Source organism: Hippopotamus amphibius, chromosome 13 (assembly GCF_030028045.1).
Source record: "Hippopotamus amphibius kiboko isolate mHipAmp2 chromosome 13, mHipAmp2.hap2, whole genome shotgun sequence".
Taxonomy (NCBI): Eukaryota; Metazoa; Chordata; class Mammalia; order Artiodactyla; family Hippopotamidae; genus Hippopotamus; species Hippopotamus amphibius.
Window position 1 is genome coordinate 50,835,152 of NC_080198.1, and position 123,421 is coordinate 50,958,572.

The 123,421-nt window shown below is 44.9% G+C and overlaps 2 protein-coding genes and 1 non-coding gene across 5 annotated transcripts; all 3 read left to right on the forward strand.

Annotated features, from left to right (window-relative positions):
- The first annotated feature begins 12,984 nt into the window (after positions 1-12,984).
- GLB1 (galactosidase beta 1) lies at positions 12,985-103,818 on the forward strand. The gene is made up of 16 exons (XM_057705078.1): positions 12,985-13,108; positions 35,018-35,187; positions 36,734-36,884; positions 37,417-37,477; positions 38,732-38,826; positions 43,417-43,597; positions 47,159-47,217; positions 48,907-49,028; positions 49,110-49,150; positions 54,510-54,622; positions 72,759-72,833; positions 74,877-74,966; positions 78,405-78,518; positions 80,099-80,230; positions 82,321-82,560; positions 103,258-103,818. Exons 1-16 carry the CDS (start codon positions 13,037-13,039, stop codon positions 103,510-103,512), a joined length of 1,971 nt encoding a protein of 656 aa, XP_057561061.1. The 5' UTR covers positions 12,985-13,036; the 3' UTR covers positions 103,513-103,818.
- Positions 12,986-19,727, forward strand: TMPPE (transmembrane protein with metallophosphoesterase domain). 3 transcript variants are annotated; one of them, XM_057705079.1, is made up of 2 exons: positions 12,986-13,108; positions 15,177-16,876. In XM_057705079.1, the coding sequence occupies exon 2, from the start codon at positions 15,286-15,288 to the stop codon at positions 16,633-16,635; it is 1,350 nt and encodes a 449-aa protein (XP_057561062.1). In that variant the 5' UTR covers positions 12,986-13,108; positions 15,177-15,285; the 3' UTR covers positions 16,636-16,876. The 3 variants fall into 3 exon arrangements, 2 of the variants coding, with proteins under 2 accessions (XP_057561062.1, XP_057561064.1); XR_009048724.1 differs by lacking the exons at positions 12,986-13,108; positions 15,177-16,876 and adding exons at positions 13,302-13,402; positions 19,272-19,727; XM_057705081.1 differs by lacking the exon at positions 12,986-13,108 and adding an exon at positions 13,337-13,402.
- A 16,163-nt stretch (positions 103,819-119,981) lies between the features above and the next one.
- LOC130835400 (U11 spliceosomal RNA) lies at positions 119,982-120,119 on the forward strand. Its single transcript, XR_009048889.1, has one exon. It is a non-coding gene; the product is annotated as a U11 spliceosomal RNA (small nuclear RNA).
- The last annotated feature ends 3,302 nt before the right edge of the window (positions 120,120-123,421 follow it).

A 123,421-nucleotide genomic window follows, 5' to 3' on the forward strand; every position in this document is an offset into this window, starting at 1 on the left:
AATGAGTAAATTAATTTTTTCAAAAAGAATATGCTCGAGAAACTTGTATGTGTGCATCAAAAGATGTGGATAGAGGGACTATCCCCGGTGGTCCAGAGATTAAGGCTCTGCGCTCGCAACGTAGGGGGGCCCCCGGTTCATCCTTGGTCAGGGAACTAGATCCTGCATGCTGCAAGGAAGATCCCGCACGTGGCAACGAAGATCCCGCCTGCCGCAACTAAGACCTGTGCAGACAAATAAATAAATATTTTTTTAAAAATAAATAATTTACAGATAAGTTAAAGGGACAGTACAAACAAATCCTATGTAGCCTACATCCACATTCACAAATTGCTAAATTATGCCACATTTCCTTTTTCTACATTTATCTATATGTTTTTTTCTGAATCATTTGAAAGTAGATTGCATACATCAGGCCACTTACCCCTTAATCTTTTAGTATTGGTATGTATGTGCAAAGAACGAAACTTCAGACAATGATCAAATTCAGGAAACTTAGCATTGGTGGAACACTAATCTATATTCCCTAATCCAGTTTTGTCAACTGTCCTAATAATGTCTTTTACAGCACATTTCCCCCCGGGCAGGATGCAGTCCAATATCATGTATTGTATCTAGTTGTCTCTTCTGTTTAGTGTTCTGGAATCTGAACCTTCAGCTTTTCTTGTCCTGCCATTGACACTATTTAAGAATACAGGCCAAAACAATAATGAGACCCACTATACACCTATTAGAATGGCCAAAATTCAAAATACTGACACCACCAAATGCTGACAAGGAGGTAGAGCAACAGGAACTCTTCATTCATTGCTGGTGGGAATGCAAAATGGTACAGCCACTTTGGAAGACAGTTTGACAGTTTCTTACCAAACTAAACATACTCTCCCATACCATCCAGCAATTACATTCATTGGTATTTACTGAAATAAACTGAAAATTTACGTCCACACAGAAACCTGCACGCAAATGTTTATAGCAGCTTTTCACATAACTGCCCAAACTTAGAGGCAAACAAGATATCCTTCTACAGGCAAATGAATAAATAAACTGTGGTCTATCCAGACAATGCAGTATTACTCAGCACTAAAAATAAATGAGCTATCAAGCCACAAAAAAGACATGGAGGAAACTTAGATACATTCTACTAAGTAAAAGAAGCCAATATGAAAAGGCTACACACTGTATGATTCTAACTGTATGGCATTCTGGAAAAGGCAAAATTTTGAAGACAGTAAAAGGATCGGTAGTTGCCAGGTGTTGGAGGAGAGAGGGATAAACAGGCACAGCACAGAGGATTTTTAGGGCAGTGAAACTATTCTGTGTGATACTATAATAGTGGATAGCTGTCATTACACACTTGTCAAAACCCGCAGAATGTGAAATACCAAGAGTGAACCCTAACGTAATCACTTTAGGTGATTATGATAGGTCAATGGAGCCTCACTGGCTGTATGCAATGTACCACTCTGCTGTGGGATTCTGATAACGGGGGAGGCTGTGTGTATGTAGTAGTGGGGGGTATATGAAAAATCTCTGCACCTTTCACTCAGTCTTGCTGCAAACCTCAAACTTCTCTAAAATTTAAAGACTATTTTAAAAAAGAATACAAGTCATTTATTTTATAAAAGGCCCTTCATTGGGGTTTCTCTGATGCTTCCTCATGATTAGATTCAGATTAAGCTCTTTGGACTAGAATACCATCCTTCTCAGCTGTCACAGGAGGAACATACCGTCTGCCCCTAATTCGTGATGAAATAACCTGTCTAAAAACAGAAGAGTGGATTTTTTTTTAAGAGAGGATGCGCACATAGGAGAATATTTTATAGAAAGGGATAATGAAAGAATTACAGCTACACATAACAATACAGTTCAACCTTAAGAAGAAAAAAAGAATGATTCCACTTGCCTGAAGTTTAAAAATATGCTAAAGCACACAAAATGTTATTTAGGAATGCAGGTAATATAGTCTTAACTCATACAAACACACAGAGTAAAACTATAATGAAAAAGGAACCATAAACAAAAACTTTGGATAGTGGTGGGACTTCCTTGGTGGTGCAGTGGTTAAAAATCTGCCTGCCAATGCAGGGGACATGGGTTTGAGCCCTGGTCTGGGAAGATCCCACATGCCGTGGAGCAACTAAGCCCATGCACCACAACTACTGAGCCTGCAGTCCAGAGCCCGAGAGCCACAACTACTGAGCCCATGTGCCACAACTACTGAAGCCTGAGTGCCTAGAGCCTGTGCTCTGCAACAAGAGAAGCCACGGCAATGAGAAGCCCGTGCACCGCAACGAAGAGTAGCCCCCGCTCGCCTCAACTAGAGAAAGCCCGCAGGCAGCAACAAAGACCCAACATGGCCAATACATACATACATACATACATACATACATAAATTATTAATTACTTTTTAAAAAAAGAAAAAACTTTGGATAGTGGTTTCCTGTAAGGTGGAAGGAAGGACATAGAATTGGGAGAGGGTCACAGAGGGAAGAGGGGATGGGAGTGAGTATAGGAACATTCACTACATCATTTTTTATGCCATACATATATTTTAAAGATATTATTTTACAGTTCTTTGTTACTTTAAAAACAATTTTTAGGGAAAAAATTGCAATGGTGATATAAAGAGAATGAAACAAGTAGATGGAATGGGGGAGGGGGAAAATTGCATGAGGAGGTGATGTCTGAGCAGAGAACTGAATGGAGTCCTGGGGGTGGGGGCGGAGTGTGTGGAAAGAACCGAGCTGGGAGGAGAGTTTACCTGGTCCCCTGGAACTTTCTGCCCAATCTACGACCATCTTGCTTGGGGCTGGATATCCTTTATGTATGGAGAACATGAGAAAGGTCAATACCCCAGTTCCAAAACAGATGCACACAAAGGGGCCAACAGAGAAGAGTTCCATCCCACTAACAGGAAGTGGACCCTCTTTTTTCCATCTCATCTGGCTTCCTCTCATCCTTGAAGTCAGTTCGAGTCAACCTGTAGGGTTAATGGGGAGGAACAGTCATGTGTGCACTGTGTCCTCTGCTGAAATATCATCTGGTCTTGGTTACCATTGAGGAGTCATCCTCATGATCTTGGCCCAGCCCCTCCAGGTCCATCAGCTCTATGCAACTTCCAGGCCACTCTGCTTTGAGAGTGGGGTCTAGGAAATCTCTGGGAGCTCCTTGGAGCCCAGGCTACCTCCACATATCACAAGCCAGTGTCCCACAGAAGACGGCACTGGTAGAGGAGACGTGAAGGGTACAAGAGACAGAGAGAAGGTTACTGCGGCCAGAGTATAAAGAGTGGGGGAGAGAATTCCCTGGCTGTCCAGTGGTTAGGACTCTTCAGCTTTTGGGGGCCCGGGTTTGATCCCTGGTCAGGGAACTAAGATCCCATGAGCCGCACAGCACAGCCCCCCACCAACAGAAAGTGGGGGAGAGAGTGTGGGGCAGCAAAGGTTAACTGGAATTGCCTTTGAGGAGACGGCAAGGGTGGGCAGGTGGGGGGGGGAGGGAATAGTTGCTGCCAATGATAATTCAATATAATTTATAAATGGAAGTGAAACCAGACAATGTCTATAGTGGCTGACCCCTGCTTGTGGGTCTGTTCAGCTTCATTCGAGCTGTGTCCAAGTGTGTCTCCTCCCTAAAGGAGCCAGTGTTCCCCAGGTGACTTTAATGACAAACTCTCTTTCACATCATGAATTTATTCATTCTTTCAATACACTGTTCAGCATCTACCTTATACCAGGTCCTGCCCTTGGCCCTGGAATGCAAACATTAATCAGACATACATCCTTGACTGAAAGGAACTTCCAGTTGAGTAGATAGGACATCTATATTTTTTTCGTTTGTTCCTTAAGTGTTGTGTGCCCGGCACTGAATTAAAGAAATATCAACTCTTTCCTCAGGGAACTCAAAGTCTGGAGAAGACAGATAAGCAAATCTTCAATTACCCACCATCAGAGCTGGGTGCTATGTGGGCCCCAAAGAGAGCTAGGTAACCATCTTAGTGGGTTCAGGCTTCTATAACAAAATTATCATAGACTGGATAGCTTATAAACAGAAAATTTTATCTCCTAGTTCTGGAGGCTGAGAAGCCCAAGATCAAGGTGCTGGCAGATTTGGTGTCTGGTGAGAACCTGCTCTCTGGTTCATGGATGGCTGTCTTCTCACCAGGTCCTCACAGGATGGAAGGGGCAAGGGAGCTTTCTGGAGTCTCTCTCTGTCCTTCTGCTTCTTTGTTTTTTGTTTGTTTGTTTGTTTGTTTTCGGCTGCGTGTCTTGCGGGATCTCAGTTCCCGGACCAGGGATGGTACCCGCACCTCCTGCAGTGGTAGTGTGGAGTCCTAACCACTGGACAACCAGGGAAGTCCCTCGGCCTCTTTTTTAAGGGCACTAATTGCATTCATGAAGGCCTGGTCCTCATGAGCTAATTACCCCAAAGACCCCAAAGACCTCACCTCCAAATAAGCATCACTTTGGGGATTAGGTTTCAACATATGAATTTGGTGAGGGGACATAAACGTTCGGTCTATAACATGAACCTAGTCTGAAGGTGAGTTGGGGAAGTTTCTTCCAAGAGCCCATTCTTTTTTTTTCCTTTTTCTTTATTATTTATTTATTTATTTATTTATTTATTTTATTGGCTGTGCTGGGTCGTTTTTGCTGTGCGCAGGCTTTCTTTAGTTGCGGTGAGTGGGGGCTACTCTTCGTTGTGGTGCCTGGGCTCCTCATTGCCGTGGCTTCTCTTGTTGTGGAGCTTGGACTCTAGGCGCGTGGGCTTCAGTAGTTACAGCACACGGGCTCAATAGTTGTGGCTTACGGGCTCTAAAGCACAGGCTCAATAGTTGCTCCACGGCATGTGGGATCTTCCTGGAGCAGGGATCAAACCAGTGTCCCCTGCATTGGCAGGTGATTTCTTAATCACTGTGCCACCTAGGAAGCCCAAGAGGCCATTCTTAAACTCCTTTAAAGGGCCTGAAAAAAATGCAATAGAAGTTTGCCAGAGGCAAAAATGAAAAAAGAAAGAGGATTCTGGGCAGAGAAAACAACACCTACAAAGGAGAAGACAAGTGATGGGACCGGAGGCCAAAAAACAGCATAGGAGACCCTCATGTGATCCCCATAGGAAAGATGAGGGCCTGGGAATTTCACTGGCTGTCCAGTGGTTAGGACTCCATGCTTCCACTGCTGGGGGCCTGGGTTCAATCCCTGGTCAAGGAAGTAAGATCCTACAAGCTGCGTGGTGTGCCCCCCCAAAAAATTTTTTTTTAAATAAAAAAACTTTTTAAATTAAAAAAAATAAAATAAGATATAATAAAAGAAAGATGAGGGCCTTAACAGAACATAAAGAGCCATAACACAGAGAAAGATAAGTGTCATAAGTTAGATGCAGGCAGAGTGATGTAGAAATTGTTGGAAGGAAAGCGTGCCTTCAGCTAGTGTAAGCACTGATTACTTCATTATGAAAGAGGGATTTGAAATGGGATTTGAATTGGGAATGCGTTGTGACCTATCGTCCTAAAAGCAAAATCTAAGAGGACATCCCGAAAACCCAAGGTTAGAGAAAGCTCAGGAAATACATACAGGCAACAGTGGGCTGCAGAGCAATTTCTTCATGTTCAACAAATAATTATCTCGTCCTGGGCTAGAAAACAGAGACTGGGGCGAGAATGAGGTGCTCATACTTTATTTGGGAGGTAAATCCATGACAGTGGGAGAGAGAGGAGAGGGAAAGCGGGAAAGGAAGGATGAGATGCAACACAAAGTAACGTGTTAGCATGGTGGCTACGCCTTCAGAACAGCCTTGAGGAGATGCAGCCAGTTTCCTGGCAGGTGCACCCACTAGACCACGTGGAGCGTCACTGGACAGGCTATACAGAGAAACCACACCGTGAGATAGCTGATCTGCGTGAAGAAGGGAGAGGACATTTATTTACTGGTTCTTTCCCTCCTGTGATCCCTGATGCACTACGGTTCTTCATGGGGGGGTGAACTTGCCTGGCCCCCAGGTTGCACCACCCAGCCTCTGGCAGCTGCGTAGGAAGCACGGTGCTGTGTTCCAGTGACTGGAGAGGTGTCTGGAGGAGCCAGAAACTTCAGCTGGTTGGTGTGGGCCAGCAGATGTGCTGCCAGGGCAGCTGGGTGGAGCAGGCAGCCTAGAGTTCTGGAAACAGGTGACTAGGGAATCTGCGAGGCATCACGTAGATATGTCTGATAGAGCAGTCAGAGAGATTGTGATCAAATTACCATGGAGACTTTCTGGCCCAGAAGTTGCAAACTTAAATCTCTCATGGAACCAGCAGCTCATGTCAAAAGTGCAGTGGACCAGACGGAGACTGTTGCCAACTGGAGGAACTTACATGCTTAAACAATGTTCCAATGCATATTTCTCATCTACTGTTACCCCAAGGGACCCTCGGCCTGCTGTGGCCAGACCTTCCAATCTTTGAAGAGAAACTGGAAATCCAAATTATGTAAATTCCCCTGATTAAATATTGACAACTCCATTGATTATATAAAATTTAAGAAACCAATGGGCCAACATGGTGATTGTTAAAACAAGTAGCCCTTCGGCCATATCTAGTTGTAACCTTCAACTGAGCTAGAAAACTACTGTGATCATTCAGAGACATGAACCATGGCTGCAGATGTGGATACAAAGACAGAGGGGGGTCTGGACTTCCCTGGTGGCGCAGTGGTTGAGAATCCACCTGCCAGTGCAGGGGACACGGGTTCGACCCCTGCTCCAGGAAGATGCCACATGCCACAGGCTACTGTGTGCCACAACTATTGAGCCTGCACTCTAGCGCCCGTGAGCCACAACTACTGAGCCCATGTGCCACAGCTACTGAAGCCCATGCGCCTAAAGCTGGTGCTCCGCAACAAGAGAAGCCATGGCAACGAGGAGCCCGTGCACCACAATGAAGAGTAGCCCCTGACCTCCGCAACTAGAGAAAGCCCATGTGCAGCAACGAAGACCCAACACAGCCAATAAATAAATAAATTTATATATATATAAAAAAAAGACAGAGGGGGCTAAATCTGGGGGCCCAGATAAAGAAGAAACAACAGGCCTAGATCAAACATGTAGGGGAAAAAAACAGCCCTGCAAAGAAGCAGATGGGAGACCCTGGGAAGACAGATGCTTTTGCCAGATAGTGAAGGTGAAAGAGGATAGGAGAGACAATGTTTAAAACAAAGTCATTTTCCCCCTACTAAGTCCAGCCTCACTTGGGGCTTTTTGTTTTTATTTTATTTTATTTTAATAAATTTATTTATTTTATTTATTGGCTGCATTGGGTCTTCGTTGCTGCACACGGGCTTTCTCTAGTTGAGGCGAGCAGGGGCCACTCTTCATTGTGATGCACAGGCTCCTCATTGTAGTGGCTTCTCTTGTTGCCAAGCACAGGCTCTAGGCGGGTGGGCTTCAGTAGTTGTGGCTCACGGAGTTGTGGCACACGGGCTTAGTTGCTCCACGGCACGTGCAATATTCCCAGAGCAGGGCTCGAACCCGTGTCCCCTGCATTGGCAGGCAGACTCTTAACCACTGCGCCACCAGGGAAGTCCCCATTTTTGTGTTCAGATCTCAGACTCTTGAAAGGGAGCTGGAGGAGATGGGGACAAGGGCATCCTATCACTGATGACTGTCAAGAGGGATGGGCCAGTCCTGGGACACAGCTGCTTTTATCGGGATTGTGGGGAAACTGTTGGCCGATGGTTTCACAATTTTATCTTTTTATTGTTTCATAATCATACCCATCAGTCAGTTGCACAATATAACCCAAGGATACAGGTCTTGGGACTTACCGCATCAGAAAACTTAAAGACTCGTGAGAAACATGAAGAATTGCTGCACAGCAGAACTGTCTGCATCTGTAGGCAGGAGGCTTTTTTTTTTTAAATAACTTTTTATTTTGATATAAGAATTGCTATATACCCTTTACCTAATTCATCAATTGTTAACATTTTGCCTTACTTGTTCCATAATCACATACATGTAATAATATGTATAGTATCTATAATGTATAATATATATATAAACATATACATGTTATTATCATTTGAGAGGAAGTTGCAGACATTATGCCTCTTTACCCCTAAATGTTTGAGTATATTTCCTAAGACCATAGCCACAGTACCATTATCAAAATTAGAAAATTTAATCTTGATACAATATTAACTTCTAATCCATAGTCTATATTCAACTTTTGATCATTGTCCCAATAATGTCTCTTGTAGCGATTTTTTTTTCTCTGATTCATGATGCAGTTTGGGATCATGCACTGCATTCAGTTGTCATTTCTTTTCAGTGGAGGCCTTGTTTCTTCCTTGCCTTTAACATATATCATTTAAAAAACCTATTGCAAATCACAATCATTTTAGTGGAACTTTAAAAATATTAGAAATGTAAAGCTAGCTAAATTTTTACATTGAAGTACAGATCAGAACTGACACTGGGGGACTTTCCTGGCAGTCCAGTGGTTAAGACTCTGTGCTTCCAGTGCAGGGGGCACAGTTCCCTTTTAAGGGAACTAAGATCCCACATGCTGCGCAGCCAAAAAAATAAATAAATAACAAAGAAAAGAAAAAAAGAACTGACACTGGGACTTGAGGGAAGCTCTGTTAGGACCATAATGGAAAATACGTCATTCAGAGGGAGATTGATTATTTTTTTTTAAGTTTTACTTATTTATTTTTGATTTTTATGGGAATATAGTTGATTCACAATGCTGTGTTAGTTTCTGCTGTACAGCAAAGTGAATCAGTTATACATATACATATATCCACTTCTTTTTAGATTCTTTTCCCATATAGGTCATTACAGCGTATTGAGTAGAGTTCCCTGTGCTATATAGTAGGTCCTTATTAGTTATCTATTTTATATATAGTAGTGTATATATGTCAGTCTCAATCTCCCAATTTATCCTAACTTGTGCAAAGCCCTGTTAGGATCGAAAAACAAAGTTTTTACCTGTTACTGGGCTCCATATATCTCTTCCCTTCATTGTTCTTAGGCTACTGATGAGGCCTCTGTGCTTCTCAAGCTACCTTTGGTGAAGGATCGCTTTGGTTTCTGTGGTTATCAGTGTTCTTTTCCATCTTTCAATGACTAATCCGGTTGTACGAATTTATAACAATAAATTACTAGAAAAAATAAATACAAATAGACGTAAAATTTACATCTAATTTTTTCATTATTAGATGCAACAGACAAGCTTTATCAAATTGCTACAAGTTTCTAAATACCTACTCTGAATTTCTGTACTAATCTCATTTCTCTGGTCCTTGGACCACACTAAGAGTAGCACTGGTCTATATCAGAGCATGCCCCGTACTTAGTTGTGTATGTAGACATCTTTCTCACTGGAAATGATTCTCTAGGGGGTGACAGTCTTCTCAAGATCATTTCATATTCCCCACAGCCTAGAGCAGGAGGTTTACATACCAGCACACACTCTACATGCACATGTGGACAAGAAGCATAAGTAAAGTAGGCACAGAAGCATGGCCTTGTAAAAGTAATTTGGGCTCTAATAAACCATAGTGGAAAAGAATATGAAAGAGAATATATTTATATTCGGTGATATATGTACCACTTTGCTGTACACCAGAAACTAACACGACATTATAAATCAACGATACTTCAATAAAAAAAAAATAATAATAATTCGGGCTCTAAAGTCAGGCAATGAGGGACTTCCCTGGCCATCCAGTGGTTAAGACTCTGTGCTCCCAATGCAGGGGGCTCGGGTTTGATCCCTGATGGGACAATTCAGGTTCCTTATGCTGCACGGCAAGGCCAAAAAAAAAAAAAAAAAAAAAAAGTCAGGCAGTGAGACGAGAGACTCCATCATTTCCTGGTTCTGTGGCTATTGGCATTTAATTCCTCTGTGCCTCAGTTTTCTCATCTGTGAAGTGTGGATAATAACCTGCAACTAGGTTGTGAGGCAGAGTGACTCACTGCTGGTAAAACATTTAGCCCAAAAAGGGCTATTATTACTGCTAGTGCAACTACAATACAGAGTTGGGTACTTAAACCTCAGAAACAACTACAATCTATACTCGCTGGGCAAGCTTCTACTGTAAAAGGCCAGATAGGACACATTTTAGGTTTTGTGGGTCATAAAGTCTCCATTTCAACCACTCAACTACCACTGTAATTCCAAAGCAGTCACATGTATGTAGGGGATTGGAAGAGGCTGTGTTCTAACACAACTTTATTCTTGGACACTGACATTTGCATCTCATACTGTTTTCAAGTATCACAAAACATTATTCTTCTTTTGACTTTTTTTCAACCATTTAAAAATGTAAAAATGAATTCTTGACTGGCAGATTGTACAAAAACAGGCAGCGGGCTGGATCTGGGCTGCTGGCTATAGTTTGCCAATCCCTGTGCTAAACCCTTTCTGTTTCAATTCAGTAAAAATGCCTGCTGTGTATAGACCTGGGGTATACAGGCTGGGGAGGAAAGTGGGAAAAGTTGAATCTGCCATTCGCTAAGAATCTTTTTTTAAAAAATCTCACTGCACTTTGCAATAACTCAGTCTTAGGAAAAAACCAAAAAAACAGTATAAAGAATTCCATGATGGATTTCCCAAATGTCAACACTCTACCACATTTGCTTTATTGTTCCGTGTGTGTGTTTATACACAATTTTTCCTGAACTGTTTGAGAGTCAGTTGCAAAGATGATGCCCTTTTCTTTCCTAAAAACAAGGACATCCTCTCATACAACCACAGTGCAATTATCAAAATCAATAAATTAATACAAAACTATTATTGAATCTTTAGGCCTATACACTAATCAAAATCAAGAAATTACACTACAGGCCTAATTCTGATTTCATTAAACTGTCCTGTTAACATCCTCTATGTGCCAAATGTCCTACAGTCATCATCCTTGCTAATTCCCCCAACTACCCAATGAGTTAAAAACAAAAAATAGAAGTAAAAAATAACTTTAAAACATTTTAAAAACAGAAACTGGGAGTTCCCTGGCAGTCCAGTGGTTAGGAATCCAGGCTGCCACTGCAGGGGCACAGGTTCAATTCCTGGTTGGGGAACTAAGATCCCACATGCCATGTGGTGAGGCCAAACAACAACAAAACAAAACAAAAACAGAAAATGACACAAAACAAATAAATAACTAGATGGTGAATACTCTTGTAACCACCTTCTAGTTCAAGAAACAAAACTTTGTTGCCCCTCCGTGGAGCCCCTCCCAATCTCAGGCCCTCACCCCCACAAGTAACCACTAATCTTGACTTTCATAATCATCTCTCAGTTTTTAAAAGATCCACAAGTTGTAAAAAAAAATAGTGCTAAAGAAAAAAATTATTCTGATACTTGTCAAAATGGTAAGGAAGATTTCCTTTAAGACTTCCGTAATAAGAGTCAACTCTACTGCCATACGTGGGGAGGGATGGGCCTCAACTCTAAGTACAGCAAAGATAGCTGCAGATTTATAACCAGCAGAGAGGGGGGCTTGTGGGTAAAAGATTATAGGAGGAGATGTCAAGAGATTCTTGCTAAGGGTAGGTCAAGGACTTAGATGTCAAAGGGAGGAGGCGTGGGAATGAGGAACTTGATTAGATAACAAGAACTGGGGGATTGTTCCTGAAACGACCTAGCAGGATTCTTTGCTAAGACTGGACAACGCAGGGTAGGCAAGGACAGGACAGGCATAGAAGGCCAAGGTCCAGGTCTGGAAGAGTCTAGAAGAGTTTCTAGTCAGTGGAGCCTAATTAAAGTTTAGTCAAGGAGTCTGTCAATAGTCCTCATAATTTAACCATACTTTTTTTTTTTTGGCTGCAACACACAGACTTGTGGGACCCTAGTTCCCCCACAAGGGATCCAAAGCACCGAGTCTTAACCACTGGACCGCCAGGGAATTCCCTAACCCTACATTTTTATTTTTCAAAACTAAATTAACAATATAAAAGTTGAAATATTTAAAATGAGTGAATTTTGTGGAATGTTAAGTATCAATCAGTAAAGCTGGAAAAATACACCTATTTGAAATCGATTTCCCTAAAGGCTACTTCCTCTGAGACTCAGTTTCTATTAAAGCTGAGACTTGTGCAGTGATGAGAAGACAGGGGGGATTTTCAGAGAGTTCGGGGAACCAGATAGGAAAGACAACTTCAAATTCAGGTCTAGTGGTTAACCAGCGGTCCCAGACAGGCCAACTTACAGTACATACTTCGTTTTCCCGAGTGTAAAACTTGGATAAAACTTGTATTTTATGTCTACTTAGATTTGCCGGCATCGCAGGGATGCTGAAAGGCTCGAGTGCAAAACTGAAAGATGGGAGGTGCTGCTCCTCTTATCTCTCAAAACCCACCTTTGTAAAAAAACATTCCGCAGCCCCTGGTACTTTGAGGGTTGGCCTTCGGAAAGATTTCGCCACCGCTGAACCGCACCTCTCCATGTATCAATAACCTGGGACCGTGGTTCTCAAACTTTAGCGTGCATGGTAACGAACTGGAGGGTCTGTACAAATACAGATTTCTGGATCCCACCCCTAGAGTCTCGTGGGCGAGGACCTGTGAATTCCATTTCTAACACGTACCAGACACAGGATCGGTCTAGGGAACCACACTTTGCGGGCCCCTGGTTTAGTCTTCCGGATGGCCCCGTGTGCAGGGCTGGGAGTCCACCTAGTGACGAGTCCATTCCCGTCCACTTAGGTGTAGCTGGCGGCAATTGCCCTCCTCTGTCCTGTGCTGGGAGGCAGCGAGCCTGTTCACGTCCGATCCCGAGGCGCGTTATCAAGCTGCTGACAGCCAGCCCTCTGGAGTGTCTTTGCAGAAGGCCGCTCCCCGCGGCGGAGGCCGGCCAGGGCCAGATAATACCATCCCGAGGTCACGCGGCCGCGCGTGACCCCAGGCTCCCGCCTCCGGGGACTCCGGGCTCGGCGGCCGCGGGCGGGGCGCGGGGCGGAGCCGGCGCGGGGCGGGGCCCGGCAGTGGGTCCTCAGTCAAGTGACACCCGGCGGCTGCCCGGGCGCTGACGGCGGAGCTGGGAGGCCGGAGGGCGGACATGCTGGGGGTCGTTCGTATCCTCTCCCTGCTGCTGGTGCCGCTGCTGCTGGGCTCTGCGCGCGGCTTGCGCGTAAGTCCTCGGGACCCCGGCACGGGAATGATGGAGAGGGGACAGGCTGGCAGGGGACCGGGCTGGGGCCGCGGCCCTGCGGAGTCCCGCAGGGCGGAGGTCCTGGGACGCCGAGGCGCGCCCGGGCCCGCAAGGCCACCGGGAGAGCGCAGGCAGTGGGCCGGGCCTCCCGTCGGGGGCGGGCTGGGCGAGGCGCGCGCCCTAACCGGCAGCTCTGTCGCTCGTGTGTTCGCCCCTGCCGCCTCTTTCGCAGGGACCGACTTCCTCATCGGTGCGACGAGGGGCTGAGAGGAGGTGCTTTCCAGCTTTGCGGGTTTCCGGGAGGGGGGGTCCCAGCCGCGCGCGTTCTTGGAGGGCGCCTGGGGCTCTGGCTTGGCGCGCCCCGCCTTGGCCAGCGCTCTGCGGAGCGCTCCGGAAGGAGAAAGACGGGGTCAGGAGAGGCCCCTGCGGTGGGAACAGTGGGTTAATTTCCTTCGAGGTGTTCTCTTTTCCGACATCTCGTGCCCTTCTCGGCACTTCCCACCGCCTACTTTGAAGGCTTGCATTTTCCAAACCTGCAGGGTTTGGCGGTGAGCAAGAGGTCGGCTACAGGTAGCCGCCAGCGTTGCTGGAGGGGGTATGCCCGGGCGAGGTTGGGGCGGAGGTGCACGATTGCGGGAGAAGGACAGCTTCAGTCCACCCGGCAGAGCTAAGGCAAGGGCCGAGGCAACTCCGAATCGCTCCTGGGGAGGTCGGCATCACGGCCTTGGAAGGGGTGGGGGGGGGGATTGAAAGGGGCGCCTGTCTCTCTACACGATCAGGGAACCAGCTTTGGTTCCTCCAGAGGTCGGGCAGGCTGGGTCTGGGGCTTGTTCTATAAGGAGAAGCTGGTGAACTTTGATTTGCAAATTACACTTTTGATAAAAGGCTTACAGTAAAGTGCCTAGAACAGAAAAAAAAAAAAAAAAAAAAGGTCATACATTTATCTTAAACCGAGATTGAGAATCTTATTTGGAAAACAGCTGCTGAAAATATTTTCATTTTGGGTTCTTGTTGGGAAAAGGTCACCTCAGATGACTATTTGCTAGCCTTTGTCCACAGTCTACCTGGGTCTGTGGTTCCCCCGCCCCAGTTTTCTGTCTGGGCGCCCTGGATTGGGGACTAGCCAGCTTTGTTGTGAGAACAGTTCTTGTGAGAACCACGAGAGAATAGTTCAAGGGTTCAGTGGCAGAGAAAGATGGAGAGAGGGCAGATCTTAACCAATATCTAGGAGGGTTGTGAGAGGGGAGGGATAAAGATTTATAGAGGAGAAGCTTGGAGGATAGGGCGCCCCCCCCAGGAATCCTTATGTCAGGTGTCCCTCCTGGGCCTAGAGCTGAAAAAGATACAAGCCGCCTAGCTTTCCATGATTTCCTTGTTTACATTTATTTAGAACAGCGGTTCTCAAACTTTAGCTGTCCTAGAAGTTAAAACATTTAAAAATATGTATTTATTAACTTACTTAAGGAATCATAAAATCATTATATGTTAATAAACTTTGTATATTTTTTGAAAAATAATATTTCTTCCCAAATTTTAGGGCAAAGAGTGACATTGTATATTTTTGCAAATCTGTTTCATGTCTTTCTTAGTAGATGACAGTGGTATTCTCGTAGCTACTTCTGCATTCAGTCTTGCCATATCACATGTCATGTAGCCTCTGGAAAACTTCACTGTACACTCATGAGAGAATGGTTATGGCTTAGTACTGTTTTTGAAAATAATTTGGACTTAATGGACCCCTCCTACCCCCCGGCAAGGGTCTCCACATTTGAGAACCGCTGATTTAGAATAATGGTTTTCTTATTATAAAAGTTCATACACATTATGGAAATAATTTAAACATTCAGAAAACTGTTAGAAAATGAAACTGCCCATCCTGTTACAATCCAGTGTGTTTATATTTCAATAATAAAGTGTAGCAACTGACTGGTATTTGAGTGGCTTGGATTCAAGGCAGGCTGGGCAGATGTAAGTGGCCTTCAGGTTTTGACTGGGGACAAGGAAGCTCTCATATCCCACAAAGCTGACGCCGGGTTCCTGGTTGCAGGCGGAGCTGACTTGGAAACCTGCCCTTGGCCACTGTCCTATCTAAGGAACTCACCTCCCAGAGCCCGCCCGCACAGAACTGGCAGGGGACCCTCTTAGGATCAAAGGCGATGGCGATCTTCAGGCAGCTGTCCCTGGGCGCAAAGGCCGCCCTGGCAGCCGGCACTGTTTTCGTGTCCATGGTGGTCTCCCGCTCCTACCTGGCGGAGAGCCTGGAGCTCAGGGCCTGGCGATGGCTGTTCCGCCTGCAGCTCGCCCTGTTTGCCAACTCGCTCATGCTCCTCGGCTCCCTCTACATCTGGCGCAGCACGGTCAGCAACCTCAGCCACCCCCCAGCCGCGGAGTCGGCCTGTTTCCAGCTTTGGAAGCTGGCTGTTGTGGCCTTCCTGGCCCTGGCCCACTCCAGTTTCTTCACCATGCTCTTTCTGGTGGCCGAGGAGCCCTACCTCTTCTCCCTGGCGGCCTACTCCTGCCTCGGGGCATACATCATCATGGTCTGCTTCCTCTGTATCCTCAGCGGCATGGAGCAGGCCTACCAGCTCCTGGCCTGGCGCGCCGGCAGGGCAGTGGGCAGCCTCGACAAGACAAGGAGGCTGGCGCTCAGACCAGCGCTGGCAGTGCTGGTGACCGCCGTGCTCAGCCTGGCGGGGCTGCGCAACGCTGCCCAGCCCCCAGCCGTGAGAACTGTGCAGGTGCCCGTCCGTTGGCTGCCCGCCTCCATGGACAATCTCAAGATCGCGCTGCTCTCGGACATCCACTTGGGCCCCACGGTGGGCAGGACCCAGATGGAGATGTTCGTGAAGATGGTGAACACGCTGGACCCGGACGTCACGGTGATCGTGGGTGACCTGTGCGATGCCGAAGCCTCCGTCCTCCGGACGGCCGTCGCTCCTCTGGGCCAGCTTCGTTCTCGCCTGGGCACCTACTTCGTCACGGGGAACCACGAGTACTACACGTCAGACGTCAGCAACTGGTTTGCGCTGCTGGAATCCCTGAACGTCAAGCCCCTTCACAATGAGAACGTGAAGATTTCTGCCACCCGGGCCCAGCGTGCCAGGGGTGCGGATGGTGACTGGATCTGCTTGGCCGGGGTGGACGACATCGAAGCAGACATCCTGCACTACTCCGGCCACGGCATGGATCTCGAAAAGGCCCTGGGGGGTTGCAGCCCGGACCACAGCACCATCTTGCTAGCTCACCAGCCCCTGGCTGCCAAGAGAGCCCTCCAGGCTCGGCCGGATATCAACTTGATCCTTTCTGGGCACACGCACGCTGGGCAGATCTTCCCCTTGAATGTGGCAGCCTATCTCCTGAACCCCTTCTTTGCTGGTCTGTACCAAGTGGCCCAGACCACGTTTGTATATGTGAGCCCAGGCACGGCCTACTATGGGATACCCATGCGACTGGGCAGCAGGGCAGAGATTACAGAGCTCATTCTGCGGCAGATGAGCTCATCCTGAACCCATCCCTGCCCCTTGCGCCCCCTCCTTGCCCTCGCCCTCCATCCCCGTCCCTCTGCAGAGCGGGCTGCCTGCTTCATCCCCTCCAGCCTCTCCTGCCCACCCATGCTTGTCACAAGATGGGCTTGCACCGTGACCTGTAGTGGGGCTGCCTGGCAAGTCCAGGCAGGTTAACTCTGTAGATGGCCATCTGCTTCTTTATATGCATTTGTGAAGCCACTAAAGTCACCTGTGTAAGAACAGGTGTCTTTTCCAGATGATGTGGAGTAAGCCCTCCTCCTCTGCAGGACTCAACAGGGATGAACTGAAACAGGGGGGTGCTTAAAATAGGGATGCCTGTGGAAAGTGGAGTATGGAAGGGACTCTTGATGTTTTAAAATCCTCTTTAGGACTTGAGCAGTTTCCAGAATCATTGATCCAGAGCTTTCTGGGGGAGGGACAGTGTGGCTAGATAATCTGGAAGAACCAGCAACATGGAGGCCCCTCTGGCCACTGGAGAAGATTTTCTTTTCCCCTTTGGTCCTATCAGAGACTCCTTTACTGAGCGCATCAGTCAAACTGGCTGGAATATAGCCTGTTCCGGGCCTTGAGTGATGCTGTCTAACTGGCTGTGCCCCTGGGCCTCTGGGACTGGTGGTGGGGTGGGAGGATGTGAGCACTGGTGGGTGAATGGATGTCATAGTGCTGCTGCCCAGGAATTCCGAGGGCGTTTGCCAACCTTGACTGCTTTTATACAGCACCCGGGTGAGGTGATTAGGGACGGGCGAATTTCCCCTACTGAGAGATGAGGAAACTGAGGCAAGGGGAGGTAGAGCACTGGCAGCAACACAAGGGTTGTGGGAGATTCTGGGCTGGAAGCCAGGTTTTCTACCTCCCAGTACAAGTGTTCTTCCCACTACCTGATGGTTAAGTAGATTATTCTTACAGGTGAGGACAGGGATTCAAACACAAGCAACACTGGAACAAGAAAAAGCCTAGAACCTGATGTCCTTTCCGCGTGTTCTGCCTGAGGTTGATTTCAGTTCACCATAACTGTGTGGGCCGGACCCGGAAGGGGGTCGGCCAGTTTCCGTGTAGGATGACTCTTACGCTGGAGGGACAGTCAGGAAACTGGAGCGCACACCCTGCACCCCGGCTTTGGGGCAGAAACAGAGGTTCACTCTCTACCAGTGGGGAGGTTGAGGCTTATGTGGGGAGTGGCAAGCCTTTGAGCTCCAGTAGGCCCCGAGGCCTTCCCTCCCTGGGGCCCCTGGCTGTGGGATGCTGGGCTGTCCTTCCTGCTGGCGGCTCACGGCTCCCTTCCCGTCCCTCCAACCCCACCAGCCTGACCCCGTCAGAGCTGACTTAGCACTTTGGCCACGGAACCAGATGGCCATCCCTGAGCTGGACCCACAGAAAAAGAGGCAGGGGGTACCGTATCTGGAGCAGCCCCACCCTCGCTGGCTGGCGTCTGTGCCAGAGACAGGAGACCCTTTGACCCTGGGGTGGCAGTAAGACCTGATAGACGAGGCCTCGCTGAGAATCTTTCTATGCCAGGGAACTCTGACTCCCCCTCCTGCTCTCTCGTCAGGCAGCATCAGAGAAACCACCTCACTGAGCCTCGGTTTCCCTCACCCTGAAATGGGGGTAATGATCGTATCTACCTCAAGATTGTTTTGCGGGGAGGGTGTTAAGACATGGCGCAAAAGTTGCCGGTGGCTCAGGCGCAAGGAAGCACTTGATGTTGCTCATTTTTGAACATCCCATGGGGCCTGCAGAGGGGCTGTGTTGGTCACAGGTGTTGGTCACAGGTGCGCAGGGAATTTCTATAGCAGCCAATCCCAGGGAACTCCCAGGGATCTGTCGAAGCACCAGCTGCTGGGGTTGCTTTCCTCTGCCTCTGTGCCTGTTGTTTGCATCTCGCCGTGCACGCTCAGCCTGGCCAGGGCGAGTTTCTCCATTTTCCCCCTTGTCCTCTTGGTCATTGGAACCCTGGGGGCTCCTGGAGACCACCTTTCTTGCTTCCAGGCAACCAAAGTATTGACAGCAGGTCTTCCAGTCAAGTTTAAAATGTATCACTGAGTTGAGAGTTCAGTGGTGTCCTTATTATTTATCCCCTCGTGTTTAATCATCCTTGCAGCCAGGAATAAATTTGCGGAAAAATTTATCCAGAACCGAGGAAGGGACCCTGGAGAACCTTTCTTTTAACACATTTTGCAGATGGTGGGTTTATGGGGGGTGGGGGGAAGTGCGTTGCCCAGGGCAGCGCCCAGCTCAGCTCAAGTTTCCTGGCTGCCTTCTCCGTGGCATCACTCAAGCTCCCCACCTCTCCCCGCTTCACACCCTCTCATTTTCTCGTGCCCTGGCCCCAGTTGAGGTCACTGGCGCTAGAGCTCCATCCCTTGGATCCCTCCGGTCTACTCTAGTTCTGCCATTTGTCTTCCACCTTTTGGTGCAACGGATTATTTCACTGGTTTCCTGATTGGGGATCTTTCTCATCAGTGCCCTGAGCTGGATGGAATTCGCTTCCATCAGTCCTGCTTTTAACCTTGCACCTTTTGTCTCTTCTCTTTCCCTTGAGTGCCAGCATTTTTCAGCCTTGTGCACTTGTCATCCCTGTTCTGAAGTCCTTGCTTGACTGATTTCTCTCTTAACAGAAACAAGACAGGTCCATCTTCTGTGCCCGAGGAACAGTCAGCAGCGCCTTCTCACGCTTGGCTTGTGTTCCATGATGTGGTGGAAGTTTTCCCAGCAGAAATTCCTCCGTTTGTGTCCAGATATGGTCCTGGTGGGCTGCTCTCCATGGCCCCCCTTGGCACCTCTGTTCCCTGTTCTTCACTCATTTACCTTCTTTGATTTGTTTATGTATTGCCAGGGGAGGTGGTGAGAAACATTTACTTGAAGCTTGAAAATGCTTTCAATTTCATTCCAGTTTCTTTTTTAAAATCTGTTTAATGCAAGTTAAACATAAAGCTTTCTAAAAATTAACAATAGCCTGTGATGCTTGTCTTATAAAACCTCAGTACATTAATCCTTCCATTCAGTCCAAACATCCATCCATCCATCCATCCATCCATCCATCCTTCCCTCCCTTATTTTGTTTGTACTTTTTCAAGCTTTTTTTTTTAATTTTATTTATTTATTTATTATTTTTGGGGGGGTACACCAAGTTCAATCATCTGTTTTTTTTTTTTTTTTTTTTTGGCACACGGGCTTAGTTGCTCCGAGGCATGTGGGATCTTCCTGGAGCAGGGATCAAACCCGTGTCCCCCGCATTGGCAGGCGGATTCTCAACCACTGCGCCACCTAGGAAGCCCCAATCATCTGTTTTTATACACATATCCCCGTATTCCCTCCCTCCCCTGACTCACCCCCCACCCTCCCCCGAGTCCCCCCCTCAAGCTTTTTATTGTGAAATTTTGAAGATATTCACAAACTACAGAAAACAGCAACTAAATCCCCATCACCAGGCTTCAACATTTGTGAATGCCCTACTATTCTTTCTTGTCTACCCCAGCCCCATACTCTTTCTTTTCTGTCTGGAGTATATTAAGGCAAATCTTGGAAAATATAATTTCACCCCTAAATACTTCAGCATGAATTTTTTTTAAAAAAGCATATCCATAATACTGTTAGGAAATTCACAGTAATTCTTTAATATCATCTAGTACCTAGTTAGGACACTTGGGGCCAGAAGCGAGGTCTTCTACCTCTTAATAAAAGTGTTTTTTCCACTGTCTGAGGATGGGATTCAAATGCAGTTAACTGTGTAAAGAGTTAGTTTTCAGTTTTTTCTGACTATCTTAATTGTCTTTTGTGTGTGTGTGTGGTTAAAAAAACAAAAAACAAAAAAAAATAGCATAGAATGTATCATCTTAATGATGTTTAAGTGTACAGCTCAGTGGTGTTAAGTGTGTTCACACTGATGTACAGCAGCTCTTCAGAGCTTTTTCATCTTGCAGATGTAAAACTCTACCCATTAAACAACAACTCTTGTACCCACCCCCAGCCTCTGATAACCACCACTTTACATGCTGTTTCTATGAATTTGACTACTCTGGGTACCTCATACAAATGGAATTATATATGATTTCTCTTTTGTGACTGGATTATTTCACTTAGTGTAATGTTCTCAGTGTTTGTCCATATTGTAGCATGTGACAAGACTTCCTTTTTAAGGCTGAATAACATTCCATTGCATGTATATACCACATTTTGTTTATCCATTCATCCATCAGTGGACTTTTGGGTTTTCACCTCTTGCATATTGTGAATAGTATTGCTGTGAACAGGGGTGTGCAAATATCTCTTTGAGACCCTGCTTTCTGTTCTTTTGGATATGTACCCAGAAGTGGGATTGCTGGATTATATGGTAGTTCTATTTTTCATTTTTTGAGGAAGCTCTGTACTGTTTTCCATAGCAGTTGGATCACTTTACAATCCCACCAGCAGTACGTAAGTGTTCCAGTTTCTCTACATCCTCACCAAATCTTATCTTTCATTTTTTTGTTTGTTTGCTTTTGATAGTGCTGTGAGGTGATAACCTTGTGTTGGTGAGCATTTCTCTGATGATTAGTAACGTTGAGCATCTTTTCATATGCTTCTTGGCTATTTGTATATCATATTTGGAAAAATGTCTGTTCAGGTCTTTTGCCCATTTTTAAATCATATTACTTGATTTTTGTTGTTGTTGAGTTGTAGGTCTTTATATGTTCTGGATAGTAACTGCTTATCAGGTATATGATTTGCAATTATTATCTCCCATTCCATAAACTGACTTTTCACTGTATTGATTGTATCTCTTGATGCAAAAAAGTTTTTAAGTTTGATGTTCCATTTGTCTATTTTTGCTTTTGTTGCCTGTGCTTTTGGTGTCATTGTCAGGCCCAATATCATAAAGCTTTCTCCCTATGTTTTTTTCGAGGAGTGTTAGATTTTAGGTTTTATGTTTAGGTCTTTGATCCATTTTGAGTTGTTTTTGTATATGGTATAAAGTCAGGATCCAGCTTCATTCTTCTCCGTGTGGATATCCAGTGTTCCCAACACTTTTTGTTTTAAGAGACTGTCCTTTCCCCACTGAGTGGTCTTGGCACCCTTGTTGATGACCATGTGAACATACACATGACAGTTTATTTTCAGGCCCCTCTATTCTGTTCCATTGGTGTATTTCTCTGTCTTTATATCAGTAACTCATTGGTTTTATTACTGCAGTTTTGAAATCAGGAAGTGTGAGTCTTCCAGCTTTGTTCTTCTTTTCCAAAATTGTTTTAGCTCTTTGGGGTTCCTGGAAATCCTGTATGAATTTTAGGATGAATCTTTCGCTTTTGCAAAGAATGCAGTTCGGGTTTTGACAAAGATTACATTGACTCTGTAGATCACATTGGGTAACATGGACATCTTAACAATGCTGAGTATTCCAATCCATTAACACGGGATGTCTTTCCATGTATTTGTGTCTTTTTAAATCTCAGCAGTGTTTTGTAGTTTACAGTGTATGCGTCTTTCACCTCCTTGGTTAGGTTTATTCTCTAGTATTTTATTCTTTTTGATGCTATTATAATTGGAATTGCTTAATTTCTTTTTTGGATTGTTCATCGTCTGTGTATAGAAATGCAACTGATTTTTGTATGTTGATTTTGTATCCCACAACTTTGTTGAGTTCATTTGTGTGTGTGTGAGATCTTTAGGTTGTTCTACATATGAAATCATGTCATCTGTGACTAGAGATAATTTTACTTCTTCCTTTCAAATTGAATGTCTTTTATTTCTTTTTCTTGCCTTGTCGCTCTGACTAGGACTTCCAATAGTATCTTGAATGGAAGTGGTGAGAGTGAGCATCCTTGCCTTGTTCCTGATCATAGAAGAAAAGCTTGCAGTCTTTCACATTAAGTATGATGTTAGCTGTTGGTTTTCATATATGGCCTTTATTGTGTTGAGCTAATTTTCTTCTATTCATAGTTTGTTAAGTGTCTTATCATAAAAAGGTGTGGAATCTTACCAAATAAATTTCTGCCTCAAATGAAATGATCGTGTTCTTATCCTTCATTCTGTTTTTTTTTTAAATATTTATTTACTTATTTATTGGCTGTGTTGGTTTTTTTTTTTTTTTTTTTTTAATAGTCACATGCAGGATCTTTCATTGTGGCTCTCAGGCTCTTCAATGCAGTGCACGTGCTCTCTAGTTGTGGCACATGGGCTCAGCAGCTGTGGCACACAGGCTCAGTAGTTGTGGTGCACGGGCTCAGCTGCCCTGGGGCATGTGGGATCTTAGTTCCCTGACCAAGGATCTAACCCACGTCCCCTGCATTGCAAGACAGATTCTTATCCACTGGACCACCAGGGAAGTCCCCTTCATTCTGTTAACATGGTGCGTTCCATTGATTGATTTTCATATGTCTAATCATTCTTGCACTCCAAATCTCACTTGATCATGATGTATAATCCTTTTAAAGAGTTGTTGAGGGAATTCCGTGGGGGTCCAAGTGGTTAGGATTCATGCTTTCACTGCTTAGGGCCCGGGTTCAATCCCTTGCCAGGGAATTAAGATTCCACAAGCAGCGCAGCACAGCCAAGAGAAAAAAAAAAAAGAATTGTTGAATTTAGTTGCTGATATTTGTTGAGGTTTTTGTATCATTATTAATCAGGAATATTGATATTGGCCTGCAGTTTTCTTTTTTTGTCATGTCCTGTCTGGCGTTGGTATTAGGGTTATGTTATTCTCATAGGATGAGCTTAGAAGTGTTCCCTCCTCTAGTTTTTTGGATGAGTTTCGGGAGGATTGGTGTTAATTCTTCTTCAAATGTTTGGCAGAATTCTCTAGCTAAAGCCATCTGGTCCTTTGTTTTTCTTTGAGTTTTTAATTACTGATTCAATCTTATTAGCTATTGGTCTGTTCAGATTTTCTGTTTCTTCATGATTCAGTCTTGGTCAGTTGTATGTTTCTAGACATTTACCTGTTTCTTCTAGGTTACACAATTTGTAGGCATACAATTGTTCATAGCCTTTTTATTTCTGTGCCAGCAGTTGTAATATCTTCTCTTTCATTTCTGATTTTGAGTCTTCTCTCTTTTTTTTTCTTAGTTAATCTAGCTAAAGATTTGTCGGTTTTGTTGATCTTTTCAAAAAATGAACTCTTATGTTCATTGATTTTTTTCTGTTCTCTATTTCATTTCATCTCTGCTCTAATTTTCATTATCTCCTCCCTTCTGCTACCTTTAGGTTTAGTTTTGTTCCTTTGATTTCTTGAGGAATTGTGTCACTTTACAGTTCTTTTGCTTGAATCAGTATCTGAAAACAAGGTCCATATATTGTATGTGATATATTTCTTATGTCTGTGTCTATAAGATACTCTCTCTTCTTATTTTGTGTCATTTATTTGTTCACGTTATCTGGATATTATATCTTGGTATTTCCTACATTTTGGATTTGTGGTGGTGTTTGACATGTACTATGCTTCATATTTTCTGTAAACTGATAGAGGTGGACATCTGTTAAAGTTAGAGCTAGAAGCTGGACAGATTCATGTTCAACTTTTCCCCATTTTTGGTAGGAAGACTTCATCGCTTTCAGTGATGGTGGACCAGATGTTGTCAGCTTGGCCCCTCCACTAGAAAGTTCCACATCATCTTTTCATCTAATGTTTCAGCAGTCATTGATGATTGTTGCCTAAAGTCATTAGTCCAGTAGGGATTATAAAATGGTGATTTTTTTTTTTTAAGTTTGATGCATTTAATACGGAATTTAGTAGGCCAGAGTACCAAATAGACTCTCTGGGAATAATTAGTTGGCTTTTATATATTCAAGAGACAATGGAGACTTCTTTTACCTCGGTTCTGAATTTTGAAGGAGTTTTTGTGGCACTTAGAAATACAATGCTGGGAGTTCCCTGGCAGTCCAGTGGTTGACTCTGCAGTCTTGCTTCCAAGGGCCTGGGTTCAGTCGCTGGTTGGGGAACTGTGATTCCCACAAGCTGCACAGTGTCATGCCACCCCCTCGCCTCCCCCCCCCCAAAAAAAAAGAAAAGAAAAAGAAGTATAATTCTGCCATCAGCCCCCAAAACGATGATTTTTTAATCTCATCATTTCTTCAGCATTTACTAGCTGTGATTCTTCTACAAAGCATTCTCTTCATCACTTGTTTGGTTATTCTGAAAACATCTGTAGCAAAGGCAAGACAGATGCTGGATTCTTCCCCTTTATTCATCAGTTTTCAGAATAATGAGTTGATACCCTAGCAAACTTCAGGGATGACCAATAAGCTTTTCTTTTGGGTGGGAGGGAGTATTTAAATTTGGCTATTTTTGCATATCTGATGTGTTTCATTCCAGCAAAATGATAGATCTTTTAATGCTTAAAATATCCCGTCTTCAGCCAGTTGGAGCCCCTTCAAATTGGCTTCTGTGTCATTTTGTCATGATCCTAATAGTTGTTGATTGTTTTAGGCTTATTTCATACATATTCTGCCCCAGACTTGGATTAAGTAATTTCTTAAGGAGTCCTGGTTCCTTTTTGTGGGAAATATTTAGAGACCATAATTTAAGTGCTAGAAGAGCTAAGTGCTACTGGCTAGTGTCATTTCTAAGCTGTTTTTGTGGCTGTTGCTAGGAAATAAATATTTTTTTTAGAAAGAAAAAATTTTGTTACATTATTTTTTAGAGCAGTTTTAGGTTCATAGGAAAATTGAGTGGAAGGTATAGAGATTCCCTGATTGCAGGGTTCTTTGATTTTATGTTTGTTTCTATTTTACACTGAAAATTTTGGTTCCTAACAACCCGATGTAATTACTTGTCCTACTATGTATTTTATAGAGTCAAAATAGTAATGAAATATTATTAATAGCATGAAATCTACTGGATGCAGGTTTATTTGTTTGTTTTACTGCAGTTCAAGATGTATTTTTATCCTTAGTCTAAATACAGTCAAAATACTATTTCAAATTCACTTGAAATAATTCTTTCCTCTGGAAAGTTAGGTCTGTTTTTAACTTTTAAGAATTATTTTGGGACTTCCCTGGTGGTGCAGTGGTTGAGAATCTGCCTGCCAGTGTAGGAGACATGGGTTCAAGCCCTGGTCTGGAAAGATCCCACATGCTTTGGAGCAACTAAGTCCGTGCACCACAACTGCTGAGCCTGCACTCTAGAGCCTGCGAGCCACAACTACTGAGCCCATGCACCGTAACTAATGAAGCCTGCGCACCTAGAGCCTGTGCTCCCGAAACAAGAGAAGCCACCACAGTGAGAAACCCACGCACCACAATGAAGAGTAGTCCCTGCTCGCCACAACTAGAGAGAGCCCCTACACAGCAACGAAGACCCAATGCAGCCAAAAAAAAAAAAAAGAGAGAGAGACAGAGAGAGAGAATTATTTTATATTTTAAAATTTTATTTTTTTAAAACAATGCACTTACCTTTTCTCTGAGATGAGGGGGCAGGATTCAATCTGTAAATGTCTGTGAGACCTGGAGGATAGGGAACTGGACCCTCAGCTGTGCTCACTTCTCCACTCTGCCATCCTCCCTTCCTCTTCCACTGAAACTTATACTCTTTATCCAGAGTCTTTTGGAATGCTGAACAAAAGTCTTTTTGGAACAAGAAGCATAAGGAATAAAATTAATAAATCTGTCAGCTGTAGCAAATGAGTCACAGATTCCTCCAGATCTGTATTGACCATCACCGTTCCTTTCGGTGGTAGTTTCGCTTCTACAGCCTGTCTGTAGGATGATATCGTGGAAGCTCATAATGGTGCTTCCATGACATCTGGTATTTGAAAGGCTCTTAGCTCTGGCATAATCAGCGTGTGTTTTATAGTTGTCTGAAATATTCCTTCTCTTTCTCTTTGTTCTGTGAACTGAGGGATCTGGGAAGCCCGTGTGTGTAAACACTCCTCCACCTGTCTTCTCCCCTTCTCTTAATCCCTTTTCCCTCAACCCTGGGGTGCGGGCAGCCTGGGAGGGGTGGATCTCTGTCACCCGGGAGCTGAGCAGCTCCGTGTCAGGAATCCTCCGGCTCAGGAATCCTCCGGCTCTTGGGCCTCTGGGGTGAGTTGAGAGGGTGTGAAGGGTGCTGACCTGAGTTATACTGAGGGACTCGAAGATGTAGTATCTGCACAGAATGGCGTGACCCATAACTGTGATAGCACTGAGCTCCTTTTATTTCTTTATTCAGGTTGAGGAATATGCACAAATAATACAAATATAATAAAATAATTAGTCCCGAGGATTAGGAAACTTGAAGCATGTTCACGTTACCTGGTGATGTAAATACCGATGTTATGTTTAATTGTTTTTTAAAGAAAGGCTTATTTACCACTGAAATGATCTAAACAGTATCAATAACTTTAAAAATGTTGTATTGGACAGCATTAGTTACCTGATGTGTATTTGGCTTGGGGTTATTCCATTTGTACTGTGGTCTTTTTTTCTCCAGTATTATATGCATTATGTACATTGGTTGGGGGTGGGGTTGGGGCAGCTTGGAAAGGTGTGGGGTTTGACTTGCTTGGAATTGCTTTTTATTTTGTAAGTTCTGTGACCTCATGCATTGTAAATACTGATGCTACCATACCCAACCACATGTGAAATAAAACTGTGGCTCTTCAGGATTTGGTCCCAGTGCCAATTAATTAAAAAGGGGTGGAATTTGCACACAGGGCAAAATTTCCATTATATATATTTGGGGGGAATAAACTCTGAAGGCAGCTTTCTCTCTTTCCTCCTCCCCCGACATTTCTCAGTGGTCCTCCTTCCATTCGTGGTGCCACAGCTCAGAGATTAAGGAAGCTGGCTCTTTTAGGCTGGATCTCTCAGGTCCTTCAACATAGAGAGGGGTCACTTTGGAGTCATGAAGTGGATTTTCCCTGTTGAGCTTGGCCGTGACCATCACCAGTTAGAGGCTGTCTCTTAGGGGATGCTGCTTCTGTATCTGTCCGAGCCATCCCCTCTGCTTTTCTAAGCTTCCATTTCAGAGACTCTTCACTGCTTCCCAGGTTCAAATAGCATGGTGTTGTTTGTATATCTGACCAGTGTGACAGCTCAGGGAGTGTCCTGACAGTCGAGGTATCTCACAGGAGAGAGCGGGGCAGTTACCAGATCCCTGGAGCAAGAGAAAGGATGTGTCCTGCTGTCCTGCCCACTTACAAACTGGTTTTGACCTTTTTTATTGATAGTTTTGGAAAGATCAGGACATTAGCCACAGACCAAATGCCAGACGCTGTGTTGACTGTCCCACAGCTGCCACTAGGGGTACTGCTTGGTTCATCCAGCATGATCTGTTTTTGGCAGGGGCTCACAGGTGATCTGAATGGGGATGTGATGAGTATATCCACTGAGTCTTTGTGGAAGAGGCATCAGTATCTGCAGTTTCAGGAGGAACTGTGGGCTTGTTCCGATTTATCTTGGGTGGACTTCCAGGACTTCCATTTGGCCCTTCCCTCCACAGTGGCTCTTCCTCGGGGGAGGCTTCTGGGGGCTGTTAAGTAAAACCATCCTAATTTGCACCCAGGACCAGGGACATCGCCATAGGGTAGGTCCTCTGACTTGTGAGAACGACGGGGGCCCTTTCCTGTGGCAGTAAGGTAGGGATGACGGGATTTCAGGAGCCCTGGCATCAGTGTCAGTCCAGACTGTATCCAGCGGTCCTCACAAGGCCTGGGGGTCCCCTTTCCTTAGGACACGGGTGCCCTAAGTCCCGTCGTGGAAGGAATATGTACAGCCTGTACATGGGGTGGCATCACAGGGCCCTTCCTCGAGGGGGTCCATCCACTCTTCCCTGCCGTCAGTTGGCTGTTTGCTGTAGAACTGCCTCAAAGCTGGGAACCGAATGAAGGCGTCATGAGTTTCCGCTGCGGTGGCTGACCTCAGCCTTTTGCTCACGAGCGATTGATTTTGTTTCTGGCGAGGCACATCAAGCGGCACGCTCCTTGGGTGCTCAGCCATCTCACCCTCTAGGAACACAGTGGTTTCTGAGCCCTTGCCTGAGGCCGCCTCTCTCAACACGCCCCGGGTGCCACCCTGGCCCAGCGGGTCATGGTGGGATGATGTCTACCCGCGCCTGGCGGTTAAGCGGTACCTCTTCTGTATGCCAGGATCTCATCACCCTCAAAGACACGACGGAGCATCTTCTGTCATCACACAGCACAGCCCTCAGGGGGCTTCTCGAGGACTCGGGGCCCTCCTCGCTGCTGTATTCCTTACTGAAGGGTGTGTTCTCTGGCCAGTCCTGGGGAACGTAGTCAGGCCACCGTTTCACCTCCTGGGGCCATCTCACACCTTCCTCAGGCTTCCACAGCAGTCCTGACACAGCCACCTCATTTCCCATAGGTCAACGTCATGTCCAAGTTCCAAGGAGCTGGGTTCCAACAGCACAAGGACTGGGTTGGGCACCTGTACCAAGATGATAGCTTGGGAGTCCTGGGAGAACGTACCACATGCATACAGTCCCCTCTCTCCGCCTTGTGTTCTGCCCCCTCAGATCCACTCCCAGTGGCCCCCCCCTTAATAAGCCCAGGCCTTGTCTTTCTGGCAGGAGATGCAGGTCTCTTTATTGCTACGGAAGTGTCTGGCATTCACAGAAAGCCCTGAGCCTGTCAACCGGTCTCTTTCTTTGAAGCGTCCAGTCTGCTAATAAAAGGCAGGCAACCTCCCAGTCCTTACTGCTACGAGTGCCCCGCCCCTCAGCCCCATTCCACAGGCAGAGCTAATGCAGGTGCCAGCTTCTCCCCTCGCTGCCTGTGCCTCCTCCCAGTTCTGCACAGGTGAGGGCCTTAGTGTTCGTGTGTGGATACCATTGGCTCTTGCCACGCACTTCGCACCAGTTGTAGGGCCCTCACTGCTGTTTGACATACAGGAAATGAGAAATCCGGGTACAGACTCACATCCTGAGGATCTGCCGTTTAGGACAGATCTGCCGTTTAGGTACCAGTTGTCTTAATTTGGGTTCCTCTAGAAGTAAAACATGAAACAAGGGCTTGAGTGCAGGTGATCTGAGAAGCAGTCCAAGAGGGCAGGTGTGAAGAGGTACAAGCCTACCTCAGGATGTGTATCGTGGTTCTCACTCTGGGCATCAGGACCGGGATTCTGCCAAGGTCTCCTGGAAAGTACAGACAGTATCTCCCGAATGGTCTGCATAGAAGATGAGAGTGCAGTTATCTACACCCACTGCTTGAGGGCTGCAGCCACCCCCAGGGGCATGGAATCCCCCTGACTCCTGGGTTCCTGGGTGAGCTGGTGCCCGTGGTGTGGGCGTGGGAAGTCACAGAGACTTGAGGGGTGAGTTTGAGATGAGACACTGTCAGCACACTGTACACTGAGCTCAGGAAGGACTGTCCACGGGAGCTGACATGAGTGTGTTTTAAAAAACACCTCTTGACCTCCTCTTCATTCTACAATATATCAGGGATTTTTCCACAATGGCAAGAATAGAGTCCTTACTCACAGGAGCTACAAAATATTTTAGTGTGTGTGTGTGTGTGTGTATTCATATGCAATACACATACCATAGAAACCGTAATTTATTTCAAAAGTCCACTTTTTAATTTTAATTTTTTCCAGTTTTTTAAAAATAAATTTATTTATTTACTCATCTTTTGGCTGCGTTGGGTCTTCGTTGCTGTGCACGGGCTTTCTCTAGTTGCAGCGAGCGGGGGCTCCTCTTCGTTGTAGTGCTCAGGCTTCTCAATGCTGTGGCTTCTCTTGTTGCAGGGCACAGGCTCCCAGCTGCTCGGGCTTCAGTAGTTGTGGTGCACGGGCTTAGTTTCTCCGCGGCATGCGGGATCTCCCCTGACCAGGGATCGAACCCGTGTCCCCTGAATTGGTGGGCAGATTCTTAACCACTGCACCACCAGGAAAGTCCCTTTTTTCCAGTTTTTATTGAGAAATAATTGGCACACATCAGGGGATAAGTTTAAGGCGAACAGCATGATTGATTTACATGATGGGAAATGATTACCACAAGTTCAGCTAACACCCATCTTCTCATACAGATACAATAAAGAGGAAGGAAAGAAAGAAAGAAAAGAAAAAGGAAGGAAGGAAGGAAGGAAGGAAGAAAAGAAAGAGAGAAAGGAAAGCTTTTCTCTCATGTTGAGAACTCTCAGGACTTAGTCCCTTCCTCTATATCCTACAGCAATGTTAGCTATAGTCATCATATTGTACATGACATCCCTTGTACTTATTTATCTTATAAGTGGAAATCTGTGCCTTTTGACCATCTTTCTCCAATTCTCCCTGACCTTGATTTTTTAACTTGAGTCAACATTTTACTAGGAAAAATTTTCACACATACAGAGTTAAAAATTTTATATTCATCACTCACAGTCTACTGTTAACACAATCCATCCCTCCATCCATCAATCCATCTTATTTTGGGGATGCTGTTAGTAAGTTGCAGACATCAGTGTCCTTCTCCTCAAGTACATCAGCATATATATCATTAACTAGAGGTCAGTATTTGTTTAGAGCCCTTTTTTTTTCCCTTTTAGGGTAAATTTTACATACAATGAAATACACAAATCTTAAGTGCACCGCTTGGTGAGTTTTGACAAATGCATATACCTAGTAATCCAAAACCCCGATTCAGCTATAGAACGTTACCATTGCCCCAGAAAGTTCCCCCACGTTTCTTCCCAAGCATTGTTATTTTCTAACAGTATTCTGTTTTGTTTTAATATCGTCAGCTTTTCAAAGTAACATGTCCCACATTTTATATTTGGCTTATTTACTTCCTTGTGTTATAGTTAGATTCAGGTTCAGTTGAGATTTAAGTTCAACAATGAGCACTGCTTCTAGGTGGGGCTACGTGCTTCCTCCTGAATCACAACAGGAGAGTCACGTCTGCTTGCTCCATTTTTATGAGATCGATACTGAGCAGAGGGATCACGGAGAATCTGCCTGATCCCTTCTTTATAAAATTCCATCAACCTTGCTGATGGTTTAGCATCTATTGATGATGATAGCTTAAATCCATTATTTCACTGTTTAGGAAAGGGTGTTTTTCAGATTCTGTTATTCCATCTGCATTTATTAGCTAGAATCCTGTGAAGAATTTTCTATTGTCAAGTTTTCGGTTACCCTGAAATAATGTTTTTATGTGAAAAGGGAAAAAACCTGCTTGGTTCTTTCCCTTTATTTGTCATTTTTAGAGTAATCAGTTGGTACTCTAGCAATCTCCAAAGGTGACCAGTGAATTCTTTTTTACCTCTGTGTATTATTATGAACTCATAGGTGTTTATCTCCTTGAAGCCTTTTTTTTCTTTTCTCTCTTTTTTTTTTTTCCAGGTGATATGTCTCTTAAGCCTCTCGCTCTCTTTTTTTTAAAAAAATGCTCAGATTTTTCTACCTAAGGCCATAGAAGCCTCTTCAGCTTAGGGCCTGTGTTCATCCTGCATCTAAACAAACCCCGGGTCCTGTGGGTTCCACCTCCTGCCCACTGACCACCTCGCTGCCACCACCATGGTCCATGACTCTGCTTCCTTTATTGCCATTTCAGGAAAAGGCCAGCGTGCCAAATCTTTGAAAACACATGTCTGATCCTATTATTCTTCTGTTCATGTCGCTCTTTATGGCTCTTGGCATAAAGTCCAGGCCCTTGAACGTGGAGGCCAGGGCTCATTCTGCCCGGCCCCGGCCCGTCTTCCCCGTTTCGGCTGCCCCTGTGATTTATCTGTGTTAAGGTTCCCTTGCTCCTTCCCTGCATCCTGCCCTCCCTCCACGCGCGCTCACAGTTCTTGCCCATCCCCTTGGCTATTTCTTCCTCATCCTGTGGCTCCGCTTAGACTGGTCATTCTCAACCCTGGCCGTACATTGCATCATCTGGGCAGTTTTAAGAAATACCAATGCCTGGGCTCTGCCCAAGATCAATTCACACCTGAATATCTGGGCGATGAGGCTTAACTTTGCTACGTTGAAAAGCTTGCACGGGTGATTCTGATGTGTGGCCAAGGTGGAGAACCACAGTTTGGGATGTTCCTTTCTCTGGGAGACTTGCCCCCCAGGCCCGGGTTACATGCCATTTATTACTGCTGCAGGCTTCTGCTCTCATCCTGTCCCCCCAGCTTTACTTAGCTACAATTGACGGATAACTGTGTGTGTTCAAGGTGTACAGCCTGGTGGGTTCATCCTCATTCTACCATCTAGGCCTCACTGTGTTCACGTTTGAGTCTCTTCCTTGCTGGGCAGGAGCTTCTTGTGGGCTGTGGCCGCGCCTGTGTGGCTTCCCTCTGTGATTACTCAGCACACAGTAGGCGTTTGTGATATTTGGAAGCGTTTGTTAGGCTGATGTTAGGGCTGGGTTTTGAGGTTGTTTGCATGCAGAGATGGTGCCCTGCTCTGTGAGACAAAGGCCAGATTCCACCGTCTGCCCAGATCATTTCTCTCCAACCTCATCTGCTGCTCCTCCGAACCCCTTCCCTTAGACAAGAGGACTTCAAACAGCCCTCTCCTTTCCCCAGTTCCGCCCAAAGTTGCTCACTCCCTTCCTACCTGTCCAAAGAATTTCCCCAGCCTTCGAACTCATAGAACTTGTGGGAAACCCTTATTTGACATTTAATCATATACATGATGTGAGATATTTTCAAAATCATCCATTGGGGCACCTGGTATAAGAAATAATTTTTATATTTTTGTGAGTTTCTTGCTTTTGAGTGGCAATTAAAGCGTCGTTTACTAAAAGAATCAGGAGATATTAAATTGATGCTCTGGCCTTTTATAAAATGATTCTTGGGACTTCCCTAGCGGTCCAGTAGTTAAGGCTTCACGCTTCCACTGCAGGGGGCATGGGTTTGATCCCTGATCCGGGAACTTAGATCCCGCAAGCCACATGGCCAAAATAAATAAATAAATAAATAATAAAAATAGCCAGAATGAAAAGTGATTCTTAAATTTTTTTTTAATTTGTTTTTTTCTTTTTTGTTGCATTGAGTCTTTGTTGCTGTGTGTTGGCTTTCTCTAGTTATAGCGAGTAGGGGCTACTGTTCATTGCAGTGCATGTGCTTCTCATTGTGGTGGCTTCTCTTGTTGCGGAGCATGGGCTCTAGGCCCACAGGCTTCAGTAGTTGCAGCACGTGGGCTCAGTAGTTGTGGTGCATGGGGCTTCGTTGCTCCATGGTATGTGGGATTCTCCTGGACCAGGGATCAAACCCGTGTCCCCTGCATTGGCAAGGTGGATTCTTAACCACTGTGCCACCAGCGATTCTTAAATTATTTATTTATTTTTGGTTACTTTTGTTAACTCAGGTGCAATAAAGCTTTCCATTTGCCCCTAAGCAGTCTACTCTGAGTTGTTTAACTTTCAGTCACAGTGCTTTAACTCTCTAGTTGGATTGCTGGATTTCAGGCCACGTGTGAGCTAGGACCCTTGCTCTCACAGTTGTTTCCAGATGTGGCTTCGAGGGCAACCCCCAAAGCTCTCATGGACTGTGATGCTGCTATGAAAAAAGATTTTTTTAGAAAAGAAAATAAGCCTAAAGATGCACGGGGAATCTTACCAACAACGGAGGACACTAATTAAATGCCTTCTTGTAGCCCTGGTCTTGTTGGTACCTGAGGTCTGTTGCTGCCTTTTCCCATCCACCAGAGGGCAGTGTTTTATTCCGTCTAACAGTCTGCCTCCCCTTCAAGGGCTTCCCTTTCAAATCCTAGCATTTCAGGTCCTAAAGTGATCCTCAGTGTTTCTCAAAATTTGATTTGACTTCTAGAAATACATTTCACATCGCAACCCCACAGAGACATCCATATGCATTTCTATACATGCGTATGTAACAAAATTTCATTAAGTACCACTTGTCTACTATGTGCAATACACTGGTATTTTCTAGTCTCTTTAATTAAAAAAAGTGCAGATCATCACCCAGACTGAGTTCACGCCTCACAAATTGGGTCTCAGATGTTGCCTTCGAGTTCATTTAGTCTGGCATCTTCCGTATTTATCGATGAAGTGATGCAGGGTTAGAGAGGGATGCTCAGTCACTGTGGGACTCAGAGCAGCACCTAGGATAAGGCTTCAGGGCTTCTGACTTATGATCTGTTGCTTTCAGCACAGTGACATTCCTGTTGAGGGACGTCCAGAGCTCGGTCAGGTCACAGCCGTGAGAGGCAGGTTGTGTATGTGTGTGTTCTAGCCCTAGCACATTGGGCTTTGCCACACCATGAGAAGAGTCCCCTGGAGCAGGGTTGCCTCTTTGGAAGTGTAACTTCTCCATCTCAGCCACTGATTGTCTCATTGGTGCCGGCCTCTGGAATCCTGCACGTAGCTCTTCCTCGCCCTGACATAGCACTGGTTTGTTTTATAACCCAGAACCAAGCTCGACGTACACAAACTAAATGGGTAGGGAGTCACTTGCCACCGTTGAAGTGTCTGCTTCTGAAATGCGGAGGGTGGAAGTTTTCATGTGGTCCTGTCCTTGCTCTGCAGAAAGTCTCCTCAAGGACATTCAAGATCGACTCCAGCCACAACCGCTTCCTCAAGGATGGCCAGCCCTTCCGCTACATTTCAGGAAGCATCCACTATTTCCGTGTGCCCCGCTTCTACTGGAAGGACCGGCTGCTGAAGATGAAGATGGCTGGGCTGAACGCCATCCAGACGTAAGTCGGAGGGCACTGGGCTCTCCCCTGGGCCTGGACCCCCACACCTGGAGGGAGGGTCCTGCTCCAGCTGCATCTCTCGGTGCAGCTGTTTCATTGCTCAGAACGGGGAATAGCATGGTCTGGGGTCCCGGGAAAGGCTTGTCATGGGCTTGAGTGTCCCTTCTTCAGACAATTAACTACTTCTTCCAACCTTGAACTTTGTCACCAGAAATCATAAATCAGCTTACATGTGCAAAGGGAAGTAACAATGATTGAGCGTTCACTGTGTGCAGGGTACATTGCATGGGTGGTGCCTCGTCTCCAAGGTCACCCTCCCCATTTGCAGCTGACAAAACTGAAATTTGCCCAGGCACGTGTTTTTGGGCAGAGGTCCCGCTGGGATGTGAAGATAAGGGTATTTGTAGGCAACCATAGCTCCCCTCAGCTCCTAGGAGGATATGCCTTGTTGGGTAGATTCCGGAAACTCTAATTTGTCTTTGTGGTTTTGCTGGGGTGACTCTATGACCCAGGATTACAGAATTACCCCCAAAACTATCTCCCCTTATCTCTTCTGCTGTTGCAAAGTGACTAATTGAGAAGGAAGCTGGGGTGGCCGGCCACTCTGGCTTTTGTATTGCTGATATGGATTGCTGATAACATTTCAAAGATAACAGGTGAGAAAACCCAGCGGCAGATTCCTGGGACAGATAGCTAGGGAGAATTCCACCTGTTATTCTGGTTCTGGGACCCCTGGGACCTGTCTGGAGTTTCAGCTGCTAAGTTCTAGGGGACCAAGACGGTTCCAGGGAACCCTGAAACCATGGGACGGTGGAAAAAAGACACAAGCAAGGGGTCATCAAAGAGACCTTTGTGATGGCGTTGGGTGGCTTCGTATTTAAATTCATGTCCCATGTTGCAGGTGGCCAGAGGAGCTGGCCGGAGCGTTTGTTATTTTACTGCCTTCGGGCTATTCCTGCCAAAATCTTTTGTTAGGAGATAGAGGGCTTGGAGGTTTTTCCATTTTTATTGAAAAATATTTTTCAAAAAATACGTATACCCTTATTACTTTAACAGAAATATTTTTATTTTTTTCTAAGCCTTACACAGGCATATATAATTTTTACACAGTAGTAATTTGTGTCCATATAACTCTATTTTTTGTTTGTTTGTTTGCTTTGTTTTTTTCTGTTTTTTGGCTGTGGTGTGTGGCTTGCGAGATCTCAGTTCCCCCACCAGGGATCGAACCCGGGCCCTGTCAATGAAAGCCGGGAATCCTAACCACTAGGCCACCAAGGGGACTCCCTGTATTTTTTTTTTTTAAGTCAAGCATTAAATAGGAATGGGCACTCTTTGTGGGTCATACACTTAAAAGTGTCCCCCACAAGTTTGATTCTTTTGGTAGCTGTGATGAAATCTCAAAACAAGGCTTCTTTCTCAAGAGGTTGCCTTAGAAAGATGTCTTTGTGTCCTGTGGGCTTATAGGTCTGTAGACTGTTCAGAAATTCATGTAGGACACCAGGATTTTTGAGCCGTTTCCAGACAGGGGCTGCATGTGTCTTGGCAGGTACGTGGCCTGGAACTTCCATGAGCTCCAGCCGGGACAGTACGAGTTCACTGGGGACCATGACGTGGAGCATTTTATTCAGTTGGCACACGATCTGGGATTACTGGTCATCCTGAGGCCCGGACCCTACATCTGTGCGGAGTGGGACATGGTGAGTGCAGCTGGATTGGCCCTGCCTCCCTGGGGCAGGGACAGGCAAGGATCTGGGGGAAGGGGAATGAAAGCAGTGTCGTAAGTCTCTAATTCCAGATAACACAGGCCTGTGACTGAGCAAGCCCAGGTGTCTTTTACCTTAGGCGGTGCCCAGGCAGACAGGGACAGGGAGGGGTCCGAAGGCATGGGTCCTCCCCCTGGTGGTCACACACAGAAGTCAGTTTCCTGATCTGTAAAAAAGCAGCTCATGGCGTGGCCTCACCAGGTAGTTGTGAAATTAAGTGGAGGAATCTTTTGAAAAGGCTTTGATGCTCAGAACATTGCCTTCATGCAGAGTAATCTTATTTTTGCTCTCTTGACAATTTGTAATTGCCCTGAAAGTTACAAACCAGAAAGCCCAGCTCAGATACCGCTTCTCCATGACACTGTTCATCTTTCCCCTCACTGCTAATAGTAATTTCTGTCTTCCCTAAGACCTTATTGTGGCTTCATCTTTTTTTTTTTTCCTTTCTTTTTTCTTCCTATCCTAGGGAGGATTACCTGCTTGGCTATTAGAGAAAAAATCTATTGTTCTCCGATCTTCTGATCCAGGTAAGTTGCTACAGGGTGTCATAAGAGAATTTAAGAAAGCTTAGATAACACCTATCAAAAGGGTCAGGTGTTTCGAAGGCTGGGGTCCTCCTGGCTGAACGCTCCTGAAAGTTTAGCGAAAGTGTGAGTATTCATCATCCTCTACCAGACACAGTGTTTTAGGAAAGAAGGATCATTCGAACAACTTGACCAGATCTTGCTGATACCCTGGTAACTCTGAATTGGCATTGGGCCCTGTTTGCGGTTGACAAGCTGATTTTAATGCTTTCTCTGCCTCTGTTCTTAGAATATCACATGACTGGTGATGACTGCCAGCTGATCAGAATGGCAGCTGTAGTTTCTGTGGTGGTGTCACTGGATTTCTCAGTAGCTGAGGTGTCTTCAGTTCCTTTGTCTACTTTTACAGAGTGATCTGTACATGATAGGGTTTTTTCTTATCTAGCTGTAACCCCTGATCAGTCTGCAGGTCCCATTTAGCTGCATTTCTTTTTTTGTTTCTCTTTTAATTTTTATTGGAGTCGAGTTGATTTCCAATGTTGTGTTAGTTTCTGCTGTACACCAGAGTCAATCAGTTATCCATATACACATGTCCACTCTTTTTTAGATTCTTTTCCCATGTAGGTCATTACAGAGTATTGAGTAGAGGTCTTAGCTGCATTTCTATCTGGTGCAGACTTCAGTTTCTCTTAGTGATGAAGCTGGTCATGAGAGCAGCTAACACTGATTAAATTTGCTGTGTAAAAGGCTATGTATGTAGAACATGCATTTCCTTCTTTGTGTACGACCCTCATGTTTTACACTCTTAGTATATTATTAGGGGTTTTCCACGTATCTCATTTAGTCCTCACAGCAACTTTATGACCTTTGTACTCTATTATCCCCATTTGATAATGTAAATGTATAATTGATTAGAACTTAATTAAAAAAAAACTCAACCGTGACAGAGAGGACACATCACTCAGTCATTCAACAAACATTGACAGATACCCCCTGTGCTGTGTGCTTTTTGTCCTAGTGGCGGGGCAGATACCAGGCATACTGGTCCTTGTCCTCTGAGAGCTCTGATGAGACAACTCCTGGCAGGACAGCTTCTATCAGACTTTCAGTACATGTAGTGCCCCCCCTCCCCCTTTCAGAAGGTAGTTGTTGAATCCAGTCTGTTCAATCTCTGCTGCCAGCCCCAGGGTAACAGGCTGCGTTGTGTATCTTTGTAGAAAAAGGTGTGTGATGGTGTTAAACCTCATTGTTTTCCAGATTACCTTGCAGCTGTGGACAAGTGGTTGGGGGTCCTCCTGCCAAAGATGAGGCCCCTCCTCTATCAGAATGGAGGGCCGATTATAACAGTGCAGGTAACCGCGGAGAGGAGCCTGGGCGGGTCAGGGCAGGTTTCCGTCATCCACATTATCTACGGGAGTGAAGCAGACATGAGCCTCATACGTCCATTTCTTTCTTTTTTTCCTTTTTGATTTTTAAAATTGAAGTATAGTTGATTTGCTATGTTGTGTTAGTTTCTGATACACAGCAAAGCGATTCAGTTTTATATATATGTATACATATATGTGTATAGGTATATATATACTTTTCCAGATTCTTTTCCACTATAGGTTATTACAAGATATTGAATACAGTTCCCTGTGCTATACAGTACGTCCTTGCTGTTTATCTTCATATGTCTATTCAAGAGGCGATGCCACAGATGGTGCTTTGATTTAAATTGCATTGTGGGGAGGCGTTACCATTTTTGAATGCTTACTGCCTGAGACTCTGTGCCGGATGCCCTACACATGCTATTCACTAACCCCAACCACCATCTTCAAAGAGGTTAAGTGACGTGGCCAAGGTCACGCAGCTGGCAGGTGTTGCAGCCTGGCTCCCCTGCGGTGCCACGTTGCCTCCTGGTCGCAGGGATGTGGCACGGACTGACCCACTTTGGTGTCTGCACTGCCTTGGCACCCATGGAAAGAGGATGCAGTGAATTGGGGCCACTGTGTTTTCTCTCCCACTTCCTGCCCTCACTTGCCTTTTTCCATGTGTTTTTCACTTTGCAGTGACTGGTAGATTGTGGGGTATAGCACGTGGCAAGAATTTTCCAAGTGAAAAATCGGTACACTTGACTTGCAGTGATTTTTGATGTCTGTAAAATGACTTAAGTAAAACAAAACCGTGTTTGTTGGTCATTTATCATGGATGCTCTTATTGCCAAGAATACATTATGTAAAACTGGCTGCATCCTGGACCAGCAAGGGGGTGGGTACAGGGCTCTCTAGGGGAGTGTGGGCCCAATTTCCTTCTTGTGAACAGCACTGAGGAGTGTCTGTAGGGATGGCCACTGTGGGAAGGGAGCCTGGCCATTTCCATGCCCTTCAGCTATGAGAAGGCTGGGCGGGCCAGGGTGCTCGTTCTGACAGTGCATGATGGAGAGAGGCCAGGCTGCTACTCCCAGAGGGGTGTACCCATAGCGCTCACTGCCCTTCACCTGTCCTGACTCTGTACCAGTTAAGCTTACAGGAGCCCAATTTCCTGTGGGAAGATTTCAAGGCTGAAACTAGATGTATCTGCATAACTGGGTCTTCTTCCTTTCTCTTGATCTCAGGTTTTCCTCAGTTTCCCTTGTGTTTTAGTCTCTGCTTCTCCCTAAATCACTTTCAGTTTTTGCTCATGGCTTTCCTATACCTTTTGGTTATTGAAATGCACCAAACTGTCATCAAACATGAACTCTGTGGAGGAGAGCAAGGTTGACTCTCTTGGGGGGGCATTTCCTCCTGTATCCATCCCTGGCAACCTCAGATGACTTGACCTTGACTGTGGATCCTGCCAGAGGACTCAGCTTCCTCCTCTCCCTTTCCCCCTCACATCTCCACCTGCCTGGATCCCACTAACCCTTTTGCCCCTTGATAATTAGGAGTGGGGGCCTTCCACCCACAAATTTGCTTCATCCCATTTGTGGACTACTCATCATGAAGAATGAGCCCTGTTTATACCTGCTGTTTTGAAAGACTAACAACTGAAAACATCTGCAGTGCTTTGTTGCTTTATTAAGGAGCTTACAGGGTAAGATAATTATTCTAGAACAGAGACCCACAACCTGAAAACCTGGCCCTCTGCGAGTTTTTGTAAAAAACTTGGCCCTTTATAGAAAAAGTTGGCAAACTCCTGCTCTAGAAAAATCAATGTTCCTCTGAGTCTCATTGCAACTTCATCTATGAGTCTTTTCTGTGTGTTTCTCCTCTCACTTCCCCACCTCCACACACACCTCTTCTTTCCTCTCATTGGCAATGACCGAGAACTTGACTATATGCGTTGTTGCCAGCTTTTTGAGCACTTATCAGGTGCCAGGTATCGTGCAAATTCGTGTATTGGCTCAGTGAATTCTCGTACAACCCAGTGAGGTAGGTACACTCATCTCTTACAGACAGAGATGTGTCACAGGTGGAGCCACATGGATAAGAAGAGGCAGAGCTGAAGTTTGCACGGGAACTCTTGGGTCTCTCATCTCTGTGCCCGTGACCGCAGCGCTCAGCTGTCTTGCAAATGTTGAGCTTTTCTCTCTTTCTCTAAAAACCTCACCAAATTAGGTGTATGCATTTATTACAGCCCTGTTTAAAATACAGTCCTGTAATTGGTTATAATACAATGATGATAATGGATAAATAAAACTTGAAAAAGTAAGGGAAGATCAATGACGTTGGCTTGGGGTGTGGCCAGGAAGGAACGTGAGGTGCAGAGGCTCTGGGCCCTCTCAGTTGCTAGAGCCGACCCTTACATTGAGCGCTGAACTTCTCGTCAGCCAGATGTTGAAGGAAGACACAGCCATTTAAATAGCTCTTTTTTTTTTTTTTAAAGAACTTTTATTGAGATACAGTTAACATACAATAAATTGCATATATTTAGAGTGTACAATTTGGTATCCCCATCTCCCAATTCATTCCCCCCCAACCTAAATAGCTCTTAATTAAAGAGGAGAAAAAAGGAAATGAGGGGGAAAGTACCTTGCCAGTATTTGCAAAGCTTTTCTTAAGATTTATTTCAATTATTTCCAAAGGGACTTCGGAGGCACTAATCAGAGTATCAGGGGACAGCCGTCCAAGGGGAGATTCCTGCTCTGTGTGAGTGGCAAACCCCTCCTTTTGTAGGATGGCTTCATGACCTGTGAAGCCCTTGATACTGGGCTACTACCACCTGTTTTGCGGCTGCTTTTTTTTTTTTTTTTTTAGAGAGCATTTTTATTTTATTTCATTTATTTATTTTTTTGGCCACACCACGAGGCATATGGGATCCTAGTTCCCCGACCAGGGATCAAACCCGAGTTCCCTGCTTTGGGAGCGCAGAGTCTTAATCACTGAACCGCCAGGGAAGTCCCTGTTTTGCTTCCTGAACCCATAACATGAAAGTATAGCCAGAGGAATTCCCGCTGAGAAAACCATCATACATTAAGCCATTTGGGAAGTGGTACTTGGCAGATGATGATGGTGGTGTTTAGTTCCTCTCCATCACTCCCCACTCCCTCCCCAGCCCCCAACTCTGTCCACAGGCTTCATGGAACTATGAGCAGTTTTGCAAACAGCCTCCTCCTCGCAGGAATGCTCTCTACCTGTCCTGCTTCCTTGACCAGTGAGTACCTTTCTGTTGAGAGCTGCCTCAGGCAACCCCTCCAAGAAAGCTTCCTTCACCATCTCTCCCAGCCACTCTTAGGCTGGGCACCTCTTTTCTGGGGGCTCAGTTTCTTATGCCCATGTTCAAAGACCACGTATCCCTAGGATCACAAAAGTTTGTTTTGCGTTATGTGCATGTTGCAATTTTTACGTTTGGGAAATTTTAAAATTTTTGTAAAATTGTGAACTGTAGCGCACACATTAATGTGCAGCATCATGAAGCGTTGTGATGAGAACAGCTACAGAATGACCACCCAAGATGGGAAATGGTACGTGGCCAGGATCCTAGAAGCTTCCCAGGTGTCCTTCTTAATCACACCCCATTTCTTCTCACTGTTCTGACTTTTGTGGCCATCCGCTGCTTGCTTTTCTTTACCCTTTCACCACCTATGTGCACACCCAGACTTGATAGTTTGGTTTTGACTGTTTCAGATTTTCTATTCGGGAAATTGTATGGTGTGTAGTTTTCAGTGTCATGCTTCTTCCGCTAACCTCTAGACCTCCAAGATTCTTTGGTGTATGGGATTTTTTTGGTGTATCTGGTGTCCTGGAAATAAATGAAGGCCATTCATTTTATTGCTTTAGAGCAATGTTTCTTCACCTTTTTTTCATTGTTGCCCACTGAAGAGCCTCTCTAGACATATTTTTCTAATTGCCCGCCCCATGACGTTTGAATACCTGGGATGTACTGTATAATTGTACAGATATCTGTGCTTTATAGGAAGAGTAAGGTTTTTTTAATCCTATAAAAATTAGTTCCCCCCTCCTGGGGGATGCTCTGCACCCCACTGTGAATGGACACTTCAGAGCCGGCGGGGGTGGGGTCCCCACCCGCAGCACTGTTGCTGTTTGCACCCAAGAATTCTTTGATGTGGAGGCTGACAACGTAGGCTCTTTAGCAGCATCCCTGGCCTCTAGCCACTGAATTAACAGATGCTTTTTCCATTTTCTTTCCATTTTTCTTTCATTTTTTAACATTTCTGCCATGGAGAGGTATTATTGATGTCATGTTTAAAGTACCTGTTCCCTATTATAGGGGAGAATATCCCTACAATCTGAAAACGAACACACTGGTCGTTTCCCTCTTTTCTGGGAAGAATTAGAAGGTAGGGTTTTAAGCTGAGTTGCATTTTGGAAGATGAGTTTTGAGGACTTAGTGTGGGAGGTATTTGAGGGTATTCCTAAGCCTCGTCATCTCAGAGATGCTCGGGTCGTTTCTCCAAACAAAAGCGTGCCCTAGACCCTTGGTGTCTCCTGATGCCTCCCCTCCTCTTTTTGAATGTGCAGGTTGAAAACGAGTACGGCAGCTACTACACCTGTGATTACGACTACCTGCGCTTCCTGCAGGAGCGTTTCCACGGCCACCTGGGTGAGGATGTGCTTCTCTTCACCACAGATGGGGCACACGAGAAGTTCCTGCAGTGTGGGGCGCTGCAGGGGCTCTACGCCACCGTGGACTTTGGAGCAGGTTGGTGTCTGCAGTCACAGCAACCCAGCAGCTAAGCAGGCGGGTTTGGGCTTTTTCACTCGGTCGGTCGCTCTAGGCAGCTGTTGTCTAAGTGGCAACGGGCATATCCAGTGGGATTTCCCAGTTTTGCCTTTATCTGGTAACAGGTAAACTAGAATACTTGATCATGCATCCCTCCATTGCAGAGACGATTTTATGTCAGCTGCGTTGGCCCTTAGGTCGGGGTTCCATTTCCAACTCTGGCAGAGCCGGCTGCAGCCAGGAGTCCTGTTCTCTTAGGGGCTGCCTGCCAGGAGCTGTTCCAGCTTGAGGAGCTCCACCTTTCAGGCTCTGTCTGGGATGTGCTGCTCTTCCCTGCTCCCCCTGTGCCCCTAGTCGGGGCCATCGTGAACTCTGAGGCCAGCCCTGGAGTGGGTGCAGGGGACTTACCTGGCACTTCCGTTTCCTTTCTACATAACTCATAACTCTGGGAGCTGCGATGGGCCGGGGGTGGTTTGGTAGATGCTACAAAAACTCATCTTGCCTGATGCATTAGTGCTGTGTGAGCTGCTGAGGTTCCGCACATGAAAACAGGGCTGGGATGCTTTGGGCTATAATGACATTAAGAGATCTTCATGCAGCTCGAGAGCACTTTCATAAAAGGCGTGACAGCTAAATGCAGTGTGTGATCCTGGAGTTTTTTTTTTTTTTTTTTTTTTGGGGGGGTACACCAGGTTCAATCATCTGTTTTTATACACATATCCCCGTATTCCCTCCCTTCCTTGACTCCCCCCCCTCGAGTCCCCCCCACCCTCCCCGCCCCAGTCCTCTAAGGCATCTTCCATCCTCGAGTTGGACTCCCTTTGTTATACAACAACTTCCCACTGACTATTTTACAGTTGGTAGTATATATATGTCTGTGCTACTCTCTCGCTTCGTCTCAGCTTCCCCTTCACCCCCCGCCCCCTCCCATACCTCGAGTTCTCCAGTCCATTCTCTGTATCTGCATCCTTGTTCTTGTCACTGAGTTCATCAGTACCATTTTTAGAGTCCATATATGTGAGTTAGCATACAATATTTGTCCTTCTCTTTCTGACTTACTTCACTATGTATGACAGATTGTAGTTCTATCCACCTCAGTACATATAGCTCCATCTCATCCCTTTTTATAGCTGAGTAATATTCCATTGTATATATATGCCACATCTTCTGTATCCATTCATTTGTTGATGGGCATTTAGGTTGCTTCCATGTCGTGGCTATTCTGGAGTTTTTTTTTCCGTGTTTTTTGTTTGTTTGTTTTTTGTTTTTGTTTTGTTTTTTGGTTTTGTTACTATTATGAAGGACGTTATTGAGACAATTCATATCTTTGAGTAAAGCCTTTAGATTAGATAGTAGTATTCCATTCATGTTGACTTCCTGTATTTTATCATTGTGTTGTGTTTATTTAAAGAGTGCCCTTGCCCTTAGGGGATACACACCGAAGTATGTTGGTGTAAAGGGCCATCCTGTCTGCAACTGATTCTCAAATGGCTCAGAAAACAATATGTATATTTATGTAGAGAGGGAAAACCTGACAAATGTGGTAAAATGTTAACAATTGGGGAAACTGGGTGAAAGGAATATGCGTTCTTTGCACTGTTCTCACAGCTTTTCTATAAGCTTGAAATTATTTCAAGATAAAAAGTTACCCCCCCGCCCCCCCCAAAAAAGACCAGCTCTTCAAGTAGCATAAAGATCCCACTGTTCTCCCATCTGAGGGTGAGACGCACATCCAGCATTGCCTTCTCTTAAGAAGGACGTACAGAGGACTGAAGGTCCACTTGTAAAGAGATTCTTCTGTACTACCAGCAAAGAAATGACTGGCTCTGAGTGAACTGAGTGTTTCTAGAAACATGGTACGTTGCTCAGTACATTTGGTGATGAAGTAACTCATCTACAAAGAGCTGCACAGGAAGTGGCAGGCTGCTTTCCTCCTGCCTTGGCACACTTCCCAACACTGATGAAAAAGCACAGTATTTTTCTGTTGGGAGGAAGAAATTGAAGATGATTACAAGTTACTTGTGGCATTATTCGTATGTGATGTGCCAGACGATTGCTTCTGCTGTGGGTTCAAGGACAGACCCTCAAGACCAGCGTACCTGGGGCAGCTGGGGCTGTGGTGGCTTCATTCATTCATGTGCAGGAGGGGCAGTGCCTGGGGTCAGATTCCAGGACAGGCACCTGAGAGCAACATTTAAAGATGGGAGCTGTCTGAGATGCTGCCTCCCGGGCTGCAGTCCTCATTTTGCCCCAAATAAAACTTAACTCGCAACTCTCAAAGAAAAAAAAAAAAAAGTGGTTAAGAATCTGCCTGCCAATGCAGGGTACCCGGGTTCAAGCCCTGCTCCCGAAGGATCCCACATGCCACGGAGCAACTAAGCCCATGCGCCACAACTATTGAGCCTGCGCTCTAGAGCCCGTGAGCCACAACTGTCGAGCCTGTGTGCCACAACTAGTGAAGCCTGCGCGCCTAGAACCCATGCTCCAAAACAAGAGAAGCCACTGCAGTGAGGAGCCTGCGCACCACAACTAAGAGTAGCCCCTGCTCACCGCAACTAGAGAAAGTCCGTGTGCAGCAATGAAGACCCAATACAGCCAATAAATAAATTTATAACGATTGGGAAGCCACCTAATACTTAACAGTGAGATATTTACAGCCATAAAGTAAATAAGATTCCACTCTTTCTTGGTCAACACGTCCTCTCCTGAAAGCTGGCCTTACAGAGAAGCCCACGGCTTGTCCAAGAGCAAGGGGTCGTTTGGAGACTTGGCGGGTGTCCCTTCCGCACTTGGACACCCACTGCGGCAGCGGAACCAGTGTGGGACCAGGGTGTCCTCCACTGTGACTGGAGAGACACAGCTCGTGTTCACTGCTGTAAAGCAGCCTGTTCCCTCTCTGTAGAGAAATCCTTTCTCTTTTTAGAGGAGGAGAACAGAAGACGTGGGAAGCACGACGAGACACAGGCATGCTAAAGGAATATTTCGAAAGAAAAAATTGAGTTCACAAGTGGTCTGGAATGACTGTTTGTGTACAAATTAAAATTCAGAGTATACCCCATGATTCAGGGATAAACATAATTAGAGCACATTTGTCCCTTTGATTTGTTAGTTAAGTGGCAGATATCTGTGGCGCTATGATGTGTATGGCATGGCGCAGGCTACCAGGAAGTATGTTCAAAGCAGGGCCATCCTGTAGGAAGCAGCTAGGTCAACCAGATGTCTGACTGAAGAGCCACACACCAGCCACATGTCCAGGCACTGGGGACACAGGAAACACAAGGCCCGTGCTGTGATCTCCCAAAGAGATGCAGCCAGGAGAGGCCCGGGCACTGTTCACAGAGGAAGCATCGTTCTGTGGTCCCTGTGGTCTGTCAAATGGATGGACTGAGTCCCCACATAAGGCTAGCTTGGAGGTGTGCAAGCCCATGGGGGTGTGGGGAAGGGTGGGGGCCTCGGGCTCAAGTCCTACGAAGGAATCTTTTTATTTAACTTCTTGTCATTCCTATAGCTGACCGTTCTTCTCCCTCTCTTATTTTTCAGGTGTCAACATCACAGCTGCTTTCCTAACCCAGAGGCAGAGAGAGCCCAGAGGACCCTTGGTAAGAATCGGGGCTGAGATGTGGGGAGATTGTTTGCTTGTAGTAACTTTATTACCGCTGCTGGGAGAGAGCGATTAGATGATGTGGAGGGTGGGAACGGATCCTGGGTTTCTCTGGGTCTGAGGTCAGCAGCTGATGGGATTGTAGGGACCACCTTCTGGACACATGGGAAACAGCAGAAGCAGTGCTGCTACCTGACACTGAGGTCCTGCATTGGAGGCGGACAGAGTGGGGACCGAAGTGAACATCCCGCCTGGATCAGGCTCTGTGCCCTTGCGCACCTCATCGCGTTTGGTCCTCGTGTTAGCTAGCATAAGTAGTGTCACTGTCTCCATTTTCAGTGAGGCTCAGAGAACATGTCACTTCCCTGGGGTCTTACACCTGGTGAGTGGCAGGGCCGGGATCTGACTTCAGGTCTTTGTTTCTTGAACGCTCTTTATGACAGAGCTTCTTCACCTTTAATGTGCTTACAAATCACGTGGGACTTTTGCTAAAATGCAAACGTTTGTCTGTTGGGTCTGGGCGGGGACTGAGATCCTGCGTTTCTGATGAGCAATCAGGTGACATGGGGATGTAGGGTTGGTGACCGCTCTGGGAGCTGCAGGGCTCTGTAGCATCCGTGCAGGCCGCTGGGAGGCAGAGATGGCGGCCACGTCCTGGCAGGCGTGCTCAGCCCATCAGTGAATACATCCGTCTCCGTGCTTCCTTTCTTACGCAGTTGTGGCAGTTGTCCTTGTCACGTGGCCCCGTGTAAGGGGGAATATCCTGTGCCTTCCCTGCAGCATGTCAGGCTACCCCGCCTGTGTACCCACCTTTGTACAAAGCAGCCTTTTCTGAGCCTGGTCTCTGCTTCACGAGCCCTGCAGAACCCACCCTCCACACTCTGGGTGGAGCTGTTCCCTGGAACCTGCGCCAAGAAGGCCCAGGACACGTCCAGGTTTCTTTTCCCTTCTGTAGACCAAGGGCTTGACAGGGTCATGCCCAACAGAAGCGTGAAGTGCTTGGGGCCTGGTTGGCAGAGTATTTGAACAAGTCTACCTGACTTTAAGCCATCAACCTGAGATCTGGAAATGGGGATTCACACAAAGGGTGAACTTGGAGCTGTTTTATAAACGTATTTTGTTATCTGATTCTTTTGCCCATCAAACTTTCCTACCATATTCAAACTGGGGATTGGTTAACAAGATTTTGATGCAGTTACAACTTTTCAGACCTGAGTTTAGGCAATGCTATTATGGGACGTCCTCACTGATCCCCCAGCTTTGGGGAAAGCAGTGAATATCAGCTCCCCTCCCTGCCTGTTCCTCAGTAGAGAACCTAGGGCAGCAGTTACTGGGAGACTCAGCATGTAAAGGTCTTAAGTCTATCCTAAGCTCCACATCCCTTTCTCTTTTTTATTGATCGATGGGTTGGCTGCACTGGGTCTTCGTTGCTGTGTGAGGGCTTTCTCTACTTGTGGCAAGCGGGGGCTGCTCTTTGTTGCAGTGCGAGGGCTTCTCACTGTGGTGGCTTCTCTTGTTGCAGAGCACGGGCTCTAGGCGCGTGGACTTCAGTAGCTGTGGCTCGCGGGGGTTGCTCTGCAGCACATGGGATCTTCCCGTACCAGGGATTGAACCCATGTCCCCTGCATTGACAGGCGGATTCTTAACCGCTGTGCCATCAGGGAAGTCCCTCCCTTTCTCTTTTCAGGTCAATTCTGAATTCTACACTGGTTGGCTAGACCACTGGGGCCAACCTCACTCAACAGTCCATGTGAAAGCAGTGGCTTCCTCCCTTTACGATATTCTTGCCCGAGGGGCCAGTGTGAACATGTGAGTGTTAGTTCTCGGAGGGGAGGGTGTCCTCCGTAGCTGTGGGCTCGTGGTGAAGTACCGTCTGTTCTCTTGTTACAGGTACATGTTTATAGGAGGCACCAATTTTGCCTATTGGAACGGTAAGAGCAAGTAACATCCGTTTATAGAATCTAATCCTAGAATGTTTCTGGTGCTTGATTTTTAGAGGGGTGTGCCTATGGACAATTTTTATTTTCTATTTCTGTTTGTGTTCTAAATTTTCTAATATATAAGAATTGCCTATATAATTGAAAAAATTATCTTTTATTTATTAAGAAGAGAGAAATGTTGAATTTACTTTTCTATTGAGAACTGATTTTAAAAAATTGAGTATCCGGTTGTTATGAAATAATCAATGTTACAGAAATGAGACACTGTTATGAAGGTTATAAATTACGCTTCTATACTTGTTTTAGATGCTCACAAATTACTTGTTTTTTTTTTAATTTAATTCAGAATTTTAATTTAGTTTACAGATGTGTTATAGAATCATAGAAATGGAATATTTTTCATATGTAAATAGGAATTTTTCTAGGTTTTATTTTTTTATTTTTTTTATTTTATTGAAGTATGGTTGATTTACAATGTTGTGTTCGTTTCAGATGTACAGCAAAGTGATTCAGATATAGAGAGATAGAGATATATAGATATATATTCTTTTTCAGATTCTTTTCCCTAATAGGTTATTATAAAATATTGAGTGTAGTTCTCTGGCTATACAGTCGGTCAAAAAATCATTTTTCCATAAAAAAATTTAAGGAACATAACGTGTGCATTTAGAAACTATTGTTTTAAATCAAGCTAGCTGGGCAGGTCATAATCTCTGGCTGTAACTTACTTGTTATATATTCTCGTCTTTTTTCTTTCTTTTTTTTAAAAAACATTTTGATTTGTTGAGATATAATTCACATACCATAAAAATTCATGATATGGGGAATTCCCTGGTGGACCAGTGGTTAGGACTCCACGCTCTCACTGCCGAGGGCCTGGGTTCGATCCTTAGTTGGGGAACTAAGGTCCCATAAGCCGTGTGGTGCAGCCAAAAAAAAAAAAAAAAATGCGTGACTTTAAAGTACACAGTTCAGTGGTGTTTAGTTTATCACAAACTTATGCATCCATTACCACCATCTAATTCTAGAACATTTGCATTACCCCAAAAAGAAACCTTGTACCTTAGAAATGCCCCACTCTCACCCTCTCCCAGCTCTTGGCAGCCACTAGTCTACTCTGTGTCTTTACAGGTTTGCCTATTGTGGATATTTCATACAAAGAGAACTGTGCAATTTTGTCTTTGACTTCTTTCATAATACACATTCATCTTGTACTGTGTTATCAGGACTTCATTCCTTTTTATTGTGGAATAATGTTCTATTGTGTGGATAAACTACACTTTGTTTATCCATCATCAACTGATGGACATTTGAGCTGTTCCCCCTTTCTGGCCATTATGAATAAGGTTCCTATGAACGTTGATATGTAAGTATTTGTTTGAACCCTTGTTTCAGTTCTTTTGGCTGTATACCTAGGATTGGAATTGCTGGTTCACATGGGAACTACCTCTATATTTAGAGTTAGAGGAATTGCCACAGTGTTTTCTAAAGCAGTTGTACCATTTTACATTCCCATATGGCCTATATGGCCTTTTTTCTTTTTTTCTGGTAGGAAAAATTATGATAAAATTCTCATTATTGCCGTTGACGTTTGCAAAGACAAACCATCCTCTATTGCTTTTCTCTAAGCCTCATTCCCCACCTCTCTCCACATCTGCATTTTCCTCTTGGAATCATTGAGGATACCCTATAGTTGAGTTTTGGAAGCCTAATTGGACCTCAATCTCCTGGCATTAGTTTTTTTGTTTTTTTGCTTTTTGGGTTTTGTTTTTTTTTTTTTTTTTTTTTTTTTGCAGTTTTTTTTTTTTTAAGAACTTTTATTGAGATATAGTTGACATGCAATAAACTGCATGTATTTAAAGTGTACAATTTGATTTTTTTTTTCTTATTGGTAATACAATCTCCCAATTCATCCCACCTCAACCACCCCCCCCTCCATCCCCCCACCCCCACCCCCCAGCTTTCCCACTTGATGTCCATATGTTTGTTCTCTACATCTGTGTCTCTGTTTTCTCCTGGCATTAGTAATTGGATACCATCAGCTCTTAATGAAGTTTCTTCTTCAAACTGCTATCTTTTGTGCAGGATGGGAGGGTCGAGGGGAAGACTTTGCTTAAAGTACTGTTAATATTATTATTAGAGCCAAGAAATGGAGATAATGCAAAGCTTAAATGTCACTTCTTAAAAGATAGTAGTGTGCCAAGGTTGGTAACTGAAGTTAGATCATTTCTGTGTCTGTCTTCCCCTTAGAGACGCTTCAGACTGTGTGATCCCTTTTTCCTTCAGTAGGTAGGGATTTCTCCTAGCTTCTATCCATGGAACTGAGACCAGTCAACCAATCCAGGAATAAAGACTGATATTTTTTGAAACTTTACAGTTCATGAAACAATTTTTTATATCCTATTATTTTATTGAAAACAATAGTCTTTTAAAAAGTTTATGTATAGTAACTGATTCACTTTGCTGTACACCTGAAACTAATACAACATTGTAAATCAACTATACTCCAATAAAAATTTTAAAAAATAAACGAATAAAATTTTAAAAACTAAATTTACATATGTCAAAACTACCACTCAGAAGTTGTCCTTAATCCTATCTCTTGCCCCTGACCCTGCCATAAACAGTACAAGGTTCTTTTCTGCCTCTGTTTTCCCGTTGAGTCCTCATAGCAGCCTCATCTGGGCTAGGGATGATGGACCCACTTCACAGATAAGAAAAGCGGGTACCAGAAACATCCACAAGGTTCCTATTTGGTTGGCAGGGGGTGGAGCCTGGACTCACATTCAGGCCTTGGGAAGCTGGTCACTGCTCTTTGAATAACTCCTTGTAGCCTGCAGCCTGTGTTCCATCCCCCAAACCAGCCCCTCTGTTTGCGGGCCTCTCTGACCGGCCCTGTTGCCTGGTCTCTTTGCTGGGAGCGGAGGGGAGGGTGCACGGGTTGCAGTCTGTGGCTGATGGCCACTGTTCTTCAGGCCGGCTTCCCAGAGGAGAGCATGGGAGCAAACCTCTGGCTTGGGTGCTCACTGCCTGTCCTGCCCATAATAGCTGCCCGTGCTGTGCAGATACGTGCCCACTCTGCACCCAAGCATCCCCGTGGAAGCCCGGCTGTCCTCTCCTCCTCACACGCCCTGCAAAGCTGAGGAGTGGTACCTCCTGCCATTTCTCTTGCCTTCCTACCTGACACTCCCCAGCATGGCCAGAGGAGACTCGAGTCCACACTGGTTCTCTAGGACACTGCCCTGTGGCGGTCTGAAACATCCAGAGGAAGATTGTATTGGTAGAACTGCACAGACTTAGTTTTCCAGTCTGTCCCGTAACCCACTGGCCGTCGACCCAGCCTGAGTTCCCTTGGCCTGTAAAGTGTGTTTCTGGACGTTCACAGTTGTTCACACTTCCTCATGGAGCTCCTTCTCATGCATGGCTCTGCAGGGGCCTCAGGTAAATGAGGCCACGCCTACCACTAGGGTGCCGTTGATCTAGTGGAGCAAGGCACAGGCGGCAAGGTCACTGCCACACTGAGCGAGAGGAGGGACCACAAAGGAGAAGGTGAGCTCCTAGCAGCAAGGGATGTGGTTTATCCTTTTCTTTGCATCTCACAGCAAAGGATTTGCTTTAACCTGTGTGTTCCCAGAGGCAGAGTAAAAGAAATATGACTGGATCAATTCAATTAGCTGAGTGGTCCCGGTCTTTCAAAATGTAGATTCTGTGCAGAGAACGGATGAGACAGTCTTTGGGGGATGACCTGACCCTCAGCCTCCCTCATCGGTAAACCCTATTGCCAGTAGGATCACCAAGGGCGGCTCTGTCATTCATGAGCTGTGGGGTCACTCCAAGAAATTCGTTATGAAATCATCATGAGCAGTCAGATTTTGTGCCGCCTCATTTACTTAAAAATTAGATTGGATGTAATATGATCCTAAAATAACTTTATTCTTTCACACACTGACTTGCATTGCAAAGTGCTTCCTGGAGTAGGAGAGAAAGAGGTGGCATGGAGCCCTGCAAATAGCAGCATCAGTATCATGGGGGAGGCTTATTTAGAAATGCAGAGTCTCAGGTCCCACCCCGGCCCCGCTGAATCAGAATCCCAGGTGGGGCTAAGGAGCTCTCCATCTGACTCTCAGGCTAGGGTCAGTTGTGCTGGCTCAGGGTCCCTGCCCAAGGTTGCAGAGCTGGCTCAGGGTCCTGCCCAAGGTTGCAGAGCTGGCTCAGGGTCCTGCCCAAGGTTGCAGAGCTGGCTCAGGGTCCTGCCCAAGGTTGCAGACCCTCCTACCTGGGGACATCACCTGTGACGAGGCTGGGGCCTGCTGGTCCAGACGGTGCCCCTTGGACAATAATTGCAAGGCCGTTTGCCTTTTGCATCCACAGTATTGGCATTATTTATGAGTCTCTGTGGCGGGTCACGTTCCCTGGGAAATGGACTCTGAGATTACCCGGCACAAGTTTATTGGGGTGTGCTCCCCATGGCCACACCTGTGAGAGTCAGGATTGGGCAGAAGTTGGGCAGTGATGCAGTCTCACGTGGGGCTCAGCTGATTCTAGAGGGAGCTCTAGAGCTGGAATGGCCTTTGAGGCGAGGGGCCCGGGTTTTTATATCCCTGCACTGGTCCGTCACTGGATGGGGGCTATCCCAGAAGGGGTGTCATCTTGGGCAGGCGGCCCAGCCGAGGTCAAAGACCAGAGAGGGGCACATCCGAGAGCCGTCCTCAGCCAGCACCGCCGGTAGCTGGGCAATGAGTGAGCAAGTGCCTGGGTCCTGAAGGGCAACGGGAGAGGCACACCACAGCACCTCCTAACTCTTTGCAGACATTACGAAGGCCCCAAGGTTACACTTGACTCTCCGTGGGCTGATGTGTGTCTGCAGTCATCTCCCAGTTTGTTTGGTCTGATAGCCTCTCAGTTGTTTGCTGCTGATCTTGGGCCCGGAAACCTGTGTGCCCACCACGGACCTTTTCTCAGCCATGCATGAGGTCCTGTACAAGATCACGGCTGCAAGATTAAGAGTCAGACATGTGGCTCGTGCCATAAGCCTTGCTGTTGCTGGTTGTGAGATGTCCAGGGGTTTTGTGGGGAGCTTCAGATGTCCTGCTTGTCCACTGGCAAGGATATCTGCTGGGGTCACCGAGAGAGTGAATGGGGAAAGTGCTTTGTAGACTCTTAGGGTGCTTGGCGAGGGCCACCTGCGAGAAGAAACTCATTTCTCTAAACCTTGCATCCTGAGGGCCACCTCTGTGTCACTTAACAGTTGGCTCTAATGTGTTCTTTATTTTCTCCCTCCACAATGCTGAATGGTGAATCCCAGAGAAAGACCTTCCGCAGTAGCTAGTGCCTCGGTTTTGTCTTGCAGGGGCCAACACGCCCTACCAAGCACAGCCCACCAGCTACGACTATGATGCCCCCCTGAGTGAGGCTGGGGACCTCACTGACAAGTATTTTGCTCTGCGGGATGTTATTCAGCAGGTGAGTGCTTTGTACGGGCTGTGGGGGCTGGGACAGAGCCTGCCCAGGACTCACAATGCTCTTTAGACAACTTGCTGGAGCCTTTGCATTTAAAAGGACAGATGAAACGAGGCATGAGCTAGACTTGGCCTTGAGTCTTGGCCCCATCCACTCAAGTGTGAGCCTGTCAGCAAGTTACTCCACAGCACGTGGTTGTGTTGTAGGGCAGGGGTCCCCAGTCCCTGGGCGCAGACACAGCAGGAGGCGAGCAGGGGAAGCTTCATCTGCCTCGCCCCATCGCTCCCCATCGCTCCCATCACGCACATTACCACCTGAACCATCCCCTCCTCCCTCCCCCGTCCGTGGAAAAATTGTCTGCCACGAAACCAGTCCCTGGTGCCAAAAAAGATTGGGGACTGGTGCCAAAAAGTTTGGGGACTGCTGTTGTAAGGATTAAGAAGAACACAGATAAGGCCTCTGGTACAGCCCTGATGCATCTGTTGTCCAATAAGTGATGGCCATTTATACTATTATTTATAGTAAACGTAAGAAAATGTGTGTCCACATAAATAGCTGAAGTATGCAGGAAAGAAAATCCATGGGCATTGTGGACGCGGTGCAAATGTGAGCCACCAGCACTGCTTCATTCTTCTATTTGGGGCAAATGATTGCTGTTTCCTTCTGACCTGATGCCTGAATGCTTAGTCCTGCTAATGTTGTGACCTTTGAGGCATCTAACGCACCCAGGTGGGGTTTCCTGTCTCTGTGTGGCTTTAAAAAAAAAAAACCCACAGTTTTTCTGCTCAGTCACCTGAGTTTTGAGTTTAAAAAACAAAGATTTTCTGCCTATAAATGGTATGGACTTTTTTTGTTGTTTTAAGTATGCCGTCGTCTCAATTTAAGCCTAAGTGTTATTTAAAGTATGAAATATGTGAAACATCTTGAAAAATAGAATCTATACTTAACTGTTCTTAGCGTGTGTCCATTTCATCTACGATTTCAGATGTGTGCTTAAAATGTTGCTTGTGTGATTTTTATTGTGGGTTTAACCTCTGCAGAATCTAGAGTGATGACTCCCAAGTTCTCTCTGGTACGTTTGTTCTCCGTTTCAAAGCTCTCTGTTCCTATCTTTATTATTTCCTTCCTTTATTTGAAGCTTAGCCTTTTAAACCAGCCTTTCTTCTTTTCTTTTCTAATATAAGGACTCGTCTATACATTTCCTTCAAGTACTACCACGGAGCCATCTCATGTTTTGATATGTAATGTAATTTTTTGATAAAAATTTATTATTGTTTGCTTTTAAACATGCCTATTTTGATTTCTCTTTGACTCTTCAGACGTTCAGGTGTGAGTTTTTAAATTCTTAAACATAAATATTTTTCTAGTCTGTCGATTTCTCACATATTTGCATTGTGGTTGGAGAATGCAGTGTGTATGATATCAATCTCTTAAAGTCTGTTGAACCTCGTCGTACCAATGTGAACAAATATTCTGTGTATTCTCGAAGAGGTTTCATGTTTTATAATTGGTGGCTATAATCTGTATACATATTCGTTAGATGAAGCTTATGAATGGTGCCATTGATATCTTTGATATCCTTCCTTATATTTTTGGTCAGTTTATTCTGTTAGTTATTGAGAGAGTTGTGTTTATGTGTTTCTCCTTGTAATTCTGTCAGTTTTTGAGGCCACGTTATTAGTATGCAGATTGAGAATTAAATATTTTATTATCATTATATGGAAACCATCTATCTTTGATAATGCTTTTTGCCTTAAAGTCTGTTTTGTCTGATACTAATATGACCCGCATTCTTTTGGTTAGTATTTATCTGGTATATCTTTCACAATGTTTTAATTTCAATCTTTTTATATCCTTCCTTAAAAAACATGTGTCCCAAAACAGAAACAGACTCACAGACGCAGAGAACAGACTTGTGGTTGCCAAGGGGGAGGGAGGGATGGATTGGGAGTCTGGGGTTAGCAGATGGAAACTAGTATATATAGGAAGGATAAGCAACAAGGTCCTACTGTACAGCACAGGGAGCTATGTTCAATATCCTGTGATAAACCATGATGGAAAAGAATATAAAAAAGAATGAATATATATCTATAACTGAATCACTTTGCTGTACAGCAGAAATTAACACAACATTGTAAATCAGCTATACTTCAATAAAAAAATAAAAACGTGTCCCTTGTAAACAGGATATAGCTGGATTTTATAAAAATCTAGTTTGAATATTTTTGTCTTTTAACTGATGCACTTATTCATTGTCATTCATTATAATTATTGGTACACATCAATTCATTTCAACCGTCTTGTCTTATAGTAATCTATTTGTCCAGGTTTTCTGTTCTGTCTTCCCCTGTTACTTTTTTTTTTTACTTTTTTTTCTTTTTCTTTTCTTTTCTTTTTAATATTTATTTATTTGCTTGTGTCAGGTCTTAGTTGTGGCAGGCGGACTCCTTAGTTGTGTCTTGCCAGCTCCTCAGTTGCGGCATTCAAACTCTTAGTCGCGGCATTCATGTGGGATCTACTTCCCTGACCAGGGATCGAACCTGGTCCCCTGGAATTGGGAGCATGGAGTCTTAGCCACTGGACTACCTGAAATTTTCTTGAAATATATTACAAATGGCCCTTCAATGAAATTGCATCAGTTAAGTCTTATTTCCCCACACTTTTACCAATGCTATGAATTATCAGACATTTTGACCTTGCCATTTGATATGTAAAAGGATAGTTTTAAAAGTAAACACTACATTTCTTTAATAATGAGTACTTAGAGTTGTACACCCTTTCAGGTATAAATTGTCCATTTATGTTTCTTTTTCTATGCCTGAAACGTGAACACCACTATTTGTTCAGATTTTTTCATAGTTTTTCTGTTGGGCTATTTGTCTTTTTTATAATTTGCAAAAGTTTTGTTATTGTGGCATTTTTCATTTTTCACAGTTTGAGGGGGGTTTCTTTTTTTTTTCCTGTAAAAAATAACCTTGTGTTTTTATGTAGTCAGATGTGTTACTTCCCTCCTTCATGGCCGCTTCCCCACTGTAGTAGTATAAATAAATTCTCTTAGGGTGTTTAAAATTTTTACGATTTCATATTTTACCTTTAAGTGTTGATATGCATGGAATTTTTGTTGTTGTTGCTGTTGTTATTAGGTGAGAGGTAGGGACTTAGCTTTATCCATCTCTTAAATGACGAGACAGTTATCTCAGCCCTTTTTATTGACTTACCCATTATTTTGCCACTGGTTTGATGTGCCCATTTTGTCACCTACTTAATTTCCATCAGTATTTAAGGATTTGGGCCTATTTTTGAACACTTTTTTTTTCTAAACTCTTTATTGGAATATATTTTCTTTACACTCTTGTACCAGTTTTTGAGGTACACTAAAGTGAATCAGCTGTATTTATACACATATCCCCATATCCCCTCCCTCCCGTGACTCCCTCCCCCACTCCCTGTCCTAACCCTCTAAGGCATCTGCCATCATCAAGTTGATCTCCTTTTGTTATACAGCAACTTCCCACTAGCTATCTATTTTACAGTTGGTAGTGTAAATATGTCTATGCTACTCTCTCACTCCATCCCAGCTTCCCATTCGCCCCCCACCCCAGCCCCGTGTCCTCAAGTCCATTTTCTACTTCTGTATCTCCACTCTGGCCTGTCACTGGGTTCATCAGTAACATTTCTTCAGATTCCTTATATATGTGTTAGCATACGGTATTTGTTTTTCTCTTTCTGGCTTACTTTGCTCTGTGTGACAGACTCTAGGTCTATCCACCTCATGACATATAGTTCAATTTCATTCCTTTTTATGGCTGAGTAATATTCCATTGTATATATGTGCCACATCTTCTTTATCCATTCATTTGTTGATGGGCATTTAGGTTGCTTCCATGTCCTGGCTATTGTAAATAGTGCTGCAATGAACATTATGGTACATGTTTCTTTTTGGATTATGGTTTTCTCTGGGTATATGCCCAGTAGTAGGATTACTGGATCATATGGTAGTTCTGTTTTTAGTTTTTTAAGGAACCTCCAAACTGTTTTCCATAGTGGTTGTACCAGCTTACATTCCCACCAACAGTGCAGGGGAGTTCCCTTTTTTCCACACCTTCTCCAACATTTATTGTTTCTAGATTTTTTGATGATGGCCATTCTCATCAGTGTGAAGTGATACCTCATTGTGGCTTTGACTTGCATTTCTCTAATAATTAGTGATGTTGAGCATCTTTTCATGTGTTTGTTGGCCATCTGTATGTCTTCTTTGGAGAGATGTCTATTTAGGTCTTCCACCCATTTGTGGATTAGGTTATTTGCTTTTTTGGTATTAAGCTGCATGAGCTGCTTGTATATTTATGTTATTGATTTTTTTCTCTCTTTCACCAATACCAAACTGTTTTAACTGTTACCTTTATGATGTTTTATTATCTGGTAGGACTAATCTTCCATCTTTAGTCTTTCAGAATTTCCCCAGCTATTCCTGCAAGTTTACTTTTCTATGTAAACTTCTGTATTATTCTATCAACTTCAAAACAAAACAAAAACTAAAGATAGCTGTTGATGTTTTAATTAAATTTTTTAAATTAATTAATTAATTTATTTTGGCTGCATTGGGTCTTTGTTGCTGCTCATGGGCTTTCTCTAGTTGTGGCTAGCGGGGGCTACTCTTCATTGGCTTCTCTTGCTGCAGAGCACAGGCTCCAGGCGCGGGGGCTCAGTAGTTGTGGTGCCTGGGCTTAGTTGCTCCGCAGCATGTGGGATCTTCCCGGACCAGAGCTCAAACCCATGTCTCCTGCATTGGCAGGTGGATTCTTAACCACTGCGCCACCCAGGAAGTCCCTTTAATTACTTTTAAATGTACACATCAAATTAAAGGTGATGTTTACAATATCGAGTCAGCCAAGAAAATGCTTTTCTATCTATTCAAGTCTTCTCTGATGCCCTTCTCGTTTTAAAGTTTTCTTAAAATAGTCCCTGTCCAATTCTTAATATGTTTATTCCCAAATATTCTGTTTCTAATACTAATATCATTATAAAAGGAGTCTTTTATTTCTTTATGAGCAATATGATATATATTTGTCTTCAAAATATACTTTAAAAATTTTAATATAATCCACAAATGGGCAGAAGACCTAAATAGACATTTCTCCAAAGAAGACATACAGATGGCCAACAAACACATGAAAAGATGCTCAACATCACTCATCATCAGAGAAATGCAAGTCAAAGCCACAATGAGGTATCACCTCACACCAATCAGAATGGCCATCATCACAAAGTCTGGAAACCACAAATGTTGGAGAGGGTGTGGAGAAAAGGGAACTCTCCTGCACTGTTGGTGGGACTGTAAGTTGGTACAGCCACTATGGAAAACAATTTGGAGGTTCCTTAAAAAACTACAAATAGAACTACCATATGATCCAGTAATCCCACTCCTGGGCATATATCCAAAGAAAACCATAATCCCAAAAGAAACATGTACCATAATGTTTATTGCAGCACTATTTACAATAGCCAGGACATGGAAGCAACCTAAATGCCCATCAACAAATGAATGGATACAGAAGATGTGGCATATATATACAATGGAATATTACTCAGCTATAAAAAGGGATGAGATGGAGCTATATGTAATGAAGTGGATAGAACTACAATCTGTCATACATAGTGAAGTAAGTCAGAAAGAGAAGGACAAATATTGTATGCTAACTCACGTATACGGAATCTAAAAATGGTACTGATGAACTCAGTGACAAGAATAAGGATGCAGATACAGAGAATGGACTGGAGAACTCTAGGTATGGGAGGGGGCGGGGGGTGAAGCGGAAGCTGAGACGAAGCGAGAGAGTAGCACAGACATATATATACTACCAACTGTAAAATAGTCAGTGGGAAGTTGTTGTATAACAAAGGGAGTCCAACTCGAGGATGGAAGATGCCTTAGAGGACTGGGGCAGGGAGGGTGGGGGGGACTCGAGGGCGGGGGAGTCAAGGAAGGGAGGGAATACAGGGATATGTGTATAAAAACAGATGATTGAACCTGATGTACCCCCCCAAAAAAAATTTAATTTAATTTAATTTAATTTAAAAAAAATTTTTAATATATAAAATAATATTGTACATACCCATATACCTGGTACTTCGATTTAACACAGATTATTATGAAATCTTTGCTTCTGATTTTTCAAGAAAGTAGTACATCACACATAAAGCTGGGTTTAATTCCTGTTTCTTCCCCTCCCTCCTCAGAGGGAGGAAGAAGAATGGTATTTATCCTTCACACACATTTTGGGGATTTTTACCACAAATGCATGCATCCACATACACTGTATTTAACTTTTTTGTCTCTTTAAATAGTGCATGAATATTCCATTGTACTTTCCTTTTTAAATTACTGGCTGATTTCTTTGATTTTATTATAGTGCCTGTGGACTTATCTCACAAACCACTTCAGGTTTATTTATTTATTTTTAAACAGATTTATTTAGGTATAAATCATATACCATAGACTTCACCCATTTAAAGCACGCAATTCAGTGGAGTTTGTATATTCTTTTAAATTGTGGCAAAATATATATAACATAAAATTTTCCATTTTAACCATTTTTAACTGTACAATTCAGTGGCATTAATTACATTCAGAATGTTGTGTAACCATCGCCACTATCTACTGATGAAATCTTTTCATCTGCCCAGACAGAAACGCTAACTATTATGCAATAACTCCCCATTTCCCCCTCCTTTCAGCCACTGAGAAGCGCTAGTCTACTATCTGCCTCTGTGAATTTGCATATTGTAGAGGTTTCACAAAAATGGAACCATACAATATTTTCCTTTTGTGTCTGACTTTTTTCACTAAGTGTAATGTTTTCAAGGTTCATGTTATAGCATGTATCAGAATTTCCTTTCTTTTTATGGCTTAATAATTCTTCATTGTATACATACAGTCAGCCCTCCATATCTGCAGGTCCATCCACAAACTCAGCCAACTCCAGACTGAAATACTTAAAAAAAAAAAAAGAAAGAAAGAAAGAAAATTCCAGAAAGTCCCAAAAAGCAAAACATGAGTTTGTTGCGCACAATTTTTTACATAGCATTTACAACTATTTACCTAGCATTTACACTGTAGTAGGTATTATAAGAATGTAGAGCTGGTTTGAAGTATATGAGAGAATATGGATGGGACATATGCAGGTGTCCCTTGAGCATCCTGGAATATTAGTATCTGCGGGGGTCCTGGAATCGATACTCTGCAGATACAGAGGGATGACTTGTATACCAGAGTTTGTTTATCTATTCATCTCATTCATCTATTGACGGACACTTGGGTTCTTTCCATCTTTTGGCTATTTTAAATAATACTACATTGAACATCGGGGCACAGATATCTGTTCAAGCCCCTGCTTTCGATTCCTTTGGGTATATACCTCGCAGTGGTATTGCTGGCAGGTTTATTTTTAGAATAATTTTCTTTCTGAAATAATGAGCTTTTCTATGCTTAGCATAGAAATCCAAGTCAAATTTAAAAACATATATTTACATGTGCTTTTTTTGCACAAAACATCATCTTATCTTTGACCTCATCATAACCTCACATTTTTATTCTCCTGTATATTTAGCTACTTCTTTCTGCCCCCTCCCCCACCCCTGAGACCCCTCACATGTTCTTGACCTTCCCTGGCTCTTATGATTGATGGCTGTTAGAGGCCTTCATCATCACCCCCCAGAGCCCTCTGTGCAGCTGTTCAAGGGCCCCTGCCCCACTAACCAGCAGCCTGGACCATTCTGCTCTCACACTCCAGCCCTGCAACCAGGCAGGACCATTGTGAACTTCAGGGTGGACTGGCTGGAGCAGGGATTGGTGCTTCCAGCCTCAGCCGGACCTTAAACTCTCCACACGTCTCTGTTTACACCTGGTCTCTTCTCGCTCGTCCGGTGTGAACCATCGCTGCCATGCTTTCTCCTCCTTCCCCAAGAACACTGATGCTGCTGAATACACCATATGACAGAGTCAGATGTGCATTTCAGAAAGGGGATTGGGTGAGGCACCAAAAGCGAAGGTATATTTAAATGAGTAAAAAAAAAATCATTGCTAACTTATGGTTACCAGGGGATAGGAGGGGGAGGGATAAATTGGGAGATTGGGATTGGCATATACACACTACTATATGTAAAACAGATAACTAACAAGGGCCTGCTGTACAGCACAGGGAACGCTACTCAATGCTCTATATGGGAAAAGAATCTAAAACAGAAGTGGACGTATGTATATGTATAACTGATTCACTGTATACCTGAAACTAACACAACATTGTAAATCAACTATACTCCAATAAAATTTTTTAAAAATTCATTACAAATTTAAAACTTTTAAAGATGGAAATGATTGCAAACATCACAAAACTTAAAAACATATTTTGCATTTATTAACTGTTTGAAACACCTCTGCCATCCTTCTTTCCTTATACTCATTTGGCTCCATACTGTTTTATTGTCTCTTCAGATGACAGTGTTGGTAATCTCCTTCTCTAGAGAGACGGGTGATCTTTCTCCTGAGTGCGGCTGATCGAGATCTCGTTTTTAGTATTGATAGTTTAGAAAAACAGGAAAACGTCACATTTTGTTACTGAAACCATTATATGAATATTTAGGGTTGTCATCCAAATGGGGGAAATCTCTCAAGTTCTGTCATGCCTGAGCTGTAATATTTGGAAGAAATTTCTACAGACAGGTTCTGGCCCCGTAACATTTTAAACCCTGTTTCCCTTGCACAGCCCACATGTTTCTGGGGCCCGGCTGCCTTAGAGCACAGGCGTGTTGCAAGTCAGCAGAGTCTGCTAGCGATAATTTACATGCTCCTAGGAGTGACAGTGAACCTTGTAAATATATCCTACGCCCAAATTAAATAAATCCCCACCTCGACTCTCCCAAAGATGCCTGTAGCCACTCTAAAGCCTCCTGACCCAAGAGAATGTTTAACACAGGAAAGCTGGAGAAGAAAGAGGCGAGGGTCTTAACCCTTTCGTGGTTAAATTGCATTACTTTTGCAAATTTTACAAAAAATCCTACAACCATGTGAACGCACTGCTAGGACCCTCCCTTGGGGCACTTCTGGCTGCAGAAGATGAGTTCAGAGGCTGCCTCAAGTAACCCAGGAATGAGGTGATGGCAGGGCCAGCAGGGAGTGGAGAGGAAGCAATTGATTTGAAAAATATTCAGGAGGTAAAACTGGTAGGATTTGGCAACTGGCTGAATGCCGGTGTGAGGAAGAATGAGGAGTCATTGATTTGTCCAGGTTACAACCTTGGTTGGATACCTGGATGGGGATTGGGGTCAGCAACTAAGATAAAGGGTTGCAGAGAAGACACAGGTGGGAAGGAGGAGGCAGAAGCAAGTTGAGCTCAGGATGCCTCTGAGGACATCCAGGTGGAGGTGTCTGCCTGCCACGCACCTCACTTAAGAGTGAGAATCTCCAGGAAGAAGTCGTGAGGACAGGCACAGATTCTGCGGCCATTGTGGAGGTGGAGGCTGAAGTCCAGGAGAGGTTGAGATTGCACACAGAAGCCGAGTCAGAAGGGCAGAGAGCCAAGCAAGAAACAAATCCAGAGGATCCCAAGTATTTAACCAGTGGCCACAGTAAGATGAACCCATGAAGGAGACAGAGCCTTCAGAGATTCATGTAATTCACTAGCTTGTGATAGATTGCAGCTTAACATGCAGTTTAACATGGTCATCTCTCCCCCTCTTCTCTTTTTTGATGTTTCGGGTTTGGAAGAGAGAAATGAAAACTTTAAAAGTGAGCTCTTTCTTACGAGTCTTTGTAGATTTTCAGCTAGCTGGTTTGTTAGCTGGTATTCAAAGTACTTGTTTACATCGAGGAAAAGAAATGGGATCATAAATACCCTCATATATAGCTCTTCCTGCTTCATTCCTTCACCAAAGACTTAGACTTAAAAACTCAAATGCGTCTCTTCTTTAGTCCATCTCAAGAGTAGGCTGGGTGGAGATGGAACAGTCTCTTTCACTGACATGGACTCCCAGAGATGGGAGTTTCCCAGCAGGCTGCATAAGCCTGTGCTCAGCAGTGAAAACTCCAGGCGGCCCTTTGCACAGGACTCTGCAAGGTGTGACAAAGCTCATGACATTTGCATTTTTAAATGTATTCTCTTTGGTGTGGGTAAAACTCAACCAGACATGGTTAACACTTTGACCTCGAGGATGAAGCGTAATACGGTAGGGTAGCGCCCTCCTCCTTGGTACCAATTCCTGAGAGGTGCAGTGATGAGTTTATTTTTGTGTGCTTTTGAATGAATTTCAGACTGATTTTTTGAAAGAGGTTTGTTCCAGTTCTTCGTAGGGATTCTGTCAAAGATGAGTCAGCTGACTTTTTGAAGATGGGTCATTCTGCAGAAATTAATCAAGTTGCAGTTGAGAACGTTGATGACTGGAATGGATCTTGGAATTCCCTGAGGGTGGCATGGGGGCTGGGCGGGGACTGGACATGAGAGAATGGCCACCGTGATTTTCAGTATTTCAGAAGCTTAATGAAATTTGAAACTTGACCCAGGAGCAGTCCACACCGGCTGGTTGGTTGTCCTTCTTGGTTTATGGCTGGAATGACATTAGCTTAGTGGGTAGACACAGCTGTCTATTGCTGGTGCAAACACAGTGTTTATGTCTGATAATTAAGGATGACAATGTGAATATTACTTAACAAATGTCAGCCTTTTTTAAAAAATTTATTGAAGTATAGTTGATTTACAATATGTTAATTTCTGCTATACAGCAAAGTGATTCAGTTATACATATATATATATACACATATTCTTTCTCGTATACTTTTCACAGAATTGAATATAGTTCCCTGTGCTGTACAGTAGGACCTTGTTGTTTATCCATCCTATATATACTAGTTTGCATCTGCTCATCCAAATAGTCTTCTAAAGCATCGCCTGTACTCTTGTGGCATTAGTTTGTCCATTTCCTACAGACCTGGCTTTTCTAGTCTGTCTTCCAGAGTGATTTCTCTGAAACACTGATCTGGTCAGGACTCTGCCCCTATTTTCATCAAGCCTCATCTTTCAATTCCCTTCCCCCCCCCCCCCCCCGCTTTTTTTTTTTTTTACTATTTTTTAAAAAATTGAAGTATAGTTAATTTACAGTGTTGTGTTTGGTTCGGTTGTACAGCAAAGTGATTCAGTTCTTTTTCATTCTTTTTCAGATTCTTTTCCATTATAGGTTATTACAAGATATTGAATATAGTTCCCTTTGCTATTCAATTCTCACCTTCTTGTGTGTGACTCTCTAGCCTTAAAATGAAGGTACATGAAATTCTATGAATTTTACAGGAGGTGCAGTTTTTACCTCCTTGCCTCTGCACACACTGGTCCCTCTGCCTTTATCCATCTAGAAAATGAGGACGCATCTCATTACCTTCTCTGGGGTTCATCTTTGATTTATCTCTCTGCAGATTTAGTCACACTTTGTTTTCTGTCACCACATTATAGTGTGGAAATCTTGAATACACAACTTCTCCTAGTTTGTTAATATAACTTGTTTATACACATTCTTACTCTGGCTAGGGGCTGTTATTATCCTTAGTACCAAGCATAGGACCTGACACAAAGTACTTTCCTTGTTTGTTTGTTTGTTTGTTTGTTTTTTGCCGCGACACTCAGCTTGTGGGATCTTAGTTCCCTCACCAGGGATCAAACTCTGGCCCTGGCAGTGAAAGCGCAGAGTCCTAAACACTGAACTGCCAGGGAATTCCCCAAAGTACTTTCTTAATAAGAATTTGTTAGATAAATGAATGAAAACATGAGAGATCTTGGGGAAAGAAAAATTGGTCACCACTGAATCTATTGGATTCCACTGGGAAGAGAGCAGCTTCCCATGTTGAATTTGTCCATCTAAATAAGTGCAATAAGAAGCAATATTTATGACTGGTCTGGAAACTATGATTAAAGTACATACTACTCTGGAGAAATAAAGGTTCAGAAGTATAATATTTTGGCATATTTGTCTATTTCTTCTCTGACACACTAGTTGGAAAGAAGATTAGAATTTTGCTATATGATAATCACTGAAAACTCACTGTATTTTTTTTAAAGACAGAAGGTTGTGACAAATGGTAGCGACAGATGGAGGCTTAATATCGAGAATGTAATTCCAGATCCAAATAGATAATTGGGCAAAGGACATAAACAAATTATAGACATTTGGTGAAAGCTTTGGCATACACTATGTTAGGAAACATATAAAATGCTTATATCATTTGATCTGTTGACCCCTCTCTTGGAGCTTTTTTTAAAAAATAAAAAACCTGAACATAGAGAATGCTATAGACATGAAGTTGTTCATTGCGATATTACTTATAATATCAAATATTGGAAATAATTCAGTTCCTAATATTGAAAGGATGGTTATATAAATTCTGTCATATCCATTTGACTGTCATATGCAAGTAAATAAAATTATTGTCACTATTCGGTCATGCCAAAAGTGGCATTAGCAAATTACAAAATTATCTTATTTTTATGTGTGCGTAAGTAGGGGAGGGGTAGGAGGAAAACTAGAAGAGAGAAGATTTTGTGGGATTTTTTGGTTTGGGAATTATGGGGGAAGACCCTTTCTACTCTATTACTGTTCAGCAAAAAAAAGGAGGCAAGATGGAGCTGTAGAAACAACACTAGACTTAGAGTCCAAGTCCCTTGCCCTCTTTAAAATCTTGAGCAAGCTGCTCAGTCTCAGCTCCAAAAAGGAAATATAATAACTAGCTCTGAGGGCATTTGTGAGTAGTCAATAAGATGGCAGAACTGGCACGTCAAAGTTAGCTGAATGTAGGTTGAATAAAGGTGTCTGTGCAGTGACTTTCTCTTCCAGTGTGGTAGAGGGATTGCAGTCCAGGCTACATTGGAATCCACCTTGACTTCAGGAGTTAGATGTATCGTGGTCACTACCACGTGCGGCAAATAGGGGACCTCAGAAAACGAATCGTACAGCTAGCTGTCAGGTCTCCTCTGTGGATTTGTGTTTACTGCTTTTATTGGCCAGAATGGGGGGGGGGGCGGGGGGATGAATGGGGTGGGTCAGCTTGCAAAGGGGAAAGAATGTGGTCTAGACCTCAGGGGAAGCTGGGAAGAGAGATCTTACATCTTGCTCTAAGGTTAGCAGTAATTCTAGCCTCACATTCATGTTACTATGAGTCATGAAGGTCATTTTTTTTTTTCGCTGCGCGCAGGCTTTCTCTAGCTGTAGCCAGCAGGGACTACCCTTTGTTGTGGTGTGTGGGCTTCTCACTGTGGTGGCTTCTCTTGTTGCAGAGCACAGACTCTAGGCGCATGGGCTTCAGTAGCTGTGACAGGTGGACTCAGTAGTTGTGGCTCACGGGCTCTAGAGCACAGAGTCAGTAGTTGTGCACGGGCTTAGTTGCTCCGTGACATGTGGGATCTTCCAGGACCAGGGATCGGCGTCCCCTGCATTGGCAGGCAGATTCTTAACCACTGCACCACCAGGGAAGTCCCATGAAGGTCATTTTTAATATGATCTTTTAAAAATTTCACAGAAATATAGACTCATAGAATACTAGAAAAACAGAGGACTCCCAGTTCAAGATGACTGTCTGTCTACATATTCGTCCCCTCTCCCTTCCAAAATGTTACTGAATTATAAAAAATGATTTCTTTTTAAATGAAGCCAACAGGAGGGAGCTGTCCATGTATGAGAGATTTCAGCAGATTTCTGGGAAACAAAAATAGGTGGAGCAGTGGTGACTGAAGAAGTGAGATGGGGAAATGTAGGTTCCCAATGAGTGTGCAAAGGGGGTTATAGGAACAGGCGACAGGGAGTAAGTAGATCAGCCTTAAAGAACCCTGGAGAGCTGGGGTCCTGGAAATGCAGGCATGACAAAGGATGGAAATGAAAGCTGAAAATGGGAAGGCTGATGAAAGTCTACATAGTACCGGTCAGGTCCTTCACTCCTTCACCCTGCTTTCAAATGAACTGCCCATCAGGGAAGCCTCTTTCTACCAGTCAGAAAATCTGAGAATTAAAAAAAAAAATACTGTGGTGGATGGACCTAGAGTCTGTCATACAGAGTGAAGTAAGTCAGAAAGAGAAAAATAAATGCTGTATGCTGACACATATGTATGGAATCTAAAAAAATGGTACAGATGAACCCAGTGACAGGGCAAGAATATAGATGCAGATGTAAAGAACGGACTTGAGGACACAGGGTTGGGGGCAAGGAGAAGCTGGGACAAAGTGAAAGAGTAGTATTTATATTTATACACACCAAATGTAAAATAGCTAGTGGGAAGCAACTGCATAACACAGGGAGATCAACTCGATGCTTGGTGACGACCTAAAAGGGTGGGATAGAGAGGGTGGGAGGGAGGCTCAAGAGGGAGGGGATATGGGGATATATGTATAAATACAGCTAATTCGCTTTACAACAGTGTAAAGCTATTATACTCGAATAAAGATTGAAAGAAAAAAAGAAAAGAATGAATTACATCCACATGTACAGAGATGACAAAATCTCCAAGATATATATTATTATACAAAAAGAATTCAATAAAGAATAGCGTAAACAGGGGAAAAAAATAGTGCACAGCCGGAGAGCAAAGACGCCATGTATTACGTCTGACTCCCTGCCAAATAACCCTAAAACAAAGCTCCCCGCTGGACAAGCCTGGCTCCCGTACACAGAGCAGGCCCAGCAGAGAGAAGCTGAGTGTGCAGATGTTAGCACATTCACTTGGATTACCATCAAATATGAGCAGACAACTAAAGGTGACGGCCAGAGGTGTGAGCACATCCGTAAAACCTGCAGTGAGAAGGAGAAAGACCAAGATGAAATAAACAGAAAAATAACCCTAAAGGCAACAGAGAATTCAGGGGACAGGAGAGATCTTAAGCAAAACCAAGCAAACCCTCTCAAATGAACATCCTTCAGAGAGATTTGAGAAGATGCTACATCCATAAAACAAGAACAGGATACTTTGACATAGGAGACCAAGGAACAAGTTATTGGAAATTAAAAATAATCTCCTAGAAATTAGAACCAGAAAACAGAGATGAAAACAGGAGAGAAAAGATGAGACACATAGAGGAAAAATCTAGGATGTGCAGGTTACTTATAAGGAAGGGGGAAAAAATGGAGCAAAAGAAAACATCAAAGAAAAAATACAAATTCTCTTTTTTTTTTTTCCATGTCATCACACAGGATCAAAAGAGATTTATGCAGTCACAAAAATGATGAAATACAAAACTGACTTGTTTCCTTAGAAGTTAATTTTAGTTTTAGTCCCTTCTTTTGCCATCCAAATAAACCAACCACTTCTAAGACATGCTTTCTTTCTTTTCCCTCAATAAAATGTAATTCATTTCCTCATACCTTCTTTTTTTTCTTTTTTTTAAAATTAATTAATTTATTTTATTTATCTATTGGCTGCATTGGGTCTTCATTTCTGCACGGGGGCTTTCTCTAGTTGTGGCGAGCGGGGACTACTCTTTGTTGCAGTGCGCTGGCTTCTTTTTGCAGTGGCTTCTCTTTTTGTGGAGCATGGGCTCTAGGCACCCCGGCTTCAGTAGTTGCAACACAACAATACAGATTCTTTTTCCAAAACAAAAAAGGATATCTGAGTTGCCTAGCATACGGAATGTAAAAGACATGTGTATCCAGACACATCCTTATAAAAATTTAGGACACTGAGGATAGACAGCCTACAAGCTTCTATAGAGAAAACGCTGGTCACATTTTTCGAGAATGAGCTTGGTATGAGCCACACCAGGTGATAGAGGACACAGAACAGTACCCTTTGTATTCTGAGGGAAGATGATTTTCAACCTAGAATTCTATACCCATCCAGATTATTAATTAAATGTGAAATATTCAGACATTCCAAAGATTCAGCAAGTTTACCTCCCATGTACCAGTTCCTAGGAAGTTACTTGAGATTGCTCTAGCGAAATGAGGAAGTCATGAGATTTTAGAAACAAGAGCGAAAAGCCAGAAGAATAATGAAGATAAATCCTGGACTCTCGGGGAATTCTCTGGTGGTCCAGTGGTTAGGACTCGGCAATTTCCCCACCGTGGGCCTGGGTTCCATCCCTGGTCAGGGAACTAAGATCCCACAAGCCTTGTGGCGGGGCATTAAATAAGTAAATAAATAAAATGTAAAAGTTTTTTTGTTTGTTTGTTTGTTTTTAAATCCTGGACTCTCAAGCCTTGGAGCAGGAAGACTGAAGATTCCAGTAGGAAGTTTTCTGGGGTTGGGGGAGAGTGTTGGGAGAAACGTAATACCATCTCTGGAAATTTGGAACAACCTAAAAAGGTGTTAAACTAACAGCAGACAGGAAAAAAGAAAGGCAATTAGAAAAGGAAGAGAAAAGAAAAAAAAAGTCTGCAAAGAGAGAGAACCTGCCATCCTAGTGCCTATCCGCCACTTAGCTGTGCAGAGAGCAATATTTATATAATTGTAATATAATATAATTGTAATAATGTGAGCATTGGTGATTGATTTTTTTTTAATATTTATTTATTTATTTGGTTGCACTGGGTGTTAGTTGTGGCAGGCAGGCTCCTTAGTTGCAGCTCCAGGGCTCCTTAGTTGTGGCATGCATGTGGGACCTACTTCCCCAACTAGGGATTGAACCCAGGCCTCCTGCATTGGGGCATGGAGTCTTATCCACTGTGCCACCAGGGAAGTCCTTTGATTTTTAATTTAAAGTCAATGTACACTTGAAAGGAGGAGTTATGGCTATAGGACAGACCTTTAACCTTGACAACGTAAAAAGTACAGTTGATGGTTTGGAGGTGGGAGTGGAGAGGAGAGCTCAGGGAATGATGCAGATAGCCTTATCTTTAAATGTATGGACACAAGGGATAATGTCTTAGTTGGTTAGAACTAAGAATATACTAAGAATAGAACTAAGAATACAGGATACTATTTAAAGCTACAAAGGTAAAGAGTAGAGAAAGTGAAAATGACATAACCATGTTGGTGAGAAAGGGAGATATCTAGAAGAGTACAACTGAGCTGAATCTCGTGTATTAAAGAAATAAATGATCATGCTTTAAATTGATCAAACCAGAAATAGCAGATGAGTATATTATGCAGAGACTAAAAGAAGCAAAAATCGGAACAATTAAATGATTTTGAAATGGTTTCCTCTGAAGAACAGAAAGAAGAGAATAGTGAGTCAGGAAACTTGCTTTTTACTATAACAGTGTTTTATCTTCTTTTTTTATTACTTTTAGGAAGGGACACAGAGAAAGAGAGAGAGGAAGGGAGGGAGGGAGAAACAAAGAACTGTAAGGATCCTGACAGATCATAATACAACCTACTTGGAGATTCCAGATGGACACAGACTTTTTTGAGACCTGGGAATTACACCCATATCTTCTGATGTTAATATAAATTGTGTGTGTGAGTGTGTGTGTGTGTGTACATATTTAATAAGGTTTCCTCTTAATTTTTTATTTAAAAATAACTTCACACTTACAGAAAAGTTTCAGAACTAAGAAGAGTACAAAGCACACTTGTATATTCCACACCCAGATTCACCCATCAACATTTCACTCTATTTGCATCACTTGCCCCTGGCCGAGCCCGTGTGTTCCCTAAACCTCTGGAGGGTTGCAGACATCAGGGCCCTTCACCCCTAAATACTTCAGTGTGTATTTTGTGAGAATAGGCAGGAATATGCTCTTACATAACCACAGCACATTTAACATTGACACAAAACTTTAATCTACCAGTGAGATTCAATCTGAAAATAGCATCTTTTCCTACTGTAGGCTCCCTCCCTTCAGAGTCTGTTTTGCCACGTACATTTTTCCTCTTCTCCCCCACTTCATCTTCTGCTATCACCTTCATTCTCTCCACTTGTTTCTGCTTTTGGTTTTGAAGTCTTTTGTTCTATAGTTATTTGAATGATCCCTGGAGCTTAAAGCACAGACGTACAAAAATACACACTTAGATTCTGTTTTGGAGGTAGTTTTTGGTTCCTTTGCCTCTCCAAAAATCATTGGCCCTGTTGCTTGGGTCTTTGACCCTCCTTTTGAAACCTGAATTGTATAGATATATTTCTGAGTGTTTAACAGCTGTTTTTCTTTTCTGTCTTTTTCCACTCCGGTTTGTAGTTTGAAAAAGTACCGGAAGGTCCTATCCCTCCATCCACACCAAAGTTTGCATATGGAAAAGTTGCTCTGAAAAAGGTAAGAAAAAAAAAATGACAGAAATATTGAGAGTGAGGAAGTGGAATTCAGCAGTCGTGAGTGAAAGTGTTATGCTGGGGAATCGGTTGGTTAGTTTTCTGTGAACTTGCTTTCTGTGAGACCGATGGGTGGATGATGTTTCTGGGAAAACGGGGACATGGGAGGCAAGAAGCTCTGGGTGCACGTTGACAGGGTGAGCTCATGGGCATGAGCGGGCATCCTGAGAGCATTTGGCTTCCATCATGGACGTCAGAAACAGCACTAGGAGCCCTCGTGGAAGCAACGTGCCACCGTATCGTTATGGCTGGTGTCCTTATCTGTAATTCACCTTTTTTCAAGGGGGTTCTCAAAAGCCACAGGCATAAACCCTAAATTATACACTCCCCTCCATCTCAAAATCATGTCCTCATGGCTTGTGGTTTGTATGGTAATTAGGACATCGGGGGGGGGGGGGGGGGTGGAGCTAGAAATGAATCGTAAATGTGAGTGAAGAGCATTTTATTCTAGGGAAAGAGAAAAAGAAGAGAGGTTTCATTTGATAGTCGGGAGTGACATAAACCCAAGTCAGTTTGTTTTGCCCATCTGTATCTTCTTCAGGTTTTCCCCTTTGATAATCCCTAACTCCTACATGGGTTTACTCACAAGAAAAAAAAAAAAAAGTTACATATTTCTTAAGAATCTTGATAAATCTAAAATAGCATCATACGTTTTTATCTTTAAGCAAAATGCCAAACATGATTGTATAATTTTCCACTCGTGAAGCCCTTTGATGTTTTATTGGTTGGCTGAGCTCTTGTAACATTTTCCACCTCCTGTCGGATAGGTGTGTTACATTCTACAAAGAATGTGGTCTCTCTGCCTGATAGGAATCTTCTTTTAGATTAATCAAACTTTAATCACACTTGTAAAGGGAGACCTTCTACTTGTTCATTGCTACTGCTATTTAAGGAAAAGGTTGGTTTATATCTTTTAGAGCTGTGAAAAAATTTGTTTTTATGCAGCAGAATATAGTTGTAAATGTTTCAAACAACAACATTGCTAAAACCGGAAACTAAATATATATAACTGAAGGTAGCATATCAGCATATAACTGAATGCAGTTTATGTAGAATATCATTATATAGGATAAAAGCTTTCATCATGAGTTGAGTTCCTTTACTTGTCTGAAGGGGAAGGCACCCACTTAGGTGAATTGCTGGCATTGTACTTTAAGATTTTTTTTTTGTCTGTCAGCGAGGTAACCATGAAAAGTGTTTATAAAATTCCTGACTATTATTGTGCTGGGGAAAGCCCTGGCTTTGTGCTTTCCCAAACCTAACTGCAGATCCTGTCTGCACCGTGACTCAAGTGAGCTGAATCCCTGTTTCCTCTTTCCTAAAAAGGGACAGTAATGCCTGCCTTTGCCAGTGTTGTGAGAATTCACTGAGGTATACGGGGTCATGTGATGTCTCCCGTGGAGTCTGGTGAGGCCCCTAGAGCTTATAGCTGTTATCATTTTTGTTATCGCATCAGAATAAACACTGTAGGCTGCAAGAATACACAGTCGTTTGGGCTGAATATAATAAGTGTGAATCGAGTGTCCGCTACGTGCCGGGCGTTGGAGGTGAGCACAGGACTGACCCTGCCCTGAAGGAGCTGACAGTCAGCAAGGACAGCAGTGGTATAAAGAAGCGGAGAGTGATAACAGACGTGGGAAATATGCCGCAGACAAGTCCGGAGGAGGGCACAGTCGGAGCTACTTCATTTGGGGGTGGCGGGAAGGCATTACAGAGCCTTGGTTTTCATGCATTTTAGGGGTCTTTTATGTGCAGGAGGTTGTGTTTGCAAATATATATGTTTGGAACTCTTTTTAAGATGATCGTCCGTTGTTTTTCATCCAGATTTAGGGAATGGATGGAATTGATTGAAGGTGGCTGGGGGACAGCACTTGGTCGAATTCGAACGATTTCAGTTTATTTAGGGGGTTGGCCCCTGACGTTATTCTCTACAGTGATTACCAGGGAGGGGTGACGGTGAGTGAATGCTGCTTTTGTTTCTTTTCAGTTGAAGACAGTGGAGGAAGCTCTCAGCATTCTGTGTCGCTCGGGACCCATACAAAGCCTTTATCCCCTGACATTTATCCAGGTGAAACAGGTAGGCTTCAAAAGTGATGCTTCACCTTTTCTCGACTTGCAAGGGTGTGCTCTCTGCACTGCCAGTTCTGAGCACAGGGACCAGAACAGCAAGTAGGTAAATCCGACCCCACATAAAGTAACCATGGCTCTTCAGGCTCTTTTTAGTTCTGATTACTTCATGGGGAGCTGATCTTTCCTGTGTTTTCCCCCCATTTCTTATTATCAGATAGGTAGTGGCACAACCTGCTTTAGCGTAATTCTGTACAAGATATAAATTGACTGTATTTCGGACATAATTAATCTTTCTTATTAGGTATCAGAGGAAAACCACTATTTTATTACTCAGAAAAAGACAATTATTTGTCCTTAGTTAGCTCAAAGGTATAGGGACTGTGTTCTTCATAGATTAGATTATTTGAGATTCTTTTTCTTGCTTTGAAGAGAACAGAAGAGAGTACATCTTGTGTGTGTGTGTGTGTGTGCGCGTGTGTGTGTGTTTAATCTCCAGGCACAGCCCTCTCTTTATTGTAAAAGTTTTCCCCAACTTTTTGTTTTGGAAAACTTGCAAGAATAGTGCAACAGACACCCATAAAGCTTTCACCTAGATTCACCAAGTGTTAACAGTTGTTTCACTTGCTTCATCTTTCTCCGTGTTTGTACACAGTCAACTGGTTTTTTTTCCAACCTTTTGAAGTAGTTGTCAACATCATGACACTTCACCCTTAAATATTTAAATATTTAATTATTTTAAAAATATTGAATATTTTTTTAAATTGGCTGTGTTGGGTCTTCGTTGCTGCTTGCGGGCTTTCTCTAGTTGCGGTGAGCGGGGGCTACTCTTCGTTGCGGTGCGCGGAGACTTCTCTTGTTGTGGCGCTCAGGTTCTAGTTGTGTGAGTTTCAGTAGTTGTGGCAAGCAAGCTCAGTAGTTGTGGCTCGAGGGCTCTAGAGCGCAGGCTCAGTAGTTGTGGCGCACAGGCTTAGTAGTTGTGGCGCACAGGCTTAGTTGCTCCACGGCATGTGGGATCTTCCCAGACCAGGGCTTGAACCTGTGTCCCCTGCATTGGCAGGCAGACTCTTAACCACTGCGCCACCAGAGAAGTCCTACAGCATATATTTTTAAGAAGGACATTATCTTACATGACCACAAATAATGATCACCCTTGAGAAATTTACCATTGATACAATCCTATTATCTAATACACATCCCACTGTCAGGTATCCCTGGTCATTCTAATAGTGTCCTTTATAGCGTACTTTTTTCAGTCCAGTTTCCAGTTCACAGCCACACATTGCATTTGGTCTTCTTTCCTCTGAAACAGTTCCTGAGTCTTTTTTTTCTCTCTCTCATGGCTCGGACATGTCTGAAGAGTTCAGCCCAGCTGTTTTGTGTACCACCCCTCACTGGTTAGACTCGGTGAAACATTTTTGGCACAAACACGACAGCAGTGATGTGTTCGCAGGACACCATATCAGGATGCCCACGAGGTCACTTTGTGCCTTTGGTTCACTGTTCAGTTTGATCACTTAGGATCTCAACCCCATTTTTTGAAATGGAAAGTTATCTGGGCCCTCCTTTCTAACTTTCCAGGAGATCACCTTCTAGAGGGTGATAGAATAATACCACATCTGATCTCACTTTAGCGTATTTTGCCTCCAGCTACTATTGTCACACTTGTGATTTCACTCCGACAACACTGCTTTGTGATAAATAAAAATGAACAATTAGGGCTTCCCTGGTGGCTAAGTGGTTAAGAATCCACCTGCTAATGCAGGGGACACAGGTTCGATCCCTGGTCCGGGAAGATCCCACATGGTGTGGAGCAAGTAAGCCCCTAAGCCACAACTACTGAGCCCACGTACCACAACTACTGAAGCCCGAACATGTAGAGCCCATGCTCTGCAACAAGAGACGCCACCACAATGAGAAGCCTGAGCACTGCAACAAAGAACAACCCCCACTCGCCACAACTACAAAAGGCCCACGTGCAGCAATGAAGACCCAACGCAGCCAATAAATTAAATAAATAAAAAAAAAGAGAAGAATTAAGCTCTTACACACACACTTTTTTATTAGCATTGGGTACCATTCTTTCTCTGGTTTTAGCACACACTGGCTGTACGTCCACATCTTCATCTACCTGTCTTCTCCACCTAGTAGGGTCAGGGCACATCAGACAAGACACGACACCGAGCAGTAGGAACCTGGGAAGTGAATCCCAGGTCCGCGTATAGGCGCTGGCAGCCCTTGTTCTCTCTCAGACCCCTTATCTCTCATCTTTGGCCAAGGCTCTCGGATTGGGTGGAGCTCCTGGGCCCTGTGTTTCCGGTCTGAGACAAGCCCATAGAAGATTTATTTCCAGCAAACCGCTTAGTGGGCACAGCTGCAGGGGGTGGGGTGCAGCCCTGGTACCCCCGCAGCTGCCCTCTACTCCGTCCCGGAGGCCTCAGCTTTGTCTTTGCAGGGAGCACCTCAGCTTCTGCTCCCTTCCTGGAAAGCCTTGGCTAAGTTTCCCTCAGTCTCTGAGCTAGGACTCACCACTCTGGTACTTTCAAAAGATAAAAACAAGGGAGAGGTGGAGATTTGGGGTCTGGGATGGAGGCATCCTTGTGCTTGAAGGTTTGGCTGGTGACAGAATTGGCATTTGTTGAGTTCAACACTTTCCTGCAACATGAGAACATAGGTGAGTGTTTTCCTTCCACTCCTGCAAATCACCTCTCCATTTGCCTGGCGTGCACGTTCTTGCTTTTGGGGCCCGAGGAGTGGGAAACTTTGTCTCTTTTCCCTGCTGGATTTCTATTTGGACTCTCTCGTATAACTCAGGCTTTGTCCAGTTCCCCCAGCTAATAGCCACAGCAGAAAGCCACGAACTGAGGCTGATGGTTGGGGCCTTCCTTTCGGACCAGGGATCCCAGCTCTCAAAGCACTTTCTGACTTTGTGACAGGTTACACCCCCATCTCTGTCTGTTTCCCCTGCGCCTCCACTTTAAACAGTTTCTGATTGACTCTTGTTTTGTACGTTAGAGCGGATCTCCCCAAGAATCTGGAGAATGTTTTACCGAGCATTCTGTTGCCGTTTACCTTTTGTTTTTGTCTTTGGTTTTGGTTTTTGAGGTGCCAGAAATAACCTTTGGATATATATGATGGGATCCCCCTGAGTGATTCTGGGCAAATCACTTATGTTCCAGGGTCCAGGTCCCTCTTGTGGGAGAGAAGGGGACATTTGGCAAAACACTCTTTAGGCTTCCTTGCAGTTTGCTGCTCTGGATAGTCTTATTCTATGACCTGAAAATGGAAGCCGGTTCCCTTCTTTCAGATTGAATTGTGGCCAAGGCTGGGGAAGCATTTCATTCCTCTGGTTTTAGAAATGCCACTTTCACACAGATTGAGAGTGACTAAGTTCTCCTAGCATGAACGGCAAGACTGATGTCTTTTTCTTGCGCCCTTCTCTAACCAGTACTTTGGGTTTGTGCTGTACCGAACAACACTTCCCCAAGACTGCAGCAACCCGACACCCCTCTCTTCGCCCTTCAATGGCATCCACGATCGGGCCTACGTCTCTGTGAACGGGGTAAGAATTTGTCTGCCCCCACGGCGGAGGGGGTTGTAGGTTGCACTTGGTAACGTGACAGTCAGGGCCGTTGGTGCCTTTCCATCCTCAGGCTCCACCCCCTCCTCGTGATGTCCCTTGGTTGTGCCCCTTGCTTGCTGATGTAGCCTCACCTGTGCTCAGTCTACCTGAGATACTCTCCCTCACCCATCCGAACTGCAGGAAACCTTCCTGGTCGCCCTAGTCCAGGGCCGTCCTCTCTAACCGACCATGTGTGTCACCCATGTCTTCTTTGCTCCTGGAGGGCAGGGTCCGTTTTTTACACACCAGATGACTCATGTAACTTTGGGTCTTCATTACATGAGAAATTATATTCTAAAGGATTGTTCGTGATGATTAGAGCTAAAAGACACAAAGACTTTGGTTTTGTGGCAAAGTAAACATAACATTTTAGGAGTTCCCTTCTGCTCACTGAAACAATCATGTGAAGAAAACACGTGAAGAGATTTTTCCTAACCAAGAAAATTTGTTCAGAAAATTTTAAATGAAAATATTTCCATTCTGTTGTCATTAGCAGCTTTAATTTCAGTGGCAGCAAATGTCTAAGACATTTTGTGTATACTGACAGCAATTGTTTCTAGAATTCCAATTTGGGGGTTGTCAGTGAATTACAGTCATTTTTTAAAAAACCTTGCATTTAAAAAAATTAGGAATATGTTGCTGCTAAAATACCTGTTGTTTCCCCTCATTCTATTATTTCATCTTTGTGGTTAATACATCATATCAGCTATTTTGAAGTGAGACAACTCCACCTAACTCTCTGATTTTATCTCGTTTGTCTGATTTTGTCTCCTTCCTCCATGTTGTTTAGAAGCTACTTTTTGTGACTGCCTTTTTTGCTGTGAGAACATGAAGAGGTTCCTGTATTAGGAATCTTCCCCTGAAATTTTTGCCTCTATCCCCTCTCTATTAAAAATAAATGCACAGCCTACTCAACACTCTGTAATGACCTAAATGTGAGAAGAATCTGAAAAAGAATGAACACGTGTATATGTATAACTGAACCACTTTGCTGTACACCTGAAGCAAACACAACATTGTAAGTCAACTATACCTCAATATAAAATAAAAATTAAATTTAAAAAATAAAAAATAAGGGAATTTCCTGGTGATCCAGTGGTTGGGACTCCGGGCTTCCGCTGCAGGGGGTGCGGGTTCAGTCCCTGGTCCAGGAACTAAGATCCCACATGCTGCGCAGTGCAGCCAAAAAATAAATAAAGATAAAAATACTAAATCATAATAAATAATATATAAAAAGTAAAAATAAAATTAGATGCACAGCAAAACATCCCAGAGCTAAGGAAACCAGCCTCGCCCCTTCCTTGCTGGGAGCTGAGTCTGGTGACCTTCCTGTGTAGAAAGCAGTGACTTCAGGAACGTGACATCTGGCCAGTGACTTGGGCAAAGGAGCCATCAGAGCATTTCCTCCCAAGCCTGGTGACACTTCCAGGCAGGAAGATGAGTGCTGAGTTAACTGAGCGGACTGCCTCTCTACTGGCCCTCCTACCCTAGTTAATTTTCTTCTGGCATTGAACCCACAGGTCCCCCAGGGAGTCCTTGAGCGAAATCTTGTGATCACCCTGAACATAACAGGGAAAGCTGGAGCTACCCTGGACCTACTGGTGGAGAACATGGGGCGTGTGAACTACGGCCATTCTATCAATGACTTTAAGGTAAGCCTAGCCTCCCTGTTAGGAGTGAGATTCAAAGGTTGATGGACCTGTGCCTAAGCCATTGGGGAAGTTTCTGTAAATCCATTTAAAAACTCTCCCACATACACTCTTTCCCTCCAGCCCTGTTCAGAAGTAAATTTTTTTTTCTTTAAGAACTTTTATTGAGATACAATTAACATACAATAAACTGCATATATTTAAAGCATACAATTTGATATTTTTTTTCTTATTTGTAATGTATATATGGCAATCCCAATCTCCCAATTCATCCCATCCCACCCCCACCCAAGCCCCGCTTTCCCCACTTGGTGTCCATATGTTTGTCCTCTACATCTGTGTCTCTATTTCTGCCTTGCAAACCGGTTGATTTGTACCATTTTTTTTATATTCTGCATATGTGTGTTAATATGCGATATTTGCTTTTCTCTTTCTGACTCACTTCACTCTGTATGACAGTCTCTAGGTCCATCCATGACTCTACAAATGTCCCAGTTTCATTCCTTTTTACAACTGAGTAATATTCCATTGTATATATGTACCACATCTTCTTTATCTGTTCATCTGTTGTTGGACATTTAGGTTGCTTCCATGACCTGGCTATGCAAATAGTGCTGCAGTGAACATTGGGATGCATGTGTCTTTTTACATTATGATGTACATAGAATTAATATTTAAAAGCACACCCGCCTTGCAATATTTAATGACTGAACCTACCCTGATTTGTTTTGCAACCTAGAAGTTGGGTTAATTTGAAGACCTGTTTTCCTCTGCAGGTGATGAGAAAGTTGAGCTTTGCAAACAGAACCCTTCCCTTGCATTTGAGTTCAGTCATCCTTTCATAAGAAACAGGAGAAGGAAGCCACCACACTGCACTTTTCCTTTGCTTGAAAAACCTACCAAGCTCGCAAAAGGCACTCCCTTAATGACAAAGCCAGCTTAGTGTTTGGTCTGCTCTGTTTTCTGGGTGTGGATGAATCAGGACAAACTCCTGAACTGTAGAGAGCCTTTCCCTTGGTGCATTGCCTCTCGCTTCTGTTGGTTAGTCTGTGCTTAGGTGTCTAGTCCAAATACGTTTTTCTAATGCACATTTTGAGAGTGTTGTTCAGCAAATGTTTGGTAAGCTCATACTCTGTGCACACGCTCCGTGAGGTGCTTTGGGCGATGCAAGGATGTTGAGATATAGGCTCCCACGGGTAACTCACCATCTGCTAGAAGAGAGAAGGCCGCACCGAGGGAATCACGGTACCACCCACTCTAGGACCGGACAGGTGTCTGGGGCTATTTCCTGACCCTCCTGGTGGCACCTCAGAGGCAAGGCAATGACACTCTTAGGGAGTGGCCATACAGGGGCCACTTTTGTCTCCAGTAGAAATGTCCCTGTTACAGTCCTTGTGCTCAGGCTGTAATTAGTGGCCTTCCTGATTGGCTATCACAGGCCATGCTGACCTGTGGAGTGATGGGGACTCATATGAGATATCTGAGTCCCCAGGACCCAGCAAAGAGCCTGGCACACAACTGCCTGGTTAATGCTTGTTGAATTACTAATTGGGCAATTGAGGCTTGATATTGAGAGGTGTCCTGGGACTAATTTGGGATCCCACTGGGATGGAGAAGTTGCCCTCATAAAAGGCTGGGAAGAGGAAGCCAGATGAGCCATGAGCAAAGGCTTCGATGCAGTGGCTATTGCCATGGGCACCCCAGGCCCCTGCCACTGCTGGACAAATAGAGCAATTTCAGAATGTGAGTCTGAGGCTCCCCATCATCACCACGGCCTTTTCTGTCCTTTTACAGTGGGCTGGATGTTCTTTAGCAACGGCTCCCTCCGCTCACTCCCATCCTCAGATTCCATCATTTCCTCCATTCTAGCAATGTCTCTGAACCAAACACTGAAGACTGAGGATTTGGAGTCAAAAGCTCTGACCTCAAGCCAGATCTGTCACTTAGATGTACACACCATTTGAGTCTGCGTGTACTGTTGGTGTTTCATATCCCAGTTTGCTTTTCCCAGAAATTCAGGGCTGGAACACAGAGTCACTTGAAGTCTCCCTCCACCCCCACCCCCAGCTCATTGCTCTGTTTCTCCTTTACAGGGTCTTGTTTCTAATTTGACCCTTGATTCCAATATCCTCACCGACTGGAAGATCTTCCCACTGAATATGGAGGATGCAGTACGCAGCCACCTGGGGACCTGGGATGGCCATGGCAGCAGCTATGCCCATAGCCCATCTAACTACACACTTCCGGCCTTTTATGTGGCTAACTTCTCTATTCCCACCGGGATCCCAGACTTGCCCCAGGACACCTTTATCCAGTTTCCCGGATGGACAAAGGTATGTGTCTTCACGGAAAGTGTTTGAATTCAGGCGTAAGACGTCTGGTTTTCAGTCTCTTTATAAAGAATCAAAAAGAGCTGCTAATGGGATGCTGTGTGACAGTCTGGGAGTGGAGGGTTTTCTGTGGAAGTTTATCTATTTCTCAGGAGCAGGACCACGGCAGATCTTCGAAGATGCAATGGTCCGCATGAAGGTACACCATCTACCCCATTTTCATTGACTGACAACTTCCTTTAGCAACTTCCTCCTTCCTCTAAGAGAATCATAACCCCTTCAGAAAGTGCCTAAGAGGAGCATTTCTTCTTTATCCTGAAGAAAATCTGCCCCAGGCAAAAGGGTGAATCTCTGGGGAGCCTGTTTTCTCTTGTTCATGCCTAATTCTGTACTCTTGGAATACCCCCACCTCCGTGTGAAGGTGCCCCAGTGTCCTGGGGTCTTCCACCACTGTACTATTCTCAGCTCTCCCTTGGCCACTCTACCGCCTGCTCACTCTCCTTTATACTTTGAAGACATTAGCTTGTCTTCTTTCACCATTGTCTTCTCCACTTCAAGTCCTATTTTCATCCTAGACGCTGTTATCATGACTCAGTTATTGATTCAACAGATATTTTAGTGGCCACTGTTACCAAGAGTGGGTCCAGCTGCTTGCTGCTCCAAAGCCAATAAAGAGGCAAGGTTGGTGGAAAGGAAAGCTTGCTTTATTGTGGTCGCCAGCAACTGGGGGTGAGGAGGGCAGACTCCTGCCCAAAGGCTGACTCCACCCTAGTCAGCAGGCAAGAGCTTCTGTAGGCAGAGGGCGGGGGCTATGTGCAGAAACAGCACAGTCAGCTCTGGCAGTCATCTTGAAATTGGTCATGCAGTGGTCTGATCAGCATCATCTTGGTTGTTTTAAGTACAGTTAATCTTCCGCTCTGGGGTCAGTTTGTTACCATTTTCTTGAGGCCAATTCTGGCAGCTTGTATCATGGCTACACTCTGGTCCTCATGTGGTTCGCTTCTTCCACCTGGTGGGGTTTCAGTATCTATAAGACAGCTCACAGAACATGGCTCAGAATATTATCTATAGCCCTTGAGGAGTAGCTAAAGGTCCTTGACTTTGTTTACTGACTAAACTATTATTGTTTTGTCCTATTTGATTGTTTTCCTGTGCTTCTGTATTGTCTCACTTCTCTGATTAAATTTATCCTTTGGCTAAAGTTTTTCTAGAGACAAAAGGCAAGTGGAGGACATGGGGATGGAGAACCATAGGGTCCTGCTCCATTTCAGTCCCTTCTTTTCTTTGATACTCCTCAGTCTTGAGGAGGGGCAGGTATAGAACAAGAAAGGGAATAAAGTTTTGGATGGAGAGGTTGATCATAAACTTGGCAGAGGAACTCAGTTTTAGTTTGATTTCTGTTCCAATTTTCCCCAACTCTTTGAAGGAATGGGGTGACAACTACTCTGGCTACTTCCTGCTGAAAGGGAGCCTAGACCTGCCTAATCTGGGGAATGGACACAGAGTTGGAAATAATCTTGAGTTCCAAGCTTAGCATCAATATTTTGTATTATGAAAATATTACCTCTCTCTTTGTCATAGTACCTGGACAAACATTTGAAAATTAGTGAACATACTACAATGAGGATAATAATCAAAATGTATTTTTGTACTATTCTCTGAATGTATTTTTTCCCTTAATGGTTAAAGCAGATGTACAATGTATGTTTAATAGGCCATAAACAGGCTGTTTGGTTAGCCTAAAGTTCAAATTAAATCATGTATAAGCCAGAATAACTCCCCCATACCTAAATATGTGAAAATTTCTTTTATCATTTTCCCCTTTCAATTGTAAATCTTTCCATAGAAAGCATTGAAACTCAGTGTATTTTTCTTTTTTTTTAATACATTTTATTGGAATATAACTGCTTTACAATGTTGTGCTAGTTTCTGCTGTACAACAAGGTGAATCAGCTATTTGTATACATATATCCCCTATCCCCTCCCTCTTGAGTCTCCCTCCACCCTCCCTATCCCATCCTTCTATGTTGTCACAAAGCACTGACTTGATCTCCCTGTGCTATGCAGCAGCTTCCCACTAGCTATCTGTTTTACATTTGGTAGTATATATATATAAGTGCTACTCTCTCACTACATCCCAGCCTCCCCTTACCTGCTATGTCCTCAGGTCCATTCTCTATGTCTCTGTCTTTACTCCTGCCCTGCCACTAGGTTCATCAGTATCATTTTTCTAGATTCTATATATATGTGTTAGCATACAGTATTCGTTTTTCTCTTTCTGACTCACTTCACTGTGTATGACAGACTCTAGGACCATCCACCTCACTACAAATAACTCAATTTCATTCCTTTTTATGGCTGAGTAATATTCCATTGTATATATGTGCCACATCTTCTTTATCCATTCATCTGTCGATGGGCATTTAGGTTGCTTCCATGTCCTGACTATTGTAAATAGTGCTGCAGTGAACATTATGGTACATGTATCTTTTGAATTATGATTTTCTCAGAGTATATGCCCAGTAGTGGGATTGCTGGGTCATATGATAGTTGTATTTTTAGTTTTTCAAGGAATCTCCATACTGTTCTCCATAGTGGCTGTACCACCTTACATGCCCACCAGCAGCACAGGAGAGTTCCCTTTTCTCTACACCCTCTCCAGCATTTATTGTTTCTAGATTTTTTGATGATGGCCATTCTGACTAGTGTGAGGTGATACCTCATTGTGGTTTTGATTTGCATTTCTCTAATGATTAAGTGTATTTTTCCAAAGTTGACAAAGTGGCTCAGTTGCCTGCTCTGGGTCTATTCATGTCCCTCAGTGCTTGGCCTACTTTTTGTTTATATATTTGTCTAGTCATCCATGTTGGGGGAAAACTAATCAGACATAACAAACAAGTACAGAAAGATTTGTTGATGGGGAAACTTTTTATAGGCTATACATTTTATCAATTATACCCAATTGTCACACAGACATCATACATGTGCTTTAAGCAGTAAACTTAAAGCCAGCAGTGATACACATCATTAACAGTTGTACTCTGTGACGACTTCATTAAACAATTTCATTGAGGTCAAAAGTATGGTTAGAAGAAAAACAATAGCTTTCCATTAGAATTCTTCAAATTTTTTTTATCAGAATTCCTCTCTGAGGTTCCTCAGGGGCCCTTTGGAAAACTCAAAGTTAGATAGATAAAGAAATTTTCAATCTGTTATCAAAAGCGGCTCAATATTCCAGGAAAACTTTGTTCTCTTAACAGAGAGAAAATCAAATTTCCACCTTGTACCAGGTTACTGTTAACAAAATTCATTTACATAATTAAATTCAATCTAATCTTAATCAATCTTAACAATGTATAAAATTCTTTCCTCAAAGTACCTTTCTTTTTACAAAAAAGGATACTTTCTGTATCCATTTTAATTTGTCCCTTATCTTTTTCCCAACCAGAAACAACCAGCTTCAGGACAAAATTATTCTCCTTTTATCCCTCAACAGAGATATCTCCAGGGAATTCCCTGGTGGTCCAGTGGTTAGGACTCTGCCCTTCCACTGCAGGGGACATGGGTTCAATCCCTAGTTGAGGAACTAAGATCCCACTTGGCACAACTAAAGGAAAAAGAAAAAAAAGATCTCCATTCTTTATATTTTCTCTCGCCAACAACATATATCCTACTTGGTTTACATACTGAAATGTTTCCCTTATTTTTACGTATTACAATTTCTAACCCTTTAAAACCTTAATAAAACTAAGAAACAAGTAATCAAACTGTTATACCAGCATTTCTCTAACTACATATGCAAAAATAACCAGTTCTGGAATTTCAAAAGAGTTTCATCCTAACCAATTTTTTTTGGAGTTTGAAGAATACTCTTGGTGGCCACACAGTGTTTTAAAAAATCATCTTTCTTTTTCTTTTGTCATAGTTTCAGAGCTAAAAATCTTTCTAATGAATTGAACCTGAATTTCTCATTTTACAAAAGGCATAAAGAGTACCAGATACACAAATGGAATACACACACATGCCAGAAGACAGAACTGTCACAGATCCTCTGAGAGAATGACCAATACAGAGTCCCAAACAAACACTTCCCAACACAAACGGTCCTCGACGGTAGACACACATCAGAACCAATGGGCAAAATGTCCAAATGACACTCAGTGCTCACAAACGATTCTCAATGTCAGACACGCATCAGAACCAATTGGCAAAATACCCAAACAGCACCTCATGCTCAAAAGAGAAGTTTGCCAGGTGCACACCGGTGCACTCACTCAGTCTTGGAGCTCATCAGCTCATCCAGAGGCATCTTTCTGTTCCATCAAGGAAAAGCGTACGTTGGCAGTCAGTGCTGAGAAGGGAGAAACAGGGAGTAGCCCCGAAACAATTGTTTTCAGCAGCTGCCAGAAACACTCCCAAATCCCCCTCTCGGGGCCCGTGAGCCACAAGCAGTGGGCTCCTTGCAGCCATCCTGGCGAGAGCGCAGCTTCACACCAGGAGCCAAAACCTGTTAGTGAAGGTGGGTCCAGGTGGTCGCTGCCCAAAAGCCAATAAAGAGACAATGTTGGTGGAAAGGAAAGTTTGCTTTATTTATGAGGCCGACACACAGGAGGGGAGGGCAGGCTCCTGTCCAAAGGCTGACTTCCCACCCCCTTCAGCTGACAATTAGTGGGCAAGAGGTGGAGGGAGGGGGCTACATGCAGAAACAACACAGTCAGCTCAGACGGGCATCTGCAGGTTGGTCCTGTGGTGGTCTGACCAGCATCATCTTGATCGTTTTAAGTACAGTTACTCTTCAGCTCCACGGCCAGTTTGTTACCAGTTTCTGGAGGCCAATTCTCAGAATTCTGGCAGCTTGTATCATGGCTATAGTCTGGTCCTCATGTGGTTCACTTCTTCCACCTGGTGGGGTTTCAGTTTCTATAAGACAGCTCACAGGACATGGCTCAGAACATTATTTATAGCCCTCGAGGAGGAACTAAAGGTCCTTGACTTTGCTTACTGACTAAACTATTATTGTTTTGTCCTATTTGATTGTTTTCCTGTGCTTCTGTATTGTCTCACTTCTCTGATTAAACTTATCCTTTGGCTAAAGTTTTTCTAGAGACAAAAGGCAGGTGGAGGACATGGGGATGAAGGACCATAGGGCCTTGCTCTGCTTCACTACTACGCGTCCAAACTTTGTGCCAGGGACTAAGGGTACAATAAGGAATAGAACCCGATGTGGTTCATGGAACTTAAAGTCTAGTTGGGGCAGCCGACCCGAAGCGTATAATCACCCGATTTAAATGATAAAACTGCAGCTGCAGTGGATGCTAAGAAGGGATGTGGAGGTTGATAATAATTGGGCACTTGACCTTGTCAGGGAGGTCAGGGAAGCTTCCCTGTGGACACTGATGCTTGACAGAGATAGGAGTGCCGAATAGGAATTCACATGGCAGAAAAGGGAGGGGAACATGCTCCAGGCAGAGGAGACAGCATGTGCAAAGGCCAGGTGGTTAGAGGGAAAAGTGGCCAGTGTGAGGAACTGATAAAGCACTGAAATGTATGGAACACAGAGAAAAGGGAGGGTGGTTCAGAGAAGAGGCTAGAAAGCGGGTAGAGACCATATCGGGACAGGGCAATTAAAGCACATTAAGGTTTTGTCTTTTTGTCACCAGCCACTGAGGCACGAGAGAGACATGGCACGATGGTGATGTGATGAACCTCTGTGACCCCAGGATGGCTTGGGTGAGGGTACATGCAGATTCAGAAAAACTATCTAGGAGGTTGGGCCATAGTTTCATTGAGAGACTGGGATGGCGGGAGCCAAGATGGAGATGACATCAGCTATATGAGAGATGTCTGAAGTTAAATCAGGAATTCCCTGGCAGTCCAGTGGTTCGGGCTCCGCACTTTCACTGCCAAGGGCCCAGGTTCAATCCCTGGACAAGGAGCTAAGATCCCGCAAGCCACATGGCACAGCCAAAAAAAAAAACAACAGTGAAGTTAAGTCAATAAGATGTGATGATAGATCAGATATGGGGGTTTAAAGAGAAGGATGGGGCTTCCCTGGTGACGCAGTGGTTAAGAATCCGCCTGCCAATGCAGGCGACACGGGTTCAATCGCTGCTCCAGGAAGATCCCACATGCCACGGAGCAACTAAGCCCGTGTGCCACAACTATTGAGCCTGCGCTCTAGAGCCTGTGATCCACAAGCACTGAGCTCATGTGCCACAACTACTGACACCCACGCGCCTAGAGTCTGTGCTCTGCAACAAGAGAAGCCATGGCAATGAAGAGCCCATGCACTGTGATGAAGAGTAGCCCCCACTCACCGCACCTAGAGGAAGCCCGTGTGCAGCAACGAAGACCCAACACAGACAATAAATAAATTTATAAAAAAATAAAGAGAAGGATGTATCAGATGACGCTGAGGTTCCAGGCTTGCAGCTGGGCAGATGGTGCCATTTACTGAAAGCAGAAGTTTCAGAAGAGGACTTGGGCTGGAAGAGCAAGGTCATGAGTCTGGATGTGGACAGCTGAGTCAGAGATGGCTTGGAGAGAAGGTATCCCTCCTCTGAATCCCCACCCATAAATCCAACAGTGGAGAGGAGGTACCCGAGGAGGCTATTGGATTTATGGGTGGGGATTCAGAGGAGGGATCCGGGCTGGGAATATACGTATGAGATCATTTGTGCATGAATGGTCGTTGAAGACATGGGATGGACGAGGTCCTGTAAGGAGAGAGGATGCAGAAGGAACAAAGGAAGACCTCAGGCTGACCTTTGAGAGACATAAACATGACAGAGGGTGAGGAGGGGAGACCAAAGACATGAGAGGAGAATGGCATTTATGCTGCCAAGAGGACAAGTGAGATGAAGACAGAAGCATCTCTGCTGGATTTAGCACCAAGGGGTCACGGGGACCCTTGGTAAAGGCTAAGGCATCGGATGGCTTAGGCCTCCTATTGAGGAGTATAGGGGAGTAGGTGAACACATGAATAAATACAGATAGTTGAAGATAAACATTCTTCGTGAGAAGTTTGACTCTGAAGGAGAAGAGGAAAAAAATACTGGGAAAAAAACTGGAAGAGACGATGCACACGGCATGTGTTTAATAAATGCCCGTTTATAATGTTTGCTTTTTACATGTTTATGGAAATATATTTTCATTATCATTCTGTTTGAAATATTTTCTAATTTACCTTATTATCTCTTCTTTGAGCCATGGATTATTTAGAAATGTGTTGTTTAATTTTTACATATTTGGGGGTTTTTTAACATCTTATTTTTGATTTCTAATTTAATTCCTCTATAAAACTCCTGGAAGAAGGAGACAGATCTTCATGATCTTGGGTTAGGCAAAGACTTCTTAGATTTGACAACTAATACATGATGCTTAAAGGAAAAAATTGGTAAATTGGACTTCATCAAAAGTGAAAATGTTTTCCCTTCAAAAGACATTGTTAAGAAAATGAAAATCCAAGCCACAGACTGGCAGAAAATATTTTCAAATCATGTGTCCGACAAAGAACTTGATTCTAGAATATATAAAAATTCATATAACTCAGTGATAGGAAGAAAACCAACCCAATCAAAACATGGGCCAAGGACTTGCATGGATAGTTCACCAAAGAAGATATACAAATGGTTGATAAGTACATGAAAAGATGCTTAATACTCGGCATCATTAAGGAAGTGCAAATCAACTGCAGTGAAATACCGCTTCACCCCCACTAGAATTGTTATAATAATGAAAGATGGACAAGAACAAAGGTTGGCAAGGACGTGGAGAAACGGAAGCCCTCCTACATTGCTAATGGAGATGCAAAACGGTGCAATCACTTTGGAACGCAGTTTCTTCAAGGGTTAAATATAAAATTACCATAGGCGGGCTTCCCTGGGGGCGCAGTGGTTAAGAATCCGCCTGCCAATGCGGGGGACACGGGTCCGATCCCTGGGCCAGGAAGATCCCACGTGCCGCGGAGCAACGAAGCCCGTGTGCCTAGAACCCGTGCTCCACAAGAGAAGCCACTGCAATGAGGAGCCCATGCACCGCAACGAAGAGTAGCCCCTGCTCGCCGCAGCTAGAGAAAGCCTGTGAGCAGCGACAGAGACCCAATGCAGCCAATCAATTAATAAGTAAATTTTTTTTAAAAATTTACCATAGGATTTATCAGTTCTTCTAGGTATTTCCAAAACAAATGAAAACATATATCCACACAAAAACTTACATGCAGATGTTCATAGTAGCATTATCAAAATAACCAAGAATTGGAAATAATTCAAAATGTTCATCAACTGATGAAAGGGCAAATAAACTGTGCGATATCCATCCAATGGAATGGTATTCCACAGTAACAAGGAGCAGGCTCTGATACAGGCTGCAACGTGGATGAATCGGAAAAACATTATGCTAAGTAAAAGAAGCCGGTCATAGAAGACCACATGTTGTATGATCCCATTTGTATGAATCGTTCAGAGAAGGCAGATCTGTAGAGACAGAAAATAAGCGAATGGTTGCCTGGAACTGAGGGTGGGAATAGAAAATGACTGCAAGTGGGTATGGGGTTTCTTTTTGGGGTGATAGAAATGTCCCCAGATTAAACTGTGGTGATGGTTGCAAAATCTTTTTAAATTTATTGAGACTTGGTTTACGGCCCAAGCATGTGGTATTTCTTGCTGAACATACCTCTGGCATTTTAAGCTCTACCATCCTCTCTCTGGACACGTGTTTCTATCCCTCAAACTCTCATGCCTCCCCAGCCTACTCTTGCATCTTAAGGATGACCTGAAACTCCACCATTAAGGCTGCCGTTCTTCCCTATCCTGCCTAGACATGACCACCATTTTGTTTTTTGTTTTTGTTATTTATTTATTTACTTATTTATTGTCTGTGTTGGGTCTTCGTTGGTGTACGCGGGCTTTCTCTAGTTGCGGCGAGCGTGGGCTACTCTTCATTGCGGTGCAAGGCTCCTCATGGCGATGGCTTCTCTTGTTGCAGAGCACGGGCTCGAGGCACGTGGGCTTCAGTCGTTGCAGCACACAGGCTCAATAGGTGCAGCTCACGGGCTCTAGAGCTCAGGCTCGGTAGTTGTGGCGCACGGGCTTCGTTGCTCCGCGGCACGTGGGATCTTCCCGGACCAGGGCTCGAACCCACGTCCCCCGCATGGGCAGGCGGATTCTTAACCACTGCGCCCCCAGGGAAGCCCCACCACCGTTTTTTTAAGAGCCATAAATGCGCTGGCCCCTTGCTCTTCCACTCTGTCGCCTTGGTCATCCTCCCTTGGGACTGGGTCCACCCTGGGCCTCTGCGGGTTCCCCGGTAACTGAGCAGCCCTGAGGGGCCACTCCGGCACGTGTGTCAGGGCCGCGATCCCCTCCCTGTCTCCGAACTCTGGAGGCCCCCGAGTTGCCCAGCAGTCCTCGGCCTCGCTCTTCCCCGTCCCCAGCTGGCCTGTATAACGCTCGCCCCCGCCCCGAAACGCCCGTCCTCCTCCCCACCCCCTCCTCCTCCCCACCCCCTCCTCCTCCCCACCCCCTCCTCCTCCCCACGCCCTCCGCTGAGGACTCACCCTCCTTGAACGCTATCAGGTGGAGCGCCCTGGTCCCTCAGCTTCCTGTCAGACTTATCTCTCTGCTCCACCCTCGCTTCCTGCCCAGTGGCCTCTAGGAGGAAGTCTAAACTCCGAATCCCCTCCCCACCTCTCTCCTCCAGGCTGAGATCCTGTTCTCTTACTTCCTCCTCCTGCGTCTTGTTGGCCTGTCTTCTCGGCCAGCTTCCGTGTGGCCACCCAGAAGCGGTGTCCGGGGGCTCTGGGACCCAGAAACAAAGCAGAGCCCTCCCCAGTCATCCCACTGGAGCTCACAGGCTCACTCTTCTCGTTCTCTCGCTCTCTTGCCCACCCCACCCCCCGTCCTTTCCCCCCTTCGCCTTCTTGATGTCCTCTGTTCGTGCTTTTTCATTCCCTCCCTCTGCCCCCCGGGCCGTCACAGCATCAAGACTGGCGTTAACTCGTCTCTGACACCTTCCTAGACCCTGAGTCCCCCTTAATCCATCCCTTACCCCGCCTGGACTCAGCTCTGTGATGCTTCATCACTCAGGCTGGCACCCTGGTTTCACTCATGGAGTCTTAAGTTTCACGAGGGGCATTTCTTTAAGGGCCCAGTTCATTCTGCATCCTCCCTGGGCCTGGCTGCTCTGTGACTGCTTTCAGGTGGAAGGGGGGGGAATCGCCTGGGTTGCTGGGTCCCTTGCAGGAACGCACGTGACAGGAGTGTAGGCCCTTGGGCAGTTCTGTTGGTGAAGAGGGGCTCAGCTGGAGCTGTGTGTACAGCACCAAGGCCGATGAGAGGACCCAGCACAGACCACTGCTAACCAGGTGGTGTCAGTTTAGTGCCTTGAGAGAAAGAACCTTCAGGAGATGCAAAGCAGAAAGAGAACATTACCTGTCACAAGAGTTATGATCAGGGCTGGGGGGCTCAGAGGGAGCTTGAAACACACCTGAAGGAGGGGTGGTCCTTCCTCAGAATCAGAGGTTTTGTCAGGGAGGGAATTTCAGGTGAAAGAATAGTAGATGCAAAAGTAAAGACGTGGAAAAGCATAGGACGTTTTTGGAGATCAAGGAGGTTCAGCTCAGCCAGGTTACAGAGGTGTCACACACATCTGAGAGTTACTGACCCAGGAGTTTTGCTCAGCACCTAAAGAGACACTATCTTCACTCCATCAAAAGAGGCCCCTGTGGTAGGATGCCCTGATACTGTCTCCAGTTTGCAGGTGAGCATCTGCTCAGAGGCCTCAGTGTCTTGTGTGAGGTACAGACGTGGTGGTGGAAAGGCTCCCCAGCCCCCGGTCTGTCTGACGCGAAGGCCCACACAAAAAGGCAGGCAGCATGTACCAGGGCCTCAAAGGCCAGCAGGGAGGTAGTGCTAATTATCCAGGCAGAAGCTCTTTACTTACTGAGTCACCATCACGCTTGAGGAGTACGTGTACACCCAATATTTATGTGTGTCTGGGAGTTTGGAACCCCAGAAGCCCGTCTAAATTCATATGTCCAATCAAAAACTAGTACACACAATACTCTGGTTTCTCTTCAGATTGAATAAATCTTTTGCCTTTTACTTAAAAAAAAAAAGCTACACAAGTGTTCACAGCAGCAGTATCCAGAATTATCTAAAATAAATGAAGTACTCACCCATGTTACAACATGAATGAGCCTTGAAAACATGTTCAGTGAAAGAAGCTAGTCAGAAACCATACAATATGGTATGATTCCACATATATGAAATGTCCAGAACAGGGACTTCCCTGGCGGTCCAGTGATTAGGACTCTGAGCGTCCACTGCAGGGGGCATGGGTTCCATCCCTGGTCGGGAAACTAAGATCCCACAAGCCACGCAATGCATCCAAAAAAGAAAAAAAAAAAAAATGTCCAGAACAGGCAGATCCAAAGATATGGGAAGATTAGTGGTTGTCTAGAACAAGGAAAGGGGGATATTGGGGGGAAAAGGGGAGTAAATGCCAAAGAGTGCAGGGTTCCTCTTTGGCGTGATGGTTGGATAGCTCTGTAGTAAACTAATAACCACTGAATTGTGCACTTGTAATGAGGGAAGTGTATGGTGTGTGAATTATATCTCAGTAAAGCTTTACACCCACACGTGCGGATCCGGGGGTACGGTGGGGATGGACCACCTGAAGGCTGGGCCGTTTCCAAGACCCTGCCTCTAGGCGCTCACCCCTCTCCATCCTCCTCCAGCAGGGACACCCTGCCGGACACCTGTCCCAGCCTCTTATGCTATTCACTTGCTGTAGAGAAACTGCCTTCACTATCAATGAAGTCACTGATAGTGGTGATTCAGGAGATTAAAAAAATCACTTCTGATTACTCAGCCTTACTTGATTCGGATGTGGCTTTCTGGTTGAATGCCCTAACGTCAGCTGGGATTTCAGTGGGAAGCGGTCAGGCGTGTTTTGCTCCATCCAAGAGACACAGGCCAGCGCTTCGTGCGCACAGAACTCTCGTCTGACTGCAGACTCCCTGCGGTAGGCTCTGTTGTGCAGTGCCCTGGCTGTGTCAGATGTGCCAGACCTAAAGCTCTTCCACTGCGGTGACGTATGTCCTATTTCTCTCTCCTTCAGATGCGTGTGGATAACCTCACGTGAACATCCTCTGTAGCTGTCCTGCATTTGTTACCACTTGCCGTAGGTCTGGGTGCCTAGCAGAGCCTGGCAGTGAGAGGGGTGGGATAACTTCTCACTTTTCCTCCACCAGAATTTTAAGCTTTGAAGGTTAAGAATCAACATAGAATACAGACAAACGGCAATTTTATTTTTTAAAGGCAAACATTCCCTCTTTGAAGATGTAAAAAAATCATGAAATAGAATTTATTACTAGGGGCTGATAGAAATCCCTTCTATTTTGAGACTTTTGCTATTTTTTTTTTTTTTTGGTCGCACTCTGTGGCTTGTGGCATCTTAGTTCCTTGACCAGGGATCGAGCCCATGCTCCCCACAGTGGGAGCATAGAGACCTAACCGCTAGACTGCCAGGGAATTCCCTGCATCCTGCGTTAGAAATTTCCAGCTCTGTAACCATTTGGTCTTTCTGGTGACCTGTCCTATCCTGAGGCCTGGTCACCAGCAAGACGATGTGATTAGAGGGCTGGAACTTTCAGCCCCACCCCCCAACTTCTGGAGCTGGGGTCGGGGGCTGGAAATGGAATTCTATAAAAACTCTAGAATAACACAATGTGGGCAGCTTCTGGGCTGGTGAACATATCCAGGTGCTAGGAGGTCACACGTGGCCGGGAGGTACACCTGGAGAGGGCCGGCAGCTCAGCCCCCACCCCTCCCACCTTGCCCTACGAATCTTTTCCATCTGGCCATTCCTGAGTTGTATCCTTTATAATAAATCCACAAATATCAGTAAAAATGTTTTTCTGAGTTCTCTGAGCCATTCTAGCAAATTACTGAACCTGAGGAGGGGTTCATGGGAACCCCCAACTTACAGCTGGTTGTAGGACTCCAGAGTTTGGAGCCTGCACAACCTGAGGGATGGCGCTGTCGCCCTCTGGGGGGAGACTGAGGGGCACAGGTGGGGACCAGAGGCTCTGTGTTGGGTACGTTCAGTCTCGAGGACTTCACACTCATCCAAGAAGAGCTGTCTCTCTTGGCCATCAAGGGGGTGGCCATAAAGTCTGCAACATAGCAGAAAAGGAAAGCTGCATTCAATACAATGGAATAGTGTCATCTCTGTTTCCAGACCTGACGGCCATCCTCTAGAAGGCCTGTGAGTCTTGAGTCTATACGGATAATTCTGTACAAATGGGGGGATGGGTACAATGTAAGTTAAAGGTGTGCCTTCAGTGCTTGTTATGGGAATGCAGTGGGGAGGTGCCTGTCCCAGGTTTGGGGCTGTTAGGAAAGGACCCAGCCTGTAGAGCTGACTCCGAGTGGAGGGTGATGGGGAGGAACTCTGCTCCCACACTCCTCGGACACTGTCCCTGCCAAGGCCACCGACACCCACATAGTAACATGTTCCCCAGACACTTCTCACTTAACCTCTTGGCAAGTAACATCTGACATAGGTAACCATTCCATCCCTTGAAGCTCTCCTGATGTCTGTGACCAAACTTCTGGTTTCCCTCCGCATCTTCATTCCTTCTCAGGCTCCTTGTTCTGTGTCTGTGTTTCAGTTCTCAGGACTTGATCCTGGGCCCTCTTCTTACACTTTCATGGGAAAGTGCTGGTAACACCCAAGTTTCCAGCTCCAACTCACCATTTTTGAGGACCGGGAACAATACATCCAACCTCTAACCACCAGGGTGGACAAGCCACTGGTGGCCTCAGAGGCACCTCCCACCTGATACATGTAAGACCCTTCCTCCTCATTCCCCCGAAATCTTCTCTTCTGCTGAAGAAGGGGTCCAGGGACAAGAGGGGAAGCTGAACTTTAGTGCAGCAGGGGGCATGGAGAGGGGGACAGAAGCCCCACCATGGAGAGCTCTCTGCACACCAGCCACCGTGTCCTCTCAGTCACTTACAACAACCCTGAGAGAGGCACAGACATGACAGAGGTCACCCTGACGGGATTTAGTGACTGATTAGTGTAAAAGGAACGGACTAGTACAGGATGACTCTACTCTTTTTTTCATAAATTTATTTTATTTTTGTTTTTGCTGCATTGGGTCTTTGTTGCTGTGTGTGGGTTTTCTCTAGTTGTGGCAAGCAGGGGCTACTCTTTGTTGCGGTGCGTTGACTTCTCATTGCGGTGGCTTCTCTTGTTGCAGAGCACAGGCTCTGGGCATGCAGGCATCAGCAGTTGCAGCATGTGGGCTCAGTAGTTGTGGTGCACAAGCTTAGCTGCTCCACGGCATGTGGTGTCTTCCTGGACCAGGAATCAAATCTGTGTGCCCTGCATTGGTAGGCAGATTCTTAACCACTGCGCCACCAGAGAAGTCCTGGATGACCCTGCTCATGTTAAATCAGGTTCAATGACATCATTTACTTTACTGAAAGGCAGCATGCTACTGTATCTTGAGGCTGTGGATATGTGTATCAGTTAGTTTTTGCTGTGTAACAAACCACCCCAAACTTAGTGGTTTCAAACAACAACCATTTATTTAGGTCCTGATTTGGAGCGTTGGCAGACTGGGTGGTGGTTCTTCTGCTGGTCTCAGCTGGGCAGGGCCTTCTAGTCAGTGAGGAGGCCCTCCCCCTAGGGGTTGGCTGTCTGTCTGCTGAGGCCACAGAGATTGGTCCACGTCTCTCTCATATCCAGCAAGCCAGCCCAGGCTTGTTCATATGGTGACTGGCAGGGTTCAAAGAAAAAAGGCATATGTGCAAGGTTTCTTAAGACCCAAGTCAGAATACACATGTCACTTCTTCCATGTTCTTTGCCCAAAACAAGTCACTAGGCCAGCCCCATCCAAGGGATGGAGAAACAGATTCTACCTCCTGATAGGGGAAGCTGCAAAGAATTGTGACCATTTCTGTGCTCTGCCACAAAGTCTTAGCGCTGTTTGACCCTACTTTCATTCTGAATTTGATATGCTTTTTCAACTCTTTTTGGCCTGATTTACAGTTATTCTTACCCCCGACAAAATCTGCTATTTCCACCTCATTCGTTGTTTCTAGTCACAAGTCCTGTGAACTTGGAAACTAGATAATCAGACTCCTTTGCACAAATATATACTAGTTTAGTATCAAAACTTGTAATAATTGTGTGTTAACAGGAGTAAATAGGCTCTGAGTGAAGGAGAGTCTCCTACAAATTTTAGCGCATGGACTTTGTAACAGATAGCATATGGCTGCCTGGAGGTGGTTTCCACTCACCAGTTCCCAGCCTCATTCCAGGTGCGTGAGAACACGTGATGACTGTCGTTAGGTGAGATGCTCCTTAAAGAGATAAAGCAATGGTAGCACGCTGGGGGGTTGAGAAGGAAGGAATTTATCTGTGGGGTTTGCTGAAAGGAGGAAGTGACTCATCTTTTATGCTAATACTCTGTGTTTTCGTGGCTTCGATTCTATCTGGGTCTGTCCTAAAACACAGAGAAACCATAAAGTTCTTTAACTTTTTTACTCTAAGGCCAAGAAGGAAGCAAAGGATTTGCATCAGCTGCAGACCCCTTAGGGTCTGAAGAAAGGGGAGATTTCATTTTTCTTCTGTGTACTTCATGGAGATTTATTTAGCATCTTCTCTCTCACTGTTTTACCCTTTTTCTTGTTCCTTTTTTTTCCCTCCCAAGTTAGCACCATAAATACTCATGAATTGTGTGCGGTGAGAACCTTTTAACCTTGAGAAATGAACCTTTGTCTTTTCCATGTGAAGTCCTCCAAGGGTCTAAATGTCTTCTTCCAAAGTAGGACAGAGTTGACATGGGTTGGGTGTTGTTAAAGGAACTCCTGACCCCATTTGAAAAATTTAAAGCTATGACTTAAACCAGGATTGAATCTTTTGCTTCACATTCTTATCAGAGGGTTCTATTTATCTAGAGAATTTAAAACAGAGAGACACACATCTGTCTGATTAACGCAGAGTAGGTCAGGCACTTCCAGGGGCCTATCTTTCACTGGAACTGTTACCACCTTGGTGATAATGGCAGAGATTGGGGAGTCGGCCAGGGGTCAAGCCGTGGTCAGAGAAAGTCAGCCTTCGTCGTGGAGATATTTCAGCTGGGACAACCCCCGGAAGCCCCGGAAGCCGCTGGTGCTCACTCTGCAGATGCTTGGCCTCAGTGAGGCTCTCTGTATTAATTAAGAGTATGTCTACTTTTAGGGACTTCCCTGGCAGTCTAGTAGTTAGGAATCTGTGCTTCCACTGCAGGGGGCATGGGTTTGATCCCTGGTCTGGGAACTAGGATCCCACAAGCCACATGGCATGGCCAAAAGAAAGGAGAGTGTGTCTACTTTTAGATCCCATGTGCCTGCTCTCCCCTCCACCAGTAATTTCAGCATTACTTTTAAAAGAGAAACAAGAATCAGAGTGTATATGTATTTTGTAATTTATTTATTTTTTCTTTATGGGCTGTGTTGGGTCTTTGTTACTGTGTGTGGGCTTTCTCTAGTTGCGGCAAGTGGGGCCTACTCTTCCTTGTGGTGCACGGGCTTCTGATTGTGGTGGCTTCTGTGTTGCAGAGCACAGGCTCTGGGCACATGGGCTTCAGTAGTTGCGACATGTGGGCTCATTAGTTGTGGCTCACAGGCTCTAGAGCGCAGGCTCAGTAGTTGTGGTGCACGGGCTTAGTTGCTCTGTGGCATGTGGGATCTTCCCGGACCAGGGATTGAACCCGTGTCCCCTGCATTGGCAGGCAGATTCTTAACCACTGTGCTACCAGGACATCCCAAGAGTGTATATATTTTTTTAAATAGATTTTTTTTTAAGTTCGACTCTTTCAAAGTGATTTTTTTTTTAAATCTTAAAAAGTTACTCTTTAAAAAATATCCTAGTGTGAATCAAGGGGGAAGTCAAATATTGCAGTGTTCGTCCAGTGAAGAGCATTCTCTGAGACTTAAGCTGGGAGCGGAGGGGCATGAGGTACCTTTGAGTGGGGCTGAATCCTTCCCCAGGCAGAGTTATCCTCCATTGTTATCTACTGAGTCACACTGGCGTGTATTGAATGTCTCTCTACTGGGTGCTGAGAAGCTCTCCCTGAACAAGACGGACTCAGCCTTTCCCTTCATAGAATGTCTGCTGGAAATAGCTGATAAAGCAGTCATGAAACAAAGGACCAAAATTTCAAACACTGACAATAACTAAAAGGAAGAGATTAAAGGGAGAGTGAGTGATGGAATGAAAGCCCCAGTATTGGGGAGGGGATGACATGACCCTTCTCTCTGAGGAGGTGATGATGGGGTGGAGACTTGAGGGGTCTGAAAGCTTCAGGTGTGGGGGACAGTCTTGCCGGCATAGTGGATACTTGGTGCACAGGGGAGCGAGATTGGCGTGGGGAGTGGGGGAGTGGGGAGCTGGGAGCAAGGGAGAGAGGACCAAGGTGTGCGCCCATTGGCCACGTAAGGAGATTAGAAGCAGGAACGTGTGAAAATTGTCAGATTTTTACATGGCTGCTGTGTGGAGCCTGGGATCTAGAGTTAGAGGAAGTCTGGGGGCCGACCTGCAGGGTGGCTGCAGAAACCTGAGTCAGTGCTGCCTGGGACGTGCTCTGGAGGAGTGACCGTGAGAGTGGAGAGGAGCGGGGACACTGATGGAGTGACGGATGTTCACTGCAGTTCAGCTGTGCTGCCCAGCACAGGAGCCACTGGCCATGTGGCTATTTTATGTTTACATTTGAATCAGTTCAAACTGAAAATTCAATTCCTCCCTCGCACCAGCCACACCACAGGTGCTCAGGAGCCACTGTCAAGGGCATGTAGCTGGCGTCGCCGAGCCCTCCATCTCTTTAGACAGTTCTGTTGACCAGCGGTGCCTTTGAGCTGTGTACCATGACCTGTGCTCTCCAAATCCTTCATTCCTTCCTCTTGGAAGGGCAACCAAACCATCATAAGCTGCATTGAATGTCCATTCTATTGAGGATTGAGAGTAGAGGGCATCTTTGTGCTGAAGATATTCATAGCTTTGGAGAATTAACCAAAACAAAAGATGATGTAACCCTGGGTTTCGGGAAATTTGGAGGGAACGTGCCAGGCACGACGCCTACGTGTTGGAGTCACTTGGGCGAGCTAAGAGGCGGAGTCCAGGGACTTCCCTGGTGGTCCAGTGGTTAAGACTCTGTGCTTCCACTGCAGGGGGCACGGATTCTAGCTCTGGTCATCATGCCACGCAGCGCGGCCAAAAAAAAGAGAGTCCACGTGGGAGCTGAAGGCTTAAAATGGGCCACAGTTGATAATTTGGGGGAGAAAAGAATAACTAGAACAGATCGTGCAAATTAAGGAGAACCAGGAGAAAAACTGTATCACCTTTGATGAGCAGCTAGGAGCAACAATTGGGGGTTACATCCGTCCATCACAGAGCACTCTGGGAAGTGGGGCCACCACGCGTGTTCGCTAGTGGGAGTTGGACCTTCCAGAAACATGGGGGCAGCTGGGGAAGTGAAAGTTGGAAGAGGGACCAGACAATCAAAGGCAGAAACGCTCATCACCCTCCCGAGCTGGTCCCATCGGCTCCTCTGGGGACTCTCAGAAGCAAGTGGTACCCTGGGAAGCTCCCAGGGAGGTCTTTGGGGCCATTGTCTGTGCAGTTCCTGCACTGTTGGTTGGCAGGGCAGCGTTTAGGAGGACAAGCTGGACCTGGAGTAGGTGGGGGGGAGGGGAGGGGGAGCTGAGCCCATGGGTGCCTGGTTCTGTCAGTCACCCATTTAACCGTGAAAACCCCCAGCAGTGGCCCGGCTCCCCACCCACCGTCCGGTGTCAAGCAAGGTGCTCCCTGCTCAAGGAGGGTCCCGGCTCACTGCACCCTGTCTCCTTGCCAGGGTGAGTTGCATCCCCTCACCCTGGAGGGAGCCGGGAGAGCCTATGTCCACCCTGGGCTCCCGGGTCCCAATAACTAACACAGGGACTCAGGACCCGGCCCCCAGCTTCCAGGTGGACACGCCTGGTGCTGCACGAGGGATGTGAGGGGCGGCGTCTGGGAAGGGACCGACCCCCAGCGTGGCCGCAGCCAGGATGCAGCGTGGAGCCCGTGTCACCCAGGCCGACCCTCGGGCGCTGCTCTCCGAGCCCTCTCTCACCCCCCCTTGGAGCCCATCCTCCCCTCCACCACAAAAGTCGAGGTCTGCTGTTCTCTAATACTGCGGAAACAGGGCATCGCCAGATCTTCAACTGATAAAACCTGGTGAGGCTGTTGTTGCATGTACCTTCAGGATGGATCGAGATAGCATATCCCGTGGTAAAAACAAGAGTAAAATAATTCTGAGAAGTGTGAAACTGTCACCCTTTTTCTAAATGACTTATCCCAACAGACAGGTGGCTTTCCATCACTGGCCTCCTTTCGTGGGCCTGTGGAGGCCAAGGTCTTTTCATGGTGGTGGCCTGAGGGGTGCTGACGGGCCACCCTCACGGTCCCCAGGTACCAGTGTGAGTGGAGAGCCGTCCGAGGTCACACAGCCAGTAAGTGGCAGGAATGAGGTCTGAACCCAGGTAGGAAGCTGGCATCAAGGGGAAACCTGGGGTTACCCAGGTGAGGACTGAGTAGTTCCAGGGTGAGTACCTGTAGCTGGGCCAGGACTGGGCCGCCTCCGGGGTGTCCGCCAATGCATTTGGGCCACGGTGGGAGCAATTTCTGTACTTCTCCTTCCCTCCCTTCCTTCTCCCTTCTTCCTTCCTTCCTCCCATCCTCTCCCACGTATTCTCTCTCTCTCCCCACTTTCTCTGTCGTGTATGTGAGCTCTCCCCTCCTTTGCTCTCTTTCTGTGTAACGAAGATTCCGTCTGTTCAGCCAACTGCTAAGTCCCACCTGTGAGCAGATCCTGGCTCCTGCAGAGAGGCTGTGCAGAAGACACAGCTGTGCCTGGTCCCTATTCTTGAGGACTTTCTCCTCCCTCTCGGCTTCTCCTGCTCACAGAAGGCATCTCTGCAGCTTGAAGGATTTCCTCTACTCCTTGAAGCAAGTCCTCACCCTCACTCTGATGCTGGTGTGAAAACCGTCAAAACACAGCAGAAACATAGACGTCCACCTGGGCAGCCCCCCGTCTCTCCCTCCTCAACCCCCACATCCTTCTAGAGGACCCGTGTGTCCCAGGCTGCAGGTCCTGTGCTTATCTCATGCACAAAGGCAGTGAGGTCACCACCTGCCTGGAGGAGGAGAGAGAGGAAAGCTCATCTCCTTGAGGAGGCAGGGAGGCAGCTGTGTATAGAGGCTCCAGGCAGAGGCCAGTGTGTGCAAACAGGCACCTTAGCCCCATCCCACCCCAGACCCAGGACGAAATTCAAAAACTTGGTGAATCTGGCACAGTGTCGTCCAGTGCTGACATGTGTGGCGCTGAAGCCCGTCGAAGGGACCGGACACATCTCTTCCTGAAGCAGGGTGGGTACCAGGGGCAACTTTTGTGGCTTCTCCCACCCAGCTCCTGCCCAACTTGGCTAGTCATCTCAGCGGGATACTGGACCCCACCCTGGCCTGACCTGGCTCTAGGCCCGGCCTATGGTGGGAGAGCACCTTCCCAGGGACACTGCCTACCTCCCCGCCCCGGCCCCCTTGCACCAAGGCTCTTGAACTCCCCAGGGTGGTCAGTGCAGCTGGGTTGATGGTTTTCTCTCTCTCCAGGGTCAAGTGTGGATTAACGGCTTTAACCTTGGCCGCTATTGGCCAGCCCGGGGCCCCCAGGTGACCTTGTTCGTCCCGCGGCACATCTTGGTGACTTCGGCCCCAAACACCATCATCGTGCTGGAGCTGGAGCGCGCGCCCTGTGGGAACGGTGGCCCAGAACTGTGCACCGTGGAGTTCGTGGACAGGCCAGTGATCAGTGCAGCCCAGACCATGGTCACGTCCCTGAAGACCAAAACAAAGACTCATGGCTAGACCGTGTGTGATGATGAAGACGGGGACCCTTTGGAATTCTGGCCTTGCTCGTACCTCACCTGCCCCTCAGGGTGTCAGCAGTCAGTGGAGAATTTGACTGGAACATAGACTGTGCTCTCACCTGAGTAGCTTCCCTACCGCCTGGCAGTGCCTGACGCAGCCCCGTCCAGCTGCGTGGTCGTGAGGTGGCAGCCCTGCAGCGCCCCGAGGCACCTGCAGAGTTGGAATGGAGGCGTTCGAGGAGATTCTGATTTTTCTTTTGTAAGAATCATGTGGTCTTTTTATTAAATAAAATTTGTATGCAAACGATCTGACTGTTTGTCATGTTGAGCAGGTATTAAATTATCAGTTCTGGTTTAAATCATAACTAGACTTGAGTGGGCTGAATAAGCCACTTCACTAACTTGAGGTTGTTTCAAAGGAGTGGAAAATAGTCTTGTTTTGATCTAGTGGACTGTTGCTTTTCTGATCTTTATTTGACTTCCTTTTGAATGTCTGTGATATCTACTAGGTGAGCCCTTAAACACAGCTCCAATCAACAGTTGGAGAAAGGTCTAGAAAAAGAAAAAAAAAAAAAACACTTGAAGAGCGGAGATGGGGTGGTACATGTGTACCGTAGGTGACTCCAGAGCCACTAAAAGGTGATGCAGATCTGTACTTATTTACATGAAAACACTTCCATGGTAAGTGGCATGAAAAAAGCCACTTGGCTTAAGTTGGATCCCATTTTGTGTGTTTAGACATAAGCACAGCGCATATGCGCACAGTCAGTCCAGGCCTGTTCACACGTCAGCAGACACGTGAACACACGTGGACACACGGGCATGGTGTGAGAGGCACGTCCTGCCGGGAGCACCCTGCTCTCAGACGTTGAGCGCTGGCCTCTGCCACGCCCAGTTCTGAGCATGTTGTATATTTAATACACGTGTCCCTCAGAAGGGACTCAGAAGAACATACTGTCATCTTCCCCAGTTTACCAGGTCACAGGTCCACAAGCAGTAGAGATAGGGTTTGAACCCCGGTCGTCTGGCTCTGGTATCTAGACACACGTGGCATCTGTCATATATCAACACAAGCTCACGTTCCCACAGGAGAGGACCACAGCAACATAAACAGAAATGCTAATATGAGCATATCTGGGTGGTGGGGGTTTGAGAGATGGTTTACCTTTTTTTTTTTTTACCTGATTTTAAATCCTATACAGAGAAGATATACTTTTCTTAAGGGAGGAAGAAAGGAGAGATTTCTGATGCTAATCTACAACATCTTTTCATGAGAGCGTGTTTTTCTCTGTCTCCTAGACATCAGTGATGACTGTCTGGATTCAACAGGGAGTTTGGAAACTCTGGTTGAGCCAACGGCAGGAGGTGAGTATGGGTTGAGACAGACCAGATCTTGATTCAGGGCTGTCTTCCATAGCATATTCTGCGGGATGTCCTGCCTCCTTTGGATGTTGGGCAGACCATAGGATGAAGGAGCTGCTACGTGCCCACACAGCCTCACTGCATCACTCTTTCTTCCACTACGAAGTTACTGAAAACGTGGAAAACAGCACTCAAGAACTGTGCCCGATGACTTGCTTTGGGAAGATGTGAGACGATTGCGTTGAAAGCCTTACATACGTCGGCACCTTGGCTACCCCCTTCCCAGACATTCCCTGTTGTGGAGTCTCCAGAGCCTCAGGCAGTGCAGGGAAATCACCCCACTGGAGCAGACGTTTCCCTTCCATCCTCTCATCCGCTCTTCCAAACTGCACTCTGACTGTAGCGGTGAGCCCATGTCACAGACGAAAACATGTAAACTTCAGTGAGAGGCGGAATTGGATTCCAGTATGGTCTATCTCCAGCCAGAGCCAGAGTGTTGTGTCTCCTTTATGCGACGGAATCTTTTGGGGTTCTCACCCTTGTCCAGGATGTCATGTTCTGGAAAACAGAATCTTAATACACAAATGGTACCATGCTGGACTCTACCCAAACCCATCTAACTCTCTGTACCGCCTCTCAGGAGCATACATTTCATCTTCCACAATGTCGTTCTTAAAATACGGTGCCCCTTCCATCATTCCTGATTTCTTAACTCTGTGGGAAGGGTGCTACCTCTGAAAATAATAAGGGCAGCACCTTTATTGCCTGCTATGTAAATATTTTATGTTAAATTTGTCGTAAGCTGATTTTAATATATCAAAGCTTTCTGAGCAGGCCTGAACTAACCCAGCCATAACACTGATGTTCCTAGAACAGTACCATATTTTCAGCCATCCGTGTGAACATCGTGGCCTTTTCCTTGCTACGCTTGGCTTAGACGTACCCCGGATTTGCACAACCTGCGGGATGTCTTGTTTTGAACAGTGTTATTGAAGTGTGATTTACCTACCATAAAATTCACTCAGTTTGATGAGTTTTACTAAACTTATACGGGCGTAAACCACCACCACAATCCAGTTTTAGAACACTCCTTTCACCCCAGAAGGTTCTCTAGTGCAGAAAAATCTTCATTTCCACCTTACTCCAGGGAACCACGAATCTGTTTTCCATCCCTGTAGCTCTTTGCCCTTTGTGGGAATTTTATAGAACTGGGATCCCAGTATGCCGTCTTCTGCATCTGACTTCCTTCACTCGGCATGACGTGTTTGAGGTCTGTCCGTGTTAGATCGTGATCAGGAATTTTTTCCTTTTTCCTGATGAGAAGCAGTCCGTGTGTGGACGTCCATTTGTCAGTTACGGGCGTTTGGACTGTTTCCATTTCTGGGCTCTTATGAATAATGCTAATCTGAACATCCGTGCACAATTCTTCCTGTGGTCGGTCAATTGTTTTCCTTTCCCTTGGGTAGGCACCTAGGAGTGGAATTGTTTAGTTGCATGATGGGGGTATATTCAGCTTTTTAAGAAAATGCCAGACAACTTCAGAAGGTCTTGTTTGAGGCAAGGAAGGGATGAAGAAGAGACAGAGCCGCCCTCGGCTGCACTCTGCCCGTGGTCCTGGAGTCTGTGCCCCGTCCTGCTTCCTCTGTCTCTTTGCCCTGCTCAGTGTCACACTGGTCAGTGTCTCTCTCTTTTTGTCTGTCTGTCAATCCACTGTTATTTCTCAGCAAATCCAGTGTATTCAGAATGAAATTGTTTCGTGTTCATCCGAGTTTGGGTTTTTTTTCATTGTTTCCCCAACAAGCGAGGAAATGACCTTGTGTGGTCTGTGTGTCTTGCCCTTTGATCATTAAAAAAAAAAAGTCATTTCCTGAAATCTCTTTTTCTGTCAGTGCTCTGAGGGATTCTGTCTGGTCTGTGGCCCAGTAGTCCGTGGGTGTGAGGAAAGTCCGGTCTGTGTCCAGATGCTCGGGGTGAGGTGGTTCTGGGTTTAAGTCCAGCCTCTGCTCTTGGTCTGACTGAGCGTGTCCCTGGGGTTGTCCCTTTCCCCCCAGCCTTCGGGTCCTGAGGTTTGCTAACTAGACACCCAGCAGCCGTCTGTTGTCTATAAAAGCCCAGGGAAGATTCTCAACGGATTCCCCAGCAGACAGCTGCTCCGTTTGTACCCAGGGGCTTTCCACGTGTGAGGAATCCCCCCAGGAACCCAGGCCTCTGAGCCCTCAGGCCAGCAGCACTGTCCCCCACAGAGGGGACAGGACAGGCAGGGGCAGGAACGCAGCTGTGTGCTCCGGCTCCCACACTCACCATCGCCGTGATCGCAAGCAAGTGACTCGCTTCTTAAGCCCCCCCGTTCCCTCGCCTCCTAAATGGGGTCCCCACTTGTGGAGTTTTTACATCAAAGGCAGTTATCATAAACACACTCACAGGGCACTTGGCATGGAGTAGGGGCTTCCTGAAGGCTCCTTGGCGTCTTTCCCATCACATGCCTCCACGGAAGCAGGTAAACAATCATCGGGAAACCTGAGGGACAGGCAGAGAAGAAAAGCCACCAGGAGACACCATCCTTTCCCTGGAGCCCCTTGCGTTCAGTTCAACAGCTTGGCTCTTCTGACCAGGCTCTGGGCTTGGCTGAAGGACGCAAAGCCAAAGAGACAGTCTAGTATCAAGCATGGACCCGGACCAGAAAAGAGGGGGGAGGTGCCACAGAAAGGGTGAAGGTGCTTCATCCATCAGGACCGTCCAGCAGGAACCTGACCTTGCTGGGGGCAGACGGTGCCTGCAGAAAACACCTGAAATCCAGCGTGGACTTCAGAAGCCTCAGTGGAGACCTCAGAGTCCTCTACTTCCTTAAAGCCTCTGTTCACCTCTTCTCAAAACGTAAGCAACTTTCTGGTGCCAACACCTTGAATTCCTAATCTGGAGGACATTTCCCATCACTGCGTGCGGCGCAGGTCATAGTCTGTTGCTGCAATCAAACTGCTTCAGTACGTTTGCCTAAGTGGCATAAGAAGCTATTTTGTGTTGCAAGTGATTCCACGGACCAGGAATTTGGACAGGCACAGCAGGGTGGCGTCTCTGTTCCATGACATCTGCGGCCTCTGCTGTGTCCTGGAACCATCTGGAGGTTCCTTCATGCCAGACGGCATTTGGGCTTGGGATGTCTGAAGGCTGAGTTCAGCTGGGGTTGTCGAAGCTTCCACACGTGGCCTTCTCTGTGACTTCAGTAGCCAGGTTCTGAGGGGGCAGGTTGCAGGCGGGAATTCTGCAGTGTCTGTTTTGTGTATTTCCGTCCATCCCACTAAAGTCTGAGAACCTGGTGAGCCTGAATTGAGTCCTTCACCCTTGGTCCCAGCTCCCGTTGTCAGAGCGCAGTGCTTGCTCCATGGTGGGTATGTTCAACCTGTGCGAGTGAGTTGGATTCTTCTTTCTTTTTTGCAGATTACTGGCCTTTGGTGGTCTCACCAGGTAGTAACTAAAGGGGAATTGTGACTCTGAACACAGACTAGAAATCCACTGTGTGACCCCCCCCCCACCCCCATCCCAACCCCAACAAGAGCATGTGGCCTGGTGAGATGATGTGAGACGATGCCGCACTTAAAGTCTGGTTTCCTTCTTTATTATCTTTGGTGAAACCTTTAGATTTCGATTTATGAGCAAGACATGTATTCTGTCCAATTTACTTCACCTTGGCTTTAACTGAGACGAAGCAATGGGATCTTTATCCAGGTAAATGGTAATCTTTACCCAGGTAACAGCCCAATTACATGTCCTCTTTTCCATGGCCTTTGAAGTCATAAAGTGGCCCAAGAAGTGCCAGGGAGGACTCCCAGGGGTTCAGGTCCTGTCCCTTTTAGGGTGGGTGTGCGCCTCACCTTTAACTGTGAGTAGAGTGTTTTCATTTACACAATAAATATTCACTCAGTACTTACTGTGAACCCCACGCTACTGAGTAGGACATATTTCCTGCCCCTTAAGGAGCACACAGATGTGTGAGTGGACGATGCAGTATTTGTGGGGAAAACAATTCCGAGGACAAGACCAGCATGCTGTGAACATGCTGGATCTAGTCCTGGACCTGACGCAGAGTGGGGGTTGGTCACGGTAAGCCTCCTGGAGTGGAGCCACATGGAGAATAAGAGAAGGAGAAAGGAATAAAAGAAGAAAACGAAAGGTACTTCAGGGAGAAAGCAGCAACTGCAAGATCCAGCATCTAGACAGACAGTAGAGAATTCCAGAAATATTCAGACCCCAACCAGTCTTACTTAACAAGCAGCCTTACTTACCAGCTCCAAGTCTGATTCTTGATGAACAACTCATGTAACTGACTGTAACCTTATGGGTTTTGCCTTTATCAGCTTTTACCATTTTGTGGTCCAGCCGAACAAATTCAGATGCTTCTTGAGTCTGTGTCTCCCAGGCTACAGTCCTAACAAACCCCAAATAAACACCTTTGTATTTCAGTCAGGTCTCGGTTTCTAAAATTTTGGTTAGCACTCTTGTGTCAGAGTCCCCTGAATTCCTCTGTCGCCGGAGTCGGCAATACAAGACTTTGTTTTCCTCCTCAACTCTTGAAACTTAGATAATTTGTTTTCTTTCTTTATTCTTTCTTTTCTTGATTGCTGTTATTATGGAAAATGCGAGGGGAGAATTCTTCTTTTCGACTCACACTTGAAGAAAACATGTCCCACACAATCCCTCCATCTCCATCGTGTCTCATAAAATCTCTCCATCTTCACACTAAATGTGCTAAGAATCTCATCGGCCTCTTTGGGACAGATGCCCCCCCTCCAGAAAGAGCCTTTTGTTTTTCATGCTATGGACATTAAGGCAACCATCTCACCCAAATGTTTTTGAGTTAATGGGCGATTTCCTGTTTTGGTGACACTTGTTCTTAATACTTTGTTCTCCCATCAGCTTAACTGCGACATGTGGTCTTCATGGAGCTTCTGCGGGGTATTGCTACTTCATGAAGCAATGGTCGGTGATAATAGCAATCAAAAAAGAAGAGAAACTTCCAGTGTTTAATTAGGCAGAGGACACACAAGTAAATATCCAGGGCACTGTGTCAGAAATTCAGACTTGTGGATTAGGACCAGGTTGGCAGAACCTTCTGTGAGCCTTGGGGGCAGATGAGAAAATGGAAGAGCTTGGTCCTCCTGATAATTATTAGTGGAGGAACTGTTAATCTTTGCTCAGGTTACATCCCCCTCCATGGCTCGTAGCTCGTAACATTGTAGGTATTTGTTGACCACTGACCAGAGAGCCTTCATGAAAGTACCATGTGTGATTTTCATTCTCGTCCCCTTGGTACCCAGTGCAGCACATCTAGCCCATGGTAAGTCCTCAGTCAGAGTTTCCTGGATGAAAAAATACTTCTGTGTGTACATTCACAGATTGGGAGGGGGCCCGTGTGTTTTCAGCATTCCTTTAGCCGTGTCTAACACAGATGCCAGCTGAGACGTCCTTCCCTTTAAAAAATTTAGGTAAGATTTGTCTTTAAAACCTTCCCAAGATTTCTGTGAACCCCTGGAGGGCTTCCTTTCTCATGGTTTCCTCTGGCTAGACACGGCACTTCCACTGAATTAGTTCAATTCATGAACGCGCTCACCATCCCACACATTCTTTTGCAGTATCTTGACTCAAATGTGGAACTGAGTCCCTTGAGTTTCACAAAAACCTCACCCACATTGGGCCTTTCATCTTGAGAACTTTACAGAAGCCTTAAAGAGACGGGGGTGAGGGGCGGTCTGCAAAGCTGCAGCATGAGCTTGATAGTACTGAACGTCAGACACTCCGGTTTTTACAAGACCTTCTACCATGATCCATATTGCTTGGCCATCCTTTTTTATCTTCACTTCTTTCCTCTTCTTTGTCCACTCCTACCTCTGAGTTTCTAATCATTTAAAAATTAAACATGTCCCATCTGTATTTCTGAAATGACACATGCTCACCTTTCTCCTTTAGGTCCAATTTCTTAGGAAGGGGCCCTGAGAAGGAAGAGGCGTCCATGGGCTAAGAGAGAGGGGTCGAGAGGAACGCAACAGTCCGATGCCAGGGAGCATTGCTGGGAAGGGTCCTGGCACGGCCCGCCTCCCATGGCCACGCCCTTGGAGTTGGAAAACACAACAGATTCCCCACCAAAGTTTTGAGATCAGAGCAAATGGAGCTTTGTGGGGAGGAAGCAAGATCCCTGAGTTCCCCGTCATGGCTCAGGTGTGGAGGCCGCATAGCATGGGTGTCTGCACGGGAACCAAGGGCCCTTCAAGGGTTCCTACGAGCCAGACGTGGAGTGGAGGGCAGAAGGATGGTCTCTCGTGCCAGCCAGAGCAGCATGAAAGAGCAAAGGCTCCAGAAAGCCCTGCTAGGTCTTCCGAGGCCACAGAGGACCACGGGAAAAAAATGGAGGATTTCCAGTGTTGCAAGAGGAGGCCAAAGGATCCGTGGATCAACTCAGCAGGCGAGTCCATGGCTCGATGGTTGAGGCCCCGACAGGAGGAGGTGCATCTCAGCAGGTGCTGACAGGGACAGACCAGAGTCCCTTTCCCAAAACTGTGACGCCAAGTGTCGCTGAAGGAAAGGGAAGTGGGTTATGTGCCGAACTGACCGAGATTAAGTCTCTGCCTCCTGGGCACACTGGGGTCTCAGAATAGAAGTTCAGTTCCGTTGTAGAAGGAAGTTTACTGTTGACACCCACATGCATCTCTCCTAACACCTTTGGGTAGGATCGGGCCTGTCTGGTGTCGGTAAATGTTCTAGAATCATTTGTGCTTTGGTAGTGGGTGTTATTATTACTTCCTCAGAATGAACCAGCATTTTTACGTAGAAGTATTTTCTCTGCTATATTATTGTATTGTATTGTCGATCTTGTTCATGGTTGTAGAATTACATTTCTTCCTAAGGACTGTTGGAGTGCAGGCTCATTTTGAATGGGAGATTTCCTGTTAGTTTATTTATGAAGATGTGTTTCTCTCTCTCTCTGCTCCTCCATCCTTATATGGGAATTTTGAGGTTGCCTCTGTATTGGATGCTGTGGGTACCCTACCCAGAAGCTTTTGCCTACTGCTGCACCCCTCCTTTAGCTGCTGTGAGCGTTGGTTGCTCATTTCCCCAGAGAACTACTCTTAGGAAGATGCCTCACTGACATGAGAATGCAAAAGGCTAGACCCCTTGCCTCAAAATGGGCTTAATTCTGTTGAACAAGTCACACTCCAGAGCCCCTGTGAAATCAAGCCAACCCAGGCAATGGTTAATTTTATGTGTCAACTTGGCTGAGCCACAGACATTTGGTTAAACATTATTCTGGGTGTGTTTCCGTGAGGGTTTCTGGATGAGGTTAACATTTGAATAGACGTATAACTGATTTCTTTATATTGAGCTTGTATCCTGTAATCTGCTGAATTCATGTATTAGCTCTAAGAGTTTTTTTTAATAGATTCCTTAGAATTTTCTACATGAAAGATCATGTTGGAACTTCCCTGGTGGTGCAGTGGTTAAGAATCCGCCTGCCAATGAAGGGGACACGGGTTCGAGCCCTGGTCCAGGAAGATCCCACGTGCTGAGGAGAAACTAAGCCCATGCACCACAGCTACTGAACCTGCGCTCTACAGCCTGTGAGCCACAACTACTGAAGCCCGTGTGCCTAGAGCCCATGATCCACAACAAGAGAAGCCACTGCAGTGAGAAGCCCGAGCACCACAATGAAGAGTAGCCCCCACTCACCACAGCTAGAGAAAGCCTGCGTGCAGCAACGAAGACCCAACACAGCCAAAAATTAAAAAAAAAAAAAAAAAAAAAGATCATGTTGTCTGTAGAGAGATGTAGTTTTACTTCTTCCTTTCCAATCTGGATGCATTTTATTTCTTTTCCTTGACTTTTTTTTTTCCTGACCAGAACCTCCATGATAGAGGATAGACCAGAACCTCCACTATGATAGAAGTGGTGAGAGCAGACATCCTTGTCTTGTTCCTGATCTTAAGGGGAAAGCGTTTAGTCTTTCACCATCAAGTATGATGTGGTGAACATTCTTGAACAAGTCTTTTTAAGGACTGAGCCTTCATTTCTATTGAGTGTAGAATTCCTGGGTCACAGGGTACATATGTGTTCAACTTTACAAAGAATTGTCAAGCTATTTTCCAAAGTGGCTTTCAGTTTCTCTTGTTATGTCTTATGTATCATCTCAGTGAGTTTTGGAAAACAGGAAGGCCCCCAAACTGTGGACTTCCTGTTGCACCTTAATTGGAAGTCTTCTCAGACTCAACACATCTGTAACCCTCAAGAGGTTTCTAAGGGACAGTTCTTTTACTGTCAACTTAAATCCATTTCCTCATAAGCTCACTCTTTGTCAACTGTGCAAACCTTGTCAAACTCCTCCTCAGTCATTCCCCCAAGAGAAGCCCAGCTAGACCACAAAATCTGCTGCTTGAACCACCATTCACTTTATTTGCATGTGATGTTTTTGTGGCGATGTCATTACAATTAGGAGGAATCCTTCTAACCAAGGCAACCATGGAGAGGTGGTCCAGCCTTGGTGCAGATCTTTTTCCTGCCTGGCGGGGCTCCAATTACAGTCTTGGCTTATCTCCTGTGTGATCAAAAGAATGCAAACATTCTGCAGGCTCCCACATGCTATGTTGTAACCATCTCATACCGCAAACTCTGCTTCCCAGCGCAGGACTGACATCAGCATCTTCTTCAAAGCACCGCACATCTCTGTAGGCAGGTATCACATCAGGATGAGCAACCGCCCGCTCGCCTCACCTGTGAGCCCTGCTCTCTGCGATTCATTAGTCAGCTTTCCTTAAGCACGAGCTCGCCTCTTTTCATTTTTCTAAAATGGAGGCTCTGGATTTTTGGCAGAAAATAATGCATGTTTCTTTAAAGAAATAAAGAAGCCCTGAAATTATAAAGCGTAATTCTTCCCTCTAAAAAAATGGCTAATATCGATAATATCTCAATAGATCTGGAAAAACTTTAAACGACTAATTGGGGTTAAGTTTGAGGTTTAACCTTCCAGGTTTTTAAAATGCGCTCAAGTGGGATGAATTGGGAGATTGGGATTGCCATATATACGTTACTAATAAGAAAAAAATACCAACTTGTAGACTTCAAATATATGCAGTTTATTGTATTTAAAAAAAAATTGCACCGAAGGGAATTCCCTGCTGGTCCAAGTGGTTAGGACTCAAAACTTTCACTGCCGGGGCCTGGATTCGATCCTGCAAGGCGCACAGCAGGAAAAAAAGATGCAGCACTTAATATACATCATGAAGATTTCCGCACGGTAGTAAGTTTATAGCTGGAAGTCATTCTTTTTAATGGCATATTCCATCATATGGATATACATTAATTAATTAATTTTTATTATTAAATGTTTTAACCATATAGAAAAGTACTAAGAATAATGTAATAAAAAAAAAAGAATAATGTAATAAACACCCATGTGCCCTTAAGTTATCAGAAAAAAAGTTCAATTGTGTACACATATTTTCTCCAATTAGTCATTTGTCTTCTGATTTTTCTTTTGGTGATGTTTTGTATTGCATATTTTTGTATTCACATAGTTGAATTTATTACTCATTTCTTTTATGGCTTCTGAATTTTGAGAATGTTCTTGCCTGTGCCAAATTTCTGAAGAAATTCTCCCATGTTTCCATTTAGAACTTTTATTGTCCAATTTTTAACATTTAAATATTTTATCTATTTGCAATTTAACCACGTATGGTGTGAGATATTGAATGAAGCTTAATTTTTTTCCCCAGATAATGGTCCATTTGGTCTACTCCTTAAATAAGCAATTTGTTGTGTCCCTCCTTTGATTTAAGATGCCATCTTTATTTTTTTTATTGAAGTATAGTTGAGTTACAATATTGTTAGTTTCAGGTGTACAGCAAAGTGATTCACTTATATATATATAAATATTCTTTTTTAGAAGATGTTTTATATATATATATATAATGTGATATTACTCAGCCACAAAAAAGAATGAAATCTTGCCATTTGTGACCACATGGATGGACCTAGAAGACATTATGCTAAGTGAAATAAGTCAGACAGAGAAGGACAAATACTGTATATTATCATTTACATGTGGAATCTAAAAAACAAAATAAATGAACAAAAACAAAACAAATGAACAAACATAAAAAAAACAAAAACAAAAAAACCCCAAAACAGTCATAGATACAAAGAACAACTAGGTTGGTGCCAGAAGGGAAGGCGTGGGGAAATGAGTAAAATAGGTGAGGAAGTTTAAGCAGTACATATTTCCAGTTACAAAATAAATGAGTAACAGGTATGAAACGTACAGTGTGGGGAATATACCCAATAATTATGTTTTACCTTTGGTGACCTTTTTTTTTCTTTTATTTCGTATCTGTATGAGTTGGATGTTCCCTAAACTTATGTGATGATCATTTCGTGGTGTATGTAAGTCAAATCATTATGCTGCACCCCTTAAACTTATACAGTGCTGTGTGCCAATTGTATCTCAATAAAACTGGAAGGAGAAAAAATAAAATTATGAAGGAAGTACAGAGAGTTCCTATATACTCCACATCCCATTTCCCCTGTTACTAATATCTTACCTTAGCGTGATGCGTTTGTTATACTTAATGAACCAGTATCGATGCATTATCAACTAATGTCCGTACTTTATTCAGATGACCTTAGCTTTTAGCTAATGTCCTTTTCTGTTCCCCAACTAACTACATTTAATTGTCTTGTCTCCTCAGGCTCCTCTTGGCTGGGACAAGTTCTCAGACTTTCCTTGTTTTTGCTGATGTTCAGTTTTGAGGGGTACTGGTCAGATATTTTGTAGAATGTCCCTCTTTTCCAGTTTTTATACCTCTAATTTATTCCTCTTACAGCAAAGAATTAGTATCTCCAGCATGATGTCATGTAGCAGCGGTGATAGCAGGCTCTCTTGCCTTCTTTTGTTTCTAACTAAAATACCTCAGGAGTGCGCTGTTAAGCATTTTGAGCTGAAATAAATATATTTGATCATGGTAATAAAATACTATATTTCTGTACTTCTGTAGTATTCCTTTCCTGGTTAGAGTCAATATTATTTTTCTTTGTGTCTATCTTTGAATTTTTAAGTATGATTAGGTTTTGTATTTGTGTGTGTGTGTACGTGTGTGTGTGTGTCTATGTGTGTGTTTGGGACAGGGTGTCAGTGGTTTTCCAGGAGGCAAGCTGTTTTCACAACCCCAATGACTCTTCTGCAGCCACAGAGACAGATTGCCTCCCATAAAAATCTGAAATTTAACAAATCTGCCTCCTCTGTTCTTCTGCACCAAACTGGGACTCGGAGAGCTTCTGACTGAAGCCCTGCTCCTGGCGGTGTGCCCCTCCCTTTGGGACGGGGATTCTTGCAGTGCTCTGTGAGGTCTGTCCCTGCTGCACCCTCTCCCCACCCTTCTCTTCACCTTTTCCCATAATTTGTGCCTGACATCAGCTGCTTTTAGTAGACCTTTCACATATTTTGGAGTCTGAAAAGTATGTCTCCAAGTTTGATTGAAAATGGAGTTTGTGGGTTTTTTTCATTCTGTCTTCTTGCTGTTATTTTACAGTTTCCCAGAGAAGATGAAAATGCAGACTTCTGCAGCTCTGTTCATACCAAAAGTCTTAACAAAGTCGTTTTTAACCCAAAGACCACCCACTAATTTCTGGAACTAGGAGGCAATTCAATCAATCTTTGAACTCTGTCACACAAAGTTTTATTAGAAACATAATGGGGATTTTGGAGAGAGGACTGGCGGACCTTGTGTAGTGAAATAGAAACTTCAATTGCCAGCATAGAATACTTAATTAAGAGATAAGGAAATTCACTCACTCACTAAAAAATAATTGAACAATGCTGTGTGCTCGGCACTTTACTAAGCAGTGAGGTGATGGTTATTGTTGGTAGAGTTAGTCTAATTCATTATTAGAATACTGTTTCCCCTGAACTCAGTTGCTTGGGGATAAAAACCAACCTTATCTACTTTAAGAAGAGGCTGAAATGAGTTTTAACATATGAAATCAGTTGGTGGAGTTCTGATATTCTGAAAGGGGAATTTGGAGCTATCATAAGCTTTTTTTTGTCTTTAATTTATTTATGTGTTTATTTATTTATTGGCTGCGTTAGGTTTTCATAGCTGTGTGCGGGCTTTCGCTAGTTGCGGCGTGCGGGCTTCTCATTGTGATGTCTTCTCTTGTTGCGGAGCACGGGCTCTAGGTGTGCGGGCTTCAGTAGTTGTGGCACGTGGGCTCAGTAGCTGTGGCTCATGGGCTCTGGAGCGCAGGCTCAGTAGTTGTGGCGCACGGATTTAGTTGCTCCACAGCATGTGGGATCTTCCTGGACCAGAGATCGAACCTGCGTCCCCTGCATTGGCAGGCAGATTCTTAACGACTGCACCACCAGGGGAGCCCTGCATGTGTCTTTTCAAGTTAGAATTTTCTCCAGATATATGCTCAGGAGTGGGATTGCTGGGTCATATGGTAACTATATTTTTAGTTTTTTAAGGAACCTCCATACTATTTTCCATGGTGGCTGCACCAATATACATTTCCACCAACAGCGCAGGAGGGTTCCCTTTTCTCCATGACCTCTAGCCTTTTTTTTCCGATTCGTTGTTGTTGTTGGCCACTCCACGTGGCTTGTGGGATCTCAGTTCCTTAACCAGGGATTGAACCCAGGCCCTCGGCAGAGAAAGCATAGAGTCCTAACCACTGGACCACCAGGGAATTCCCTCTAGCGTTTATTATTTGTAGACCTTTTCCTTTTTTGGCTGTGTTGTGTCTTCGCGTGAGCTTTCTCTAGTGGTGAGCAGGGGCTACTCTTCCTTGCGCTGTGTGGGCACGTGGGCTCAGTACTTGCAGCACGTGGGCTCTAGAGAGCAGGTTCAATAGTTGTGGCACACGGGCTTACTTGCTCCACAGCATATGGGCTCTTCCCAGACCAGGGCCTCGAACCTGTGTCCCCTGCATTGGCAAGCGGATTCTTAACCACTGCACCACCAGGGAAGTCCCTATTTGTAGACTTTTCGATGACGACCATTCAGGAGTAAAGTATTGTGACCACAGAGATGGTTGGAGCATGTGTCTGGTACATTTGAGCCCAAGAAGCCACTGACCGGTACAGGATACAGCATGTCAAGTGGCTGCAGCACAGCCAAGGGTAGAGTTGGGCTATGACCATAACAGAAACACTGGTGTAGGGAGGATGCCTCAGGGCTTGAGGCAGGCAAATTATGGCAGCAACAGTGAGGTTGACGAATGGAAGGGAGGTACATGAACCGAGAGTCAAGTGGGGTTTGTGGCCAGAAGGCGATGATGCAGACTCTATGCGTCCTCATTTTTCCCACACCTGGGGTCATTTTCCATTTATATTAGGTGCTGATCCAGAAGTCCCCATGTTAGACCTGAGTTCCTGGAAACAGACTCTGAAACGCGGAGATGAGCATACAGGAGATTTAATGGGGAGTCCTCTTGGGATCAACAGCTGTCAGGGCATGAAGGAAGCAGGACCGGGCAGTAGGAAAGGTTGGGCCACAGTGTAGCTGCAGCAGGGGCACCAGCTGATCTTCTGGGGAGCTCTGCGTTCGGAATGGCCTGTCATCGTTGTCCCAAGTTAAAGCACGGGGACAAGAGTTTCTTTCCCCTCCGTATCCAGGTGCTGGTTGTGAGCTGCCCCAGGGAGGACAGTCCGGGGAGGACAGTCTGGAAAGGACACCAGCTGAGAGCCCCAGGCGTCAGGGCTCCTGGTAGCTGGTGGAGTGAGGGGCCCCCGTGCTGCGTGGGGTGTGTGGGCAGCACCCCTCAGCACCCGCTGACCGTCTCCTCCAGCCCAGGGCAGGATGGCCACGGGCTCAGGAGCTCAGAGCTGCTGCCTCTTAGGTCTATAACTTTTCTTCTGTCTCATCTTTTCCTCCTTGGCTCCTCTCCCCCACCCACCACGTTCACTTGAACTACAAAAACCTACCCACCCCTCCCTGACCACACAGGGTGCTCTTGACACCACACCTGCCTTTTCGTGTGCGCGTTCATCAGCCTAGATTGTCTTTCCTCGCTTCCATCCATCAAAATCACACTCTTCTTATAAGACCAACTTCAAAAGCTAATTGTATTGTGAAATGTGACATTGGATCGCGTTCTCCTTTGTCTGGGGTCCTGAAGCATGTTGTTTGTGACTCTGTTATCCTATCTGTCCTGCTTGCACTATGGCTGATCTTGTGCTTGTGTCTTCCCTTCTCAGATGATACATTCCGTGCATGCAGAGCTCATTCCTTTATCCTATGTTCTCTCCATACCTAGCATCTTGTTTGGCACAAAACAGACGCTCAACAAATAGAAATTAATTGCATCAAATGTCCCAAAGTGTTACTAGAGTTTCTTAGGAAAAATCTCCCTAAAGATCTGAAGACCTTTTGCCATCACCTTGTGTTCTTCCTTCTCTTGGGAAGCAGGTGACACTTTCCTATCCAATGGAATTTGAGTGCCTACTTCGGGACAGATACTGACAGGGCTACTTCTTATTATTCTTTTTGTTGTTGTTGTTGTTGTTTAGGTAAAATTCACCTACTTAAAACGAATCATTTACAAATGTACAACTCAGTGGCATTTAACACACGCACAATGCTGGATAGCCATCACCTCTGTCTAGTTCCAAAACATTTCCATCACCTCCAAGCAAACCTGTTTCTTTTGTTCTTAAAGAAATTACACCCAAGGACTTCCCTGGTGACGCAGTGGGTCAGAATCCACCTGCCAATGCAGGGAACACAGATTCGAGTCCTTGTCCAGGAAGATCCCACATGCTGAGGAGCAACGAAGCCCGTGCGCCACAACTACTGAGCCTATGTGCCACAATTACAGAAGCCCACACACCTAGAGCTCGTACTCCGCAACAAGAGAAGTTACCGCAATGAGGAGCCGGTGCACCGCTGCAAAGAGTAGCCCCTGCTCTCGGCAACTAGGGAAAGCCAGAGCAGTAATGAACACCCAATGCAGCCAAAAAAAAAAAAGGAAAGAAAAGAAATTACACCTAGTCTGTGTTACCCAGAAGCTTGGCATGTTACAAGAAAAGGATGGGTTTCATGTCTGAAAACTTATAGTTAAACCCACCTTAAAACGGGCTTCTGTTGTGAGTGGCACATGTAGGGCAGGCAGCTCGCTTGTTCTTTGTGTGGAATCGACATCAAGAGATTTCGGAAGCGTAATTTTTTGGTACTTCGGTAGCTGGTGATCGTTGGTCCTGGTGCCCTTAAACAAAAACAAAACAGGGCTTCCTAGGTGGCGCAATGGTTAAGAATCTGCCTGCCAATGCAGAGGTCACGGGTTCGATCCCAGCTCCAGGAAGATCCCACATGCCACGGAGCAACTGAGCCCGTGTGCCAAAAAAAAAACAAAACAAAACAAAACAACAAAACAAAACAAAACAAAAAAACACCTTTGTGTAGAAATTAAACTGGCTTGCTTTCTGTGTTTCTGTTACCGAAGGGGAAGGAAGTTTGTTTTCAGTGTCCTGAGAAGGTTATGTTTGGGTATCACTAGAGGTTTTATTTTTTTATTTTTTATTTTTAATTGGAATATAATTGCATTACACTCTTGTACCAGTTTTTGAGGTACACCAAGTTCAATCATCTGTATTTATACACATATCCCCATATCCCCTCCCTCCCTCAACTCCCCCCCACCCTCCCCGTCCCAGTCCTCTAAGGCATCATCCATCATCGAGCTGAACTCCCTTTGTTATACAGCAACTTCCCACTGGCTATCTATGTTACAGTTGGTAGTATATATATGTCTATGCTACTCTCTCACATCGTCTCAGCTTCCCCTTCTTCACTCCCCGCCCCCCCAAACCTCGAGTTCTCCAGTCCGTTCTCTGCATCTGCGTCCTTGTTCTTGTCTTGTCACTGAGTTCATCAGTACCATTTTTAGATTCCTTATATATGAGTTAGCATACAATATTTGTCTTTCTCTTTCTGACTTACTTCACTCTGTATGACAGACTCTAGGTCTATCCACCTCATGACATATAGCTCCATCTCATTCCTTTTTATAGCTGAGTAATATTCCATTGTTATATATATGCCACATCTTCTGTATCCATTCATTTGTTGATGGGCATTTAGGTTGCTTCCATGTCCTGGCTATTGTAAATAGTGCTGCAATAAACATTATGGTATGTTTCTTTTTGGATTATGGTTTTCTCTGGGTATATGCCCAGGAGTGGGATTACTGGATCATATGGTAGTTCTATTTTTAGTTTTTAAGGAACCTCTAAATTGTTTTCCATAGTGGCTGTACCAACTTACAGTCCCACCAACAGTGCAGGAGAGTTCCCTTTTCTCCACACCCTCTCCAACATTTGTTGTTTCCAGATTTTGTGATGATGGCCATTCTGATTGGTGTGAGGTGATACCTCATTGTGGTTTGACTTGCATTTCTCTGATGATGAGTGATGTTGAACATCTTTTCATGTGTATGTTGGACATCTGTATGTCTTCTTTGGAGAAATGTCTATTTAGGTCTTCCGCCCATTTGTGGATTGGGTTATTTGCTTTTTTGGTATTAAGTTGCATGAGCTGCTTGTATATTTTTGAGGTTAATCCTTTGTCCGTTGTTTCGTTGGCAACTATTTTTTCCCATTCTGAGGGTTTCTCACTAGAGGTTTTAAATTCCCATCCTGAGGGGACAGCCCCCAACTTTGGACCAAGGGGGGCCTTGAGTAACTGGAGGTTATGAGTGATTGGAGGTTATAAGTGACCCCACTGTCAGGTGGAAGCGTGGGAGCTGTGTGCCTACACCACAGCCTTGCTTAGCATTATATGCGATGGACAATGAAGGGACAGGAAAACCCCTTTGGCCAGTCTTTGTCTTTCGATGTCCTTACTGGTTTTTTGTTTGTTTGTTGGGGTTTTTTGGCTGCACCGTGTGGCATGTGGGATCTTACTTCCCTGACCAGGGATCGAACCCGCGCCCCTGCAGTGGAAGCGTGGAGTCTTAGCCACTGGCCCACCAGGGAAGTCCCTCAGTGTCCTTAAATGTCTGTCTCCTTGTGATTAAATGAATGAAATTTACAAGCTCCCTCAGGAAAGGGGAGGCAGCCACTGGCTGGGAAGTTCAAAACCACACTTTATCTATGACCAAGGAACATAGATGCTTTCAGTAACCACTTCTTTTTTTCAATCACTCTGAACTATATTCTGCTTTACAGATGAGAGGAAACTGAGACCAAGAGAGGAAAGTAACGTGCTCAGACTCACAAGAAAACACAGAGGTAGGATTTGCCGACCCTGCCACATCATGAGGAGGTTTTCTAAGGAAACACTGCCTAGGAACCTCGCCTACCCCCACTCCTCATCCACTCTAATCTCCAAGCATTGTGACAACACGTAGTGACTCCCTTCCCCATCCCAAGTGGTGAACTTAACAGTGAACCCTTCAATTCTTCCTTTCGGGGACATCCATCTACAACATGAAGCAAAGATGATTAAGCGAGACGATGGGGACATTAGCGGCTCAGATCCTCACCCCCATTGGGAGGCGAGACACACACCAGGAGCAACCATGCACAGGTTTGTTTTATTGCATTTTATTGTATTTCTATAAAGGCAACATCAACGTACCCTGTGAAAATCACTTTTCTGAAGATAAACTTTCTGGAAATGCATTCTTTATAAATGTAAAGCGTGCAATAATGTGTAAATTTACAGAAGCATTTTCAAAGGGTTAACTCAGGTAATGGTATGCAGAATAGGTTTTGTTTCTGGAGCGATTACAGGTATCCCTAGACTTTGTTAAAGTCTTTACTTAACTCTGATTAAGGCTGTGAGTAAGAACAGAGATTGATCTTAATGGTGTAAAATGATTACTTATGTAATTAAAATGACTTGTAAGAACTTTTGAGTCATCCAAAAGTTAAAAAGCAGGGCCAATATTTTGAGAGAGGGTGACACTTTTCACAATTTCATAATTGTTTGAAAGTCAGTTTTATGCCATACCAGCAAATAACTTTTAGTGGATTATTCGTGCCTCACTTGATGGCAGGTGCTTCAAAATGATTAAGGAAGCCTTGTCGTACTTAATTAGTCCTAGTCATTTTTGGTTTTGAAGGAAATGTTTGTAAATGAGTAAAAGATCCCAAATAAATGTATCTGGGCCTATGTATTATTTTTCAAATGTGACTGTTCATCTGTTACAATTAAAACAAAACATGTCCACAAGCATATCAAACCGTGTTTGAATTTCCACAATTATGTTTAGACATGTTAATGCCTTGTATTTCGTGTTTGGAAATCAGACCTTTTTATCCTTATGACTGTAATTAGCACTGAAAGTCTGGCCTCCTTTAACAAGTAATCCTTTACAATAAAAGAATCAAGATCTAAGCTCCTCACTTCACTATTCGTTTCTGCAGACACCTGGCTTCACAGAGTATACCATGCTTCAGATATATTATTAGGAAAACATTGGGACAGCATGCCGAAGTTTTGTATATTGCTTCACAAAAGCTAGAAGTTAATTAAAGGGCTCATTTTCACAGCAAGAAGTAGCGATTT

What these genes read in the sequence shown, in the direction of transcription:
- GLB1 (XM_057705078.1), top strand. Translation starts at nt 13,037, where the DNA reads ATGCTGGGGGTCGTTCGTATCCTCTCCCTGCTGCTGGTGCCGCTGCTG. An exon ending in GCTCTGCGCGCGGCTTGCGC is followed by an intron (nt 13,109 to 35,017) that starts GTAAGTCCTCGG and finishes CTTGCTCTGCAG; the next exon opens with AAAGTCTCCTCAAGGACATT. An exon ending in ATTCTATCAATGACTTTAAG is followed by an intron (nt 80,231 to 82,320) that starts GTAAGCCTAGCC and finishes TCTCCTTTACAG; the next exon opens with GGTCTTGTTTCTAATTTGAC.
- TMPPE (XM_057705079.1), top strand. Translation starts at nt 15,286, where the DNA reads ATGGCGATCTTCAGGCAGCTGTCCCTGGGCGCAAAGGCCGCCCTGGCA.